General features: G+C 41.6%; 5 protein-coding genes and 1 non-coding gene across 11 annotated transcripts; 4 read left to right on the forward strand and 2 right to left on the reverse strand.

The window, feature by feature from the left end:
• Nucleotides 1–2,672: 2,672 nt before the first annotated feature.
• Nucleotides 2,673–12,124, reverse strand: LOC145458005 (uncharacterized). Its single transcript, XM_080336293.1, has 14 exons — nucleotides 10,943–12,124; nucleotides 10,084–10,706; nucleotides 9,202–9,338; nucleotides 8,900–9,141; nucleotides 7,545–7,763; nucleotides 7,326–7,476; nucleotides 7,167–7,261; nucleotides 6,859–6,988; nucleotides 6,351–6,443; nucleotides 5,866–6,109; nucleotides 3,802–3,902; nucleotides 3,625–3,747; nucleotides 3,341–3,562; nucleotides 2,673–2,938 (listed from the first exon to the last, which is right to left on the reverse strand). The coding sequence occupies exons 1-14, from the start codon at nucleotides 11,464–11,466 to the stop codon at nucleotides 2,765–2,767; spliced, it is 3,078 nt and encodes a 1,025-aa protein (XP_080192419.1). The 5' UTR covers nucleotides 11,467–12,124; the 3' UTR covers nucleotides 2,673–2,764.
• A 14,168-nt stretch (nucleotides 12,125–26,292) lies between these two features.
• LOC145457753 (talin-2-like) lies at nucleotides 26,293–72,174 on the forward strand. Of its 6 annotated transcripts, none has more exons than XM_080336026.1 (47): nucleotides 26,293–26,596; nucleotides 28,378–28,475; nucleotides 29,074–29,148; nucleotides 29,244–29,298; nucleotides 29,363–29,433; nucleotides 29,499–29,577; nucleotides 31,042–31,312; nucleotides 33,056–33,224; nucleotides 33,821–33,976; nucleotides 34,043–34,221; nucleotides 35,908–36,085; nucleotides 36,703–36,816; nucleotides 38,724–38,832; nucleotides 38,895–39,031; nucleotides 40,217–40,381; nucleotides 40,440–40,607; nucleotides 41,748–42,071; nucleotides 42,132–42,263; nucleotides 43,939–44,181; nucleotides 45,350–45,463; nucleotides 45,726–45,860; nucleotides 46,206–46,418; nucleotides 47,133–47,360; nucleotides 49,655–49,774; nucleotides 53,464–53,661; nucleotides 54,318–54,457; nucleotides 54,965–55,058; nucleotides 55,116–55,328; nucleotides 55,719–55,862; nucleotides 55,927–56,088; nucleotides 56,664–56,986; nucleotides 60,046–60,193; nucleotides 60,251–60,337; nucleotides 60,505–60,675; nucleotides 61,703–61,774; nucleotides 63,106–63,246; nucleotides 63,907–64,125; nucleotides 64,189–64,335; nucleotides 64,559–64,728; nucleotides 65,757–66,066; nucleotides 67,069–67,185; nucleotides 67,250–67,435; nucleotides 68,253–68,466; nucleotides 69,321–69,445; nucleotides 69,513–69,638; nucleotides 70,008–70,253; nucleotides 70,499–72,174. In XM_080336026.1, the coding sequence occupies exons 1-47, from the start codon at nucleotides 26,461–26,463 to the stop codon at nucleotides 70,745–70,747; spliced, it is 7,671 nt and encodes a 2,556-aa protein (XP_080192152.1). In that variant the 5' UTR covers nucleotides 26,293–26,460; the 3' UTR covers nucleotides 70,748–72,174. The 6 variants fall into 6 exon arrangements, with proteins under 6 accessions (XP_080192152.1, XP_080192153.1, XP_080192154.1 ...); XM_080336027.1 differs by having other exon boundaries at nucleotides 71,189–72,174; XM_080336028.1 differs by lacking the exon at nucleotides 61,703–61,774 and adding an exon at nucleotides 62,081–62,110.
• Nucleotides 59,305–59,468, forward strand: LOC145458160 (U1 spliceosomal RNA). The gene has a single exon (XR_013921082.1). It is a non-coding gene; the product is annotated as a U1 spliceosomal RNA (small nuclear RNA).
• Nucleotides 72,175–82,951: 10,777 nt separating the features above from the next.
• Nucleotides 82,952–88,434, reverse strand: LOC145457588 (uncharacterized). Its single transcript, XM_080335811.1, has 3 exons — nucleotides 88,052–88,434; nucleotides 85,802–87,734; nucleotides 82,952–83,470 (listed from the first exon to the last, which is right to left on the reverse strand). The coding sequence occupies exons 1-3, from the start codon at nucleotides 88,432–88,434 to the stop codon at nucleotides 82,952–82,954; spliced, it is 2,835 nt and encodes a 944-aa protein (XP_080191937.1).
• Nucleotides 88,435–88,996: 562 nt separating this feature from the next.
• LOC145458117 (uncharacterized) lies at nucleotides 88,997–91,098 on the forward strand. The gene is made up of 2 exons (XM_080336448.1): nucleotides 88,997–89,201; nucleotides 90,211–91,098. The coding sequence occupies exons 1-2, from the start codon at nucleotides 89,137–89,139 to the stop codon at nucleotides 90,821–90,823; spliced, it is 678 nt and encodes a 225-aa protein (XP_080192574.1). The 5' UTR covers nucleotides 88,997–89,136; the 3' UTR covers nucleotides 90,824–91,098.
• An 11,833-nt stretch (nucleotides 91,099–102,931) lies between these two features.
• LOC145457589 (E-selectin-like) lies at nucleotides 102,932–122,434 on the forward strand. The gene is made up of 15 exons (XM_080335812.1): nucleotides 102,932–103,203; nucleotides 103,789–103,874; nucleotides 107,484–107,588; nucleotides 107,653–107,764; nucleotides 107,833–107,943; nucleotides 108,013–108,102; nucleotides 109,023–109,287; nucleotides 112,204–112,401; nucleotides 112,755–112,867; nucleotides 115,975–116,166; nucleotides 116,491–116,679; nucleotides 116,738–116,849; nucleotides 119,677–119,828; nucleotides 121,243–121,406; nucleotides 122,282–122,434. The coding sequence occupies exons 1-15, from the start codon at nucleotides 103,146–103,148 to the stop codon at nucleotides 122,432–122,434; spliced, it is 2,100 nt and encodes a 699-aa protein (XP_080191938.1). The 5' UTR covers nucleotides 102,932–103,145.
• The last annotated feature ends 5,054 nt before the right edge of the window (nucleotides 122,435–127,488 follow it).

The raw sequence follows: 127,488 nt of genomic DNA on the forward strand, positions 1-127,488 counted from the left end.
TATCGAAACAACGTGGAGTAGTATTTGAAATCAGACATCCACCTAGGCCTAGGCTAGGGTGGTTACTGGTCACTGGTCAAGTGGTCATACGTCCAGATTTTCCCACACACGTCTGTAATTTCAGTGTTCAAACTGCTTACGGACTTAAGCCGGCTCGAAGGGGCTCAAAACTATTTTGTAAATCAGATATAACCATAGGTGGTCAGTAACGAAGTAATTCTACTTTTTGGAAGTACTCAAGTAGTTTTCCTCTACTCCTGGTGATTACTCAAGTAGGTCTGATTTTTTTTCTACTTCGTAATATTTTTTGATTTACTTACTTTTCGCTATTTTCAGTTTGTCAAGTAGAAGTAGTTTAATCCCCCAATACAAAAGATAGCCTGAGGAGTTTCGGGGCTGTTTTCATGCAGTACCAACATTTAATATTCATAAAAGTCAAGTAAAGCCCAGAAATTGTGTAGCGCTTCTCGCATAGTAGTGATGGAGTGGCAAATATGTTTTCATGAAAGTATCAGTGATTATAATTTAGGTACCGGATTGCTTGGTTCCTCTCACACCGCATTGTCGCCTATATCTAATATTTCATCACAGTAAATATGGCCTACCATAACGTTTGAAACTACCGTTTCGCAATCTAGCTCTAGCAATTACCTATCATATCGTAATCTAGCAGCCCAGTACGTGTGTTGCTAATCTGGAAAATCAAGCTTTTTTTAACGTTACACCTTTTTAGCAGATCACCTTTGAAGATTTATGGAAAAAGGACATGAAATATATTTTCCGCTTTTTAAAAGTGGTATTTGTATTTTACTTTCAATTGGGAGTATCATACTTTGAGTTCTAATTACTTTCAGTTCCTTTTTCTGCAGAACATATAATACATGTTGTAGCATAAAAGCAAGTGTAGTAATGCCTCTATTTTCCGAAAATAAAGCTACACTAATTATAACTTTTACGATCCACAATATTTGTTATTAACGTATACTAATCGCGCAAAGTGATGAAACCGTATCCGATACAACATCTACGTATTGCTCTTCGCCTAAACTTGGGGCATTATAATATGGGGTGGGGCGCCATGCCATGATATTCTCTAAAAACAAGGTCTTCTATTATACCAAGGGTTAGTTTCGCATTTTCATATCAATACTATAATTTCCATCCCATGATGCGAAACAATGCTTATTCTGTCAAAAATTGATACCACCTGGGATACATTTATACGAATCAAGCTCTCTGCACCTGCCGCATAGCTCGATTCGCAGCTTTTGACAGTCCATACGAACGAAGTAAGACTGTTTTCAAAACTACTTACGTACTTGAGTAGATTTAAAGTCAGTCAATTCTACTTCTACTTCAAGTAGTTTCAGGTGGGTTATTCAAGAAGTACTTCTACTCGTACTTGAGTAGATATTTCGTCGTTACTTCTACTTCTACTTGAGTAGCTTTCTTGACTACTTTGACCACCTCTGGATATAACTCATTTGGGACAAATGTATGCTACTTGATTTTTTTTTTCGCGCTACGCGCGATTTAGTGCTACATTAAATTATCGGGTACCCCCTCCCTCGCAAGAAATAGGCCTACTATCAAAAATGAATAAACTTGCACATCATTTAGAAGTCTGATTGTACTCGCAAATATAAGAGAACGATAAACGCCGTTTGGATGCTTTAGTCCAAGACAGTGGTTCCCAACCTGGGAATCGTTTTTTTGCCCCTTTCTTAGGAACGCGAATATGTTGACCGTAATGACCTTCCAAAATGAGCTGCAAATATGTCTGGGCAAATCGTTCACCTTTTTATTGGAATCAGCTTACCAAATTTTTAGGTGGACTGCGGAACATTTTCTAATTGGAAATGGAGTCTCGACCATAAAAGGTTGGAAACTTCGGATGTGCAACCTGCTGGTGTGGACCGGCATTTCTAGGCTCATAAATACGTGACGTGTGACATGAACATGACTTAATGATGTACAATTACGTGTCCTGAATTTGCAAAGTCATCACCGCCACTTTACCGCTAACTCTGATCACGTGGGCGGAGAGAGGATAAGAAATAGAAGTTACGTATGGAAGAACTAATGTTATTGACAGAATCCCTTCATGAACGTAGCGCCTGGCGTTCCTAGAAATCAAATACCCTACATTTATGCGTTCCGTTCGCCTTTATTCTGACTCGTTTGTGAATAGCCAAATACCTGATCTGTATCGCTACGGCAAAAGTACCTTATTTTATGGATGTTTAGTATAAAATGTAGCAAAACGACAGACAATTTCATCCGGCGCACGAAGAAGTCTGTAGCAGACCAAATGAGAATACCAGCCCAGTAATCGCCAGAGCTAAATAAACGGACCAATTAATATGCTTCAATGCGTGCTTTCTGACACAAAAATTTGAATTGGGCATAACTTTTCTTGGCGCCAGAATGTTTTGAGTTCTAAGTCTTGAAGAGACACGTGTACGATCCAATGGCCTGAACTGCATGGGATTTTCGCTTCTCTAAAATACGGAATTGAGTAACGAATCTTGAGGTGAGTTTGAGTAGCAGAAGTACCCGTCGCCTCTTTGGTGATGTGCTGCGACTTACAAGTCCTACCATATCTCAAATATGCAGGCTATGCACGCACAAGGCACTTGTACAGAGCCCCTGGTACCGATTGATTTCAACGGTTTTGAGGTCATATCTATAATGAACCGGTTGTATTTGGAATAATATTGTAAACAGAAACTTTTAGGTACAATATATAGATAAATGTAGGCTTTCAAGAGGTTTTTGATTTGAGCAAATCCTTTCTTTTCGCCATGGCTTGTTTCATTTTCGATATCCTTCCGGACGAAGCGTGGACTCCAGTAATACCGTCAGCCTCCTTTCTCGCGGGTGTCTTCTGCATTGCAGGGCTTGAGCTATGGTTGATCGCGGGCGTCGTTTGACTATCCTGTAAATGTAGTTACTAGAAATATGATTCGATCCCTATTTGACCTCCAACTTCGAATGTAAATGTAATTAGCTTTATGGCTAGTAGCAGCTATCCGAGAACATCAGTCTCATTCGCAACGCTACAGCGCCTCTTGTGGAAAACCGCCAGCAATCTGGATTGTGATAATCTCTCAAAACCGCGATTCAAGCTGATCTCAAAATTTGTTTTTACTTTTCAAAATCCAAAGTGTTTTGCCTAAAACTGTACAAGTACATGTGTAAGTATAGTCTGATAACAACAAAAAAACTTGAGTAAGTAATGCAGGTAGCCAAAAACTATCCGATTATTTCGGAAAGTAAAGCTAATACTTTGTTACTGATCACCACAGAGTAGGCCTAGCAGTGAGGTGTCTATACTTACGAAATTTCTCGACTCGGCCGTGTTCTGGCGTGATATCTTCCCGTTTACATTTACATCGGCGGCGACTTTCTGAAACGCCGATCTGCTGCTGCTGCCTTCAAAATCTACAGCCAAATCCCGGGAGGGCACTTCTTCGACACCTCGCTCACGCCTTCGCTTTTGAAGAAATCTGGCTTTCAAGGCGGAAGGCGATTTTGCAATTTTAACCGCAGCTATCCTTTGCTAAATTCAGTATATCGAGGATGAAATCATGGATTTACCGTCTTAGCTTGTATTCGACCTACCCGCCTCGCTTTCTCCGTATTGAAAAACGCTTCTTTAGCGACACTTCTCTTCTCGCCTTCCCAATAGAACCGGAAATCCTCGCAGAATATAGAGATCTGCTTCAGCATGTTAGCGCACGAGTCCTGAACAACAAACCATCAGCACGGCGAGGCAATACAAAGACTGATTTTACTTACAGATTGACCTGTCGCGTCAGGGACGTAGTATTTTTTAAACTCTTCTGTGACTAGGCCAGTTTCTTCGGCTAGCTGTTTCAAATCTGCAACCGCTCCGTCCGCTTAAAATATATTTATGATGGTATAGGTTTAGACCAGTGTTGTACGATTTCTACGACTGGCACAATCAGTGTAAATAATCGTACCAGAGATATCTAGAAATTCTATAAATCCCTGAATCGTACTAAGCAATTTCTCATCGTACTTCGTTTTGGTGCGATATGCGCTTAAAACTTAATCGTCCTCGTTGTGTACTGTACATTAGGGTTGTTCCAAAAAACTTTTTTTCCAAATCTCACTCGCCTGATGACTAAATCGTCAGGTTGTCCAAGAAAACGATGCACACCAAATTTGACTCAATTCCAACCAGTGAAGGCCGTGCAATCTTGAATTGAAATTTTTAATTTATTAATAAAAATAAAAATAAAAAATTCTCAAATTTTTCTGTCAACCCCATGAAATTGTTGAGCTGTCTTCAAAGACGATGCAAATTTGAGTCAATACAAATTTGAGTCAGTTCCGACTTATAGAAGCTGAGTTATTCGCGTTTTTCGTTGATAATTGTCGGATTATCCTTGATCCGGGGATTATCAACGAAAAACTCAAATAGTTCCGCTTCTACTAGTCGGAATTGACTCAAATTTGTTTTGCATCGTCTTTGAAGATAGCTCAACAATTTCATGGGGTTGACAGAAAAATTTGAGAATTTTTTGTTTTAATTTTTATTAATAAATTAAAAATTTCAATTCAAGATTGCACGGCCTTTACTGGTTGGAATTGAGTCAAATTTGGTGTGCATCGTTTTCTTGGACAACCTGACGATTTAGTCACCAGGCGAGTGAGATTTGGAAAAATTTTTTTTTTTGAACAACCCTACTGTACATGCATTGAATGTGTGCTCGTAACTTGCGCTCAATAAGTGTCATTCAATAACTAGTCTATTTGATTGATTATTTGGTTGATTAGGAAACTCAACGTTGCACAACAATGAACATCTGCGGAGGGCGTTGGTGACGATTTTCGATTGAATGCCCCTTCTACGACCCCAGACGACGTGACTACTCATTCTTAAATCTTACTTTGGTGCACAGGGAGAGATATTATATTATGGGTTTTCCCACTCATTTTCCAATAGTTCATAGCGCCCAAGTTTAGTCCAAGCGCCTCCAATCTCCCGATTTGTAGCTAGCACCCCCGTCGAGGTGGAAAACGCCCCCAGTGGCACTGGCTCCCACTCTGGGAACAACTGGTTTTGGCAATATACCCTGGTAACGCTATGGTTTAAATCGGCTTGCTATAGTTTCAAATTATCCGCTACATTGCTGGTTTGAGTTAGAATCTTCGACAACCAGCAATTGGTCAATTAGAGGTGGTGAGTAACGAAGTATAGGCTACATTTACTTATTCGGACTAGGTTTTACAACCCTCACTATATTTACTCAATGGATTATGATTTCAGACGACTTCCACCTATACGTTTGACGCAAAACTACTTCCTTTTTACACTTGACCTTTTCTTGAGTAGAAAGCAGTTTATGGATTGGTTTGCATCAGTTTTGCGAGTGAAATTATCATGGCAGCCGGGCATACATAGCCCTTGTATCACTGTAACGTGATATATGTAGTTTAATCAGTCATTTTGCGTTGTCGCGAAGATGCATCTTAGCCACATATCCGATTTGGTATACTAAAAGTATGAGGCACCTCGCGCAAATATACTCTCGACTTTACAAACCTTTCATTTCATACTTGAACTTGAACTAGTTTTGGTATATACTGGATATCGCTGGTAGAAATTCACATCATTATACTTACACTTGGGTATAGTAATACTGACTGTACAGTGTACGTTGATCATCTCTGATTACAACGCAGGATGTGTATCGGAAGGCAAGCTTGCCTACAATCGATTACATCAAGATGCCTGCGAATTTTGCCCAGATAGAAGGAAACGGTATTGTCGCGACAATAACCGTACACGGGTACCTTGTGAACGAACTCTCGAAACTACATTCCTCCGTTTACCTTGCGTAGTAAAATCTTTCATACGTTGTGTGAACGGATTGATTTCTTCGAGACAAGTCGCACCCTCTACCACTGCTGGAATAAGCTCTTCCTTGCATTCGCATAACTCAGCGCGAAGTTCCTCAATCCCTTCAAGTATTTCTTGCAGGCTGGCGGAACCCGCCTTGAGAAGTTGTATCTGATTTGGTAAGCCGCAATCATCGGCATCGTCACTTTCTTTAGATATAGTTGATCCAGAGGTATTCTACAAAAGCAACAAATATTCGATAAGAATCTGATTCTTGACAAATTTGTAGCGCCGTTATAGGTAGGCATTGGAAATGCCACGTTTTAGTCTAAGGTTTAATGTACCCTTTCTTTACATTATATTTTTTTATTTGTAGATGAAATAACACGGCCCACGGGCTCAATCCTAGCGACTGACCGAATGGAAAATCTATGATACAATGATCCAAGTGTAAAACATTGCCTCAGTAATTAATCACCTGTCTTTGTAGTAAATTTGAATTTCCGTTTTTCTTTTTGTTTTCTGCTATCAGCCATCTCACCAAGTACAACATCAAATTGGAATCGCCACCCTGAAATGATAACAATCTCGTTTTGTGATTGTCAATTATATCAAGTAGGCTACTCTGTAAAATTGTAGTAGTTACTAAACAAAATAATCTTCTATCAACAAATTTACACAGAGGTAGTTTCGGAGACCTGTCGTAGGGGAGTTCACTCTTCATTATTGCATTGAATATGCAATTGAATAATGTATTCATTTTGAAGTAAACCTGAATATTTTCGGCCGACTCTCGCCAGGTGTAATCGACAGGAACTAGTAGAGATTTTGAAATCTGCTATAGTTATTTCAATAAGAATATATTATTCAATGTATATAGAAGTTCTGTGCCTCCGTGAGTCTCTTGAATATATTTGGTATAGCAACTAGGGCTAGATATCCTAAACTCTAAATATATAGTATATTGCAGTGTATGAGACGCTTACCTTGGATTTTACATCCTTAATCTTGGGAAGAATATCAAGATGAAATCCATCTGCTTCGCCTCTTTGCGACCCTTTGTTCATTAAATTTCCCAACACCAATAATGCCTCAAAAAGTCTTTGTAATGTGCGGCTGTATTTATGACAGAAGTTGAAATGGAATGCTACAACTATTCTCGGCTGTGTGTAAACCCAGTTTTATAGAGGCATACGTTGAAATGTAGCATAAACATAAAGGCGTATTTATACTAACAACCAGAAGCATACCAAGCGGGATTCTAATTAAGTTACATTGGTTACAGCGTACTTACTTTTTTACAACTTGAACGCATATACTTGAAAGAGTGTTGAGTTGATCCGTGAGATCCAAGACTCTGTCCGGGAATTTTTTCATAAATATCCAACTCTTAATACACAGCGGCAGTAAATCGATGGTGTCGATGATAGCAACACAACTTATTGTGACGTACCTTCAATCTTTCATCCAAGTTCCCTGTCATGGCCATCATCAATACAAACTGTTCTGGCTTATCCAAAATACCGTCTGGATACTTCTTGATTGCGTCGGCGATGGAATCCAGCTCTTCGGCTGTTGGTCGAACATCGTATAAGGCTTCCAATCTGAAATCATAGACTTCTATATGTTGTGCCGGTACCTTGATGAGTAAGAATGAATGCTCATTGCTCACGAATTCAAGTCCAATTCAGTATCGTCCATGTTCATGATAGCATCGTGGATTTCGTCTGGTTGCAATCGAAACGAGCTCGCTCTTATACCAATCTGCCTTGAACGTTCTGAACCCAACACTTTCAAAGTCTTCGAATTTGACGAGGGCGGTCCTTCTTGGCATATTTTGGAAGCAGATACATTCCTGCTCGGAGTGGTTTGTATCGACTTGCTGAAGAGCCTAAACGCGATCGATAGGGTGAAATATATATATTTTGTAGATACTTCCAAATTGATCATTACGGCTAAGAGCGAATAAATAGAAAGAGATTCACACATCACTTCGTACAATTGAATAGTATATGTATTATTGTATATTCATGTTGAAATTAACCCGAACCCGAATGTCCTCGGCTGATACTCGTCAGGGGTAATCGTCATCAACAAGGAGAGAATTGAAAAGAACATTGTATATATCACAAATATCACGTCACCGGTATGCGATTTCCAATAAGAGAGCGTTCAATGTACTATTTTTAGATGGTACATGAAGTTTTTTGTTAACATAGCCTTGGCCGGTGTATTTTGATAAAAGTCGACTCCAAGGCACACAAACGTCACATTTTCTGGCACGATTGTTGATATACAATGTTGTTTCAAATTCTCTACAAGTTGCTGACGATTACCCCTGACGTGAGTCGGCTGAAAATATTCGGGCTCATTTCAATATGAATACACTATTCAATGGTATATTGAAGTTCTGTACCTCCAATATACACATCACTTCGTGTATTTCGACTATAGTGATTGCGACATCACACTGGAGTCGCGTTGTGGTGGCCCCAAAGTCGTCAACGTAGTCACCGTTGCTACTCAAGTATATAGACGTAAAAGTAGAAATTTCAAAAACATATCAACACTTATTTAAATACAAGTAGAAAATGAAGATGTCAAACATACTCAAGTATGTGGTTTCGAAAAAGTAAATTTGGTCAATCGGTCACATACTTTAAGCAGTTATTCGAAGGTATGGCTACTTTAGAAATTGCAAGGAGCATATTTGGAACTAGAAATAGATACAATTTTCAAAATTATATTTAGTTAAGATTATACAGGGACTGTTTCGCCCAACGCAGTCATGGCAATTTCACTTATTAATGTGAGGCAAGCATATCAGGCCTACAGAACTATACTTTCTACTTTGCAAAATCCGAAGTGTTTTGTCTGTAAAAATATTCCAGCAGCAGTAGAAGTGGTCGAAAATCATTAACACTTGAGTAAACTATGGCGAATCCAACCTATTCACTCCGAAAAAAGTAGGAGTAGCCTACTTCAATACTGACCACCTCTGGTCATGTTGTTACAAACTTCATTTACCTAACGAATTCTTCTTCGTCAAAATCCATATTCGTATCCGTATTCAGCCAAAATATTCCTTCTTCCCTAGTCGACACTTCTCCGTTGCAGGATATTTTATTCCAAAACAAGGATTTTAGGCCCGGATCCGGGGACTTCTGAGGAGTTACGGGTGACGGGGGAGGTGGAGAAATCGGAATCATGGATTCGACAGGAGGAGCAAGAATCTTGTTCCTGACACCGTTACTTTGAACTGCTTCATTCTAAACGACACATGCATCCTTCGCCAATATACGAGAGTGAGCATTTGAAATAGATGTTACCCTGGTGTCATCATCTGTTTCTGAATCTTCTTCAATCGTTTCTGGAAAGCAGGATGAATGAAGGAATGACTCTCCGGTACTCTCGAACATGTCGGCGCGATGCTCCCCGGAGCTGAATCCGGTTGCTTCTCGGATATCTAAACAAATTATTGATGAGGTATTGCACTACCAATTCGTTAAAAGTTAATGTTAGGCATGGGTTGTTAAACCATATCCCAGATATAATGTCTGCGTAATATGCCAAGTATACTTTCAGTAGGCGTTACCAGTAGCCAGGGCTGTGGAGTCGGAAAATTTTACCACCGATTCCGGCTCCGACTCCGACTCCACACATTTTCAATATACCGACTCCGACTCTGACTCCGACTCCTGAGTCTTAAAACGTATACCGACTCCGACTCCAGAGTCTTTAAACGTAACGACTCCGACTCCGACTCCAGCCATTATAGTTTTCACGACCCCGACTCCGACTCCACAAGTGAAAATTAGCCAAACTCTGACTCCGACTCCACCGACTCCGACTCCGACTTCTCGGCCCTGCCAGTAGCCTACTGAATTTAGTGTGTTGCGTGATTGTGTTTACAATAAAACATCATTTCCAACATGATGCTACCCGATGTCCAATGCAGTTTATTTATTGTGAGTCACTATAGCAACAGCAATAGAACTATCCTCATTTATTGCTGAGAGCTATCAATGTGTTTTTAGGGGAATCACAAAATTCGAGATCGAAAAGTTATATTTCATCTGGTGTAGAACACAACTATGAATGAACCAGTCTGATATTCGACATAGATTTTAGAGATTGATCTCGTATTAATTTTCTATAGCAAGCAATTTCTAATGAAGTACTAGTTAAATAATCATATACCAATCCTATACCTTCATTCTCCAAATATTCCCGCCTTAAACGCATCAAAGCTTTGTCTTCTTCGACGTCTGTTCTACAGTCATTCCTTTCAATATTGTCGCTGTTATCTTTATCGTGTTGGTTGTGACCGACAACGCCGTTTAATAATGAATTTTCGATATACGGTACCGGTTGGCAGCGGCTGCTTGAGGCGGCATTATCTCGCGGAGGACTCACAGTGGGTATTGGTTTCGATTTCACCTCTTGCAAATATTTCTCTTCGGAAAATTCACCATTCTTGTATGGAAGTGTTGGTGCTGTTTTGGACCTCAGTCCTAGACTCAAGTTACATTCCTTGCCCGATTCAAGTGGAGTTTGAGTGTTCTTGGAGTCGTGTTTAGCGTCGCTAACACAGTCGTTCATTATAACTGGAGTTGCTTCACCTTGACCAGGTGAGATAGACGAGGACGTGCTCTGTGATGTCACAACATTGTTGCATGCGTCGTCCCGTTTTTTCTCGGCGATTCCATTCGACGTCCGTTCGCTTTCTTCAGGTTTGAGCTCATTCCCCGAGATACGCCGTATTTTGCGTTCCATGTCATCAGTAGCAGCCAATTTCTCAAATTTTTCAACGGTTGAATTTACCGGGACCATCCTGGGATAGAACATAAACGACGAATGTCAATTGGAATCACTTCAAAAAGAATGTGGCTGTACTGTACGCACATTGTAAACTTGAACAGCTTCAATATTTGGTTTTGTTTGGAATCAAAAATCATGGTCGTAGCTAATATATAATAAGGCGTTTCATTCTCACAGCGTATTGTTCACTATTATATCTAATTCAACATTACAACAACAGAAGCAGTGCTCTAAAGGAAATATTCTTACCGCAAGACCTCTTCAGTTGTTGATGTTTCAGTGACAAAGCTTATAATTTTTCCCTTTTGAAATCCTGCCAAGCTATATTCATCGTCCTTCGATAAACCACCAGTAGCGTTGTTTATATTCGGATCAGTCGCGGCATTGGTCCTAATATGAGCTCTGATTTCCGCCCCTTCACAGTTATCCGTTTCAATACTGATCCGCACCATCGGCTTGCGGGTTTTCGAAAGCTCTGAAACTTTGCTGCATTGCTGCACTCCATTTATTGACATATCTACAAAATTGCCATTGCTTTCTGCCAATTTCGATTTTGCGTTTTTGACCACTCGGGCCACGTCCGTCCATTGATACTGCAAATCCGAGTCTTCGAAATCCGCCGATCTGCTAAGGCTCTCGATGTGTCCCAAATCAACAAGCTTCTGCGCATATTTTCCGGCTTTTTCTCGACTGCCTTCGAATTTTGAAAAGTATACCAGCAATCGATCGATCAATGCTTTCCCTTCGAATACATCCTTCGATTTCCTATTCATTGCAATGACTCTAATTATAGTATATATCTATGTGGTTTTAGGCTCGATGCTAATGCGTTGAAGCATCAGTGACCTTGCTGTCGCTGGTGTTTGATGACTCTGTAAAGATACAGAAGATGCTAAAAACACTTTCTCAGTGGAGGCATACCACCGGCATACTATTTTCTACAATACATCTTACTGGTCGTAGTATAGATTCAAGTCTCAGATGTAGAATAACCCGAACAGCTTTTGTAACCGTCTCTTGTTTTGTAATGCACACCAGATTGTAACTATTACTAAAAGTGAGCTCTGGCGTTTTATTTATATAGTTCTTTATTTCTTGGAACAAAAGATTCGCGAATGATAAGCATACCAACCGGTGATAGCACAGAGAGTTTATTGTGGATCTCGGCCTCCCTGAAAACATGTAAGTACAATGCTCGAGTTCCCCAGTTAACATTATCCAACACCACTGTAGCGAAGTTAACAATCTACTCAGTGCGACAGTGACGAGTACCACTTATGGTAATAATCAATTTGAAACTGGATACCTCATTCGGCGTCCTCTTGATTCAGGGGAAAGCTTTTTCTCATGTGATCGCATACCTCGTACCGAAATATTATATACAATATACCATAAATCAGTTATGACAGGATCCCACGCTCAATCAAACGGGAATGTCATTTGGAATTATCAAACGACCTAATTATAATGATTCCTGTGAAACGAAACCCACGAATCTATCGATCTAGAATTTAAATTTGTCAAAATTCGTCTTTGTTATCGGATCCATTTAAATTCAGCTTGGGACGTCGCTACGACACGAAAATTCGCTAATTGGGTCTGGTGAAGTGATGATACAATGATTAGCTGCACAGCTATAGAAGTTTTGAGTTCGGCTCTGTGTGCCGCACCAAGATTCGAGCACGGCTAGAATTAGGCTACAATACAAATTAGTAATCAGCAGGGCCACGGCCAGGACCGTAACTGCCGCACCCCAAAACCAGCAATTGGGGGGGGTGAGCTCGAAGCGGACCTAAAATTAATTTGTGAATTAGCATAAATTATAGAGTATTTTTTGAAAATTCATGCAACTTTTTCAAAAGTTTTCCGCGCTACGCGCGATTTCAAGTTGCGATATGTCTTGGAGTTTGAGTACTCTTCCCCCAAGAAAATATGCGCAAGATTTATAGAAATGGGCATGTCGGCATTGGCCATTACCGCGCCACGATTTACCAAGACATATAAAGTTTCAGGCCGTGTAACATGTGACTCTAAGAAGTGGGCCAGGACGATCGGCAGCGAGAAAACCTTGGCCGAAAACCCTTATATTGACCGAAAACTTCGTTATATACAAAATACAAATAGGTTTAATTGTCTATAGGCGCCTAAATGACTATAGCGCCGAATATTCCTATCTTGGCAATCTGAACCTCACAAGACAAATACCATCCCGCAGGGAAAAATTATACGCCAGTGAAGAAATACCAATTTGAAATCGTGTGCGTCTTTTACTTTAGTAGCCTATACGTTTGGGCGATTCTATATATTTTGATATAGCAGACAGGAGGTCACTAAATAACATCATGTTACGGAGTCACCAAAGGGCCCTACAGTTTCCAAGACACCTCGCTCAACTCTACCGGTAAATCTGATTACGTGATCAGAGAGGACAAGAAATTGATAGATATCGAAATAGATATGCAATTCCCTATCTTTTTGCCAGGTTTAATCATGATTTATCGAAAATTTTCGCGCAGGGCCTACTATAGTAGGCCCTGTTTCGCGCTTAGCTGCAAGTTGGAAATGAAGTCGCGACCATGAAAGGTTGGAAACCACATGGATGTGCGGTGTTTATGTAGCTCAGTGGTGCAGTGCGCACCGGATCAGGCTGATAAATAATCTTATCGGTGTGATATGTTGCATTTTCGAAGTCATCATCCTCCACCTGTTTTACCGCTAACTCTGATCATGTGGGCGAAGAGAGGATCAAAATTATATAGTAATATATGGAAGAACCAATATTATTGACATAATTCCACAATAAGCGGGGGAGATAGCGTAGTGGTGACGATAAGGGCCCATCAATCGGGCGGCCCCGATATATACGATTCCCGCCGGAGGCTTATCTGGGCTCCTCTTTCGCCGCCGTAAAAAGCCCATAAAAAGATCCGACGAAAGAAAGCACTCACAAGGAATAAAAAGAACTAGATGGCCCGCGGCTTCAAAAAATATCTACACCGAAAAGAACTGTGACGTCGGGGGCCTCTGTTCATTACAACGCATTGTGTCTTATCGCATTGTACAATAGGGCTGTTCAAAAATAACTTTTTTTCCTGATTCCAGCCATTCACTAATTAAATTGTCAGGTTGCCACAACAAAGGCTGCACACCAAATTTGGTTCAATTCGAACATGTCTAAGCGTCCGCAGAGCCAATTAAAATTTTTAATTTACTACGTAAAATTTAAAAAAAAAATTCAAATTTTTCTCTCAACCCCATGAAAATGTTGAGATGTCTTCAAAGACCATGCAAATGAAATTTGAGTCAATTCCAACCTGTAGAAACGGAGTTATTTGAGTTTTTCGTTGATAATTCTCGGATTATCCACCAATCAAGGATAATTGGAGAATTATCAACGAAAAACTCCAATAACTCCACTTCTACTAGTCCGAATTGAGTCAAATTTTTTTTGCATCGTCTCTGAAGACAGCTCAACAATTTCATGGGGTTGACAGAAAAATTTGAAAATTTTTTTTTTTCAATTTTCCTGTATAAATTTAAAATTTTAATTGGATCCGCGGAGCCCTATACTTGTTAGAATTGAACCAAATTTGGTGTGCAGCGTTTTTTAAGGTAACCTGACAATTTAATCACTGAATGGCTGGAATCCAGAAAAAAAAGTTATTTTTGAACAGCCCTATTGTACATTGTGTGTCTTGTTCAGATATAAATATAACTTAATTATTATTAATTATTATCATTACCTGTATCGATTATCGATTACCGAGGACGATTAGTTCTCTGCACTCTTCTGTGTTTCATTCAAATCATTTACGACCAGATGTATAAAGTAGGCCCCCAGAAGTTGCATCGATTACCGTACGGTGGGCCGATCTGTGTTTATTTGTGCGAGAGGGGGCTGAAAAAATGGGGCTTCGGCCGTGATTACAACTTACAACACACGACCACATACTCCTGAACCGGATCGGGACCACCTCTAGTCGATAGACAAAGCTTTGCTGGTCTGACGTCATATTGGTACTAGCCAATCTTCAGGATTACCGGACCACGACCTAACATCGACCTCGCCCTCCGCCACATGCCACCTCATTTTGTCGCTTGCGTCTTATATTCCCGGCATTACTTTTCATCATTCAGTGTGCATGCCTCTTATTTACTTCGCCTTGTCTGATCTTAATACTCCAAGTTGTTTCGACACTTCCCTATCTTTTCATTGTATCGCAGTCCTGTGATGTTTTTGAAACGATGAAAATATTAATAAACCTGATTGATTGATTGATTGGTCGACAAAGTGTTCATACCTTATTTAAAATCCACTAGTGGGGGATAAAGAGCGTCCAGAATTTGTGTCACAAAAACATGGTAACCCTAGCGTAGGGCAGACCTGGACATTTTAGGCCCGCGGCTCAAATATGGACCATACGGGGGAATTACGGAGAAAATTGATTCTATCTCAAAAAACTTTATTCGAGGACGAATTCGGAAAACCTGCCAGCGAAATTACCAAAGCAAGCTACACACCGCTCTGGATAGTGACCATAAGCTGTAAGATACCATACATTTTGGTGTGTTAATGGAAGGACGTGTCTAGGGGTTGGTGTGATTAAAAAGAGTTAACGATGTTTCTTGTTTACCACTGTTTTGAATAAACGTGGGATAAATATTATTTTTTTACTTCAACTCCAAATTCTTAATTCCCCGATAGTATAGTAACACAACCACCCAGAAGCTTGTGTTAGCCACGTAATTCATTGTTTTCAATTTAATGTTATTAGAAATTAATACCTCGCAGAATATAGTGCAAACTTTTTACTTGACTTGCTAACGTATTTCCAGTCTGTCATTCTCATAAAGATAGTAGCCCATCTGTGACGTAGCGGTTCCCAAGTCATTGAAAGTTAAGAACCGTACATAACTAAATTTCATTCTCCTAGACAACACTGGCTACGCCACTATTAGCAGTGATGGCTCTGAGCAAGCAATAGCTGCACTACCATCATTCAACAGAACACCGGCATCTAAATTTGCCCAAAACGACAACACGTGTTTTTTACTTGTTCGGCAAGTAATATTTTTTCAAATCTGCTACTAGAGCTAGAACTTAAACTACTCAATTTTCAAAATCCGCTACTAGAACTAGAACTAGAACTACGCAACTACTAAATTTTCAAAATCCGCAACTAGATCTGGAACTATACAACTACTCAATTTTCAAAATCCGCTACTAAAACTAGAACTACTCAAAAAATCGTTAGAGTTGACCATCGACTAACTAAATGTTTAGTATGTACGAGCAGGGCCGTAACAGCACTTCGTCAGCCCCCCCCAAAACTTTGGTCGTGGGCCCCCCATAGGGTGATAGACCGAACTTCTGGGGGGCTACGCCCCCCAGACCCCTCTCTGGCGATACACTGCTCACCGCTATTCATCATATTCATTGGGAGTTTGTTTAGTGAATCAGCTTTTGCGGGCTAAGCGCGCGAAGCGCGGGAAATTTCTTGAATTCATGACTGAATCGGTCAGTATGATCGGGAATTGCATATATATTGTTATCAATTTTTATCTTCTCTCTGCTCACGTAATCATATTTGCCGGTAGAGCTGAGTGAGGTGTGTTTGAAAAGGTAGGATCACTCAATAATAATTAAACATCTTCGGGCGTATACCCGTTGGTAGGTACGAAACAGCACCTCGTCAGGCCCCCCAAAACGTGGGTCTTGGGCTCCCATAGGGTGATGAAACGACCCCTCCATCACGTTGTTCGCGTTTGTCACGAAATCATCTGTACAGCATTGTGAGCCAGCACCTAGCGCGAAAATTTTCGATAATTTATGATAAAATCGGTCAATCAGATCGGCGATTGCATATATATTATGCTATCAATTTATTGTCCCCTCTACTCACGTAATTAGATTTACCGGTAGAGCTGAGTGAAGTGTCTTGAAAACGGGAGGGCCCGTAAATAATAATTAAACATCTTCGGGCGGGCGAACCCGTTGATATGACTTCGTTACATGATGTTATTTCGTGACTTCCAGTCTGCTATATCAAAAAATATAGAATCGCCCAAACGTAGGCTTCTAAACTAAGAGTCGCACACGATTTCAAATTGATATTTCTTCACTGGCATAAAATTTTTCCCAGCGGGATGGTATTTGTCTTGTGAGATTCAGATTGCAAAGAAGGGAACATTCGGCGCCACTCATTTGGGCGCCTATGGACAATTAAACCTATATGTATTTTGTATATATAACGAAGTGTTTGGTCAGCATAAGGGCATAGACCCTTTCGGCCAAGGCTTTCTCGCTGTCGATCGTTCTGGCACACTTCTTGGAGTCGCATGTTATACGGCCTAAAACTTGATTGTATGTCTTGGTGGGTCGTGGCGCGGTAATGGCCCAATGCCCAATAATAAAGATACATGGCTACCTGAATTCGCACGCAGCGCGAAAAATTTTTGAAAAAGTTGCATAAATTTTCATAAAATACTCTATGATTTATGCTAATTCACGAAATAATTTTGGGCCCCCTTCGAGCTCGGGACCCCCCCAGTTGGGGGGTTTGGGGTGCGGCAGTTACGGTGCTGTGTACGAGTCATCTGCGGTAGAGGTTAGATTACGGCGGCATGGGAACTAAGAGGGAAACTGGTCACTTTATACATTCCATTTATGTATAAACCAGCAGTATTACTATATCCATCCGATTAAGACACACAACGCACAATATGACTATGAAGAGCTTCTTGGAGGTACAGAACTTCAATATACAATTAGATAGTATATTCATATAATAGTGCTGCTTTTTCATGCTGGTAACGTCATATACGATTGTTGATATACAATGTCCTTTCCAATTCTCTATTAGTTGCTGACAATTACCCCTGACGAGTGTCAGCCAAAAATATATTCGGGTTTGTTTCAATATGATCATACTATTCAATTGAATATGATTATACGAGAATCGAGCCCACAGCCTACACCACAACCATCGATGTCGTTGCAGCGGCCGACATACAGGTTACAACTAGGGCTGGGCAAAATCGAGTTCCTGAGAGATTCGATCCTGAATTACGTAATATGCTTCGAGTCGAGTAATCGAGTATCACTCATTTTGACGTCGCAACAGAACGTAATATGCGAAAGTTCAAATATGTGCCGTTTATGCCACCACAAAGAATATAATGCCTGTTTTCCATCACATTAAATATTCTTATTTATTTTTCGACCATACCGATTTTATTGCGCTTGGTGTCAAATGACAATGCTGTGGGACGATAATGACTTCAGAAATGTGCTAGTTCCAGTAACGTTCATAGCTTTGTACTTTATGTTTCGTACGCGGCTACGATACAGCCAATCTAGGTTTCAAGGCGTCAACCGTGAAAATTACTGTCGAAACTATAATTCTCGTTGATAAATTAACTTCCAGTTGCGATAAGCGTGTAATTACAGTACTCGAAAAAATCGTCTTTTACTACTCGACTCGAATCATTACAATTACTACTCGATTCCGATTCGAGTAATCGAATCATTGTGCCCAGCCCTATAGTAACAACTTACAAGTATAATGTGGACGGGACGCGCGGTCAGAACAGGAAAGTTGACGCGGGAGATAACATTCGAGTAATTCAGGCATGACATCAAAAATGGATTGTGGCGTATCCGCAACACGCATGAACACCCAAAATTTAAAGAGGTGAGGTTCAGTTCAGTTTATTAATAATTTTCATCAATTCAAAACACCTCACGACTGCGATATACTATGAAAAGATAGGAATGTGTCGAAACGACTTGGAGTAGTCTTTGAAATCAGACATTTACCCGGGCCTAGGCGATGTAAAGAGGAGGCGTGCACACCGAATGAAAAATATAAGAAGATAATGACGATACAATTTAACCAGTGACAAAATGAAGTGGCATGTCACGGAACGCGAGATCGATATGTCAGGTTGTGATCCGGTAAACCTGGGGGCTGACTAGTAGGCCTATTTATTCAGTAAAAAATACTTATATATTTCGACTCGAATGTGGTCAAGGCCGTTTTCCATTGCAGTCTATTAGTGGTTGTTATTACGTTATTTGACAGCACAGAGGTTGCAGCTTCACAAACGCATTAATGTGACAGGCCATATAGGCCTCTTGTGCGGTAATACTTTTGGATGGATGTCCATAATCATTATCATCATCATTGGTTTATTGGCAATTTTATCAGTTCCATACACCACAAAAATGTGATAAAATGAAGATAGGAAGGTGTCGAAGCGACTTGGAGTAGTCTATGGAATCAGACACCCACCTTGACCTAGGCGACGTAAAGAGGAGGCATGCACACTGCACAGTGCACACTGAATGAAAAGTAAAAGAAGATAGTATTGAAAAAGGCAAGCGACAAAATTGGGGTGGCATGTCATGGAAGGCGAGATCGGTAGGTCAGGTCGTGTTCCGGTAATCTTGAGGATGCACTAGTAGGCCTATTTATTTAGTAGTAATTGCTTGTAATTCGACTTTATTGTGGACATGCTCGTCGACTGTCCGATGTCCGACGGAATACTGTTCCACACATCAGGTCGATCATGCCGCTCAGGGTAGGGCTACCATATTTTAGATTCAGGAAAGGAGTACACTTCTATTGAATCAGAAAAGTTAATTGATCAAAACTGAAATCAATTTGGTAGGTTGACTTAAAAAAGGTAACCACTTTCGTTCGAATCCCAATTTTCACACATTTTACTTAAAATTAGTGGTGTTGACTAAAAAAGTCTTCATTTTCGATCGAACCACGAACTTTCTATCTAGCGTCATTTATGCCCATCTTCACTCGGATCTATCCATTATCTTAGCTCTAAAAGTTGTAAAGGAAGACGAATTGCCAAAAAAGGATGACATTTAGGCGTCATCTGAGGACACTTTCAAAAACAAGGCACGCAATGAACAATGCGACACGATACACAATGCGTTTGCAATGAACAGATAAGAGCCAGGAGCTTGCCAAAACGACTAACAAGTAGCTTATACCAGACTTATGCAACTATAGACTATTTAGACTAGAGCAAAATGCCGGAAATATATTTCTAATTTAATATTGTTGAATCATTCTTTGCTCTATAATTCTAACTCTAATCAAACTTGTGAAATATTTACACGCCTTATAATTTTGATTATAATCTAATTTCTATGGTGTTCATGTAAATGCTACAGGAGAACTGTAATTATGGTGCGAAACGAGATAAGCTTGCCGTATTACAGAAAGGGTTGCATTTAAAACAAAAATCAATTTAAAACAAACATGTTTAAAACAAGACACTTATTTAAAACATGTTTTTATTTTTATTTTTTCTAAATTCATGAAGTCACGAATATTAAATTGTGACGTCATCGTGGATTGGCATTGACAATTGAAAATATAGGGTAAATATAGCTCCTTGACGAAATATCTACGTACTATAGCTGTTGAACCGACTATTTTGAGGGCTTCAACCATCCCATATCGTATACGTCGGCAATACCGGGTGGTAACTGTCCGTAGGCTCATACAACATGCTTTTGGGAAGTATTTGCTCAATTATGGCATGATTTTACAACTTGAAAAAAAAATGATTTTTTTAAAAAGATCTTTGTTTAAAACACTGTTTAAAACATGTTTTAAACAAAGCGTTTTAAACAATCATTTGTTTTAAATACAACCCTAATTACAGACATTTGCTATTCTTATACTCATAAGAACCAACTATGATTTCGTATCAACAAAACTTGATTCGACATCCAACTAAGTTTTTGCGAATTCAGTAATTCTAATTTTAATCTAGTTGGTAAAAAACCGTGTATTACGCCTATAGCTATATATTCTAATTCTACTCTGGTTTGAAAATTTTTAATTCTAATTCTAATCTAATTTCGAAAAGCTGGAAATTATCTAGTTGTCCAAGTCTGTTAAGTACGGTCTCTCATCGGCATCAAAGATCACATCCCATTTATGTAGGGGTACCATACGCCCTCTTTTAAGAGGATTTGTCGTCTTTTTTTGACTTTTTCGAATGTGTCCTCGGAGAACGCCTATAAATGTCCGCTTTTTTGAGAATTTTTCCTCTGTTTCTAGAATTTCGATTAAATGTCGTGGGAATGGGACTGAGATATAGGAAATCAGCGGCCAAGTAACGGTCTTCTTTTCAGATTCCCAAATTATGGTAACCCTACATTTATTTGGTGATTTGAATTGATATGATGGTAATAAGAAACTGAACATTTGACTTCATATCACTAGAGGAGCTTTGCGTTACTTCTTTATGGTACAAAAACACATATATTCAAAGATCGCACGATTTGGAACTCTCGCCCAGAGAAAGACCCGATGAAGAACGCACTCAATAAGGAAGCGAATGGAAAAAAACAAGAAATGGCGTCTAAAACGGACCGCCGCATAAAGATTATAGCCTAATATCGAGAAACTGTGACATCGTGCGCTAGGTCGAGGTGAATGCCGGATTGAAGGGGCCGTAACTGGCCGTTTCGTGATCCTCCTATCTATTCATTACATCGCATTGTCTTGTGTATCGCATTGTACGTTGTGTGTGTCTCTGTTCGGAATCCGAACTTCGGATGATAATATAATCTGTCGATTATATCTTGTGGTGTATCGAAATGATCAAATTGTTCACAATAAATTGAATTGGTGTGCAAAAATTATGGTATGTTCTGGCCAATGATATATCATTGGTTCTGGCACAGTGATTTACAACATATGTGAGTTGTTGTGCACCTCGTCGGACTTTACATGACTCACAAACAACTTATCAGTCTCTTCGGAGTAGCCTTGGTCGTTGCTGCAATTGTAATATTCGTCGCTGCAATTGTACTATTCGTCGTTACATGTTTCGCTTTGTTATTCAATGTCGTGACTTCATGGCGACGCGACATAAATCTAACCATGGCCTTTATAAAAGCTGTGATCTAACGACTCAATGCGGATCGATAAACCACTATAGTTACGTCACTTAAGAGCACTAAAGAGTCGGAAGCATCTGAATGACTTCAGGGCGCGACTACCTATCCGGAAATTGCTGCTTTTCGCACCGTAGGTCTACTACTGGGTGGAGACTGGAGGTGAGGTTTGTGATGCTAGCTTTAGCGAGTAACTAATGTAAGCGCGTGTGTTTGTGTACTAAAGTATGCCGCAAAGGGCTATCGGATACTCATTAGTCAGGCTGTTTTCCGTTTTCTATCAGATAGATATGGTTTAGGTTAGATTTATATGCCCATGGCTGTGGTCTGTGGAGAGTTTGTCTAATATTTTACCTCAATCAATGGAGACGGAATTGAAGAAATTGTTTACCACACATTGGAGCCGAGTTGGGGTTGACTCGAGTCAACTTTTTCGTATGACTTGAGTCATTTTGCAACAAAGACTTGACTTAAGTGTGCGTTTCAGAATGTAAATGTTCATTGACTCGCGACTCGAAGTGAAATTTACGAATGAAATCTCAAGTCATGGGTGTAAGCTAAAATGCCATGTACCTGTATACGCTTTAGATGAACGAATTATAGGGCCCTACATGTTCTCGATGTGATCTGTGAGAGCTAGTCAGCGTCAATTCGTCACTCAATGGTTGTAAAGATATAATTTTTGCTGAGCCTGACTATATTCTTCTGTCACAAATGAATTGACCGCTAATAAAGTAATTGGGGCTTTCGTTGTCGTGTATTATAAGTAATCTATTTATATTGTATATCTGTTCTATTGACCGCTCGATGCGCACCATAATGCTGCTCTTGTCTGATTGAAATCAAACTGATAAGGTGTAGATATGTTTATATAATTTTTCATCAATTGGTACAGGCTTAAATTCTATCTTGTAGTTGTGTACGTACAACTTTCTGAGGTTGTGTATTCAATCCTCTATTTTTGCTGATGCGTACGCTAGACTTATGGACACTGGACATTTACCAATATAGTTTCGCAGCCCTCGAAAAATCATAATTACCTCTATATTCGTTGCTTGATTCACAATAAATAGCTACACAATCTGAGCATCAATCTTGTAAAATGAAATGACTGAAATATTCGGTATTCACATCGTTGTTGATATTTTTACTATGCCTCTTTCAAAATTCGACTTGACTTTGATATGATTTGTCTCGAGTCACCTCCAAAATGCTTGAGTCACCTTGAATAAAAATCAAATGACTTGACTTGACTCTGTCAAAATGATCAATGACTCAATCTGACTTATGACCTGAACGTAGTAAGTAGCTTGACTGTGAAATATGTAGACAAATTCTATTTGAGTACTCCTTAACGGTACAAGTATTTAGTTTTTTAGCTTCTGTCGCCGTCCTGTTATAGTAGTGAGAGTTGTATCTGTGCGAGTTTATACCTCTCTGTATTAGTTGGTGACTCTTACAAAAGAGCTCAACTTCTATCAATTTTAATCCATATTTTTATTATTTAGCTATGAGGCATAAATCATGTTGGAATGAATCATACATATTTGAGTGTTTATGGTCCGTCTATGTTATTAAAACGGATGAAACAGGGAAGAAGATTTTGAAATGGATACTTCCACGCTAACAAACAATACCTAAAGATTTTGGCACTGTTACGATAAACCAAATAGCCTGCTAGCATAACTAGCATATTTGCAGAGTTTTAATGGTGACATGAAAGTCATCTAACTGGCACTGTAGTCGGTGGCATATGAATTTGGAAATAAATTTTGTAGTAGGCCTACTGTTGGAGTCGGAGTTAAAGGCGGAATCTGAGTTCTGCAAAGAAAATTAGTTGGAGTTTAGGGTGCTGGTATAATGGTATAATATAATTCGGCCAACTCCAATTATGAGATATGCATATTTGATATTAAACATTGGATGTGCGAAACGGAAGTGTTCGTGCTCAGCGTGCATAGTATAAATCGGCTGAAGGCTCTCTTGTATGATCTAAAATTATTATAAATGTCTGTAGTATTTAAGAAATTGTGTTTGACTGTTTGATTCGTTTATCCATTGTATTTAATTTAGTAGTGATGGAGGTATGAAATATTGAGCGAATTTGTACGAGGGAATCAAGTTTAATATGTGATCGGTGTTTCTATGCGAATGTGAAGCCAAGACAAGCTCTGTTACCGAGAGAAAAAATTTATTCATCTGAAAGAATAAAATAGAAAAAACCTTTTGAATATTTTGATGAGTTGTTCATATATATTTTAGTTCTAATATCTAAATGAATATATAATAGTCTCAAGCATCTTTCTCATTTCAATCAACTCGATAGCCTATTACATTGAGCTCTTGCTGATTTTTAACCTGTTTACCAAAGCGAAAAACTTTGCTGGTTTTCTCTACCAGGGACATGAGCAGACAGATTTATTTGATTTCATAAGCTTTTGCTAATAATAGCAACTCTACAGAAGCTATCGTAGGTTTTATCATTTGTATCGCCAACCGGTTTTGATCTCAAGTATTTTTCAACTTGAATATTTCCTGTGGAGTTTTTTCTCTCGTTCTATATCGATTCTTCAACTTATTATAGGCTGTATTCTGTAGTAGCCTACTGACGATTTCAACAAGCCATTTTCTTTATTCGATTGGAGAGCCTAATTGCAGTGTATATTTTGGACTGTATTGAAGATTGAAATTTCACATCTTTATTCATCTGAAAGGAATTTATTTTGTGCATAGATCAGTTGGTTATGGAATGTTCTTGGATGTTGATCATATTCTGACACACTTTTTTGTGAAACTTTCTCCCAGGCTGGTTGCTTGCTGATGGTATACTTGTGCGATGGATTGCTAGTCCAACATTTTTTGTTTCATTTGGTGCAATTGAAAAGTTTTTCCTTCACAGGAAGTTTCCTGAATATAATATAAACCAATTTTACATGTGATCTTCGTAACAATGAAATCATATGTCCTGCATCCTCTTCTTGATTAATACAGCACTGATCTTGAAGCTCGATTCAAAACTTATTAATTTGGCGCATGTTTGCAATTTGTGTGTTGTTGGAAGGGCATAATAAACTGTGAGGTGAGGTGAAGATGTATTTGATTTTCAGCTTCATAATCTGGAATTCATCAATATATCAAATGTAATTAAATATATTTAATTATAACGTAAATTTTAGTTGTTGGATGCTCCAAGCTGTATATTGTGCCTGTACGTGTACTGTACATGTTGGAGTTATTTGGCTTACCAGTTACCAATATAACAAGGATTACTTATCCATCTTTGAAGTTTCATGTAAGGGTAACCTAGATTTAGTAGGATGTGACTTAATCCAGTCAAGTTACATAAAAGTTAAGTCAGTTTCTGTAAGGGCTATGTTAATTGCAAAAAGCATGCAGATAACACAGTGATCTACAGACAGTAAACTAAAAATAGAAGTAGCTGCTGTACCTATATTTATTTGCTTCTCATACATTCTCATCAACCTGTCTGATAATAGTTTAAATCTGTGTAGAGTTGTTTAATGCTCATTACAGTAGAGTGCATTATTTTGAGACTTTCCAAGAAAACGTCACGCTTGTCCTGGATTTATCAGTCTGCTGACTGTCATAATGTGTCAGTGGGTCTGTCATTTTCATCCGCTCGGGACACGCAATGTACAATGCATGAAGGCTGCTTTGTGTTCTGATTTCAATCAAGAAAACTTTGTATGCAAACAACACCCGCCCTGAGGCGATGCTAGTGAATAAGGCTACTATTGATGGTTGTTAAACCTACGCAAGCTTGGCGCGTGAGCTACCTCCGTCGATGCGACCCGTACGGTAGCCTACATTTTTGTAGTGTGCTTATTCGCTTCAAGAACGCTTCGTGCAGGCGTTCGTTCGTTGCCCGCGAAAATTTGACACCGCCGCTCAATCGACTGAAGCACCGCCAAAGTAAACCAACTTCCTAGAATTACCTTCCGCACTGGTAGCTACGCTCTTTCAGTACTTGCGCAGTACGGAAAACACAGTTGACAGATACGACTTCACAACATCATCAAAAGTAACGGCTGCGTTTGCGGCCGGTGTTACTTGATGCTCGCTCGCTAGTGCCGCCGTCTCGGCTTGCGTCGAATTTTGAAAGCACGGTTTATAGACCCAGGGATTTCTAAAAGTTTAGTTTTAGAAATCCCTGTTATAGACCGTTTTTCAATCACGTCGACTGCAATTCAAATTTAGCCAGCAGATATCATTGATAATTCTTTGTCGCGCCCTATGAACACGAAGTTGCTGCGATGTTTATGGTATTCATGCCCCGTTTAATCGTTGACACGGAAATCATCGACAGACCCATTTTGTTCAATTAACTTTTAACATCTCGTGAAGTTTTAGCGCGCTTATCATGTATCGATTACGTGTTACTGTCCTCGGCGATGCCGTATTCTTCATTGATGTTCAATGGCCAATATGCCAATACATTTTCGTGGCCACGAGACGCGTATATATATACCTGTCGGTTGAAGTCTTCCTTGCGTGTGTCGCACACAGCATAAATCGAATTGGCAGACTCGTTATTGGAACTGAAATACTGATTAGTTCATGCTTGCAATGCACAACACCTTGAATGTGTTGTGTTTTCGTTATTTTTAATCCAATCAGCATTGTTGCATCTTGTTAGTCACGCGAACTCTTCGGCTTATGCTGGTATCAATTTTCAGAACTCGGTCATATTTTAAATACCGTAAGTTGTGGGACACACTGGTTCGCTTGATGGTCTCCCGAAAGCCGGGTAGCAGTTGATTCCAGCTTTGAAGACGAGGCCGAGCCCGCCGGTGGAAACGGAAACGTCAATATGGTGAATTTATCACTGAAGATAGAAATAAAGAGCAGAAATGTCGTCAAAACAATGCAGTTCGACCCGGCTTGCATCGTTTACGACGCCTGCAGGATTATACGCGAAAAGATACCAGAGGCTCAAATGGGACAAGGTACGCTGATCGTCTTTATTAACCTATTACGCTGGTGTTGTGAACATTATATCTTTCAAAGTGTCGCGATTACACGGCATTGTTTACGAATACCCAATTGTTTTGAGCTAGGGCGGCGTAGTTGGCTAACGATTTCTCGTTATGTAACGTGACACTGATACTGAAAATCGTAATGGCGTCTGTTTGAAAATAGGATCCAATAAATTACGATATCGCAGTTCAAGTCTGACGTCATATTCATAGTTGGCGGAAGTTACACTTGAAGATAATCAATCGCGCACTGTTCTTTGTTGGAAAAGAGTTATGAATCGATTCATTCGCATAAATCAAGCCTTGTGTCTTTACCCGGCTAATGAGAAAAGCGTCGCGGATTCAATCTGGAACGCCCGCTATCGATTTGCGATAACACAATGCGGTCATGGCTACTTCGGCTACGCGTCATGATGTATTAGTTCTGTCGCAACCGTGTTCGTTCGTTCGTTCAGTTCATATCTAATCAGAGTTCCATTCTCATATGCATAAGAATGGCGAATGTCCGACGTCCGTGCACCAAGCTTCGCTCGTTTCGCGCTATACAATAAACCTGACATCAGCGGTAATTCGTGCATAGGAACATTCTACGAATGAGATTAGAATTAGATTAGGGCATTTCTGCTCGCTATACAATGATACTTGATACATGTTTAGTGGCTGTTCGACCGTAGGAGACTCTGTGATGATGCATTCCCATTGTGCATTATGGCGAAATATTCCGACACTGCGCAAGTGGGCAAGTCGCTTTTACATTTGCAAAGTCGCAGTGAATTGACGGTATCGAGTTCAACACGCCACTGCATCGCCGGTAGTAACGTAGGCTTGCGCGTCTTCATTCTCCCGCTGTCGCGAACTAATTGGCCGCGATACCTCGCCGATCGCGGTGCCGTTTCAATTTTGTCGTGATAGTTGGAACATTCGTATTTTAATCTGAAGTAGCCGGCTTCGCGAATTCCTGTCATACTTTCGATCGCCTTTCTCGCGCCGCTGCTGCGTTCTGGCTGTCGCATGCTTAGCGAGCGATTGCGAGAGAAGTCACAACGCCGGCGAGATGCAGTCAACGCCTTATACGGAAACACCTAAAGCCAGACTGTCAGCCGTCGAGGCAACGAGGCGAAAAAAGTTTTGCGGCCTATTTTAACGGCGTTGCGTTTACACTTAAAATTTTTAGCTCGCAATTAACATTTATATCCACTGATTGCAGCTACATAGTTTCTTATTCCATGTTCATTGTGACTTTATATTAACCATCGTTTCGTAGGATAAATCACCCTTTTACAATGATGATATTTCAATACCTTTCTGACGTTTGGTTTATGTTTTATGACCACTTGAGACAGTTTTAAGTATCTGCCATTAAACCTGACTAAACTCCATGGGTATATTCGCGAAAATTAGTCATGTATGAGTTCATAATATCTGTAATATTACAATTCTCTGCTTTTGTGGAGAGTGCTGTAAAAGGATTTTATGCAGGTTAAAAACCTGGTATCAATAAATGGTCTCAATGGGTCCCCAAATTCTTGTGCTTTGCCGCTGAAATAACGATTTGATGACTTGCTACTAGTGATATCAGTGCTGTTCCATGGACCATGTTCCCGATCTCAATATTTCTATTTCCACGGCACTCATTGTTATTTCCTGTCTAGAGTAAGGATGTAACTACATGAACTGAGCAAGTTTTCCCACCATTCTCCTGAGCACGGTTTGTGTAAATGTACTTTTATATGTCCGCCTTTACATTCCAGCGCAAGATTTCAGCTTGTTTCTGTCTGACAAAGATCCTCGGAAAGGAGTGTGGTTGGAATCGAGACGACCGCTCGAATATTATTTGTTGAGAGATGGCGTGAGTATTATCTTCCTTATTAGTCACGCATGTTGAACCTGCAGGTGAGCATGTAGTTATTCCGCGGCCTTGTTTCCTGCTTCGTCGGGAGTGTTGGTGGACCGTGGTACAACCTCAGACTGCTAATAGAAATAGAAATGCTACTTTTCCCTCACGGAATTATTAGTATGAATGGATACTTTGAATAATGTTGTTACAAACTCCTGTATTCGCTATTTTAAACAAAGTACTATGCGATACAGTGATAAAATGCTGCTGCGGACTGCGGTTATGTGTAAAGTAACACCCAAAAAACCTATCATGCCTGATGCAGTTCTCTTTTATCTTTTACTTCCAACTATTTCAATTCCTGAAGTAAAAGCATTGACACACAGCGACACCACTGTAAATCCAGAGAATAGTCAGTCAAAATCTTTAGCATGCCAATAGAGTGCCCGAGTCAGAATATGCCGGGTAACCGAAACCAAAAAATCTCAAATTGTAAGATGTTTTTCTATTCATAAAATTAATTCTTTTTTCATAAAAACCAATGTGTGTGATATATTTCATTTGTTCCACCTAATATTAAAATTTCAGCAATACTCTCTGTTCATTGCAGGACATCTTGGAATATAAGCAGAAGCAGAGACCACTCAAAGTGCAAACGCTGGATGCCAGCATCAAAACAGCCATGGTAATGTTATAGTGATTCCTTCATACCAACAAGATAGTTGTAGCTGTAGGTCTACTGCGCGGTTTCACGTTATTGGAATCTCTTTTACATTTCAGATTGATGACAGTAACACAGTGGGTCAACTAATGGTCACGATCTGTACGAGATTAGGTAAGCTACGACTGCTGTGTTCATTGTAATAATCAGTGTGCTAAGTTTGAAATTTCATCTCCAGGCATCGTCAATCATGAAGAATACTCACTGGTACGGGGTGCACCTACAGAGGACCCGTCTGCTCAAAAGAAGGTATCATCCAGAATTGTGGATTTAATTCTGGCACAGCTCCATCGGTATGTTTCTTCTCTTTGCAGGGTGGCGGTACGCTTTTAAGAGGGGATACCGACAGGAAGTTTGAAACATTGAAAAAGAAACTACACACAGACGATGAATGTAAGTGCCTTTTCCTCATTTATATGGTTAACCAAATATTTTCAACTAGTACGATATATATATAAACACTCCTCTACACAATAGGACCGATTGTGAAGCCAATGCAGGACCTATTGAACTATTTTACGTAGTATTCAAGATCTTCTTGGAGCTAGCCTACAGAACTTCAATATACAATTAAATAGTGTACGCATAATGAAATGAGCCCAAATATTTCCGGCTGATACTCGCCAGGCGTTCAATCGTCAGCAACTACCAACAACCAATTCTCTACTAGTTGCTGACGATTACCCCTGCCGGGTGTCAGCCGAAAATATTCGGGTTCATTTCAATATGAATATACTGCTCAACTGTAGGACTACTATGGACTTATTTCTTGCCAAGCACACTGAGATAACCCATGATTTTGAACCATGTAGGCGTTTCTGAAAACCTCAATATTAGCAACGTTATTAAAGTATGATTAATTGTGGTTTCATTGCATATAAACTCTTTCGCATCCAATCCATTCGATTCTAGTTAGTCATTTGCCAAGTCTCACCGTCTTAATGTTGTAGTATGCCCATTGCCCAAGGAATAGTGAGAGTTGCTGTAATGAAGCTCAGGCCCAGGCAAAATCATTGACTCGGTTGACTGTCGCAAATGATCATGACAGCATCGCAAAAACATTTCTGTATGACATGTAGCCGCAGTACTTTATCAGTCGGGCCACAACTGAGAGCGAGTTGAACTGCTCGACAGAGAATCGCCATTCTACCATCACATGACAGCGGCTATTCACGGCAGTAAACTTTTCTATTTTGATGATGACCCGGTGTTAGTCACTTCCTCATCTTACTGATCCGGAATTAATTCATAACTGCATATTCTCAACTCACAGCGTAACATTGCATGTGTGTGCTATGTGACGTGTGTGAGAATATGTTACTCCCGTATAAATATAGGTCAGATGCTCACAACTAAGGAATTTTCTTTACTGAGAATGCCGCAGTCTGCACTGCATTATCTAGGATCCAGACACACATAAATGATGATAATTTGTTTTTTTGTGAAATTTCTCTGAGTGCAGTCATTGAGAGGTGTGGCAAACTGGAGAAATATTGCTTCTATTTTGATAGTAACTGGCTTGGCCTATAATGTCTAACCAATATCACACTTTGAAAGAAATGCAACTGCTAGGCTGGGGGCATTGATACATTTCTTATAGCATACAGACGTACAAATGCAGCCGTTGTAGGTTTTTTTTCATCTCCGACCATAACTTGGCTCAAATTTGTAATAATGCTCTAGAGTTTTGAACATGTGCCTTAAGCTAGATGTCTAATCTTTTGAATATCGGCTGAATATATTGTTAATTGGGGTTATCGGTGAAGGTGCTAGTTATTGGCTGCAATGGTATTGGCTCCAGAGACCGACCAACCCCCCTCCAAATTGGCTGTAATCATATCCACTTCTGTGTTGCAGTGAATTGGCTCAACCACGGCCAAACTCTACGTGAGCAAGGTGTGGAGGAATCGGAAACGTTAATCCTTCGACGCAAATACTTTTACTCGGATCAGAACGTTGATTCGCGCGATCCCATACAACTTAACCTCCTGTACGTCCAGTGCCGAGACGGTATCATTAAAGGACAGTACCCTGTCAGCGAGAAAGACGCAACCACCTTTGGTGCGTTCCAGTGCCAAATTCAGTTTGGGGTTCACAACGAGAAGAAGCACAAACCGGGATATTTGGAGTATGTTTTTCGTTATTGATGAAACTGATATTGATGTGCAGACAACACCAGTGTTTCTCAACCGCCGGTTCGTGGCCGCTCCGCCAGATGTATTAAATTTTCTATCTAAATTCCAAAATTCGATTGTCTATTCATTAGGGGAAGGAAAAAGTTTTAAATTTATTTTGAAGCGTGAGGCGTATATTTTGTATGATGTTGCAATAGAGAGTTCATGGTCTACTTTTGGCGTGCGTCGCATTGGTGCAAGTGTAGAAGTAGCCTAAGTAGCCTAAAAATCGTTTTGGACAAGTTGTATGTGAAAGTTACTGAGACTTTCAAACCAACTTCCTTAAATTCCGATATTGTGATTAAGCAACATTTAGCAGCGTAATAGAGGCTATAGCAGAGGCGGGAAACATACGCCCCGCGGTCTGGATCGGGCCAGTGACGGGATTTTGTCCGGCTCCGCGGACAGTTTCTCGTTTTATATGATAATGTGGCTTGCGGCCCAAGTCTGCCGAGATGCCCCACTACTTGCTTAACGTCAAGTATTAGTGACTGTACGTTATTATATGTGTGTGTGCGCTGCGTGCGAGAGTGGAGCTTACTCGTAAGTTCGTCGAAGCGAGACTTGCGATATCGGCATTTACGATGTACTCAAACTCAATGAATTAATATCTTGGTTAATTTGGGGTACCGGGCTCAACGAATGCCTTGAAATCTTAATTAAGGATTGCACCGTGTGTTAAATGATCAGAGAGAAGCAGACATGGAGGCGCCTGTATGACAATGCTGTTCTCAAATCCACATTGTCTTGGTCATTGATCAGCGAGAAATGGCTTTGAAGTGACATTGCTGTCGGCCTGTCGTTAAAATACATTCATTACCTACGATTTATTCCTTGTATATGAGAATAAATGGGCGAATAATGTATCGATTCAGTAATCCCGCCCGCCAAGTAATTGTGCTATATCCGGCCCGCCGACTGGAGAAGTTGCCCGCCCCTGGGCTATAGCAAATAGCAAAGTCGCTTTTCTTTCAAAGGATAGTGTGCACTGTATAGTCACAATCAGGTTAGTGGTCTTTAACGGAACTTGCGAGCTTCGCCCTTGCAGAAACTTCAATCGAACCATTAACAAATATCTAGTATCAAAATGGCATAATTAAATGAAGTTTCCAATATTAAATTTAGATTGCATTAAGATCTTGGTTGCTTTCACACCTTATTTAACGTCAACTTGTAAAGTAATGATTTTATTCATCACATGAGCTCTCAAAGCTCTGGTCCTTCATCAGGTGTTAACGTTGCATGCATTTGTCGCGGTAAAATTTAGGGTGAATTTTGGTGTTTGAAGGTTCACCGTTCCGCGCGGTCAAAAAGGTTGAGATCAACTGGACTACACTGTGCAACTGTTCCAATTATATTTCTTGCAGTATTTAGTAATGGACATCAATGGATTTCTTGTCATTTTACGCAAATATTTAAAAATGTGCAGTATTGAATGTTATTGCGTCTCGCATAGAAATTGTCGGGATTTGAATTCAGTGTCGTGATTGTGTGATGAAACAAGGAAATTTTTGTCTGTGAGTTAATTAATTTAAATACCGTACGTAGCTATCAAGTGAATTCTTACATTTAATCATTTATAGCAGAGCCACCTGATGATGCTCCTAATTTGACTAACATTGTATGGTATTATGAAGGCACTATCCCTTTCGTTGCTGTTCGTGCTTTGGCAACAACGCTTATTACATTTACCACAGATTGAAAGACTTTTTGCCCAAAGAGTACGTAAAAGCTCGGGGAATCGAGAAGAAGATATTTATGGAGCATAAAACGCTCGGCAACATGATTGAAATGGACGCAAAGTCGCAGTATGTCAAAAAGTGCCGAGGACTCAAAACCTACGGAGTCACTTTCTTCCTTGTTAAAGTAAGCTCCTGTCGTTTCATTGGACGGTCCTGCACTTGCAGTCGGTTTATGACAGTGTTATTCAAATTTTTGTATTTGTTCTACACTGACCACCACACAGATCATGAAGACTTAATATATACTCAATATAACGGTATTTGTTAGTTATTGAAGTTAGTACTAAGCACTGTGATAGATGTAACTGTTTCTCGTGGACAAACTTGGCTATCCGGGGTATAACATTGCTTGCACCACATCAGAGATCATGTCCGCTGTCCAGGCTCTGACTCTTGGCTCTTGGACCCAATACCATACTTATGTTTTGCCATTGCTCTTCTGGTTTCCTATCATCCTAGTAAACCAATCTCACCAGCTGCTTGGTTTTCTTTGTAGTGAATGCACTGTGACGTAATATTACTAATATAAAACTGTTGCACTGCTGACATGATTCTTACATCGTGTATTAACATTAGTTTTAAGCTACCGCAAAGGACAGCAAGTTGTAAATTAAGCTCGATTAAAAACCTCAGAACTCTTTGCGTCCACTTGAAAATATTTCATGTACCACAGTTTGAGGAGTGCTGCGTTGTTTGCTGTAATTTCTGTGAAAATTTTAGGAAAAAATGTCTGGCAAAAACAAGCTGGTACCCCGGCTTTTCGGAGTTACCAGGGAATGCGTTATGAGGCTCGACGAACGTACCAAGGACGTCCTGAAGATTTGGCCTCTGACCTCCGTCAAAAGATGGGCGGCCTCGCCCAAATCGTTCACCTTGGTAAGAGATTATCCTCGTCTGTTGATAAATTTCAAAAAAATAAAAGTTGCAAAATCTTGTTTGCAGGACTTTGGCGATTATCAAGAGGGATTTTACAGCGTACAGACAACTGAGGGCGAACAGATAGCTCAGCTTATCGCCGGTTATATTGATATCATTCTGAAAAAACGTTCGGCCAAGGATACTATTTTACCTGACGGAGATGAAGAATCGATGATGATTGAAGACAGTATATCGCCGCACAAGTAAAATTTATAATTATTTATTTAATATATCATAATACATTACTATGGTATACTTGCGAACAAAATGAACTGTACATCAACAACTGTTAAGAGAACAGAACCGTTAATACACGATTTTCACCCAAAAAAAGATTAAGTCATTCATTAATTATTTCAATATTCAATTGAATATCCACTTCAAATCAGAGTGTCCTCGGCTGTATGAGTCGGATGTGCGTCTTCACCTCGAGCGAACCCCATGGGGTTCACGTGCACCCCGGTTAAAAAACATTGATTTAGGCGCAGGCCGCACGAATTTTAAATGTTAGACCCTGGTTCGCGACAGAGGCAAATAGCATTCCAGTCAGCAAGCATTCCAGACATATTTTCACTGGAGCAAGGATGGTTCACAGAGATTTGCTCTGGTGGAGTCGGTCCCTCGGCTAATCTCACAATCAAATCCGCTAGCCCGTGACGTTAATGTTTACATGCCTATCCACGCGTTGTCTACATTGCACTTAACACGGGGACTTAAAGTGCATTACCCGGGGTTATTTAGTTACTGAGTCATGTTACTTAAGGTATTTGCCTCGTAATTTTTGTTATTTCTCGGTGCTTTTCCAAGATTGCTAACTAGGGTCGAGAGTAAATAGTTTTTTGGTGTTGTTTTTGTTGCGGTCATTGTAAATAGATAATCTGCTTATATCTGCACTTGAAAAGTAATATATTCTACTTCTATCCAGCGAAATGGTTAGCATGGCTGGTTACTGGTTACACAACCGGCTGACTAAAATTTTGTATGCTACGCAACTGCTCATATCTGGATTTGAAGTGCCTCGATTTCAAATACAAGAAGTACCGCAGCTTGGACGATTGCGTGAATTTCAGCCAGCATACATTTTAAAGATAATATGTCCAAATTTTAGACGTGAATCATCGCTTGCAGACTTTGATACTTTGTATCAAGCAATACATTGACTCTATGTGATTCTGCACGAAGGTGACAAATTTGTGATTAAGCTGATGCTAAAAAACATTTCGTTACCCACAAACTCATTTTGTGAGCCAACACCTGGTAATCTACCAGAGCAGTGATTGTCAACCTTGAAAACTTGTGAGACCGTTAAATCGAAAATAAAAATTTGCCTTCAAAAACCTTGAAAAATCAAAATCAACCCAAAATGTAATCACGCCTAATGCATGAAACTAAAAATCAATCGGAAATTTCGATATAACGAGAAATTCGCTGCTGAAACTCACTTAAAGTTTCTGAAAGATGAAGTCCCGCTCCTGACTTGACTTTTTTGATTGTTTGGTTTCTTTTGAAAGAACAACGACCTTGCTGTGTGCTAGCCTCTGTTATACTGTCTGTTATATAATGTCGCTAAATAGTACCTTGGAAATTTAACGAATTTTGTTTAAAATGTCTTCTTAGCTTTCACATAAGACTGGTCATAAACAAGTTTATACAGTACAACTTTTTCATCATTGTGACACCATCTAACTATAAACTAGACCATGAACTCTATTACGACATGCGAAACAATGCATTCCAAATATTGAAATCAATTTAAAATGTGACCTCTAATTATGGGCAAGCGTCCAACTGCCTGAATAATGTAATTGAGACAGGCCAGGGTCCACAATGAGAATAGGCTGTGTATATGGTACTATATGGACGTTGCTACTATGTAATCACTTTTACAGGGCACAGTTTATCGCCCTCAACGCAAGTTCGCAAAGTCACGTCAGCCAGGGACATATCGCGGTGCCCGGTGTTATCGGGTCATCTTCGGCGCGTCCGGATAGTTACTCCATGGGCACGATGCAAGGCGCGTCGCACGGGACGAAGCACAGCACTTTGAGTTATGGAGGGAAGCCTCTGGTAAGTTCATTTTTTACGATACGTTGAAGTATTTGGTTGTATTAAGGTAAGCATCTCTCAATAGAGATGGCTGAGCTACTCATGATATGATGGACTACATGACTCATTCAGTCATGAGCCATGGATTTAGAGTCGAGAGTTCAAGTACCATTCGTGAATATCCGAAAAATCCAAACTGTTCATTTTATACCCTTTCTCGGGCCTAAACAACAGCAATGCTGTTATCAAACAGAAATTGATTCATTTTCGAACTGAAACAGTGTTCTGTAACCATGCTGTAAATGTGCTTGACTGTTGCATGTCGCCTTGTGAAAAATTTGTACGTCAGTAAATGCGGCTAACCAAATTTGAATCAGAAAGACTTTTGTGTCGTGGTGTACCAAGTCTGCAACAAGTAATATGTCTGTATACTTGTCAAATTTTAGCTATATTTTGGGTTTGGTTAACAAAAGTAACTGGCGTTCGCAATGTAAACATAATTATTGTTAGTTAAGATTTTTCAATCATTTCAACCAAATTCAGCTTGGAATCCAGCTTCCAACTCCATGTACCCAGAATCGCTATTGTGTTGCTGTTGAATTTGCTATTAAAATTATACAAATTGTTTACTTGTACAGACCGCTGCCCAGCAAGCGTTCATGGGCAATATCCAACTCGGGTTCAACGCTGTGCAATCGGCCCAGGACGATCTAGACGGCAGAGCGGACCTGCCCACCATCGGATCCGATGCCGTGAGTTGTCTTACAATGCTATGCGCAATGCGCATATATGTTACGAGTTATTGACTTAGCGAATCTAGCGAGCTTGGTAAACATTGTTGTTGAAGTTTTAAGAATGTGATACCAAATATGATGTAAAATGATTGAAATTTTTGTACAAATAAGTTATTTGTCTGTCCCGTGTTTGAAATGGTATTTCTTCCACGCTCAGATATCTCAGACGATCATTTTTGTTTTTAATGTGGTAAATTGAAGACAATATAATGCATTGTTTCACACTAAAACCGTGATCGGTCGAGTGTGCATTTGTTGTCGACCACCTAGTAATCTAATGCTGAGTTGAGTTTCAAATTTCGTTGAATGTGTCGCCTTTCTAAGGCATGCTACATGCGATAGGTTGCGAATATTGGCTTGAAGTTTAACTAAAATGAAGAAAACTTCTGCATAACTATGTATCGGTATAAGTATCGATTCTTGCGGATTACTCCTAACTCCCGTGTAGACTGACACGCCCTGTTTGCTGACTACAGCATTTCAGGTCAAGTGACAGATAGCATTTACGAATTATACACAAAGAATTGTATTCGACTGAAATTGTAAACGTGCATGTGCAATTTGCATGAATGTCATCACTGCTATGTACTGTAGTAGGCTACATGCGTACATATTCCAGATTTAAGTTGTAACACCTACGTATTTAATCGTTTTTCTCATGCAATGTCATAATAGTTGGACTTTGCATATTTTCATATCAATTCAAAGCCAATGCTCCCACCAGCACCAGTGGTATGGTTATGTTGCTCGTACAGCCGTATAGCTCTTTCCTGTTGAGCTGATTATGCGCCATACTGCAGTGTTATTTCTCGGTTTTCTACCGATGTGCAGGCTTAATCATTGGTTTTTGAGGAAAAGGAAGCTGTCAATGTGATCAATAACTATTGAATGCAGTCTAGTATGTGAAATGTGCTATGGAATGGTGAAACTGTAATTGATCGGTACATGCCATGCCGACACCATATTGTGACGTGATACAACAGAACTGAGGCTTCTCACTTTGCGAATGTTTTATGTTTATAAAGTGATATTTCTTGAGATCTTAAAAGCTTCTAATATTTCACGAAAGTCCATAATATCACCAGTGAAAGTCATCAACTGGCCAGCTTACGGTCTTATTACTAATCCTCAAGTCTCAAATTGGCAAACCCACGGTACAATGTCAAGTTAAGATACGGTTACCTTGCTGTCAACGGCAATGCTGCTTTTAGTTCTTTCTATCTAGCCTTCTTTGTTGATGTGTGATTCTAGTGGTGTAAAAGCACTTATTCTGAACCGTGTTATAACTCATACCGCATGTATATTCTATATTTTTTCATTCTATCATCCTGAGATTGCATCAATTCAGCCTTGGACAAATTTTAAAGTGATATACTAGCGGTGTCACAATTTTGAGACTGTTTTCTGTGAACCTGATGCTCACGAGTGACTGATGTAGTGGCATAGTTTCTTATTCTTGTAATTTTTGTAGCCATGCGTGCTGTTGTGGCAACAGCCTTCCGCACTCCAAGAATCTAAATTGTTGTCAAACTGTTGTGATCTTTTCAATATTTCCTTGAAAATCTCAGATTTTTGTGGTACAGTTTTACGGAGACATTATTATTTACATGTTTTACTACCGTAACATAAGACATCTCCATTCTTCATAGTAGGCTACAAGTAATCTTCTTCAAAACCTTTGAACTGTAATGAGTTTGAGGTAGTCCATTTGAAAACTTTATTACTTATTATTGCATTTAGATTACCAATTCTAGTAACTGATCGACTGAATAGTCTGTAGTGGGTAGTGACTAGTTTCAAGTAATGCCGGGCCCCCCTTTTTAGCTGTCTCTGTGACAGATTTTTGATTCGCGGACATATTTCAGGCTGCCAAGCAATGGAAACATGACGCGCTCGAGGAAAACCGACATAACATTCAGTCCAATCTCGCTGCTATCGACGCTGCCACCGCCACAGTTATCACACAAACTTCAGGTCTTTTGTACTGCCTGGTTTTAGTGCGGCTTAATATTCATTTTTCCGTAAATGGTACTCAGATCCGAAGCAGACGGACTACACTACTGTGGGCTCTGCCGTGACGACAATTTCTTCAAATTTGAGCGAAATGACGAAAGGATTGAAATTGATGGCTGCCCTTTTGGAAGACAACAGCATGGGAGACAACCTTTTGAGGGTATGATTTATGCTGGCGTGATCACTAGCGGTTCGGTAGAGTCTGCGATATTGAGAGCGATTTGAAAAACAGACACGGCCTAGCGGACTTGATGTGGATTTGTTATCTTGTAGCTTATCGAGGTACATGATATTTACAGATAGCTTTGCGTCGAGTTCATGACTCATTGCCAACTACCAGATCAGTGGTTCTCAACCTTTTTAGTTCGTGGACTGCTAAAATTTCAAAGCCAATTTGAGGTCCGGTGAACTTTCAAGAATCAAAATTAACCTAAAATGTAATTACAACAAATGTATGCGCTCCATACCAAGAATTGGAACTGTTCTTCAATGAGATATTTGCTGCCGTCTTTTTGATTTGACACCTTGTTACGAGTGTTTCTATTGAGATTCCTTAACTTTCAAGTATTACTGGTCGCAAATGACTATTAGGATACTTGTAAGCAATTTGCTACAACACTTTCAGCATTGCGACTTGAGACTAGTCGGAAGTCGACCGTGAACCTCATATCATGTCGGATTCAACCTACCGTATTACATTTGGCAATTGAGACCAGACCAGACCAAACCAGCTGTGCTAGATGATATCTCCTGTTGATTTACCTCATAGTTATGCAGTACGGCTGTTCGAAAATAGAAAATAAAACAAAAAATTTCAAATTTTACTGTCAAACCCGTGAAATTGTTGAGTTGTCTACAAAAAACGATGCAAAACAAGCTAGTTTTGTGGATCCAAAATTTTCAAGTGCAACAACGAAGCTTGTTCCGGTTTGGAGTGAGCAAAAACTGTTCAGCATCGTTCTTTTAGACAACTTCTTCAATTTCAACAATAATTTCAACAACAATTCAATGGTGTTGACAGCAAAATTTGAATATTTTTGTTTTCATTTTTTTGAATACATTCAAATGTATCAGACTCCTGTGCGATCACATTTACCTGTTGGAATCTTTGGTAACCTAACTATTTAACCAGTGAGTCCCCACAATTTAAGAAAAAAAGCTGTTTTTGAACAACACAGTCGACACGTAATACGTCCCATGTTTCCTATCCGGAAAAGGCGCTCGCATGATGAAATGCACGACACGCGTAATTAAATTCCATTGAATGCTCCCGGCCAGACTGGCTCGTGATTGATTCCCTCACCGTATAATCTAATGCATGAATATTTGATACTGTCCGCTGCAGGCCGCGAAAGACCTCACGGCCGCCATAAACGACCTGCTCAACGCGGCCAAACCGTACAGCGACGAGCCGCGCCAGAATCTGCTGGGAGCGGCCGGCAAAATCGGTGACGCCAGCCATGAAATCCTCAAATACATCGGCAATCCCGACATCGACCAAGATTTCCAGGTTTGCGTTACGAAATATGTAATCTTGTGGGTTGCGTTAATTTGGATTTCCGTGTCAGGACACTTTGATGAGCCTGGCCAAGGGCGTGGCGAACGCGACTGCCGCCTTGGTTCTTCAAGCCAAACAAGTAGCTGGCAAAGCAGAGAAGCAGGCCGACCAGAATCAAGTCATCGCTAGTGCCACTCATTGCGCATTGTCTACCTCCCAGTTGGTCGCGTGCACCAAGGTTTGTAGAATGCTCTTAGTTAGTCAAGAGCGGTTTCTCAATGGAGCTGGGGTTTTCGGCAGGACCTTGCGACTGAATTGATTTCAAAATTAGTAATCCGCTCAATATGCAGTGTTCGAAGTTGTCGGTGTTGGTGCTGAAGTAGAAGTAATGTCGTAAGTTTCTGCCTCAGTAAAAATACAAGTACACAATTGACTAATATATTCATATCGAAGAAACACGATTACTTTCGGCTACGGTTTTTCAATATTAATATAATATTCAATTGTATGTAGAAGATTCTCATCAAGTAGAGATTTGCAAGACGTGTTTAAACTACCTCGAGGTATCGACATTGAGGTTTAATTGGCAAAGGCGGTCAACGTATATCGTTATTACTCACGTAGAAGTAGGAGTTATGCCGTAAATTGCTCCTCGATTAGTAGTAGAAATAGGAATTTACGAGGACTGAGGACTGAGAAATACTCTAGTTTCAGTAAAATGTTGCATTTATGCACAAACTTTTTACAAATTACAAGTGTATGAGATACCAAAAGGTTCCGTTCCGTTGTATAACTAACAGCTTCCATACTATACATTACTGCACAGTGCGCCCCCAAAAGTTGACTGGTACTTTATGATTAGGCTTGGATTCAAAGCTCAAAATGACTAGCAGCGAGCCTCACAAAAATCTCAAGCAGGTTACAGGATTGACATCCCTGCCTTTAGACCGTCATCTGTACAGATATCAAGGTCATCGCTTGTTACTTACTCTTGTGTTTGACTGGGGTTGTTGAACTTCTAGCTTTCAAGCCAACTGTTGGGTCATAGATCACATTGAGACGCAGCTAATCCATCACGTAAATCTTTATTATGCAAGTCAAAGAGAATACAACCATACTAAAAAGGAATGCAACCATAAATAGTTTTAAAGTATGTTTTTTATATCGCTCCTTTACATTTTGCGCAATACTTGATAAAAGTTGCAGTAAAAAGATGCATGAAAAATAGAAAAAAGTTGCATTAAGTTGCATTATAAAATTCCTACAAAGAGCTTAAAACATCATGCTGCAAAATTTCTGAGTATTTTGGAAGCTGCCGGAAGCTGTAAAAAAAAGTTGCAAAAACTTGCCCTACTCAAAACCTATATCCAATTTGCAGGTCGTCGCGCCCACCATCAGCAACCCTGCGTGCCAGGACCAGCTGATCGAGGCCGCGAAAGAAGTGTCCCGGGCCGTCGACGGCTGCGTCGATTCGTCCCAGCTGGCGACCAGCGATCAAAACCTGCTGCGCAACCTGGCCAACGCCGCCACGGACGTGTCCCGGCAGTTGAACCGACTCATAGATCACATCAAGCAGGGCGGAGAGGGCGAGGTCGGCCATTACGACGAGGCGTGCGACACGATTTTGAACGCCACAGACCGATTGTGCAGTAGCATGGGCAACGCGGCCGAGATGGTGAAGCAGGCGCGCGTACTGGGACAGGTGCGGTAGAGTAATATGTTTTGTGGTCCATTCGTGAAAATATTTCTTTTTTTCTTTCAGGCCACGTCTGATTTGGTGAACATGCTCAAACTGGAGGCCGAGAATGAATCGGACGACGACAGACAGAAGAGGCTTCTCGCTGCAGCGAAACTCCTGGCAGACGCCACGGCCAAAATGGTGGAGGCCGCTAAGGTCTGAAATGAAAATGGTCTTTCCACAGTTTATTCAATTACTTTCGGGAATGTGTCTTTTCGATGGTCAACAAGTATCTCACTCTTGCCTCCGCGCATGCGAATACTAATTCGCAGGCGCGTAGCCAGGGAGGGGGGGTTTCGGGGGTCGAAACCCCCTCTTTTAGAAACGCGAAACCCCCCCCCCTTTAACGCGAAATCTCGCCCTTTTTAAATGACCGCTCTGACGCTAATACTCGGTTGCAATTCAATAAGTCGTATAATCAGTATTGCGCGCGGCCAATTTACGAAAGTCGCGGCCAATTAACGAAAGACGTGTTTCTAACTAGCGAGATTTGTCAGTGCGCATTGCACTGCACAATGTAACGCTACACGATCTCCCGCTGAGATGATTGCTAAATCAGGTCATTCATTGTCGCGCGTTCGGCAATCATTACTAGCCTGATTTACCGCGTCTCCACCAAGCCTAATTCCGCTGGCTTGAATAATCACATCTCATCTGCAATAGGCCTAGTACTAAAGATATCGCTAGCCTAGCTACCGCGTCTTGGGCCTACCATGCATTGGCTCCTATTTCTCGATGGCTTGGATAAAATGCTATTAAGTATATGCTGATTAGCGATTGTGATTTAAGAGTGACATCTCGTAACTGAATGACATCGAATGTCCGCAATCATGTTCGACGCGTGCGCACTGCGCACATGCGTAATTGATTTCCACCAGTCATCAGTTATAGTCCAGTAGGCTTGAGTTATAAAAGAGGTAAGGTTTGAACCACCTGAAATCGGCGTCATTATAGCACATATTCCATAAAAATCGTACATTTTTACTTGCGCAAATTGTCGCCGATGCTACGTAAGACGCAAGACGCATTGTTGAGCGGGCGTATTTAATTGTTGGACGCTTTGATAAGCGCGCCAATTTAATTGTTCGACGCGTTGATAAGCGAACGTATTCAAATGTTCGACGCGTGCGTATTTCATTGTTCACGACAGATCAGGGAGTCGCTAATTAACGGCACTTCCGGACTCGTCGACAAGCTTATCATACTCCTATATTCGCGAACACGGGGATGTTGTATAATCGTTATTTACGCATCGCATGTACTTAACCCTAATGAATCGATGCTACGTCACTAAATTCGAAAAAAAATCGAACCCCGCCCTTTTATTTCAAACCCCTCCCTTATTTTTCGGCAGGCTACGCGCCTGCTAATTCGATATACCAGATTCGCATGAATTTTTGGGGGTCGATGTTCCTTGCGGCCCATTCGTCGTAATCATGAAATTATCTGTCAAAATTCTTCTAGCAAATCGACCAGGCATGATGAATGAAATGCATTGTAAATAAAGGTTGCAGTTTCCTAATCCCTCTGGTACTCGATCTCATCTAGGCCTAATGGGCATTGGTAGCTCGGGTCATTTCACCCGATGCAGTTTTGAAAAGTACTGGTTTTTTGTTGTACTAGTTTATATACGCAATTCACTGTCATATCTTTGCAGTACTGGTGTGCAATATAGACCCAATTGCTCCTAATAGTTGCAGTAGACTTGTTGATCACCAGTTCACTTCTCTGCGGCTAAATATCACAATCCTTTCATGCAAAACCTACTCAACAGTCCGAGAAGTAGAAATATCTGGTAGCACACTTTACGAGGATAGTAAATTCGTTTCAGGGTGCCGCGAGCAATCCGCACGATTCCGCTCAGCAACAACGCCTGAAGCAGGCCGCCGAAAATCTACGTTCCGCCACCAATTCCGCGGCTCAAAACGCGCTCCGCAAGAAGCTCATGCACAAGCTGGAGGCCGCGGCGCGACAGGCCGCCGCGGCAGCCACGCAGAACATCGCGGCCGCGCACTCTGCGGAACCTTACAATACCAACAAGTCGAGCCAGCAAGCGCTGATCGCGCAGAGCAAGGTAGGCCTTCATTTGGTAGCCGTGACAAGACATGGGGTAATTGTGATTTGTAATCGATTACGATGATTATTAGGGCAAGTTTTTGTTGCAGTCAAATCCGTGGAAAGTTCCACTTATTTTTCACAAGAGTTGCACTAATAAGTTGCATTTATGGACAAGTTCCTTGAAGTTATTAGGGTATGAGATATCGGAATCGTTCAGTATCCATGCCACTGCAGCAAGACTCAATGTTGGCGACTTCTACACAATCAATAGCCTGAAAAAATTGACCCAGCGAAAAAATAATTTTCGGCGGTCTAGCCTGAATGTACGTCAAATTGGAAAGGACCTCAAATTTAAACGACAGTGAAGTAATCAAGCGATCTATTTACTGACAGTGCCAAATATTTCCAGTAAAAAGTTGGTTGCATAAAAAATCGAAAACAGTTGCAAAAAGTTGCACGAAAAAATGAAGAAAAGTTGCAATATGAGATTCCTCCAAACAGCTTAAAACACCATGCCACATAACTTCTGAGTATTTTGGAAGCTGCAGGAAGTCGTGAAAAAAAATTGCAAAAGCTGCAAAAACTTGCCCTAACGATTATAGCATTTCCAAGTGATCGTAATATGAATCGATTAATTTGCATATCTCATCGATTTCTTTCTAAAAGCACGATTAATTTCTACTTTCACAAGGACTATGATATGAGCTGAACATTTGTAAATAAGGAATAGTATGCCGTAGAGTTGAATGGCTGGAAAGTTTTCGGATTTTTCAAATAAAATTAGAACTAGAACTACTGAATTCGCTAAAACTTGGCGATTGAATAAAGTTGTGAATCAGAACGAAATACAAGAAAAATAAAGTTCAGTTTATTAGAGTTCATCCTCATAAGCATGTATAAATAAGGCAAATGTCTGTGCACCAAGTATGGCTCGTCTCGTATTTTCAAGAAAACCAGAAATCAGATTAGAATTAGACTACTGGAATTTCGCTCTCACTAGACAGCTGGAATAATCCGTGAATCCGTGAATAACCGCGATTACTGTTCAAATATAATCGTTATTGACCACTCATTTTGCTGTAATCGTAATCGTCATTGGTGATTCACAATAGATTACAGTAATGCGGTATTCCGTCATGTCTGGTCGTGACCTGAGATATGTCAGACCCTTTGATTTATCGCAGGCCTTGCAAGAACAAATCCCCGGCCTGGTGCAGGCCATACGCGCCAGCATGGAGGACAGTGAGGCCGCGGCCACGCAGCAGACGCTCATCAACGCCGCCAATGATTTTGTACAGGTGAGATAGCTTGCTTTTTGATGTTAGATTCTGAGAATATTCCTAGTCGAATATCAACGATAATCGCATTGTTTTCCTTGTGTTTGCTAATAGAGACATATTTGGAAAGTTATTAGGGGACTATTATCATTATAACGCCGTAATAGGTTCGAATGTCGCACGTCCGAAGTAGTCGACTTTGTTCATCCCTAATTTTCATAATTTCAATATTTTTAAGTTTGGTCAACTAATTCTCAATGTCTGCCGTTTTAATCATTTCCAGCCCGGGACCAAAATGGTCAGCGCCTCGAAAGCCGTGGTGCCGACCATCAGCGACCAAGCCACCGCGTTACAGCTGACCAACTTCACAAAGAAGCTGGCGACAGCTATCGCGGAGCTGAAGACCGCCGCTTTGAAGGTACGTCGATAATTTCACGAATTATTGTACAGAGGTCCACCGACTATAACCTATAAAACTACAGTGCCCCTTATTTATAAGATTTGTACTCGTTTTGGCTTGATTCGCAGTGGCTGTTCTCTACTAGTTGCTGACGATAACCCCTGACGAGTGTCAGCCGAAAATATTTGGGTTCATTTCAATATGAATATATTATCCAATTGTAAATTTTTCTTTTATTTTCCCAAATATTTTGTCAAAATTTTGTGGAATCACAATAAATCTTATGAGCTCCATGCAACCACCGAAAAACGTATTTCGATATGAATCTTGTGCGAATGACATTCTGCGAATTTCCGCTCGTAGGCTTCCGAGGTCTGCGGACCAGGCGAGATCGACACCGCCATGGAAACGGTCAAGGCGCTGGACCAGCAATTGTCGGAGTATTGCAACGACGCGCACGCCAGAAATCTGCTGCCGTTACCTGGAGAGACGATGGCCAGCTGCGCTCAAGAACTTGGGGCTACATCAAAAAGTGTTGGGGGCTCCATGGCCCAACTACTCACCTCGGCCGCGCAGGTACTGTCAAATGGGCTGCTTTTACTGTAGGTCTGCTTAAGTTAGGAGTTGAACTATAGATAACTAACTCATGCATAGATGCATGCTTGTGTACCAAGAGAGGTTTAGAGCTGAGCAGAGTAATTGATAATCCTGGAGCTGGCGGCCAGAGCACTCGAATTAAATCAAATTGATGTTATGCGAAAGCTACTGTCGCACTAATTCACAAAATATACATTAAAATCTGATCAGGGCAATGAGACCACCCCAAAATGGCGTTCAAAGTCTTGAAATCGGCAATGTTCTGAGCAATCGCAGATACGCAGCTCGATGACCATAACAATGACATTTGCTGCCATTGTTAAGAACGATGCTGATTTTCAGACTTTAAAGGCTATTTCGAGGTGGTTTCATTGCCCCGATCAGATTTTAATGTATTGATTAGAATTTCGAACCCAAATATCTCCCATTTTGATATCAGTGGAAAATATTGATATAGGATATCGCCTGCGTCAGGGAATTCTCATTTTTTATATTTCACGATGGTTCCTTGGATATCGGTAATCGGTATCGGCTTAAAGTTCTGGTATTGGTTGTCTTAACTCTTCAGATAGGATGAATTTTACAACTTTTTTGTATTTCGATGTTAGATATTATGTATTAAATATATATATTTACAAGAATTTACAATTTTCCACACGCCACCATTCGACGCCATCAACCTGATTTTGCCAGGGCAACGAAGATTACGCCGGGGCGGCCGCCAGAGACACGGCCAACGCGCTGAAAACCCTGGTGAAAGCGGCCCGCGGCGTGGCGGCCAACACGCAGGAACTGAACGGCCAGCTCCATTTGCTGGGCACTGCCCGGGACGTGATGGACAAGTCGCAGAGTCTGATGGTGGAGGCGAAACGCGCCGTCGAAGACCCCGAAAATCCAGAAAACCAACAGAGACTGGCCCAGGTGGGACTGGACTGCCAGCAGTCCTGGACAACTAGATAATTGTATTGTAAAATTAGACTAATTATTGGGAAATTCCGGTAATCTAATTATAATCTAATTTGTGAAATGTTTCTATGCTCTAATTTTAATTCTCATCTAATTTCTGGTTTTCTCCAAAAATTCTATAAGAGAACTGTACAGTGCAAAACGATCCAACCTTTCTTTATAGACATTTGTCACGCTCGTTCTCACGTGACTGAACTCTCTGAGTTGATACGAACTGAGTTTAATTGAATTTCCAGGTTTTCTCGAATTCAGTATAATTCTAATCTAATTGGGAAAAAAACTGTGCAGCTATAATTCTAGTTCCAGTCTAATATAGAAAATGCTGTGTAGCTTGAAGGGGCACTGCACTCTAAAAATGATGTGGTCTCAGATTGAAGGGCAAAACGAAAAAAAATTTTGGCCGCAGCCGTTTTTTTTCAGCACGCCACCGTGATTGAGATGTTCAGTCAGGAGATTTATGTCAAAATCGGGCCTAGCGTATTCTATTTCTTCAGGACAGAAATAGATCATGTCTTACAATGTTTTATACATAAACAATATTTTTATACATAAGAATAGGACATGATCTATTTCTGTCATAAAGATATAGAATACACTAGGCCCGATTTTGACATAAATCTCCCGACTGGACAAAGTGGACATCGTCCGTTTAATGCGGTATCTAAGTCACCTTGGCTTGTACGACATACCGGTGTTTCCTTCATAACATCGGCTAGTAACGATATAAAGTTTGATCTCTGTGTGACTGCTGGAGCGTGAATTTTTTGTGGAAATTTCAACAAATTGGTGCTCCGTTACGGTGGCGTTCTGAAGAAAACGGCTGCGGCCAAAATTTGTTTTCGTCTTGCCCTTTAATTTGAGACCACATCGTTTTTAGAGTGCAGTGCCCCTTTAACCACCGACCCCTGAATATTTTCTTCTCAAAACTCTTGACTCCATCATTACCGTGAATCTGCTCAGAAAATCTATGTCTGTTACGTTTTTACTGGACCGACCTAATTTTAGTTTGAAGAACAATTACTTCGTTTCCATGCACGGCCAAAAGGCCATGACGCATGCGTTGTACATGTCCGCCGTGTTTCCATGACCAGGCGTAATCCGACCGTGACTTGGCCGAACTAGGTGGGCGAAGCGATCGCGATGACGTTTTTGGCTTACTTAGTAATAATTACATAATAATCACAAGATTGCGATAAATGACTCGGTAGGAATGAGCCGAGAGGACTTGTAGCGGTCATTCAATCAAACAACCCGCTTTGACCTTGAACACGTAGGCCTAAATCCATCCAAAATGTAAAATGGTCATGATGAACCACTTGCTTAAAACTAACGGAAGATAAAAATAGATGAAAATTAGGGGGCATATCCTAGTATGTGGGAGATATAGATATGGGATATCGTGGTCCGGTAATTTCGAGCTCAGAATAGTAACTTGTCCATTAGTCCACCGGTACTACTGTTTCGTCGTCGTGATTCAGACATGAACTTCGAGTGACCTGTTGATGATTTGCTTACCAGGGGAATGTGAATAAGTTCACCTAGTTTGTGGTCAAACGGTATAGTTTGTATTGTATCCATGCACCACAACACAAACCCTCGAATTGTGGCAGCAGCGTAGGCCTATGTGATCAGATCGCGAAGATTTCGGTAGCCTACGGGTAATACGTAGCAGTACCGGCACTACTAACTTCTGTTGCATTCATAATTAAATTACTGGTTTCTCAATGCGTCCAAGATCCGTCCGGAGTGAAGCCATGGTTAATTTGATACGAAAAGTGTATTGTAAGTAGCAAATAGCAATTCGCTAATTGAAGACACAGCGCAAGCATGGCCGGACGGCTAAGCCGAAGTATTCACTCGATGGCCGACGTGGGTGTGCATGCGCAACAAAATTCTCTCATTCGTCGGCCGAGTCTCTCGAAAATGGGCCCATCGGCCGTGCATGGAAACGCAGTGATTGGGCTCGTAAATAGAAATCAAGTTTGTGAATGTCTGCCCACGTGGAACACTTCATGACTTATGTAACTGCAACGGCGCATTTTAGTAACGTTTGAGAACATTTGATTCGATGTTAAAGTCAAATTAAGAGCAATTTAGCAATCCCCGACTTCTGGGAGTATGTGTTCACAAACTCAGATTCCAGAAGATATTACAAGATTTCTGTCAAAATTTCACAAAACTACTACGCCTCCGCAGCCCTGGTGGATTGGGACAGACATTGGAAAACTAGATGCCTTATTTTTCGACAGGTCGCAAAGGCCGTGTCCCACGCCCTCAACAATTGCATCAATTGCTTGCCGGGACAGCGTGACGTGGACGAGGCCCTCAAGATCATCGCGGAAACCAGCAAGAAGCTGCTCGGCAATCAGGTGAGTTGTTGTTACAACACCGACCCTGTGCCGCGTTTTCAGGTTTTTACGTTCAGTTTTCAAGGGGCAAGTTCAAATCTACTTACATAGTGGGAACCAGGGTGAGATGAAATGGAATTGTGGGTCGGTGATTGTTGGGCGTGTGATATTTGTGACATTGTGTGGTTTACCATTGTCGTGAATTGTACTCCACGCATGGTTGGTACTTGTGTGCTTATGTATGATGCAAGCAGACAAACACTAATAATGAATGCATTTGTAAATTGCTCGTTGGTACTGCTGTCTAAATATCGAATTCATGTATTAATTATAAAGATTCCAGTCGAAGTACTCTTATTTAAGAGTTTTATTATCAACGAGCACTATAGTTTTGATACTCATTTCCCAACATTGTCAACAGGGCTTTGGAGCAGCCGTAAATTTGCATTGCTCCAGCTCCGGAGCTTTCTTCTATCATACACTAGCTCCAGTTCCGGAGCCGCATTATTACCACTGTTCCGGCTCCAGCTCCGGCTCCGACTCTAAAAACTATCGAAGGTGTTTGTCTATATCAGTGATGGGCAACCCACTGCTTGCGGGCAATATGTGACCCGCGAGAAGGTTTTGAGTAGCCTGCGAGCTAATTTCCCATTTTATTATCGAAATCATGTTATATTATCGAAATTGAATTGCTCAGATTGTGAACTTGCAAGGCCAACCAAAAATATGATTAGTCTGGCCGCGACACTTGGGATGTTAATGACTAAAATATCAGTTCCGACGCATTGGCAGATCTAGGGTCCTGTCACATTTTTAGTAAATCGTCGTACATCACAATAAACTAAAAGAGTAGTAAAATTTTTCTTCACGCTTCGCGTGTTTCATAGTCACACGATTTCTTGCTTTGTAGCCTACCCCCTCCCGAAAATGAAAAAGCGCCTGATTTAGCCGATTGAGTCCAACTATATTCGTAATTACGAGAAAAAGTCTTTTCGTGTTTGCGCTCGCAGAAAGATCGTCGACGATGAAATGTAGGCCTAGGCACAAAATGATTGTCGTATATTAGCGGAAATCTTCGATATCGATATGTCCAGATGCCAAATAGTCCTGTCCTTGCGAACTGAGCACAGCGGGCGGTATACAGTCGACCCGCAATATACCCAAGTATATTATTAATATCAATTTTGAAAATTTTACGCGCCTGTCGCGGCTAGTGGGCAGCGCACTCGTTCGTCAATTTCATGTGGCCCTTTAGCCGAAAAGGTCGGCCACCCCTGGTCTATATAGATTACTAATTTACCCGTAGGTTAGTTATCTTTATCTATAGTAATCTAGAGTCTGTCAGCCGTCAGTAACATTGGATGCACAATGAAGACATAGGTGTCGGTGTGCTACGTCATAATGAATACTTGACAATTGTCGATAACGTCATAGTTGTACTAGAACGCACTTTACTCCATGCCGTTTCTGTGTACAGTGTGAAAATTCTGATGCGACGTTTTAACACTGGCACTGTACTCGCATTAAGCAATACAGCACAATTCAATCTTTAAATAAGCGATTATTATTCAGCTGTAACTGTAGTAAGAGCAATATGGTCGGACATCACGACCTGATTAATTGAAATTCGATTTGTACCAAATGGCCAATGGTTTGACGTTCGATATTGGTGCACTCGTTACCAGTCCATTCGATGTCGATCAAGTTTATTGGAATATAATATTTTCCCGTTGAAACGAATCGAATAATCGAATAAACACTGTGCCATGCACATTGCGCCATGCCTATAACGAATTAAACTATGCAGTATGCACATTGCACATTTACAAGTCACAGTGCGCGATAATCCGGAACACTATGGAGTATCAAGTAGACATCAAGAATGAATTTATGAAACAGATGATTAAAAATTGGAAATCGCGTGTCAAATCAGCAATTTGTCTCCATCATACAATACCATGTGGTCCTGACATCGCATTGAGTAGCTCGCACCGCGAAAATTGTTCGCTGAGTGTAGCGGCGTTTTGGGATACTCTTCTGCCATCCCCTATTCACGCTCGAAAATCCTTACTGGAGTGAATGACGATCATGCGCAGTAATGGATTCTAATTCGCATGCATAATTGCATACTCAATAACACTGTCCAATTACGCGGCCCGATTTAAGAACTATCATGAAAGAACGAGTATTTGCTCATCCGATTCATAGCAACCATGAGATGGAATTTCTCGGGTCGTGCTCATCATATCAACATGTGCAACGAAATCACGTTTTTATCCTCTCTCCCATTTCGCGCAATACATAGTGATCATTATTTTCGAACTATACAATTGGCCAACAAGGTTGTGCTGATGATGAAATTGCGGGTATGTCGAATTCCCACAATATTCACAGGCTTATCTAGCATACCGAGGTTCGTCGGCACTCATGTATGAAAATTGAATATTGAACATATGACTGCACTGCTGTTAAATCCCCAGGAACATGGTTAGTCAGAAAAGGTAGCGCCAAAGAGGAAAAGATTGTCAATTTTGCGAAGGCCTGCTGTTGAATTATGTGAACTCAGCAGATATGGTTGTTGCATATATAATAGCATCTTATGAAATGCGTCGGAGCCGGAGCTACCCCTCAAATAACTAGCTCCAGCTCCGGCTCCGGCTGAATTTTATGTGGAGCTCCGGCTCCGGCTCCAGCTCTGGTAAAAATGCACGGCTCCGGGCTCCGGCTCCGGCTCCAAAGCCCTGATTGTCAATAACTGCAACGAAATGAGTGAAATGAGAACTGGCTTTATTTTTTTGTTGTCGCTCAAGAGGCACATAGTTGAACTTCTCACATCACCCATACTTGTATGAATGACCCCGTAATGAGTGGTACTCAACTTGAGTTAATGAAATGTTTATCATGTACAGTACGTTATGTATGTCATCACGAAATAAATTCATACATGCATTCGACTAAAAAGCAGGCAGTCCAGATTGGGAGGAGTTTCGTTATAAAATAAGTCCATCTTTCACCTTTATTGTCATCATCGAGCGTATTAGCATTGATAGTTACCGTCATTCATGTCACTATGATCCCCATACCTATCATGCCTAGCAGCAGGATTGTCATGTCAATTGTCGGTGCGAGAAATAGAATGGTTTTTGATATCAGTGGAAAATCCAAACAATTGCATTACCGACTAATGACAGCGTTACTAAATACGATTGTAGGGATATGGTGTGGGCACATGACAAAAGCTGGTCCTCTGAACGCATCATTTGCTATTTCAAGTGGAATAAGGGGCCAATTACTATCCATTTGCCAATGTGAAGTGTTGTTGATGTAGTAATTATTAGTACTGCAATTATTACCTTGTGCTTGTGCAATTATCATCTCTGCTGATTATTTGCTGTCTGGCTGCATCAGTCAGGAGCACAGAAGTGTGATGCTGTGGTCTCGATTTTTGATACTGTGTACTTGATGATTTATGAAATGCTGTCCAGGTGTTGTTGTTGTAAGGAGTAATTGCAATTGTACTGAACAGCATGGTATGACTCCGTGTATGTCAGGGGTTCTGATATCAAGGCTGTAATTAGATATATCATGTGTCGCATGCTTTTTGAATTTAACAAAGTTATCTTTACGAATGTACCTTGCACTTGCATTTTGTAAACTTGATTGGAATTGAGTTGTTTTTCGCTCTAGCTGAACCAATTTTCTTGCTTAAGTTCCCGCCGCCAAATCGCAACTTCCAAGGCACGCAGTCGTCGCTCAATCGCGCCGCAGAGGACTTGAACCAGGCCGCCAGCGACCTCGTCGGGGCGTCGCGCAGCTCGCCGGAGGAACTGACCCACGCCAGCCAGAAGTACAGCTCCAAGTTTGCCGAGCTTTTGGGGGCTGGCATTGACATGGCCGGACATTCCAAGGTCGGTGCATAGCACTTTGATATTTTTTCAATAAATTATTTTTTGTGTTGATCTTATTTCTCTATATTGTTTTAAAATATGATTGTTATTATTTATTTACATTATATTGTCAGTATGAAATCAGAGTACGGTATATGAATATCAGGTTTTTTGAAATTTTCATTTTACTTTCTGCCATATCGTGGCCATGGTTATGTTTGTCACTTTCGATTGTCTCAAAATGTGAAAAATGACATAAGCCACTCTGATTCCACAGTGACGATACATATATTTTTTATTTTGTCACTATTTTTCATGTATTATGCAAATATTTGAAGAGCTTACAGGTACGGAACTTCAATATACTATTGAATAGTATATTCATATTGAAATGAACCCAAACATTTTCGGCTGACACTCGTCAGGGGTAATCGTCAGCATCCTAAGCGCTCTCTTCGCCCCCATTACTCAAAATTTCACGCGGGTGACATGATATTTTGCGATGCCATTGTTAATATACAATGTTCTTTCCCCTTTCGAATTTCAGCCAAAAATATTCGGGTTCATTTCAATATGAATATACTATGCAAATGTATTTTTAGATATTCTTTACTTTCTATGTTATCGCCGTATTTGGTCGCGTTATTCTTCTTTACATGAATACCGTGCTTTTTCAGGATAAGGAGGACCAGTCTCAAGTCGTGGGCAATTTGAAAACCATATCGATGTCTTCCAGCAAGCTGCTGCTTGCTGCTAAAGCTTTGTCGGCCGATCCCGGAGCGCCCAATTCCAAGAATCAACTTGCAGCTGCCGCGAGGTTGGTCTGTCGTCTTTAAGTACAATTGCTTGTTGTTAAGTGCAGAGGTTTTGCTCAAGTGTGCACTCAAGTGGTAATATTTTTTTAATTGCTCCCTCTACTTACACAGCTCGTTTAGGCAAGACACTTTGGGTTATAAAAAGTAGAGAGTAGCTTTGGGTCAGTTTTCATAACTTTTAGGAGCGAAATTGCACCAAGATTCAAGTGAAATAGTACCTATGTCTCCAAAGATTGTACATATTGATAGTGCAATAAGTCCTTTTGCGTTAGTCGCCATTATTTATCTTGCAATTTCGGAATTAACCGCCTCCTATTATGTGCTGAAACTATTCGTTCGATCAACTGAATCAACTGCTATAGAGAAATTTTTAGTTTGTACTTCCACCCAAATTATATTTGACGTGTCTTAGAAATCGCTACTTCCACTTGTAATGGAGTAACGCTGACAACTTCGACCATCTCTGGAGTGTTTTGTTTTGAAATTTTTATCGCCATTCATTATTTCAGAGCCGTGACCGACAGTATCAACAACTTGATCACGCACTGCACGAAAACGGCGCCGGGCCAAAAAGAATGCGACAACGCTCTGCGTCAGTTGGAGGTGCGCACCCTCGCTTTGCTATCATAGGAAATTCTACGAATTCTGCATCGTTTTCAGACCGTGAAAGGCCTGCTCGAAAATCCAAACGAGCCCGTCAACGACTTTTCGTATTTCGACTGCCTCGAAAGCGTTATGGACAACTCCAAAAAGCTCGGGGAATCTCTCAGCGGCATTTCGCAACACGCCAAAAACAGCAAGCTCGAGGATTTCGGCAATTCTGTCACGAACGCGTCGAAATCACTCTGCGGCCTGACGGAAGCTGCGGCCCAGGTATGCGAGCTGGTTTTTCACGTATTTCTAGTTCTGATATTGTAACCTCGTGATCTCGTACTCAGACAGAAGTAGAAAACTTTTAAGCAGAAGAAAACTTTGCAGTGTTCTTTGTACTATGTTATATTCACTATTCGCTGTCATATTTTCTATGTACCGGTAAGCAATATAAATCCCATTGCTCGTAATAGTTGCAAAAGACTTTCCGATCACCAGACAATCTTTTATCCGTACTAGCATTTGCTTTGTGAAACAATTTTTTCAAGCACTACATGTCATGTACTGCATCCAATCCTTCCTTTTTGTCATGTAAAATTTTTGAGTTTCATGTTGAATTTTCTGCGATGATTTATAAATTCCTCCCTTCTAAGCCTCGTTACTCATTTGCAGGCTGCGTTTCTTGTCGGTATCTCCGATCCAAACAGTGAGGTCGGAACGCCAGGCCTTGTCGATCAGACTCAGTTTGCCCGTGCGAACCAGGCTATTCAGATGGCCTGTGCTAGTCTTGTCGACCCCGGTAGCAACCAGTCGCAGGTTTGAAAATCTCGATTTGATGCTCTGTTCGAAGTCGGGGTCTCAATTGTTTGTGGTACAACAGGTTTTGTCGGCCGCGACCATCGTAGCGAAACACACGTCGGCGCTATGCAACGTTTGCCGCATTGCCTCTTCGAAAACTTCGAACGCGGTGGCCAGGAAACATTTCGTGCAGTCCGCAAAGGAAGTCGCGAACAGCACAGCGAATTTGGTCAAGTCAATAAAGGTAACGTTGTTTTGCGAAAAGCAGAGTTTGAAATCGGTTATCGGAGGTGGTTACTTTCAAAACTAAACTCCAAGAGGATGCAAAATGGATAATGACGATACAGATGGGTGCAGTTTTCGAAAATATATTCAGTTAACGTGAAAGGACAGCTGTTTCACACCAATTTTATAGCAATTTTGTTAGTAAAACTGATGCAAACTTACCTTCAATTGCATTGTACTTTACGAATTTCAAATTGTAATGTAGTTTTGCCTCAAAAACTGTTCTAGTAGACTGGGGGCAGTCTGAAAACAGGTAATCAACTGAGTACTGCAAGTATTGAGAAGTAGAATTATTTTGTTATTGACCAGTTACCACGTGTGGCTGCGAACTACTGTATTTTGTGAAATTACTCACTGCAATACTATTGAAGAGCTAGAAACATCTTGTAAATCGTTACTGCCACTTATACCTCGGTAGAACTTACTACGTTGCTTCTTATTCTGCTTGAGTACCAGTAAAGACTATTTTGACCACCCCTGAGTATCGACGCATCTCTAATTCAACGTAAACCTATGGGTCAAATCACATTCCAGGCCTTGGACGGCAACTTTTCCGAAGCCAACCGCACCAACTGCGCGGCGGCCACCAAGCCTCTCATCGAAGCCGTGGAAAACCTCACCACGTTCGCCTCCAACCCCGAATTCGCGAGCACCCCGGCCAGGATCAGCGACACGGCCAGGGAGGCGCAGGCCCCGATCGTGGACTCGGCGTCGCAGATGCTCGAGAGCTCGAGCGAGCTCATAAAGACGGCCCGGAAGCTGGCGAGCAATCCAAAGGACCCGCCCACCTGGCAAGTGCTCAGCGGTCATTCCAGAGTGGTTTCAGACTCCATCAAGAAACTGGTGTCGTCTATAAGGTAAGGATTCATTATATGCGGTCAGCCAGAAAATTTTCGGCTTTTATGGGTCAGATTTCAATTAGAAAGATAGCTACACAGCTTTTTCCAAATTACGTTCTTAAAATTGAAATTGATTTAAGTTCAGAATTGGAAAGATTTACAGCAAAAATCGTGCTCAGTTCATTCCCATAAGCATAAGAATGGCAATTTTCTGTACTCCTAACTTTACTCGGTTCACGATACAGGAGCATTTTCAGAAACTCCAGATATTATATTGGAGTGAAATTTAGAGTATAGACACATTTCAAAGATTAGATCAGTTTAGATTAGATTAGGTTACCGACATTTTGTTCTACTGCTCATTGCTCATTCTTTCCCCGCAACTATTCACTCCGGCTTACGGTTTTTATTGAACAACCCTTCATTATCCTCATACTCCCATATTTTGCTAATATGTTGCTATATACGGTAACGGTGCTCTCTAAATTATTATATTAATATTATTATTACCGACAGAACGTTACTTCTGAATGAGCTTGAGGGATTCCGGCACGAACGACAGGTTTCCGATTATTTGTAAGAACTTGGGTGGTTTTCCCGTGCACTCAAGTTTTGCGTTCTCCTCACGACATTGTCACAAATGTGTAGAGCACGACTTAAAAATATATTTATCGATATCGGAAGCCTGGTATCACGCGATTCGTAGATTTGTCCGTGTTAGGTAACGGCAAACGCAAAACTTATCCAGTTATGTTTGTTACCATGCACCAATCACTAATATAGCTGCAGTAAAAAATCAGTGTGCATGAATTTACTGGTCGTGCGAAATTTTTTAAAGTTTATGTATGATTTCGGTCAATAGTATTGGTACTTCCATATAGAGCATACACATCATCAGATTTCCTGTTGGAGAAATAGTGTCTTGGAACATTTAGGACACCCAGGCCACACATACACAGTTAAGACTATTAATGAAGTTTCGGGTGGGTCAAGATTACTTTGTTGCATCATGTTGTTATTTCGTGACCTCCTGTTAAGATTCCCGCTAGGCTACTCGAAAGGTTCCAAATTCGTATTTCTTGATTGGGTGATGTGTTTTGCTCTTCTGGTCGCATTTGTACCGCGGGGCTCAGATTTCTAGGGCAGGACTATTCGTTACTGTCGTTTCTAGGTATTATCACCGTCGATCTCTCCTGGGAGCACACTTCGCGGAGTTGTAGGTTTCTTGGAACGTTTATATGTCGTGATGTGTCCTAGCGCGGATATGCATGTTCCTAATGGTCCCGCACTAGCCTACTGCACAACTCTAGAATGATGCTTCTCTATCGCCTCAAACGATACTAAGACAACACCTTCCTTTCATAATTGCGAATACATTCTGATTCAATTCTGTCAATCAAGCGTATTTAATGCGTTTTTTTTTCACATTTAGTTTTCCAGTGAGACTAAGGGCGGAGATAATAAAGTTAGTTGATCCGGAAGAATGCTAATCGTGTGATTAAATACTGTTGATCGCGACGCATAAAGTTGGAAAAGGTTACGAGCGATGATTAGTCAAGGTGTCCCGAGTTTTCAATCAAGTGGCGTTATCTGTTGCATCATAATGCGAAAACGCGTTATTGGCTGTCCATTATCAATTTGTTGATTGAAACAGCAGCCTGTTGATAACGACACTGCCACTGTAATAAGTAGAATTATCCTTATCGCGAAATGAAAGTCATGTCCAATTAGTACCGTACAGCTAAGAAACGGATTATAGAATATTAATATCGCTCTGCAATGGTGGGTACATGATTCGTTGATTGTTTAATGAAGCCATTACCTAGGACTCGATCAGCATGCTCAATATCGGAAATATTTGCGCATAGGAATGCGCAGTTATCTATAGCATGTTCCGATTTGTTAAATCCCGAGAATAAAACTAACTTATGCGCTGCGATCAACCGGTTTCCTTAATCCTGGGTTGATAAATCCTGACGAAGACGATAATCGACTTTATTGCCAATCCAACTTTATTATCTCCTTAAATCACGCGAATCTCACAACGAAATATTTCAGGCTAAAGGAATTTGCCCAAGTTTAGCGTGGCTGTTCACTAAAAATAAAACAATTTCACATGCTGCGCTATTGGTAATATGTATATATATTGACTTTAAGCGCGATAAATAAGCAGCAGAGGTGAATTAGCTAACAACTTCAACATCAGTCGAACTCTGGATATCTCTTCGCACGATTATATCGATACGGCACGAGTTTGAACTGGCTGCACTTTCGTAGTCACCGTAAACGCTAGTAATTCTCCGGAATATAATACTTATACCAGACTTAGTGTAAGCATACTTACCTGACGAGGCAGTAAACCGGGATCAAGCAGCCGGTTCTGCCTGGGCGAGGCCTAGCCATTGCACTGCGGCTAGGTTGACCCCAGCGATTACCCCAAATGTGGGTAACTCGGTCGTGTAATTTCTGTTAGTGGGGTCTGCGTTCGCGCTAACCCCTTACCAACCTACTGTCGAATAAACCACCATTTAAGCTGAAATTGTGAGACATGAAGCTTGATTATCATACCAAGCTGATTGAAAGTAGCCTACAGATGTGGCAGCTATGAAGACCTTTTACACGAGATTCGACTACAATTTTGATAGTATAATAGAACACGCATTTCTTTCACAAGAAACATATTGACTAGTCCATTTTTACAGGACTTTCGTCGCACAAACTTCAACAGAACCACGTGTAACAGGCGTAATATTAAAAAGACAGCGATAAAACTTCTTATGAATAAAAAGTCGGAATTCTTGCTCTTGTCGTAATCACATTGTGGGTTGACTTTCAGTTCTGAAATCTCACCGGTTTGCAATATTTATGTTCAAATTTTACTGCTCCGCAAGCTGAATAGAACCGCTGGGGTGGAATGCACCAACTTTATTTCACTTTGATGATCGAATTTTTTATGCCTGTGATGTCGTATTTGGTGATACGACTGTTGATTATCCTTGCCGATTGGCAAACGAAAATATTACGGACGTTTCATTTCGATATAAATACGTGTTTCTCAAAGCAATTTGTTTATACAGAGACAAAGCTCCAGGCCAAACGGAATGCGAAAACGCGATCGAAACGATCGACCAAGCAATCCGAGACCTGAACAATTCCTCGTTGTCTGTGATGAGCCAGAGTCTGCCTGTACGCGACGACAATACAATGAAGGGATTCCAAGAGAAGGTACGTGGAAAGATATCGATTTGGTAACATCTGACACAATTCAACACTTGTGTTTAGGTGGTGAACACGGTCAACGAAATTGGAACTTGTATCGAACCGCTCGTACACGCGGCCAAGGGTGATGCGTCGCAATTGGGACACAAAGTAAGTAATCCATTGTTGATTCGGTAAATAGATACAGATATGTTGAAAACGGTCATAGTGGCAATTTCAAGGACATGTTCATTTCAATATTATAATACTATGCAATTGTATATTGGAGTTCTGAACCACAATCCTATTGAACATGTCATTGTATCTTCTGTTTGCAGGTTGCCCAAATCGCTCAATACTTCGAGCCTCTTGTGGACGCCACCATCGGGGCAGCCTCAAACTCCCAGAACCATCAACGTCAAATGGACATTTTGGATTACAGCAAAACACTATCGGAATCCGCCTTGCAGCTCATGTACGCTGCTAAGGAGGGTGGCGGCAATCCAAAGGTAATAATGTCACCGCTGTCAGTTTGGAATAGTTTTGACGGAACAAATTTCTCATTTTATCAACGCGTAGTATGGACACCGACTCTTTCGATCATGTCTGTTCTACATCCATTGTCAAAATGATCTAAAATTTGGTGGAAACTTTATACTCATGTACGGCCCGCTTGACAACATAATGTCAACTATTTACAATACCTCGCATGGATATAAAAATATGATGACATATTAACACAAAACTACACAAGATATAGCGTCTCTCTCCGAAACCTTCATGGCGACACCACCGAATGTAGCTGGAATATATTTGTACAGATCAGTAATAATATCTCAGTTCTCATCCTTTACAGATGGCGCCTAATAGGCCTTGTTGTATCGATTAATAACGTTGAAATCCTTTTACATTTTTTGTGTCCAATTCCAGGCGCACAGATTTCGTTCGGTACGTCTCGCTGAGTTTAAAATCCGATGATACTGTAATTTTTGCCTTTGGCTACCTGCCAGCGTAGTGTCAACATGAAGATAATGCACACGACATACAATCCAAAATTTTGCACGCTGTAATTGTTTCAGTTACTTCCAGTTTACAATTCCAATTAACTGCTGTTCTTTTAGTTTTGATTATTTATTCTTTGTGTGTCTTGATCAATGATTTTCCAATTTAGCAATTCGCAAAGTGCATGATATCATTATTTTACGTTCAATTCTTATCTCTCTGGCGTCGTCAGCCATGATAGAAATGGTTATTGCATTCTAATCAAAAACGCTTGTGTTGCTCCAAGTTCTTTTTACTAATTGAATATATAATATACATCATGTGATATGTTATATAGCATTGTAACTCTCACTGCTCTCTGGCAATCAATTTGGTTTCACTATTTTTTCACAATGTTGAATTCCTTTGAGTTAATTTTTGAGTCTGTTAGTGCAATACTGATTGGATTGCAGAGGGATTATGTATCGTTTATGTTGCCTTTGTTGCGGTTCTTTTCGTTTTTGCATGATATATGTCTTGCTTTGTGATCTTCAGGACCTTCAGCTCCACATGCACAACAACTCTATTGGCGAATTTATTCGGCACGATCCCAACGGCCCTAAATTGGTTTGTATCGCAACCTTTTGCACGGTCTGCCCTCGCGCATGGTTTTCCGCTTGTAAACGTTCTGATAATAATAATCTGCATGCAGGATGAACTAAGTAATTGTACAATATTATATTATAACAGAAACATTCAAAAGCACAATTCACCATTCAGATTTTAGGTGATCAATTAGTTCACAAACAGGAAGCATAACATAGAAATTTTAGTGATGTATAAATACTCTCAATCAGATTTACGGTTGACGAGACAAATTGATCGTATATTCTGTACGCAATTACCTTTTCTTACATCTTCACGCTATCACAGCCTCTTGAAATTTCGTCGGGACGTAAACAGGTGATGAGTAACCGTGGTAATCGTGCTGCCTGATATTTTGTTTTGGATGTTTCCCGTTATTCTTGTGTATTTGTGATGCATTTTTAGTACTGACGATTTTGTACGTTCAATGTTGTAACTTGGTGAAATATCGCAAGCCAGCTACTGTTTGCCGAGATGTAGCTGTGGTGTGTGAGTTTGTGAAAATTGTGTCAGCGTATGAGCATGGTATGGGTATTATGTAAGTACTAATATGGAGATGGTATAGTTTGCTTCGACTGGTGAGATACTGAAGTGTCGATTCCGTAAATCAATTTGTTCCTATAGATTTGTAAGGTACGAAGCTGTCTTTTCGTGCCACTGTTTTGTCCTGATGGCATTAATCAAGTTCACTGTATTCGGTATAGGAATACTTGAGAGTTGGTTAGTTGGTTGGTAATCATTTTACCTCGCTCACAATGATTATTACAGTAACATGGTGGCTGGTGGTGCTCGTAAGTCTACTGTATTTGGTATAAGAACTTGGTAAAGTTATAGTTTATGTCACAACTTTAGACCCATTTATGACTGTAAAAAAGAATTGGTAATCATTTTAGCGCACTAATGCTGATCATTACAGTAACCTGGGGGTGTTCATAAAGTCTGTATTTGGTGTAAAATTACTTGTTTACATTATCGTTTATGTCACCTTAATGTCGCCAACTACAGACCCATCTATAATTTGATAAAGTGAAGCACACTAATACTAATCATCACAGTAATCCTGCATTTTATAATGAATAACATGTATCTGTTGAATGGGGTTTGTGATTTGTCGTGACGTAGTGTCATCTGCATGCCGTCGGTGATTTGATAAGTGATAGCGTCGGATTTGTCAATAACTGCTGGTGGATTAAACCCTGGCTGTAATGATACGGCGGCGACACAGACCGTGCTTGCCGCCCCGTTGCATGCATTTAACCTTCAGATTATTCTGCGAGAATGAGTGGGTTTGTGAACAAGGTTTTTCAATACAGGCCACCAACACGCACCAGGCCATAGACGAGGCCGCGGAAGGTATGAAAGAGGCCATTGAAGACTTGCTGAAATCTGTGCAGGAAGCCCCAGAGGCTCTTGTATCTGGAATGGTGGACTCTATCAACAAGGCTGTGGAGGATGTGAGTGATTGATGTTGATCTGTTATTGTGTGTTGGCAGTTGGTACTATGGTGTACAATCCCATAGACTCACACCGTATCTGCAGTAATGGTACATATATTCATAGGGGGCATGGCTGTTTGTCTAGAAGTGGAAGTAATATCATTAATATCTACTCATTTAGTAGTAAACCTTAGTTACTTCCGAGATTACAAGATGGATCATTGCGACAATGCAAAATGATCAATGACTCCTTAAATCGAGCAATATTCGAAAATCTATCCTGCTACCATGATACAGGGGCTGTTTAGCCCAGTTGATATCATGGTTTTATTAACACAGTGTTGAATAATATATTCAATTGTACGTTAAAGTTCTGTACCTCCAGGAAGCTGTTCTATCATAGTGTTAAAAACCAATATCAATTAATTCACTACTTTCTACTTTACAAAAGTAAAGGTTTTCCTTACCAATACTAAGGGTCTAAGGTCTGACAGGACACTGGACTCTACGCAGTAGAACATATATCAGCCTATGTCTGAGCGGCTGGTTTTTGAGAATAAAATAATGGGATTTTGCTTCTATATGTCACTAAATTTGGCCAGGTTCCTGAACTGTACAATGTGTAACATCGATATCGTCAACATACGTGAATTATTATTTTGTGCGACCCCTTTTTAGATGGACCAACAGGAGAACTACGACGATGGCGGTTTCGTGGACTTCCAGACGCGCATGGTCAAAACGGCCAAGGCCATCGCCACCTTGAGCAAGGAAATGTCCAGCTCGGCCGTGGTCAAACCCGACGACCTGGGCCCGCGCGCCAAAGACCTCACGCAGGAATTCGCAAACCTAGCAAACGACAGCAAAGGAGCCATCGCGTTCGCGGACACCGACAACGTAAAGTTACCGCGGAAAAAATAACCGCAGGCGTTACTGACCGGCTCTGTGCTATCTTGCTAGGTCGCAAATCAAATCAAGAGCAGCGTGACTGATTTGGGGACATCGTGCGTGGACCTAGTGTCGGCGGCTGGTGCAGTGCAGAGCAATCCTCGGGACACCTACGCCAAGAAGGAACTGTCTCAAAAATCGAGGGGCGTTGTAGAAAAGGTAAATCATGTTGAGTATGCTTCACTTGGTAATGAAGTACCTCCACTTTTTCAAATTACTCGAGTAAGTTTTGCCTGCTTGATTTCAATTTCTGCCCCAACTCGAAGTAGTTTTGACATACCTCGGGAATTGCTACTTCTATTTGTAATTGAACTTAAATTTATGCCATTACCTTTACTTCTACTTTCCGGCTACCTGTGAAAGCGCGTCATCTTTATTTCAGGTCTCGTTTGTCCTGGCTTCGCTACAAGCTGGCGCCAGAGGTACACAGGCTTGCATCAACGCCCACTCTGCCGTGCAAGCGATTATCGGCGACCTGGACACGACCATTATGTTCGCCACCGCTGGAACTCTCAACTCTGAAAACGAGGCGGAAACATTTGCCGATTACAGGTTGATGATGATACTGGGACAGTTATTCTTAACCTTTACTAACCTGGCAAACCGTTACACTAATCTGCGAGCCTTTAGCAGACCTCAAATTTTCGCCTAGTTACAAAAACAGTAATATATCACACTACACATCTAATACATTGCTATAGAACTCGCGGGCCTTTTCACTGTGGTAGTCGGACCTGATCTGTCTCAGTGACTACTTAGCTTTTTAATAAAATTCACAAATAAGCAGTGTAAATGTTTGGGTCTGCAATAGGGTTGCGACTTTATAAAGAATAGATTTCGCATCTGTATGACCGGTGGAAACCTTCACCACTGCCTTCAACTCGCTCTCAACCTTGAAACCAAGATTTAAAAACCTAGAACTAGCAAGAAATGAAAAAAATGGTCAGTTTCAGTGCCAAGGTCAGATATTCGGAACTAGTGCAAAAGTAGCTTTTGGTTGAGAGTAGTTTATTAAATTTTGCGCTCAGGTCGCCAGCTGCAGGATTAATAAAGAGATTGTTTTGGATATCATTAAAAAAATTTGAAATCGTTTTTCCAAATTTTACGCAGGACGCCATGTACCTGTTGGGTTGACTAAAAACACTCTGCTGACTAAATTCCAATCCGCAGAATCGAAGTTATGTGAATGGAGTATTTTGGAATAGAAAAAAGGAAAATAATGATAATGACAATGATAGAATATCCCACCGTTTTTATTTGAATCCAAATTTTCCGCTCTGATAATGTAGCTCGGAATTGAGCCGAAATTGCAGTGCATTTTTTTGGACAACCCCACAATTTAACGGGATCCTCAGTGAAATTTAAAAAAGTAATTTTTCATTTTTAAAAATAAATCCAAAATTTTCTACTCTGATAACTTCGTTTCTGCGGATGGGAATCCAGCCAAGTTTGTTGTAAAGTTTTTTAGGCACCTTCACGGGGTCGTATGAGAAATTTGACAAACAAAATTACTTTTGAACTGCGCACACATATATGGATGGATGGATATATATCATTCAACACCTGGACCGATATTTTAGGGAAAAGATTCTCACCACGGCGAAATCTTTGGTCGAGGACACCAAGAAACTCGTAAACGGCGCCGCGCACAGTCAGGAAATGCTGGCCCGCGCCGCTGGGTCCGCGTCGGGCACTATCACAAGCCTGGCGGACATCGTGAAGCTAGGAGCAGCCAGCCTCGGAGCCGAAGACCCAGACACCCAGGTGGTCCTGATCAACGCGGTACGCGATGTAGCGTCTGCCCTGGATGACCTGATCACGGCCACCAAAAATGCTTCCGGGAAATCGGCCAACGACAACGCCATGTTTCATTTGAAAGCTTCCGCCAAGGTTGGTGGTTTGAAATCGCAAATATCGTAACGCGGCTCTCGCACGAGTATTTGGAAGTTAGACGCACGCAAACCTTGAGGGGGGCTCGAAACCCTTCCCATTTCAAAATCGAGACCCCGTCCTTTTGAAGTTACTGTTTCATTTCCGATATTTCTGAACTCATTTGCAATTCAACAATTCGTAGCAGGACACTATATACCAAAAAATGCCACTTCGTTTTCGTTGTTCGCCTTTTTATGATACTGAATAATATATTTGAAAAGCTTCTTGGAGGTACATAACTTCAATATACAATTGAATAATATATTCATATTGAAATAATGTACTGTCGTTTCTTGGTAATTGGCAGCACTGACACACTTCAATATACATTCGAAAAATATATTCATATTGAAATAAACCCAAATATTTTCGGCTGACACTCGTCAGGGGTAATCGTCTGCAGCTAAAATTGAATTCAAATGACCATACCAACAATCATATCCCCATATACGACGTCACTGGCATAACAATTTGAATAATCCAGGCGAACAGATGTCGTAATTTGTGATACAACCGTTCACATACAAAATTCTTATGCAATCTCTGTTAGTTGATGACGATTACCCCTGACAAGTGTCAGCCAAAAATATTACAGTTTATTTCAATATGAATATATCATTCAAATGTATATTAGGTGTATCAGTGCTGCCAATCACCAAGAATTGACAGTACACAGTACACGCGATCTCTCGCGGAGTTTGCACATTCATTTGTACACGAAGTCGAGTTATTGCTGAGAAGGGTTACCAGTGAGTCCATCACTTGCCAGCCCATAATCTACACCTAACCCGAATGCATTAATACATAGATACCAAGTGCTAAATTCAACAAGTATGTCGTATATCAAACAGTCATTTCCTGTATGATTAGAATATTGATGCATCGCCTTCATAATAATATTCGCTACTACCTATTTCTAATGCAAATTCAATGGTAACTATAAAATGTTCCATTGTCAAGGCCATGGTCACGAACGTGACGTCGCTATTGAAAACAGTGAAGGCAGTTGAGGACGAAGCGGCCAAAGGACCGCGCGCTCTCGAGCAGACCATACACGCCATCAACACTGAGGCCAGGGTCAGTATGCCGAATGCGCTAGGCTAGAGTTGGCGTGTTTCAATTCAGAATTTTGCTCGCGCAGACACTCAAGTCGGTAGAAGGAGAGGAATCGAGATCGTCGCCTGAAGAGTTGATCAGCGCGACCAAGCCCATCACCCACGCGACAGCGAAGGCTGTGGTCGCGGCCAAGTCTGGCAGGCAACAGGACATGGTGGTGGCTGCCAATATAGGACGGAAAGCCGTTTTGGATATGGTTCACAAATGCAGGGTGAGGAACTGACCGTATTTCTACAGCCTGTTCTAGTTGAAAGTACGGCTCAGCAAAACTAAGTACTCTTCTACACTTTGGATTTTTCTAAAGTAGAAAGTAGTGAGCGGATGGGCTTACATCGCCCTTGAGTGAGTTTATCATGCGGATCGGACAAAATAGCCCCTGTACCGCCGTAATTCAAGTTGATCCTGCCCATTTAAATCTGGTATGGTATTGTTATCCAGGGTTGTAACCAAGTCACAAGGTTCCGAGTCGCAAGTCAATCTCACTTTTATAGCTTTGACTCGAGTCAAGTCGAGTCCGAGTCATATTGTTATGACTCAAGTGCGAGTCCAAGTCATTGTGTTCATTGTTCAGTTTCGAATTCATTCCGTTTCAACCAACTTTTGTCAACTCTGAGTGATACAGAAAAGCTCGCATTCATAATATCGTAATTTCCCTCGGTCCCAACAGTTTCTCGTCCTATTTTCCAAGTATCAGGACTGGTAGACGAAACACCAATAATGCGGTACTTGTACTTAGTGTGTGTACTATTCTTCGAAGTTACAATGAAAGGTCTGTCTTGGCCGTCCTAGCCACGATTCATATGACTTGGTTCGAGTCATGCACAATACGCAAATTGACTCGAGTCATTACAACCCTGTTATTATCCGTACCATTGTTAAGATTCAGTCGGTGACGAGGTACTTCTACATTTTTGATGTTTATCTCGTATAGCTTGTCTGCTTACTGAAGGGGTCACGTTTGTGAAACTCCCCAAATAAACTATTTTAGCTTATCCGCAAAATGTAATCGATACGTTTTTGTGTTTTAGTCGACTGCAGCTAACGCGGAGAACCAAGAACAGCAGAGTTCAACGCTCCAGCTGGGTCGTGGCGTCGCCGACGCGTACTCGAGACTCTTGACGAACGTGCTCGGCGTCTGCCAGCAGCCCAACAACCAGGAGTTGAAACAGTCGCTGGGAGAATGCTCTAAGAACGTAGCCGTGTCTGTCAGCAATCTTGTCCGGTTCTCCGAGTCTATGAAAGGTAACGGTATATCAGATTCGAATTGAGATTTTAATTTACCTCGATCACTCTTTCTGTATGGCTAGATTTATTGTTATCAAGAGGACTGGGAACAATGGTTCGAACCGAGTATGGATAGACAATTTTTGAGTACTGAAACTCTACGTCACTTCACACTAAGAGTTATATTATCAGCGAGAATTATAGTTTTCAAAGTGATTTCCCACCGTGAAACCGCAATTTGTCATATCACAATATCCAAAATGTGTGGCACAAAGTTATGCGAAGCCGTGATCAGCCCCTAGCATTGTCACCGTGTGCAATGAAATAGCTATAGCAGGAAACATTCCGAATTATCTTCAACGTGGTGCACAGCTGGCCGTATTTTCTTTGTGGTTTAAAAGGTTCTTATTTGAACTCCCCACATCATCCATACTGTTACGACAGTGGTTGTCAACCTTTTGATCTCGCGGCACCCTCTGAAAATGCAAAATAGTTCACGGCATCCTGGCACTTTGAGTACCGTGCCTGGGGAGACCGCGTAGAAACGGGGTTGTAGTGGTGGTGTTGTGCAAAAATTCTTGACCAAAAGTGGGGCTTGCTATAAATTGGCCTCTCAGGAATCTGTCCGGTGTAAAATGACCACGGAAGTCGAAATTCCACTAACGTTAAACATAATGAGTAGGCTACTCTGTGTGCATTGTCACACTAATGAAAACTTTGTTTTATGAACCTTCCAGTAATTAGGGTTACGTTCCCTGTTACTTCTCTGTTTGGATCACCGTTTACTAGCAGTTTCAGGCTCTGTAATTTGGGCATGTGTCCGCAGAAACGATTGTAGGCACGTTCTCAAACTATATCGCAAAACTTTGCAGGGCCCGATTGGGTTGATCCTGATGATCCGAACGTGATTGCCGAGCAAGAACTGTTAGCCGCGGCCGCGTCTATCGAGGCGGCGGCCAAGAAATTGGCTTTGCTACGTCCGAGGAAGAAGCCAAAGGTAAGCCGGCTGTTCAACTTGTTCGAGTTTGCGTCGTCAGTTCCGATATTGATGACTTTATTTACAGCAAGCGGACGAATCGTTGAACTTTGAAGAGCAAATTCTGGAAGCTGCCAAATCTATCGCGACCGCTACGACCGCTCTTGTGAAAGCTGCCTCGGCCGCGCAGAAAGAGCTTGTGCTTCAAGGAAAGGTGCGTTGATATTGTGACGCAAATTGCAATTGAATATCCTGATTACGTCGATGGTTCTGCTGCGCAGAGAAATAAAAGTCCTGCGACACGGCCAATCGATGTTTCAAGACTTACTAACTGGAAAATAGTATCGGAATTATAATTCTCCAAGTGGCAAGGAGCGTATGGTTTCAGAGCTCGAAGCAATCATCTTACACTGCTCATTTGAATTATACTTGCTTCAGATACGAGTACTTTAGAGTACAACCTCTTGTCACGTTGGTTTTTACTTCTAGTACTTACTACTACTGGAAACCGATATTTAAATAATTTATCATTCGTTGTGGCCAAGGTCGCCATCCCGAAGTCTCACAATTTTGACCCGTACAGGTCGGTTCTGTTCCCGCATCACGGCACGACGACGGCCAGTGGTCCCAGGGACTGATCTCAGCCGCCCAAACCGTGGCCCAAGCCACTGGCAATCTCTGCGAGGCCGCCAACCAGGCCGTGCAAGGAGAGGCCAGCGAAGAGAAGCTGGTCAGCTCGGCTAAGCAAGTAGCTGCATCTACCGCGCAACTGCTGGTCGCTTGTAAAGTAAAAGCGGACCCCAACAGCGAAAATATGAAACGCTTGCAGGTAATGTGTCTTTTTACGGGGGTGATATCATTTGCTGAAACAATGGTGTGGTTTGAAGTGCTCAAGTGGGGTTTGTTTATACTTGTACCACTTAATTGATTATGTTTTTGACTACTTGACCACTTCTGCAACTTGCAATATCCAATAACTGAGTAAAAATTCTACTCCAGTGTCAACGCTGACTAGTCCACCACGTCCGTGGTTAGTCCCGGTTCTAACTTGTCTCCGTACGGGGTTGTTCGCAGGTTGCCGGGTCTAGCGTTAACCGTGCCACCGACATGCTGGTACAGGCGGCCAAAGACGCCGTCGATAACGCCCAGGAAGAGGAGGCCTTGCCCTGGGGCAAAGGCGGCCCACAGAGCGCGGTGGCGCAAATGCGCGCCGAGATGGAGTTCCAGGCCGAGATTCTTAAGCGCGAAAAGGAACTGGAGGAGGCCAGATCCCGCCTGTTCCGACTCCGTAACGAGAATTACGGCAAAAACGTCAAAAAATGAGCCTCCCACGCCCCGATTTGATTTTGGTTTCGTTATCATTTTGGTTGATTTTCTTTTGGTGGGATTTTACCGCCTTTTTCCATCATTTAAAGTGGATTCTGACATTCCCAGCTTTAGATCAACATACCTTATCGGAATCCACCATTTACGGTGTGTTATTTCCTCCTCAGTTGCCCAAACACACGATCAAAACAGCTACAATACCGCCGTTTTGCATGGATTTTGTTTACCCTGCTCAGTTGCCCACATTCAAACTCTTCTTCAGGATAGGAATCTTGAGTTTGCTTTTTGGTTTTAGATCTCGAATGTTCGGGAATCGCCCGATGTCCTTTCATTGGCATGCATGTGTACATACAAACCTTGTTTCTGTTACGTTATTAACGGTTTTCTTTTCTTTCATTTCTGTTCACGCATGGTTTTGGAATCAAATCGCGAACCCAGATCGCCGGCAACGCTGTAAAACACGCGTCCGAAGACTTGGTGACAGCCGCCAGAGATGCGTCGTCTTTTGATGAAAACCTGGACTCTGCTGAAGTCGTGATTAACGAAAGACGCGTCGGCGCTATCGCGCAGGAAATGATGGCACAGGAAGAAATCTTAAGAAAGGAGAGGGAATTGAACGCGGCGAGAGAGAAGCTCGCGCAGATCAGGAGAATGAAGTATAAGGATCAGTCGGACTCGGATTAAGCCACGGATTGTTGCCTTCTCAAGGGGGGAAAGCATAGAAAATATGATACAGCGCCGACTGACCACCTATTATCACTAATCTAGTCGAAATTGCGAGTGCAATTACCTTGTCTGTGGACCCGAGTTTATCACAGTCTGGTATGTATGCGAAGTTACGAAATCGACCAAATTAAACCTGTGCGCTGCTTGAAAAATCTTCCTGCCTGCGACTTTGTACAGTTCTTTTTACGTTCACCCGTGTGAGTTATTGCGAGCTCCTGACCGCGATCGGCTTATTCTTGTTGATATATTGTATGTGTATTGTGTATACCCTCGTTTCGTTATGGTATGTTATTGGGATGTCCTGATCCAAGTGAATATCTAATGGGATTCCTAATCAGTGTAAAGGACTAATTTCAATCCTAGGAACTAGCCGCTTGCTTATCGTGTCGCTATTTTGCCTTGTGTATTTCGATCGAATGCTTTGACGTAATGGTAATTAATTTTTTTGGTTTTGTAGCGTTAGCTCTTGGAATCGTGTTGCGCCAAGGGATTTGCGCTGTCTTTTGGTATTATTCTTTTTCGTGGGGGCGAGCCTCTGTACGCGCCGACGGGCGTAGTGTTATGGTTGTTCGGCTCGATTTTTGTGTCTGGCCTTATATTGCTGACAACGTGCCTGGCCGTGTTATCATCGCGAATATCTATTATATCTATCTATATATATTTGGCTCGGAAATAAATTGATCGTAAACAGACTGGAATTGGGCGGTGTATGTCTTTTTATGCGTGCGAAAGTGTTGTACCAGTAAACAGAAGACTCTTGTTTTGTTCGCTTTTACTAGCTTAAATCTCGGCGTCAAACACAACAATGATTACATGATTCACGATGACTTGATTGCAAAAGACTATACCAGTGGTTCTTAACCGTTTTTCCTCCATCGCCCCCTTTCAAAAATTATCGTGCTCCAGCGCCCCATCTCATATTGTAAGGACTGTAATAAAGACAATGGGTAAGAGGGAGGGCCGTAACAGCACTTCGTCAGCCCCTAAAAAAACGATTGTCTTGCACACCCATAGCGTGATAAATCAAACATCTGTGGGCTTTGCCCAAAGAGCCCCGTCGCGTGATTTCGATGGTCAGCAAAGTTTGTGTGCTGTAGACGCCAAAATTTTCTATAATGCGTGAATGAATGGGTGGTAATTGCTTATATATGTCGCTATAAACTTTTTATCCTCTCAGTCCACGTAATCCGTTTTACCAGTAGCGCAGAGTGAGCTGTTGTGTTTGAAAATGAAGGCCACGTAATTAATAATAATTGAACATATTCGGGCGTGCCCGTTGGTACAATTAATTCGCTACATATGTTGTTATTTTGTTACCTCTCGTCCGCTATATAGTCCAAACATATTGAAACGCATATACGTAATCAACGACAGTAAGCACACAATTCAAAATTGGCATTTCTTCACCGGCAAATAATTTTCTCTGATGGATGTTATTTGTCCTGTGGGGTGCAGATTGCGACGACATGATAATTCGGCACGAGCGATTTAAGCACGTATGGACTATTAGTTCGCGGTCAACATAAGGGTGATCCTCTTCGGCTAAGGTTTTCTCGCTGATGATCTTTCTGACACTTCTCGGTTTCCAATATTGACCGGAACATCATATGCCTTATTAGTGCATCGTGGCGTGGTAATGGACGACGCCGAAATGCCAGTTTCTATTTTCTATAATTTTAAGTATTTTTTCGTAGGGGAGTCGTTGAAATAAGATGTGTAATTTATGTTCATTCACCGAAATAATTTAGGGCACCCTGCGAGCTCACCGATTGGGGGTTTGGGTTGCAGCAGTTTCGTTCCTGGCTTTTCGAGACTTTGGTATTGGAAACATTTCGCACTTTTATCGCGCTCGAGGACAAATCGACTATAATAAACCATATAATAATTGTGTGTGGTATGTTCATAGGGTCGAATCAAGGTTGCTATCACAACAATCGGGTACGGTCTCATACCCTGTAGTTCGAACGATCCCGAATTCACATGTGCGATTGGCAATACGGGGAAATTAATGGTAGGCCTACTGGGTTTAGTCTTGGTGCTTTGTGTAACAATAAGTAAGTCAACTAAGAATATAATGGGATGCATGTATCTGCTCACATTGATTAGTACTGTACCCAGTTAATAATTTTAACATGAATGTATTCCAAACAAAGCAACTCATATTATATAACTTTCAATCGTTCATGTGAGGTTGTGAACCGCAACACTAGATAGTATCATCATTTTTGATACGATGAAGAAATATTCTGACGCTTTATATTTGTAGCTCTCAAATACAAGTATGTTAAGTTATTCATTTCGTGCACAAAGCTTCAAAATTTATTTATGTACAAGGGGCTCTTACACTCAAAAGTGATATAGGGCCTACCTACAATGCCTCCTTCTTCGATTTTCACACGCTGTGCGCTGCGGGATATAATACCTAATTCGAAACATTTTGTTGAAAATAACCCTAGCAAGCGTGACGACAGTGTTTTACCGGGAAATTGGCGATCTAAAAGTACGCGCAATTCGTTTTACATGAATTCCACTACATTTATGAAAACATATGTAGCAAACATCGTCGTTTAGCGCTACCAAAAATTTTGTGATTTGACATGTTTTGTGGAATGTTAATTTGCGCTGAATACTCATTAAGGCAAGCGAATTTACGCAGCACATGACATCTCATAGCCGCTGGGACTATCAAGAAGGGAAACAGCAATATTGTTACGGCTTCAGACTGTGCATTGCAAGCTAAACGGGCACTTACATAGCCTAGAATTGGCTGTCACGACGATGGCCTTTGTGCAACATGTGGCGTTGGAGACGGTTGAGCATTTCTTGTTGCAATGTTCTCGATATAGCTCGGAGCGAAACTATTTGAAGGACATAGCACTCTGAAACCATGTGCCAATAGACATTGTATCACTTCTCGGCAAACCCTAAACAATTTTGCCTGTGATTGATTATGTTTTCCTCACCGAGAGGCAACTATAATGTAGTAGGAAAATCGAGTGCTCATGCCTACAACACTTTGGCCTGGTGCACAAGGCCTTAGCAGCTAAGCACCATAACCCCCAATATACATACATTAAGGATATATGTCCTACTACCACATCATCTACCTACTGCGAAGCCATTTTTCTGCTGCGCCCCCCACTGAGCCCATAGCCCACTGAGCGTTTCCGCCCCCTTCAAAATCGCTGGAGGCAAGGTTAAGAACCACTGGACTGTACGAATGACCACAATCTCCCCCACCAAATAAAATTGCATCAGGAATATCTATCAGATATCCGTGAAATACAAAATTGATACATCAAAAGCATTTAACGCGGTCCTCGTATCATTCCGGACATTTTCTAATTCTATTAGATCGCCGCGGCATTGGCGTATGCGACGAATTGTATTCCATTAGAGAAATTTCATTCCCGGGCTCTTTATCAACCGACGCCTCGTCACGATCGTTCGATGTCGAGATGATTTCAGCCCTTGATGACGTATCGACTCTTGCTTCCGGCTTATCCACATCAATGGCGTTAGGGTGTGGAGCCAAGTCTCTCACTGATACGGTGGATTCTCTTCCATCTCCGTGCCGTATTAACGCATATGCCTAGGATTCACATCGAGCAGCTCGACCGGGTCGCAAAGAGGTTCAGAATTCGAAGATCGATGAAAACATCGCAACAGTACCGAGTCGGCGAAAAGTAGCCAATCAGGAATCGAGGGTCCGAATCGAGCGTCTGCGAAAACCTGAAAAATGGTTATGTGGTGTTGCGTTAGAAGCTGTACAGAGCAACGATCGCACGCTAGGTAGCGCATCATCCAACACCATTTCTCACGCAGACGGCAGATTCCTGCATTAGCTCCGTAGCGATGGTCCTTCAAAATGTTTGGTTGACGCGTTCGCACTGAGAATTCCCAGTGGAGTGATACGGAGTAGACCTGCTAGTAGCAACATTACGTTTCATTAAAAATGAAATTAAATGTCTGGGGATAAAAGAGCTCCCTCTATCGCTGTGGATATATTCTGGAAAACCTACCAACGAAAACGGCTTCTTGAAGTTGCGCATCATGGTTGGAGTCGATATATCACGACATGAAAACACAAAGGGAAATCGACTCTATTCATTCACAACAATAAGTTAAAATCTGTTTCTCCCGGCCACGGGTCCGTTAAAGTCCACAATGCGTTATTTCCAGCGGCGAATAGCTTTATCAAGTTAACGATGCTCGTTGCTATTGAAAAACCTAGGTTTCAATTCGCGGAGCATCGTCTACCTCACTTCTACACTACAGCTGCCACATACCTTTTTGACGTCTTCCATTGAATAGGGCATGTTTTTAGATTTAACAAAACGATTTAGCCCACGGATGCCCGTATGTCCCAAGATGTTGTGAAGCTCGCGTAAATCAGTGGACAATGCCGTTGGACTGCAAATCCAAGATATAGTGTCAGGCGCAATATTTTTCACACCGGATCTGTGAACAATCTCGTAGTCGAAAACACTTAGGCTGTAGTTCCAGCTCCACAGTGTCAATTCAGTATTCTTTTATTTAACTGCGATGTTTTTTCTGAAAAATGAACGACCGGACCTTTTGGCCAGTTATCTATCGGAATTTACGACCATGCAAAAAGTACGCGACTTTTGTACAGCATGCATGAGCACTGAGCAGCTGCTTCTATTTCAGCGGCAGGATAATTTATTAGTTCACTTTTAGCAAATGTTCGTGAGGCATACGCCACGGTCTATCTCGCTGACTATAATTTCTTTACGTAGTGGTGATATGCTTGCAATTCGAATCTAGGAACCGAAATAGCTGAAGAGGCTATAGGCCTTAGCAGGGGACAAAGCACACGATTATATGATGCACGATGGCTTGATTACAAAAGGCTATCTCACTGTGACTAGACGAATCACCACACAAAGTCCGTTTGGTGCTTCAGATGTTTATATTTATTATAATGTTACTGCACACTAGAAGACGAGTGGTGGCAAGATGGCGCAGTGGTATAATCCGCGACTGCAACACCAATGGGTGCGGGTGCGAGGTGAGAGAGAGAGTCTTTATTTTCATCCAACCAAAATACATAACACACGGCAGTGATGGTGGTACAGAAAATATGCTTGCACAGTATTCGGTATTAGATAGGAATGATCGATAAGACCGTGAAGGTCATCTAGTCTGATCACACCAGCATCAAACAGGTATACACTTGACTCTAAACAGTCTGGCTGTAAAAAAGGTTACAGTAGTTAAAAAATAAAATAGAAGAAAAATTAAACGATGGTAGCAAATGATCAATGAAGCAATGTCTGGGCGAGGTAGGGCAACAGCGTTAGTGTAACGACAAGAGGTGATCAAGTAGGGCTTTTTTGAATCAATCTATTATAAGGCACTCACGGATATGTGGTGGTAATGCATTCCAGATGATAGGTCCCGAGTAGTCGATAGATCTCTTAGTTAGGCTGCTATTGGGTGGGGGTAAGTAGATATTTCCTTTAGACGAGGATCTCGTGTAATGGGAGTGGACATTTTTGGCAGGTATGAAGAAGTCATCAAACACAGGAGGCAAACTATTGGAAAAATATTTGTGAATGACTTTTGATACTTCGAAGCGATATAGTTTGTCAACTTGCAAAATTCGGTGCTGACGTAGGCTTACCATATTTTGGAAATCTAAAAAGAGGACACTTTTTCAGAAATTTGAGACTTGCAAAACTGGAGTAGAATTCTCAAAAACCGGTGAATTTTTCCTACTCCGTGACCGGTTGACTAAAAAAAAAAAAGGTCATCACACCGCGCTGAGAGCTCAAAATACCGTTTTTTTCTCCGCATTGCTAGGTGGATGACTAAAAAAAAAAAAAGGTCATCTTTCCGCTCGGAGTTCAATATAGCGTTTTTCGCTCAGAAATAGCCTCCGGAGCGTCACTTCTGTACCAATTTACGGCATATCACTCGCAATTTGCTCTAATACTGACCTAAATTTTCAAAAAAGAGGACAAAATCTCAAAAAAGAGGACAAAAGTCAAAAAAGAGGACAAATCCTCTTAAAAGAGGACGTATGGTAGGCCTGTGCTTACGGTAGTAAGGCGATAGTTTGGTACGTAAAGGTACAGATGAGATCAGCCGTATCGCACGGTTTTGCAGGGTTCGAATTCTGCACAAAAATGTTGTGCATGCACTTCCCCATACTACGATTCCATATTGCAGGTGAGAGTGGAAAAGAGAGAAATAGATGGTTCGTAGTACTGGCCTGGAAACCAAAGATTGCAGAGAAAGCATCGCTCCAATCGAGACCAAAAATGTTTTGCCCACGGTGTTCGTCGAGAACTACCAATTTTAAGCCAACTCGAACTTCCGAACCCACCTGCACAGTTACAGTGCAAATACCTTTCACTTTCAGTGGCTTGTCGCCATACGCTACGAAAGAGCAATGGTATGCTGAGAGTTTCGGAGAGCCCAAAGTTTTGTACCCAGTCAATCCCACCATGGCGGAGGGTGCACCAGTGTCCCACTGTGTCGGCAACGGAATGCCGTTGATGCTGGAGTTGATCCAGAGCTGGTTTCCTACGCGTCGATATAGTTGATCGATGTCGAAGGAGAGGAGCGGCACTGAGCAGAAATTGACGGATGTGACCTGTTGCGTGATACTAGGTTTGGACATGCACACAGGTTTGATATGACCTTTACGACCACATTTCTGACATACTGCATGTCGATATTGACAGTCTTTTCTCTGGTGATCGATGAAACAGCGGCTGCAGGATTTCAGTCTTTCCGGGAACTTGCCTTGGTTGGATTTGGAAGGTTTTCTCCCCTTCTGATAACTTCCCGTCATTTTGTTGACGATGGAAGTGTCTTTACCGTTACTCTCGCCCTGGATAACCCTATCGGTTTCCAGCGTTCTCACGTATGTTGCGGCTACTTTGAGAACGTCGTCAAGGGATGGATTGGTTTGTGTTAGACAATGCCGTCTCACATCCGCGTGCGGCGTTTCTTTAATGATGAGATCGCGCATTAGCTCATCAACGTAGCTCTGATCACAGCCATCTCTTGAGCATATGAAGTTGCAATCCTTGGAGATTCCGCGTAGAGTAGCGATCCAATCGGCGTACGATTGTCCCGGCTGCATTTTGCAATTGTAAAATTCGTACCTGGCTGCTTGCACATGAATGGAGTCTTTGAAGTGTGTAGACAACTTCTCAGTCAACGCGTCAAAGGTTTGCGCACTGACATCAGCAGCCCCAAACAAATTACGTAGGAGCGAGTACGTTTCAGGTCCGACCCATGAGAGTAGACACGCTCTTTTTTTCTCCATGGTGGAAATGCCGTAAATTGCTAGGTGGTGGTTGAATCGTTGCAGATATTGGTCCCATTTCTCCTTTGATTTGATGAACGAATCAAACTTGGGAGCGGTAGCTTCAGATGTTGACGTACCGGGACTCAACCTCTGTGCTAATTGAGATATGGCTTCCTCATACTGCAGCTTTTGCTGTGCCATATCTTCTTTGTGCTGTGCGCGTTGTTGGTCCAAATCTTCTCTGTGCCGGGCATTTTGCTGCTCCAGCTGTGCCTGTTGTTGCTTCAGCTCTTCTTTACGCTGTGCGCGCTGTTCCGCCATCATTTCCTGCTGCTTCTCTAGAAGCTTCAATATACTTGCTTCCATGATGTATCTCACTCGCAGAAATAAATATGAATCCGACTTCTGACACCAATTGTTATGTTCTTGATCTTGTTTGAACAATAACTCAATACGACGAGGTTGCAATATGAATCAGTATATATTAACAGCAGAATAACTTTAGGCAGCGACACGATCCAGAGTTCAGTTAAATGAAAGACCCGAGACAATAGAACACAGGGTATAAATACAACGCAAGACACACGAGGAAATAATGATTGGCGCTAATTACTAGTCCTATACAAAATAGAATGAAACGATACCAACGTAAATACACGAACATAACAATTCCCACACACCGAGCTAGTTTTGATATTGTGCATTCAATATGCTGCTTCCAAGACATTTTGGCATCAACGGTGCAGAGATGAGCGGATTTGAAATTTCTATGTCCTAATCCAATCCAAATCCGAACCTTCAAATCCAAATCCTAATCCGTAACTTTTTCATATTCAAGTCCATGTCCAATCCTAATCCAATTCCAACTGGAAATTCAGAAAAAATACTTAATTATGCAATGGAGGGATTCGAAAATTTTCTTTCACAACCAACGATTTACTTAATTCTAGATAACTTAGTAACCATAAGTACATTAATAACTGATCTGAATAAAGTTTGTCGCCATTCGCCACACGACATTTCAATCTCCCAGAAAATACGTAAATCCAATCCAAATCCTAATCCGTTCTAAAAAAATGTCTAATCCAAATCCAATCCAAATCCGACAAAATTTCACAAATCATGTTTTTTCGAAACCTAATCCTAATCCATGCTCATCTCTGCAATGGTGACGCCGAGATATTTTGCTGAGTCACATATGGAGATTTGTTTATGATTGAAGTCCACAGTGAAACTATGATTGGCATTATTTAAAAGGAGCATCTCGGTCTTATCCGCATTCAAACTTAGTTTGTTCGCTTGCAGCCATCTCGACACTTTTGAGAGGTCGACTTCCGAATTCCAATACCTAACTGTTGGAGGCAGGGCCGTAACAGCACTTCGTCAGGCCCCCCCCCCAAAACTTTGGTTTTGGGCCCCCCATAGGGTTGTAGACCTAACTTCTGGGGGGCTTCGCCCCCCAGACCCCCCCTCCGGCGATACACTCTTCACCGTGATTTATCTTATTCGTTGGGACTTTGTTTAGTGGATCAGCTTTTGTCGCCTAAGCGCGCGAAGCGCGCAAAAATTTCTAGAATTCAAGATTGAATCGGGCAGTATGATCAGGAAATGCCAATATTGTTATCAATTTTTATCTTTCTCTGCTCACGTAATCAGATTTGCCGGTAGAGCTGAGTGAGGTGTGTTTGAAAAGGTAGGACCACTCAATAATAATTAAACATCTTCGGGCGTATACCCGTTGGCAGGAACGAAACAGCACCTCGTCAGGCCCCCAAAAACATGGGTCTTGGGCTCCCATAGGGTGATAAAACGACCCCCCATCACGTTGTTCGCGTTTGTCACGAAATCATCTGTACTGTATTATGAGCCAGCACGTGGCGCGAAAATTTTCGATAATTTATGATAAAATCGGTCAATCAGATCGGCGATTGCATATATATTATACTACCAATTTATTTTCCTCTCTACTCACGTAATTACATTTACCGGTAGAGCTGAGTGAAGTGTCTTGAAAACGGGAAGGCCCGTGAATAATAATTAAACATCTTCTGGCGGGCGAACCCGTTGATATGACTTCGCTACATGATGTTATTTCGTGACTTCCAGTCTGCTATATCAAAACATATAGAATCGCCCAAACGTAGGCTTCTAAACTAAGAGACGCACACGATTTCAAATTGGTATTTCTTCACTGGCATAAATTTTTTCCCAGCGGGATGGTATCTGTCTTGTGAGGTTCAGATTGCAAAGACAGGAACATTCGGCGTCAGTCATTTAGGCGCCTATGGACAATTAAACCTATTTGTATTTTATATATAGAACGCAGTCTTCGGTCAGCATAAGAGCATAGACCTTTTCGGCCAAGGTTTTCTCGCTTCCGATCGTTCTGGCACACTTCTTGGAGTCGCATGTTATATGGCCTAAAACTTGATCGTATGTCTTGGTCTTGGTGCGGTAATGGCCCAATACCCAATAATAAAGATAAATGGCTAATTGAATTCGCGCCCAGCGCGAAAAAAATTTGAAAAATTGGCGTCAATTTTCAAAAAATACTCTATGATTTATGCTAATTCACGAAATAATTTTGGGCCCCCTTCGAGCTCGGCCCCCCCCCCCCAATTGGGGGGTTTGGGGTGCGGTAGTTACGGTGCTGGTTGGAGGTTTACCTAGGCGCCTCGCCAACTCATCTGCGTCAGCGGTGCTATAAGTCGGCAGTTACGGAAAATAAGAGCAATATCGGCCTGGTGTAAATGACCATAGTAATCGACAAACACCATGAATACCACAAAACAAACAAACAAACTAGAAGACTAGAAGAGATATGGTCGCCGGCAATTTAACGAAATCACATTATGACCAAGTACAGATACACAATACAGACATCTATTAGTCAATAGGTCGGTGGTTGTTAAGTAGGCATACCGTATGCCACAGTGTCATCAATCAATCGGGATCTGCCCAAGACACACACACACAATGTACAACCCGATGTAATGAAACGATTGGGGGATGGCGAACGACCAAGTAGCTGGGGTCTCTTGAACTGGCATTCACCTCGACCTATGATAGTGCCCGATGTCATCGCTTTATCAAATTTGCCGGACCTGATTTGTGGAAAAGTATCTCGCCGACAATCATCAAGCATGTCCTGTCCATGCCCAGTGTCCACATTCATGTCGAAATACACACAATTTCTACTGAATGAATTAGCCCTCTAGTTTACCGGACCAGGACCTGACATATCGATCTCGCCTTTCGACACATGCCCCCTGTTTTGTCAGCTGTCCTTATATATTATCTTCTTACTTTTCATTCAGTGTACATAATTACAATGTGAATGCCTCCTTTTTTACATCGCCAATGCCAGGTGGGTATATCTGATATCGAAGACTACTGTAATATAGTTCAATGTATTTAAAACGTTTCAGTAAAAAAAACACAACCAGTCCTCTCGCCCTCGAGCCCGTTCTGTCGATCGCGTGACAGGAGCGTCGGGAGCACACACATAATAATTACGTTAATCACAATCACACTTCCCCTTGATCTAAAGATCATACGGGAAACCAACACATAACGCAACGATGTAACTTCAAACGTGAAAATCAGGTGAACAATTCTAAAACAGTGTATACATGAAACGGCAAACTTCCCCTTGGCCTGAAGATCGCACGGGAAGCCAAGTCAACATGATAAATGTGGAAACAAAAACAAACTGATACGCAGTGTACACATATCGATACATCAAATTGAAAGTTAAATTTCGATATATGCCTGTGATCTATTGACGGGGACGGGGAGTCATTTGGTCTTCCTACCCCCGTGATCTATTGATCACTGACCCAAATTCAAAGCTTTTGAGTGTAACCCCGCAGTGTAGCCTATATAAGACTGTCTGGCCAATGGGCTAATTCTGAATAACTTAACGCGAGTCGTTTGCTATTAGAAGCACACAAAGTGGATCCCACAACTAAAACATACTGGCGTACAAAAAAAAAACGAAAAACTGCGGTGTAGGTGTGCCTCAAACGATGGACGAAAGCGATGATAACTGGAATTTGTAGCATACAGAATTCGTGCTTGATGGCTAAAACTTGCAAGGTATATGCAATCATCACAAGGCATAAGCATTTACGCGCGAACAAATCAAAATGTAAAAAATCACTTATTCTTAGTACAGATACACTCAACATCTAGCCTACATAAAAATCAGCCAACCATTGTGGCGGCGCTCGATCCCGATTTGGTCGCGAATGTTCAGAGTTATTTCTCTCAATATCTTGGTCGACATTGTCATCACCAGGTTGATCCAGATTAGCCGAGTTATTCCCATCGGTGATATTCTCTTCCGTACCGACTGGGCCATTAGCTTCACCCGAGTTACCGCTGTTTTCCGTATCAATGGCATCATCTCCTCTGCTACAATTCAAGTCGATTTCGCGCGTCGTAACACTTCCTGGTGGGTTAGGTAGATCCCCGACGGCGAGTCTAACGTCAGAAAGATGTCGATTCATCCCGTCAACCTCGACCACCACGTCGGCGACAACCCTGGTAACGACACCTCTATTCCATTGAGTAGTACATCGAGCATTTGGTGGCTTCACGAACACTACATCACCGACTCGGTATGGGTTGGAACTATTTTGTCGGCCCAATCTCTTTTTGCTAGCGCGGATCATTGAAGATGGCAAACCGGATTCATAGCGAAACACCTTATCCGCAGGTACAATATCCTCCGAATTCGGAGTGTGATTGTACCCAGGGCCGTAACAGCACTTCGTCAGGCCCCCCCCAAAACGTTGGTCTAGGGCCCCCCATACGGTGATAAACCGAACTTCTGGGGGGCTTCGCCCCCCAGACCCCCCTCTGGCAATCCGATCTTTGCCGCTACTTGTCATCTACATTGGGTGTCCGTTTAGTGAGTCAGATATTCCCGCCTGGACGCGCGAAGCGCGAAAAATTATATAATTCATGATTGAACCGGTCAATATTATCGGGCGTACACCCGTTGGCAGGAATGAAACAGCACTTCATCAGCCCGCTCAAAAAAATTGGGTCTTTGGCTCCGATAGGGTGATAACCCGCCCCCTCCCCCATCACATTGTTCGCTTTTGTCACGAAATTAGTCGTACTGTCTAGTGAGCCAGCGCTAGGCGCGAAAATTTTCGATAATTCATGATTAGGGCTGGGAAAAATCGAGTACCGGAGTGATTCGATTTTGAATCACGTAATATGCTTCGAGTCGAGTCCAGTAATCTAGTATCACCCATTATGACGCCATGACTTAATATAATACGTCAAAGTTCAAATATCTAACTCTTATGTCACCACAAATAATTTAATTCCTATCCGTCTCATAAATGATACTTTGGTATTTTTTTCGACCATACCGACTTCATTTCACTTGGTGATGATGTTGTGAGATAATCATGACTTCGGAAATGTGCTACATCCAGTAACCTTCGTAGCTTTGTACCATATGTTTCGTATGCTACGATACAGCCAATCAAGGTTCCAAGGCTTCTACAGTGAAAATTAGTATCGAAACTATAATTCTCGTTGATAAATTAACATTCAGTGGCGAGAAGAGTACAATTTCAGTACTCAAAACAATCGTCCTTTACTACTCGACTCGAATCAATAAAATTAATACTCGATTCTGATTCGAGTACTCGATTCTGATTCGAGTACTCGAATCCTTGTGCCCAGGTCTGTTCATGATAAAAGCGGCCAATAAGATCGGGAATTGCATATATATTGCTATCAATTTCTTGTCCTCTCTGCTCACGTTATCAGATTTACCGGAAACTGTAGCGCCCGTAAATAATAATTAAACATCTTCGGGCGGGCGGACCCGTTGGTATGACTTCGTTAAATGATGTGACGTGACGTGACCTCCTGTCTGCTAGATAAAAAAAAATATAGAATAGCCCAAACGTACTAAACTAAAAGACGCAGACGATTTCAAATTGGTATTTCTTCACTGGCATATAATTCTTCCCTGCGGGATGGTATTTGTCTTCTGAGGTTCAGATTGCCAAGACAGGAACATTTGGCGCCAGTCATTTAGGTGCCTATTGACAATTAAACCTATATGTATTTTGTATATATAACGAAGTTTTCGGACAGCGTAAGGGCAGTCCTTTTCGGCCTAAGTTTTCGCGCTGCCGATCGTTCTGGCACACTTCTTGGAGTCGAATGTAATATGTCCTAAATCGATATATGTCTTGGTGCGTCGTGGCGCTGTAATGACCAACGCTGATATGTCTATTTCTATAAATCTTGCGTGTTTTTTCTTGGAGGAAGAGTACAAATATTGAAGATGTTTGGCAGGTTGACATCGCGCGCAGCGCGAAAAAAATTTGAAAAAGTTGCATAAATTTTAAAAAAATACTCTTTAATTTATGCTAATTCACGAAATAATTTTGGGCCCCCTTCGAGCTCGGGCCCCCCCCAATTGGGGGGTTTGGGGTGCGGCAGTTACGGTGCTGATTGTACCAATACACCATTCCTTCAACACTACCTCCAGATCTCGCGGTCATTCTTTTGATAGTTCTGTGATTCCGCTCCACAATACCATTTCCAGAATGCCGGTAGGCGCAGCTGAACACATGTTCCACCCCCCAACTGTTCAAAAACTGGCGCATTTTCTGACTAGTAAAACAAGGTCCGTTATCACTCAGAATTTCACTCGGGGCACCTCTTTCCGAGAAGACTTGTTCAAGGATCTGGATGATTTTATCGGCCGTTTCATTTCGCACCGCCCGCCATATCGCAAATCGACTAGGCCCGCAGTCGATCAAACTCAGGTATGGTCGAGTGTTTACGTAAGTAATGTCAAGTGTCAGGCGCTCCCAGACAACGGGAACGGAAAGCTGCCCGTGTTCCCATCTTACGGGACTCGGATCAATTCTGCGACAGATGTTGCACTCATTGATTACTCGTTGAACAACATCACGAGTAACAGCTTCGCCAATGCTTCTTTTGGCCACGAAAAGCGTCCGATTCACACCTAGGTGATGTACGTTATGAAGAGCCCGTACCTGTTCAATCACGTTCTCATTGCGCCGGTTTACTCCAAGACACACCTTCTTTAGCCAGCGTTGCGGGACTCTCGTTAGTGCATCTGCGAGATTCTCCGACGATGGTACCCAACGGATTGTGACCTCCATGCAGTATTCCTGAAAGAGCTGCGCGATAATTCCCAATCTTCTTTTAATAATCATTTCACTTAGCCCACCGACTCTAGGTCGACGCGAATCTTCCAATATTGACTTGACCCAATGGAACACACTGTGTGAGTCGGTCACAACTTCTACATTAGTGAAACCCCATCTCAGCACCAAACTTAATCCCTTTACGACAGCGTCGAGCTCCGCGACATTTATATGCGTTCCGTCGTCCTCTTTCCTCATCCATGCTGCATCTTCGACAACCTTCCCATTTACTGTCAAACAGCATGCCACCGCCATATTGCTCGCATCGCACCAAATTTGCGCTCTTCTATCACGATATACTCTCCAGTCCCCTCTTACTGGATCGCTCTCTCGTACCTTCGTCAAGATTTCTTCAGCCAAATGCATAACTGGATTCGGGATTACCGCATCCCACGCTATCTCGTTAGTAAGTCGTTTTACATGACTGCATGCAGTTCTTAACCACCCGGCCACGGGATAATGCCCTGTGAGCTTGCCGAACACAGAAAATAGCCCTCTCTTCGTCATGCGGCCGTTCAAACTCGGCATCTCACCATCTCTCCTCCACTCCAGTACTCCATTCTGGGTCTCATTCACCCGCAATCCAAGTACACGTGCATCACGTAACGGAACTGGATCCTTCGTCGCTAACCCATAACTTGCCAAATGCCTGCGCACTTTCTCAACCGCTACAACATTCTCATCAACCCAGATGTCGTCGATGTAATGGTCGGTTCCCCTTGCTATGTCGTCTTCCAGTGACAATACGGTAGAAATGATCTTGGTCATCACCTTTGGGCCGATGTTCAAACCGAACCCCATTCGTGTCATAACGTAAACTTTTCCTTGATGCCGCACTACTTGGAATTTTTGCAGCCTCTCGGACACGTGAATCTGTAGGTATGCCTTCCGGAGATCCAAGATCGATGCGCGATTACTTCGTTTGCGCCAATTTCTCAATTTTTCTTGGCATACTGCCGCATCCAGTCCGGGGTGACTCATGACATGGGAATTCAGCTCGCGGTAGTCCATCACTGGCCGTACCTTCTGCTTCTTGTTTGGTTGCTTGACCGCCAACAGCGGAATTATTCCGCCGTGGGAACCGTGACGGGCAGGATCGTACTCCACCAACCACCCGTCTCTGATCCATTGGCTGAGTTCATCATCAAACGATGTACGACACTCCGACGGCATCTGATATCCCCCACATTGATTAGTCAACTCAGGCTCGCCATTTTCCCATCTCCACTCCATAGTCCACTTCGCTCCATCAAATTTTGCAATGAAATCTTTATCGTCAATTTGTAACCGTTTATTCGTCGCGGCCACCGCACTTGCTACACACACCTTTGCACCAAACCACACATCAAGATTTGAATCAACGAATACTCCGCCTAATTGCTGGATAACATCAATACCGAGAATCACGCCAGCAGCACATACGAGCTCCGAGGCTACCAAGCATTGCACCCTGATGTTGGTCTCGCCTACAACCATCATTACCATGGCCTCTCCGTAACAACTAGTGCTTTCCCCGTTCAGCATCTCCACAATCCTTCTCGGACCCGAAACGGTATGTCCCATACGACGACACACGTCTTCAAGAACAACAGATTGCTGGCACCCAGTGTCTACCAGAGCCTTGAGAGGTTTTCCACCAATTGAAACCACAACAAACGGTAGCACCTTTTTTCCAACTTGTGAATACGGGAGAACGCGTCCGGTGCTGACGGTTCTCCTAGGTAATTTTCCTGCTGCGATCTTGTGACGTTCATCGGCTCTGCATTGGCGAGCTATATGACCAAGCTTACCACAGGAAAAACATCTTGGTTGTCTCCAGGCCACTTCGTTACCGTCATTTCTTGGCTCTTTAATAGGGCATTCTTTAGCAAAGTGACCAGACCACGCTTCCCGCAGAAAAAACAGTTGTCCTTCCGCTGACGCGAACCGACCGCGCACGATACATTGAAGCAGCTCCTGACCGACATTATTACTCGTGCCCGCGCGACGAGATCACTCAAATTCATTTTGTCCACTTCTGCTACAGACTTTAACTGACATGAAACCTCTGGGGGGAGACCATTTACAAACGCGCACCGAATTAACGCCTCGGATGCATCCACTCTCATCCCAATCAATAGCGCAAGCCTTTTTAGGTCGGAAAGGTACACATCGACAGGTTCTTCATCCAGCAGTATTCTTCGCTGGAATTCGCTATACGCGTCATAGCAATTCACTCCAAACGCGTTCAAAATAGCTTGTTTCGACTTCTTGTAATCCTTCCTGTCGCCTTCTGGCAACTGCTTGAACACTGCAAATGCAGGGCCATCCAACAGCAATGGGAAAATAGTTGGCAGTTTGTCCGTCAGTTCTTGCAGCTCGGCGACCAGTTCCAGTTTCTCAACCCACTTTGCAAAATCACCAGATGTTGGATAATCTTCATAACTCCTCACAATATCAGTTAACTTCATATTCGCCATTGTGCCGCGATAGCTTGTAATATAGTTCAATGTATTTAAAACGTTTCAGTAAAAACCACACAACCAGTCCTCTCGCCCTCGAGCCCGTTCTGTCGATCGCGTGACAGGAGCGTCGGGAGCACACACATAATAATTACGTTAATCACAATCACAACTACTCCAAGTCGTATTGTCACCTTCTTATCTTTCATTGTATCGCAGTCTTGTGGTTTATTGAAATGATAAAAATTTTAGTAATAAATTGAATTGAAATGTCACAGTCTTCTTCGATTTTATCCTTTCTTCGTCGGTCCTTGCGCAACGCTTGTGATATTGAGAAATGTTTCAATAAACCATACAATTACTGCGCAATACCATAATTTGAGCTACATAGAAACTTCTAGAACATTTCACATTGCCGCGGACAGGCGCAATACCGATGCGATGACTGAATATCTAGCGCAAATAAGCAGAACTACTGCTTAATACTGCTGACTAACCCAAAATCTGCACAATCATGTTAGTACTCGTCGCGAAGCTTCTGGAAGGAATTCCGAACGGTATATATGGCAGATGACTGCCTACAGTCCTCACACTGGGCGAGCAGCATACAAGAAAATACAACTTGACTGACTTCTGTCGCAAAGGCAAAGAATTCAGAGTCTGTAAAAATCGTAACCCTACCAATCGGGAAGCGTACCTACGTAAACACGCATTTTGAAAATGTCAGTAAAATGCAAAGCATTCTTGACGGTAGATGGCGCAGCTCAGCAGTCTGAAATTAGAAGCTTTAGGTTGGACCAGTGGTTCCCAACGTGGGCGATATCGCCCCCCAGGGGGCGATTTGGCGGTCTAGGGGGGCGAAAATAACGAAGGGGGCGATAGGGGGGCGAAAACGGACGAAGGGGGCGATAGGGGGCGAAAACAATGAAGAGGGCGATAGGGGGGCGATGGCGCGTTAAAACAGCTACATTGGAGTCGGGACGGTAACTGCCAGACCCCAAACCCCCCAATTAGGGGTGGGGGGCCCAAACTCGAAGGGGGCCCAAAATTATTTCGTGAATTAACATCAATTATAGAGTATTTTTTAGAACTTAATGCAACTTCTTCAAAAAATTTTCGCGCCGGCCGCGATTTAATATTTTCATATAACTTGATTTTGGATTGCCCGTCACCCAGCAAAAATACGCATGATTTATGGAAAGGGAAAACTTCGGCGTTTGCCATTATTTGCCAGTAAAGAAATACCAATTTGTGATCATGTGCGTCTTTTAGTTTGGTAAGTTTTGACGATTTCGATATCTTCTGACAATGGCAGATATAGGAGGACACGAAATAGCATCGTGAAACGAAGTCAACGATTCCGCCTAAAGATGTTTAATTATTATTTAGGGGTCCTTCCTTTTCCAAAACACCACACTCAGCTCTATCGGTAAATCTGATTACGTGAGCAGAAAGAGGATGAAAAATTGATAGCAATATATATGCAATTCCCGACCGTATTGACCGATTCAAACATGAATTATGTAAATTTGTCGCGCTTCGCGCGTTCAGGCGAAATACGGTGACTCACCAAGCAGTAATGAAATAGGGTAAAGCTGATATGTGGCGACAAAAAGCCCACTGGCAGAGGGGAGGGGCGGGGTCTGGAGTTTGGTTTATCACCCTATGGGTCCAAAGACCAACGTTCTTTTGAGGGGCGCTGACGAAATGCTGTTTTTCATTTCCCAATATTTGGGGGGCGATGATCGGTGTGGATCTTCAAAAGGGGGCGATGAGTCGAAAAAGGTTGGGAACCACTGGGTTGGACGAAGGGGCCGCCTCCAACTACGACTACCTGAGAGGTAAACTCTCTATGATATTCCCCAATCTCGGATCAGGGGAAGATCAAGCGTACACGCTTTTATGGAAAGACAGCGCGGATGACATGATAACGTTCAGTTCCGACGAAGAACTGGTCGAGGCGTTGGGAGACGTCGCAAAAAACGACGGCGTGCTTCGAATTTACGTGAATCTCAAACGAGCTAACCTGCCAGACTTTCCCTGGAAGGAGTGCGTCAATGAATTCTGGAAAACAATACACGGCGGACAACAAGGCAGAAGGAATCCTTGCGGAGAACAAACATCGCCTTCCCACCCTAATCCTAGACCCCACTGCGCTGCAAATAGTTCAAAGGGATGTGGACGAAATTGGGCCGGTTTTTGTGGTGCCGATCGCAGTACAGAAAACATTGGTTTGTTGTTGGACACGTTTCCGATGTTTTTCCCCGGGTTTCACGCGGAGGTGTGGGCTCATCCGAATAGCGGGAGCCTTTCGAAATCAGAAAGCGAATCACAAGGTAAATCGGAAAACAAAGAGGAAACAATGGAAAAGGAACGTCCCGAAAAGCCATCCACGTCCTCTGCGTAAGCCACTCAAGTGCTGGTGCTCTGGTTGTACGATAAGGGTGCAACGCATTTGTTCAATCAACACTCGGCGTTTCGATCCAAACGATTCATGATTCTATGTACAGTTTATTCTTCATGTAACCTTCATGTGCCAATAAAACATAGTGTGCAACACATCATTTATCCAATAAACACTTGGTGTTTCGATCTGAACGATTCATGATTCTATGAACACTGTACAGTTTATTCTTCATGTTATGCTTGTATGTACTGCCAATAAAACGCCGAAACTTGTAATTCCAGTGTGTGCGTCACCTGTCACGGTTATTGACATAAATCTAAATTAGTTCAGTATAAGCGGTGGTAATAAGTTGGGCTATCACGGTTGTAACCAAGTCGCAAGGTTCCGAGTCACAAGTCAATTTCACTTTTATAGTTTTGACTCGGGTCAAGTCGAGTCATTTTCAATTCCCACCGAGTCAAGTCCGAGTCCAAGTCAGCGAACAGAGGATCGAGTCCGAGTCATGGTATTATGACTCGAGTCCGAGTCCAAGTCATTGTGTTGACTGCTCAGTTTTCAGTTAAAGTCTTCCTAAACCCACTTTTTTAACTCTGTTTGGTGATATTGAATGGTTCGCATTTATAATATAGCAATTTTCCTCACTTTTAGCAGTTTTTGGTCGCATTTTCAAGTTATTTTCAATTCACCACCGAGTCAAGTCCGAGTCCAAGTCAACTAGTTGAGGGTCCAGTCTGAGTCATTATGTTCACTGTTCAGTTTTCAGTTCAATCCGGTTCAACCCCCTTTTTTCAACTCTGCTCGAGTGATATAGAATGGCTCGCATTCATAATATAGCAATTTTCCCAAGTATTAACAGTTTCTGGCCTTATTTTCCACGTCCTGATAGACGAAATACCAATAATGTGGCGACTTTTCTTTCTTCGAAGTTAGAATGAAATTTCTGTCTTGGTCGGCCTAGTCCTGAGTCATATGACTTGGTTCGAGTCGCGCACAATGACTCGAGTACAAGTCGAGTCGATACAAAAATTGACTCGAGTCGAGTCACCAAAAAATAGCGACTCGAGTCAAGACTCGAGTCATTACAACCCTGTGGGCTATATTCAAATGACCGATGCGTAATTGCAGATAGCGTGATGCTTCATATCTCTCACATGGACCAACATTTTGAAAAAATGACTCAAGTCAAGTCGAGTCACCAAAAAATAGCGACTCGAGTCATGACTCGAGTCATTACAACCCTGTGGGCTATATTCGAATGACCGATGCGTAATTGCAGATAGCGTGATGCTTCATATCTCTCACATGGACCAACATTTTGAAAAAATGACTCAAGTCAAGTCGAGTCACCAAAAAATAGAGACTCGAGTCATGACTCGAGTCATTACAACCCTGTGGGCTATATTCGAATGACCGATGCGTAATTGCAGATAGCGTGATGCTTCGTATCTCTCACATTTCTACACAATGCGGTCATTATAAGAGAAGCTTGGAGGTACAGAACTTCAATATACATTGTACAGTTGCATAATATATTATATTAATAACTGAATTCAATTTTTGTAAAACGAAAGCTGCAGTATTGCTGATTATCAACACTGAACGTACAAACTTCAAACAACAGAATTATCGAACATATTTCTTATACAGTCTGATGGCCGTCACACCAAGACCAACAGCTAGCACGGTCTCGCCGAACGATGCTGATCTATGCACACGCATTACACTCACGCACGCCACAGACAGACTATTGCCGAATTCAGTTTAACAACAGTAGCGCGGATTCAAATTCTTTTGCCAGTCATATTTTCAGTCGGTTCTGTTACAGAAAGTCATTGATTGTAGCCAGAATTGCTAACCGGTTCGCTGACCTCTTAAAAGTTCGCGAAACGGTTCTATAAAACCGACACAACCCGGACGAATCCGACCGGACTATAATTAGCTCTTTTGCACACCTTGCCATATTTTTCCTAATCACGTGATCAGTATCAATTTATTTCAGACTCAGCCATAGTGGCTAATAAATGGATTTTTATTTTTACCCAATAAGTATTTTTTTTCATTAGTTGATAGCCCCTGACCGCTTCGTCACTTTCTTTTTCTTACTTTGCTGCGCTAACCCTATTGTAATGCCAGAAAAAGATAATAAGCTGTGTTGTTGAACTCGCCTGATATCAGTCAAGTGTATTTACATATACTGCTACTGCAGCTGTTGGAATCTCGGCAGGAAGAAAACAAAGAGATTGCAAAGTGCGAACAGAATAGATTCGTATGAAGCAGAGAGAATTTCACGTCGGCGTGAACGAGATTAGGTCTCCCGTCAATGGCCCGCTCTCTTCAGTTATCTAAAACAAAATTAGGGCTGTAATTAAAATGCACATAGAAAACATCCCTCTAACGGCCGTATATTTTAATTCGTCTAGTTAGCCCCAGATGTGACGCCTGGAAGAAAATTTATGCACGATTAGTGCTATAGTAAGTAGTTTGAAAAGGTAGGTTTGGTCAAGCCGTGGCATAATTTCAGTATTCAATCGGAGATGACTGCTTTCAAAATCGAAGGACGCGTCATCGCAGCTAACTCAAACCGACGCGAGACAACGCAAATATATGTTGAGGTTACCATATTTTGGAATCCGGAAAGGAGGCCCCGGGAGGACACTTTTTACAAACCATAAAAGTTAGTTATAGGAAATTGAAAACAGCTGATTTTGAAATATTTACTGGAAATCTTGTTGTGTTGACTTAAAAAAAGGTCATCACTATGATTCGACTCACGAATGACCCGCTCAAACGTCCGCATCGCCTATTTCGCGTCACATATGCCGATTTCCAGTTGACCCTTTCCATTTTCCTAGCTGTAAAAGCTGTACAGGAGGACGAATTGCCAAAAAGGAGGACAAATCCTCGTAAAGGAAGACGTGGTGACCCTAGCGTTACATAGCGTGCATCTCCTCTACGAATGAATGTTTCTCTTGAAATATCATACAGAATATTACAATGGATTTTTATTCGTGATAATCTTGCTGCTTGATAGCTGGCAGCTTCTATTATTTGGAAGCCATGTTCCACCATCAAACGACCCTACGAGGCTCATGAGGAAATGATTACCGCGACCCCGGGTATGGATTGATTCGTCTCGCAATCGAATATATAATTAAATAGTATATTCATATTGAAATGAACCCGAATATTTTCGGCTGACACTCGTCAGGGGTAATCGTCAGCAACTAGTAGAGAGTTGGAAAGAACATTGTATATCAACAATCGTATCACAAAATATGACGTCACCAGCATGAAATTTCGAATGAGAGAGCGTTCAATGTACTATTTTTAGGTGATACACGAACTCCTTTTGTTGACAGAGTTTTGGTTGGTGTATTTTGATAAAAGTTGATTCCAAGGCACAAAATGGAATTGTGAACGGCCTCGACCTACGATTCGAAATCGGTCGTCTCGATAATTATTCGCACAAATCGGATTATCCAACAGATGTTTGCCGATGGCAGAATTAATGGCCTTTGATCGATCAGCATCAATCTTAAGTGGATGAGTTAAGGGTGAGCTTTTCACATCGCGTGACGCACGTGTTCTGATAAATCTGGGGACATGTTGGTTTATGCGGTCCTGCAGACGTCTTGACGTTCTTCCCACGTAGCCACAATCACAGTGGCACCTATATTCGTACACTACATTACTTTGTTGAAGTGCAGGAAGCACGTCTTTGCGTGTTGAAGGGAGCAGTTGTGTTGTTGTAAAAATCACATTGGTTTTGACTGTATCGTAACATTTACCGACAGCAGAAATCAATTGTTTTTCAAAGAGGGTGGAAATGGGGCCAATGGCCCCCCTGGGGCCTGCCGCTTTTTGCCGCTACTTTTCATCTATATTGGGTGTCTGCTTAGTGGGTGTACAGCCTGGACGCGCGAAGCGCGAAAAATTTATATAATTCATGATTGAATCGGTCAATATGGTCGGGAATTGCACATATATTGGTATCAATTTTATTCCTCTCTCTGCTCACGTAACCAGATTTACCGGTAGAGCTGATCGAGTAAGGTGTGTTCGAAAAGGTAGGAGCCCTAAATAATAATGAAATATCTTCGGGCAAACCCGTTGGTAATGACTTCGGTACATGATGCTCTTTCGTGCCCTCCTATCTGTCAAAAGATATTGAAATCGCGAATTCAAGAAGCCATTTATCTTTATTATTGGGTATTAGGCCATTACCGCGCTACGACCCACCAAGACCTACAATCAAGTTTTAGGCCATATAACATGCGACTCCAAGAAGTGTGCCAGAACGATCGGCAGCGAGAAACCTTGTCCGAAAAGGTCCATGCCCTTATGCTGACCGAAGACTGCGTTCTATATACAAAATACGCATAGGTTTAATTGTACATAGGCGCCTAAATGACTAACGCCGAATGTTCCTGTCTTTGCAATCTGAACCTCACAAGACTAACACCATCCCGCTGGGAAAAAATTTATGCCAGTGAAGAAATACCAATTTGAACTCGTGTGCGTCTCTTAGTTTAGAAGCCTACGTTTGGGCGATTCTATATGTTTTGATATAGCAGACTGGAAGTCACGAAATAACATCATGTAACGAAGTCATATCAACGGGTCCGCCCGCCAGAAGATGTTTAATTATTATTTACGGGCCATCCCGTTTTCAAGACACTCACTCAGCTCTATACCGGTAAATCTAATTACGTGAGTAGAGAGGGAAATAAATTGATAGCATAATATATATGCAATCGCCGATCTGATTGACCGATTTTATCATAAATTATCGAAAATTTTCGCGCCTCGCGCTGGCTCACAATACAGTACACATGATTTCGTGACAAACGCGAACAACGTGATGGGGAGGGTCGTTTTATCACCCTATGGGAGCCCAAGACCCACGTTTTTGGGGGCCTGGCGAGGTTCTGTTTCGTTCCTGCCAACGGGTATGCGCTTGAAGATGTTTAATTATTAATAGAGTGGTCCTACCTTTTCAAACACACCTCACTCAGCTCTACCGGAAAATCTGATTACGTGAGCAGAGAGAAGATAAAAATTGATAACAATATAGGCAATTCCCGATCATACGGACCGATTCAATCATGAATTGTAGAAATTTTTCCGCGCTTCGCGCGCTTATAGGCGACAAAATCTGATTCACTAAACAAACTCCCAATGAATATGATAAATAGCGGTAAACAGTGTATCGCCGGAGGGGGGTCTGGGGTTAGTTAGGTCTATAACCAGGGCCGTAACAGCACTTCGTCAGGCCCCCCCCAAAACTTTGGTTTTGGGCCCCCCATAGGGTTGTAGACCTAACTTCTGGGGGGCTTCGCCCCCCAGACCCCCCCTCCGGCGATACACTCTTCACCGTGATTTATCTTATTCGTTGGGACTTTGTTTAGTGGATCAGCTTTTGTCGCCTAAGCGCGCGAAGCGCGCAAAAATTTCTAGAATTCAAGATTGAATCGGGCAGTATGATCAGGAAATGCCAATATTGTTATCAATTTTTATCTTTCTCTGCTCACGTAATCAGATTTGCCGGTAGAGCTGAGTGAGGTGTGTTTGAAAAGGTAGGACCACTCAATAATAATTAAACATCTTCGGGCGTATACCCGTTGGCAGGAACGAAACAGCACCTCGTCAGGCCCCCAAAAACATGGGTCTTGGGCTCCCATAGGGTGATAAAACGACCCCCCATCACGTTGTTCGCGTTTGTCACGAAATCATCTGTACTGTATTATGAGCCAGCACGTGGCGCGAAAATTTTCGATAATTTATGATAAAATCGGTCAATCAGATCGGCGATTGCATATATATTATACTACCAATTTATTTTCCTCTCTACTCACGTAATTACATTTACCGGTAGAGCTGAGTGAAGTGTCTTGAAAACGGGAAGGCCCGTGAATAATAATTAAACATCTTCTGGCGGGCGAACCCGTTGATATGACTTCGCTACATGATGTTATTTCGTGACTTCCAGTCTGCTATATCAAAACATATAGAATCGCCCAAACGTAGGCTTCTAAACTAAGAGACGCACACGATTTCAAATTGGTATTTCTTCACTGGCATAAATTTTTTCCCAGCGGGATGGTATCTGTCTTGTGAGGTTCAGATTGCAAAGACAGGAACATTCGGCGTCAGTCATTTAGGCGCCTATGGACAATTAAACCTATTTGTATTTTATATATAGAACGCAGTCTTCGGTCAGCATAAGAGCATAGACCTTTTCGGCCAAGGTTTTCTCGCTTCCGATCGTTCTGGCACACTTCTTGGAGTCGCATGTTATATGGCCTAAAACTTGATCGTATGTCTTGGTCTTGGTGCGGTAATGGCCCAATACCCAATAATAAAGATAAATGGCTAATTGAATTCGCGCCCAGCGCGAAAAAAATTTGAAAAATTGGCGTCAATTTTCAAAAAATACTCTATGATTTATGCTAATTCACGAAATAATTTTGGGCCCCCTTCGAGCTCGGCCCCCCCCCCCAATTGGGGGGTTTGGGGTGCGGTAGTTACGGTGCTGGTTGGAGGTTTACCTAGGCGCCTCGCCAACTCATCTGCGTCAGCGGTGCTATAAGTCGGCAGTTACGGAAAATAAGAGCAATATCGGCCTGGTGTAAATGACCATAGTAATCGACAAACACCATGAATACCACAAAACAAACAAACAAACTAGAAGACTAGAAGAGATATGGTCGCCGGCAATTTAACGAAATCACATTATGACCAAGTACAGATACACAATACAGACATCTATTAGTCAATAGGTCGGTGGTTGTTAAGTAGGCATACCGTATGCCACAGTGTCATCAATCAATCGGGATCTGCCCAAGACACACACACACAATGTACAACCCGATGTAATGAAACGATTGGGGGATGGCGAACGACCAAGTAGCTGGGGTCTCTTGAACTGGCATTCACCTCGACCTATGATAGTGCCCGATGTCATCGCTTTATCAAATTTGCCGGACCTGATTTGTGGAAAAGTATCTCGCCGACAATCATCAAGCATGTCCTGTCCATGCCCAGTGTCCACATTCATGTCGAAATACACACAATTTCTACTGAATGAATTAGCCCTCTAGTTTACCGGACCAGGACCTGACATATCGATCTCGCCTTTCGACACATGCCCCCTGTTTTGTCAGCTGTCCTTATATATTATCTTCTTACTTTTCATTCAGTGTACATAATTACAATGTGAATGCCTCCTTTTTTACATCGCCAATGCCAGGTGGGTATATCTGATATCGAAGACTACTGTAATATAGTTCAATGTATTTAAAACGTTTCAGTAAAAAAAACACAACCAGTCCTCTCGCCCTCGAGCCCGTTCTGTCGATCGCGTGACAGGAGCGTCGGGAGCACACACATAATAATTACGTTAATCACAATCACACTTCCCCTTGATCTAAAGATCATACGGGAAACCAACACATAACGCAACGATGTAACTTCAAACGTGAAAATCAGGTGAACAATTCTAAAACAGTGTATACATGAAACGGCAAACTTCCCCTTGGCCTGAAGATCGCACGGGAAGCCAAGTCAACATGATAAATGTGGAAACAAAAACAAACTGATACGCAGTGTACACATATCGATACATCAAATTGAAAGTTAAATTTCGATATATGCCTGTGATCTATTGACGGGGACGGGGAGTCATTTGGTCTTCCTACCCCCGTGATCTATTGATCACTGACCCAAATTCAAAGCTTTTGAGTGTAACCCCGCAGTGTAGCCTATATAAGACTGTCTGGCCAATGGGCTAATTCTGAATAACTTAACGCGAGTCGTTTGCTATTAGAAGCACACAAAGTGGATCCCACAACTAAAACATACTGGCGTACAAAAAAAAAACGAAAAACTGCGGTGTAGGTGTGCCTCAAACGATGGACGAAAGCGATGATAACTGGAATTTGTAGCATACAGAATTCGTGCTTGATGGCTAAAACTTGCAAGGTATATGCAATCATCACAAGGCATAAGCATTTACGCGCGAACAAATCAAAATGTAAAAAATCACTTATTCTTAGTACAGATACACTCAACATCTAGCCTACATAAAAATCAGCCAACCATTGTGGCGGCGCTCGATCCCGATTTGGTCGCGAATGTTCAGAGTTATTTCTCTCAATATCTTGGTCGACATTGTCATCACCAGGTTGATCCAGATTAGCCGAGTTATTCCCATCGGTGATATTCTCTTCCGTACCGACTGGGCCATTAGCTTCACCCGAGTTACCGCTGTTTTCCGTATCAATGGCATCATCTCCTCTGCTACAATTCAAGTCGATTTCGCGCGTCGTAACACTTCCTGGTGGGTTAGGTAGATCCCCGACGGCGAGTCTAACGTCAGAAAGATGTCGATTCATCCCGTCAACCTCGACCACCACGTCGGCGACAACCCTGGTAACGACACCTCTATTCCATTGAGTAGTACATCGAGCATTTGGTGGCTTCACGAACACTACATCACCGACTCGGTATGGGTTGGAACTATTTTGTCGGCCCAATCTCTTTTTGCTAGCGCGGATCATTGAAGATGGCAAACCGGATTCATAGCGAAACACCTTATCCGCAGGTACAATATCCTCCGAATTCGGAGTGTGATTGTACCCAGGGCCGTAACAGCACTTCGTCAGGCCCCCCCCAAAACGTTGGTCTAGGGCCCCCCATACGGTGATAAACCGAACTTCTGGGGGGCTTCGCCCCCCAGACCCCCCTCTGGCAATCCGATCTTTGCCGCTACTTGTCATCTACATTGGGTGTCCGTTTAGTGAGTCAGATATTCCCGCCTGGACGCGCGAAGCGCGAAAAATTATATAATTCATGATTGAACCGGTCAATATTATCGGGCGTACACCCGTTGGCAGGAATGAAACAGCACTTCATCAGCCCGCTCAAAAAAATTGGGTCTTTGGCTCCGATAGGGTGATAACCCGCCCCCTCCCCCATCACATTGTTCGCTTTTGTCACGAAATTAGTCGTACTGTCTAGTGAGCCAGCGCTAGGCGCGAAAATTTTCGATAATTCATGATTAGGGCTGGGAAAAATCGAGTACCGGAGTGATTCGATTTTGAATCACGTAATATGCTTCGAGTCGAGTCCAGTAATCTAGTATCACCCATTATGACGCCATGACTTAATATAATACGTCAAAGTTCAAATATCTAACTCTTATGTCACCACAAATAATTTAATTCCTATCCGTCTCATAAATGATACTTTGGTATTTTTTTCGACCATACCGACTTCATTTCACTTGGTGATGATGTTGTGAGATAATCATGACTTCGGAAATGTGCTACATCCAGTAACCTTCGTAGCTTTGTACCATATGTTTCGTATGCTACGATACAGCCAATCAAGGTTCCAAGGCTTCTACAGTGAAAATTAGTATCGAAACTATAATTCTCGTTGATAAATTAACATTCAGTGGCGAGAAGAGTACAATTTCAGTACTCAAAACAATCGTCCTTTACTACTCGACTCGAATCAATAAAATTAATACTCGATTCTGATTCGAGTACTCGATTCTGATTCGAGTACTCGAATCCTTGTGCCCAGGTCTGTTCATGATAAAAGCGGCCAATAAGATCGGGAATTGCATATATATTGCTATCAATTTCTTGTCCTCTCTGCTCACGTTATCAGATTTACCGGAAACTGTAGCGCCCGTAAATAATAATTAAACATCTTCGGGCGGGCGGACCCGTTGGTATGACTTCGTTAAATGATGTGACGTGACGTGACCTCCTGTCTGCTAGATAAAAAAAAATATAGAATAGCCCAAACGTACTAAACTAAAAGACGCAGACGATTTCAAATTGGTATTTCTTCACTGGCATATAATTCTTCCCTGCGGGATGGTATTTGTCTTCTGAGGTTCAGATTGCCAAGACAGGAACATTTGGCGCCAGTCATTTAGGTGCCTATTGACAATTAAACCTATATGTATTTTGTATATATAACGAAGTTTTCGGACAGCGTAAGGGCAGTCCTTTTCGGCCTAAGTTTTCGCGCTGCCGATCGTTCTGGCACACTTCTTGGAGTCGAATGTAATATGTCCTAAATCGATATATGTCTTGGTGCGTCGTGGCGCTGTAATGACCAACGCTGATATGTCTATTTCTATAAATCTTGCGTGTTTTTTCTTGGAGGAAGAGTACAAATATTGAAGATGTTTGGCAGGTTGACATCGCGCGCAGCGCGAAAAAAATTTGAAAAAGTTGCATAAATTTTAAAAAAATACTCTTTAATTTATGCTAATTCACGAAATAATTTTGGGCCCCCTTCGAGCTCGGGCCCCCCCCAATTGGGGGGTTTGGGGTGCGGCAGTTACGGTGCTGTCTATAACCCTATGGGGGGGGGGCCAAGACCAAAGTTTTTTTTGGGGGGGGGCTGACGAAGTGCTGTTACGGCCCTGGCTATAGCCAAAACACTTGTAGCGACACGAATGGTCGCCTGTAACCGCAAGTACTGTAGACGGCGATTCGGAATTTTGTGTCATCATCTGTGACGTCACAATAAATCCGTGTAAATGGTGACACAGGCTGCTATAGATTACTAGTAGACGACATACACGGCACACGCACGGTAACGCACTTCAAATCAATAAAGCGGGCGAAGTAGGCCTACCGCGTTAAAACACTGCCGGCAATATGCGGTCATTACTATCAAGACATAATGATTTTACTATCAGATATAATGATGCGAATAAGCCTGACTGAAGCAAGAACAATATCAGCGTATGACCTTATCGACGGATGATTCCTGTTTGAACGAATCGAATAAAACCAAAATTTGTGCTGCAGAGAAGCTGATGTAATTCAACGCCCTTCAGTGCACACTTGTAGCATTTCCCGATGAACGTTTGCAAAGGGATCTATTTTTTAAACAATATACGTGCTTGTACTTGCATATTCTGCATTTTATCATATCTCACCATACGTGATCAGATTCGCCTGATGGAAGTGATGACTTCGAAAATACACGGCATGTAATTGCACAGTAAATCTTACGCAATGCTCATTCCACGCGGAAAAGACTATTCGTTAGTTTCTCGCAGATTAACGTCGAGCTAGCCCATTGTAATTTGTAACTTTGTTGAACCATGTTATTTCGCCATTACCAGAAAAGATTGCGCTATTGATATGATATCAGTATCGGCATCGCTCACGCTTACGGGACCATACTAGAAGAAAAATCTCTTTCGTGAGGCGCACATGATTGCAAATTCTCGTTTCTTCACGGAGCGCAATATATCTACCTTTGCGGGCAGCACTTGTACCTCGGTTTCAGACTTCAGCGATAGCAGTATTTGCCCCTGGCAATGTTCCCTCTAATTTTTCACAAGTCTGCGTGCCTGCGCGGTCCCTTGGACAACAGTGCGCAACGACTATAAGAAAAGTCATCACTTCGGATTTTTTGTGCGCAGCCTAGATTTTCTGTGCGCAGAGACCGTTTCAGCAATGCGCATTTGCGCACGTGCGCAGCTTAGAGGGAACGTTGCTCTTGAGTATGATTACAAACCAAAGCACAGACAGTTGACACCTTGTAAAGTTGTAATATGACAGGTAACATGCAAAAATGATTGCCAAGTGCATAAAAATCAGCCATCTGCACTGCAATTGGGGACTGGATAGTAGACAATACTATGAGGCCAACCATATTATCACATTAATTTAGTAAAACACATTACCAAGTGTACCATGCTTGCCACTGTTTCGGATACTTGACGAGATTCGTCGGAGTATCTCGGAGTCTGGGATTGAGCTCTTCGGAGTCGGAGGGAGTTTTCCTCAGACACTAAAGTTGTCGGAGGGATTCGGAGTCTCGGAAAGCACTATCCGCTCATCACTGAGTACCACGCAGTGCATTCGATGATAATGCACTGCATATTCCATCCATAAAATAGCGAACAGAATGCAACACTTTTTTGAATTACTTTTTATTTTTCTCATTTCAACACTCAATTCCGCGAATTTTCGTTGCTGCGAAATTTTTTGGTGATAGCTGACTGGTATCTAATAATGATTGTGGCAAATGGAATTATTAGAGCTGTACTCGCAACGCTTCGATATTGTCAGCGATTGCAAGCGAGCGTAGTGTGACGGGTTGCATAGTTTTGAACGGACTTGCTAAATACATATGATCGACTTTGTTCTATTATTAAATCTTCTTCATTCAATATCCACTTTTCATTTCGATCATATAGAACCAGAGCCAAAGTCTCGGAAAGATTCGATTAGACATCATTCTTTGTCGAACGGATACGCTGTACAGTACAGTGCGGTCTAAAATGTTTAAAGCACTAGTTGCACTCTGTGCGTTTTTGTTATGTCTTCAAGACTCGGAAGGTAAGACGTGCATTGTTACCTTTGAAGTGTACAGCTTCGTTGCTACTTTGCTGTTTACAATGTTATCTCTGAATAGTAGCATCAATGAACAATATAGATCGTTTTACCAGTTAACGGTATCCTGATTTGGAATATTTATTGCGGGTCGGCAGCAATCGATATATTTCTCATACATGTCAATGACAAATTTTATTACTCAGTGACCAGATTCTTGAATATAAAATCTGCAGCTTAATGGGCCTATACTGAAGCTGCAAATGTAGAATCAGCACCAGGGGTCAGAATGGCTAGTTACGAATGTTACCTGTTTGTAGAAATCGAGAACTGCATGATGTTTCTAGACGTCTTGTACCCAAACGTAAAATAAATATTGATTGAATATTGATATGAATAGATCTTCCATTACAGAAGTATATGGGCGATTGCCATTTTAATTATTGCTGAGTGAATCACAAGCATTTCGAGGAAATATGATGCCATAATCAGAGTAGGCTTATATTCAATATCCACATCAGAGCCTTCGTATCCACCCGATTTAGACCAATTCCCGTGAAGTGAGATCGCAATCACGCATTTTCATTTCAGCGGTCCGTTGCTGGAAGTGCGAGAATGCTCTAAATAACGACGACTGCTTACGAAGAGGATTCAGCGTCGAGTGCGATAGCGCAAGCGTAAGCTTTGTCTTCAGATGGTCATAGCTATAGCTTCTCCGAACATGTCATTGAGTTGATGAAAATTGGTTGAGCAAGTGCTCTGCAAGTGCATAGCTACAGTTTTCAGCGAACTGGCTGCTTTCTTGGAATTGGTTGCGGATGTGTTGTGAGCGATATGTTATGATCCGGGTTGAGCTGTTTTTGTATCACTGTTATCGTCACTGTCGCTGTCCTCGGGCTGTTCGCACAACACGCTCTACAATTAACATCGCGTCGAGACAATTGCTGGCATTTAATAAATGCATGAATCGTAAAAGCGCTCCTGGTAAACTTTCGTGATGATGGCGGCAATGTATCAAAAACATGTCCAGAACAGTTTAACGGAACATTATAAAATATCTCAACATTGCCGCCTGGGTAATGCATTCAAATATTGAGCATATATTGTGATCTAAATCGGTGCTCTTCAACCTTTTTCGTCGTGGTACACCCTTTTAACGTTGTCTTAAAATTCGTAGACCCCTTACCACATAATACACCTATTCCGTAGTAAGCTGAATCCAGGGGTAATCAACTTTTTTGCTATTCAAGGCCGCATTTCGATTACATGTATACCAAGCATACTGCCGCATGACAGCGGAGAGACGTCGGCCCGCCTGGGCGACAAATACACAATACACATGTTAAATTGGTTACTGGAACTATAGGACACTATGCTGGAACCTTCGCACTTCGGTGAGCCCTTGTGGTGGTCTGTGCCATCACTGTTTTCTTGAGATATAGCCTACCATGCGTATAAAAGTTCGTAATTGTAGGATCAGAACACCCCGCGAGTATTAATGTTAGGAAAATTGACTGGGAATCGTATTCTAGTCGTGCGAAGCGCGACCTCGGAAATGTTGATATAATTTCACATATTATTGTCAAATATCTATGCATTCTCATACCTCAGATTAATCATCAATCAATCAGGTTTATTATTATTTTCATCGTTTCAAAACATCACAAGACTGCGATACAATGAAAAGATAGGAAGGTGTCGAAAAAACTTGGAGTAGCCTTTAAGATCAGACACCCGCCTTAGCCTAGGCGAAGTAAATAAGAGGCATGCACATTGCACACTGAATGAAAAGTAATGCAGAGAAGAATATAAGACGCAAGCGACAAAATGAGGTGGCATGTGGCGGAGGGCGAGGTCGATTTTAGGTCGTGGTCCGGTAATCCTGAAGACTGGCTACTTGATTAATTGATTAATTAATCAGTAAAGCTGATGGAAGGGGTGTTTTCAAAAATTTTGGGCACAAAATTAATGATGACGCGTCTTCCGCATTTAATCACTTTGTTGCATGTTGTTACCTTTGACCTCCCATCAGGATTGTCGGTATGGTCAAAATGTATTGAAATCGCCCAAATATACCGGAAAAACCTTCATTCGTGAGCCGCACAGGATTCCAACTTGGTATTGCTTTATGGGCTGCATTATTTAATTCTGCGGTTCGCATTTATACAGTGGGACACAGATTGCAAGGACTCTATTATATTACAAAAGAAAAATCCAAGTTGCCTTGATCGCGCTAGCAGTGACTAATTTTTTAGTTTAAATTAAATGATAATGTGGCCCGCTACCACAGTCTGCCGCAATCCCCCACTACGAGCTTACTGGCTCAAATTACAGTGACTGTAGGTTATTCGTTAGTTCTTTGTTCGACCATGAACATTTACAAGACAAAACTACGCTCAATCTAGCTAATGTTCAGGTGTAGTCTTTACTAAGGGTTTTTACGTCCGACATACAAGAAGAGCTCAATGAAGTTGTTCGGCAACTTTGATCGACCACAGATGTATCATTGACTTCAACAGCTATTAAAGTACATTACGTAAATAAATTCAATATGCTTTAAGCTTGCAGTTTACATTAAATACGATTTATTCCTTGTATTGGTGGATCAGGGTTGTAATGACTCGAGTCATGACTCGACTCGAGTCCGACTCGAGTCACGATTTTCGGATGACTCGACTCGACTCGAGTCATTTTCTCAAAATACGGAAATGACTCGACTCGACCCGAGTCAATCTGTGTATTGACTCGACTTGGACTCGAGTCATTGCGCATGACTCGAAGCAAGTCATTGACTCGAGATTCAGGCGGCCAAGATCGACATTCATTGTAATTTCGAAGCCAACACACTATTGTGATTTCGTTTGTTGGTACTGGTGCTTGAAAATGGGACCAGAAACTGCTAAAAGTGAGGAAAATTGATATATTATAAATGCGAACCATTAAATATCACCATACGGAGTTATAAAAAGTGGGTTTAGGATGACTTTAACTGGAAACTGAGCAGTCAACACAATGACTTGGACTCGGACTCGAGTCATAATACCATGACTCGGACTCGATCCTCTGTTCGCTGACTTGGACTCGGACTTGACTTGGTGGGAATTGAAAATGACTCGACTTGACTCGAGTCAAAAATATAAAAGTGAGATTGACTTGTGACTCGGAGCCTTGTGACTTGGTGACAACCCTGTGGTGGATAAATGCGCGATTAATGTATACATTCCGTAATCCGGACCGCATAGAGTAGGCTACTTCATTTCCCATATCACGCCCGCTGACTGGAGAAGCTGCCCGCCCCTGTGCTTTACGCGAGCCGTAACTGCCGCTACCCAAATTTCCCAATTTGAGGAGCCCAACCTCGAAGGGGGCCCAAAATTTTTTCTCAAATCAACATATATTATAGAGTATTTTGTGGGAGACTTCCTACAACTTCAAATATTTCTTCGCGCGATTTGCTGTAATTGATTGTCTGCTTATGTTGGAAGTTTATCTGGGCTCCTCCTCGCCTTCCCGTCTGTGTAAACGGTGTCTTATGAAAGCCTAGAAGTGGGCCGTGCTATACAAGTCGGCAGTTACGGAATAAAAATGAAGAAAACTCACCTGGTGCAAATCACCATAGTAGTCGACAAACACCATAAATACCACACACGATAACTTGTTAATATGGGTACCCGCGGCGCCCCAAGAAAAAAATCATCATTTATAACAAAATATAGACATTTCAGCTATCGCTACCGCTCTACGACACACCAAGGCTTCTGAAGTTTCGGCCAACACGCTAGTTCGCGAAGTGTGTTTTACCAAATAAAACCTTGGCCGAAAATCACCGCCGCATGCTGGACAAAACCATCAATTACCATTTGTCCTTGTCCAATGTCCATAGGCGAGGAATAGTCCTGCGATGCTACTGAACTCACCACCTCCCTCAGCTCTACCAGTAAATTTGATCACGTGGCCTGAGAGAGAAGGAAAATGAATAGCAATTACCAATATTATAGACAAAATTCAATCCCAAATATGATTTTTGCGCTTCGCGCGACTACGTACTCATAGGCCTTGAACGACAGCCTATAACAGTAAAACGTTATTTTCTGGTTGGTGGTAAAAGACTTGCCGTGAAGGGTGTCTGCGGGGCGAAGCCACCCATACGTTTGGTTTATGATCCTGTCAGGGTCCCACGACATACGTTTTTTTGGGGGCAGGGCTGACGAAGTACTGTTTGCGCCCTTGGTGTACCATACACCCGGTTGAAGAGCACTGATCTGAGTAACCTGTCGGTTTTTCAGGCTGGATGTTTGTCCGAAATTAGGTATCATAGGGGTCTCATTCCTCCGATTCGAATCACAAAGCGTTGCAAGCAAGGTCTCGCATGCGATAACAACGTTTTCCAGGTATTTTAACATCGCGTTTGGTAATTAAGACCAACGGCAACACATCTATATTTTAATTGTTCAGAACGACAAGGGCAACCATCCGTTCCAATGCAACCCTAAGATCCCGGCATCTATCTGCAGATGTTGCTGTAAAACAGAAGACTGCAATAAATCAGAGTTACGATGTCTCCCATGTTCGTGACATAGTCGCATTCGATGGGAAAATATCCATAAAATCGCCAACATATTTTGCGTAATTCAGCTTATCCCGATTGTCCTGAGCTTGTTCTTCCACCGAATGGAGAAATGGATTGTAAATACGACACCGATCCTCCATCAATCGGAGAGACATGCGAATTCTCCTGTGACGAAGGTTGGTCGCTGCAGAATTTACTGGAAAGGTTATTGTGATTGCACGATGCACAATCTACACATTGAACAGGTTACGAAATGGAAGGTGCGAAGGTTCTGGTCTGTGGGCCGACGAACAACCGCGTATCAGAATGGAATTACCCAGAGCCAGTTTGTAAACGTAAGGATTGCGAATTGTCATTCCACGCAGAGTTGGACAAATCGGATTAGAGTTAGAATTGTATAGCTTCACAGTTTATTTCCAAGTTACTTTGTAATTATAATCATTGAATTCTCAAAAACTTAGACATTGAATTAAATTATGAATTGGAAAAATATGCAATATAAATCATATTCTGTTCATATCAAATCAGAGTTCATTATCATAAGCATGAGAATGGTGTATGTACGTACACGTACATTGTACATGTACTGTACAGTGTACACCAAATTCATTGTCTCGTTTCACACTTTCACAGTTCACCTTCAACATTTTCAGGAAATCCAAGAAATTACATTAGAATTAACTTAGAGCGTATTATAGACATAGAGTATAGACTATTAGGCATATTTTATTCATTCCAGTTACAGTTTTCAACCGGTAATCAAACTTCGAACTTAAGCGGGCCAGTGTGGAATGAAGTTAGGTTCACTCACACACACTCGTATATTAACATGTTGACATTTCATTTCCGGGTTAAATGATACAATCTGTACAGTGTACACTATAATAGGCAATTGGTGACCTGAACGGTTTCGACAGAGCTATCATTCACGAATATAAATGCTCAATATGTCATAAAAACAATTATGGAATTTCTTCTCACTTGGATATTGCTCAGAGAGTTGACTCTAGGTTAGCCGTTGGTGCAATGTTCTTTTCAATTCTCTATACCAATTAGTGACGATTACCCCCAACGAGTATCAGCCGGGCTTTATTTCAATATGAATATACTACTCAATTGCTTACTGATGTTCCGTACTCTCAAAAAGTGTCTTTAGTCGTTGTCTAGTTGATATGCCACGAATTACCTTCCGGCACTATCTTTATCGCGTTCAGCAGCAGCGCCTGATATAGTCTGAAAATATTCTCATTTACAGCTCTTACCTGCAAGCCCGAATACACTAGTATATCTAACGGTCAGGTAGACTGTACGAGACGGAACTTTGTTAGAAGCGAGTGCACTTTTGTGTGTGACTCGGGTCATGTCGTGGACGGCCAACTGACAGCAACATGCTCGTCTTCGCAAAACTGGGATAACCAACCGCCAAAGTGTATCCCGGTGACCTGTCCGCCTCCCATGACTCCTCCAACTTTTGGAACAGTATCATGCTCGAACTTGGACCGATTGGGCAGCGTGTGCTCGTAAGTCTATGCGTGATTCGAATTTATCGTTAGAATGAGCCTCATGAGAGATAGCGAGGTAGCGTATAGTGGTATTATCATCTGCTGCAATATCAATGGGTTGCGGGTTCCAGTCACACCAATGTCGACTCCAGTATTCCTGCCTTAGTGTCGGAGGTTTATCTAGGCTCCTCATCGCAATCTCATCCGTTTGAGCTGTGTCTTACAAAAGCCTAGAAGTGGGCCGGGTAAAAGTCAGGGGCTACGGAATTAAGATAAATATTATCGGCCTGATGTAAATGACCATTGTAGTCAAACACCATGAATACCATAAACAACAACAGCAGCCTCAATATGTGCACTGTGCAGGGTGCGCTGTTGCTGTCCCTGTCCCATAACTATCTCGATAGTGGTTAAAAGGGAACTGTAAAACCCACCAAATCGGTTTTACCTGCAAGTATCGAGGAGACTATTGTGAAAGGGCGGGATGTGCAATATGCATGCATATTATCCCTGCATAGCGGTTCAAGCTACCATGGATTATGATTATAATAAACGATATACGTAAAACCCCAAAACATGAACGCAAAACCTTGTGACAAATTCATATGCACGGTAAATCCTATAGGTACTAAGTGCTTCTCTTACATCGATTCAGGCATGAACACTGAACAGTGAACACTCCTCTCACTATATTGATTTTATCCTCAAGTCTAAAATCATAACCACTAGAGCAGTGGTTCTCAACCTTTTTGGCTTCGCGGACCCCTTTTGACCGTCACGGACCGTCGCGGACCCCCTCAAGTTTTAGTTCAATTTTAGCTCTATTATGGTGCAACCTTCATCTGCCTTGTGCAAATATGAAATGTAGGCTTGTGATAATCAGCAAAATATTGATTTTTCTTGAAAATAACCTCATACCATTTATGTAGAAATTGGTAGACTTCTATTATTTCAAAGCTAATTTTGCTGCTGTATTTCTTGAAGTACTAGGTTGTGTCTTGAAAATCCGCGTCTTCGTTTTGATATGAACGAGGAGTGCCGAAAACTATTTCCGCAAAGATAGATGGAGGCTAATGCAATATTAACGCATAACGCTTCCAACGATACTTTTTGGTGTGATCGCAACATTTTTGGCACCGAATTGAAGAAACATATATTTTATGAACATATCACGTCTAGCATCTAGCGCAGGGTCGGGCAACATACGGATCGCGAGCCGCAGAGAGTTTCTACCGTCAAAGTGAAATCCTAATCTAAAAGTATAGACAAATTTTATGCGCCGGCGAATAGATCCAAGTTTTCCAACCTGAGAAAGACTATCAGGAAACGACTTGTTATGTTCGGGTTTACACATATATTTACGTGCAAACATTTTCGACCATGAACAATTGAACATTAACAAGACAAGGCTGCATACCAATATAACTGGTGATATGAATTTCAGGGTCGGAGCATCATGCTTCGATAGCAACGAAACACTCCTTGTTCATCAAAATACCAGCCTTGTCGATAGGGAATCCGCAATAAGAATGTGCAAAATCTGATAGCTGAGCTTTAAGGGCAGGTATATCATTGTCTGATTTATGACGAGTGTCAGCCGAAAATACTCGGGTTAATTTCATATTGAAGCTCTGTACCTCGAAGACGCTGTTTAAATAGTGGTTATGTATATCACAGGATTAAATGGATTTCGTGGCGAGGTTTTAATCCCCGCATTGGGACAAATTTGTAAAATACTTCGGACATTTTTATTTCAAACGACTGTTCACTAATTTTGTGAGACTGACAACTTCGCATCGAGAAGGTTTAGCAGACATTACGAAGTCACCCTGATTGACGTTATCTCCATATTTTTATTTTTTCCACAAACCCCAACAAAACGTCTCTAAACAGCAATATGTTTGTATCAGCAGGTTATTGAAAAATTGGCAATGAAAATGATATTCCACATTACGATAGTTCATGTCAGACGATTATGATGATGATATGAGTCATGAGGTTTTAGCAGTTGTGGTATGAAACTGCCTCATGCTTTCTCAAAATGAAAAATAAAATAAAAGTTAGGTTATCAACCATTTTAAAAATTTAGAGGTCTCGCGGACCCCCGGTTGAGAACCGCTGCACTAGAGTTATAGTGCTATTATGGTCACAGCCTATTCGAGGACTCCGAAAAAAGTATACTTCCGTACTGACCACGCCAGATAGGGGCCTTCAAAAATGATCTTTTTTCTCAATCGTACTGGCTACTTGATAAAATTGTTAGGTTACCTTATTCAAGCCTACACACCAAATTTGGTTCAATTCCAACCAGTAGCCGCATTTCTACAGGAGAACGACGTTTCTATTTATTATATAAAAATAAATAACAAAAAATTTGAAAATTTTCTGTTCACCCCATGAAAGTGTTAGGTCGTCTGTAAAAACGATGTTCACCAAATTTTGTTCAATTCCAACCAGTGGAAACGGAGTTATTGCCGTCGAAAAATTTGGATTTGAATGAAATAGTATTTACGGTTGGCACCACTATAATAAATAATAAAGAATTGGTCACCGTAAATACTATTTTATTCATAATCCAAATTTTTCGACGGCAATAACTCCGTTTCCACTGCGGTTGGAATTGAACCAAATTTGGTGAACATCGTTTCTATGAACAACCTTAACACTTTCATGGGGTGGACAGAAAATTTTCAAATTTTTTGTTGTCTATTGTTATAGAATAAATAGAAACTTTCTTCTCCTGTAGCAAAGCAGTGCAGCTACTGGTTGGAATTGAACCAAATTTGGTGTGTAGGCTTAAATTCGGTAACCTAACAATTTTCTTACGTAGCCAGTACGATTTGAGAAAAAAAGTTATTTTTGAAGACCCCTACCCCACAGTGTACGCCGTAGGCCTATAGATATGCCTTAGCTTTAATATCATATATCGTCTAGTTTCGCTTGTTACGACGGGTACTCGCTCCTCGAAGCGCCCACATCAACTTGTGTCGATGAGGAAACAGGGAATCGATTCGGTAGATGGTCAAATCCAGTGCCGAGATGCGAAATGTTGGTCTGCCAGCCTCAGAGCCGCAATCCCACCAACGGTAAAGTATATTGTACCAACGCGAACAACGGTGGCAGCGTGTGCACGTAAGTATATGGATAGTGCTTGTACCGTAACGGATGTGTTGGTATAATGTGATATTCTATAATTGTGATTTGTGATCTTCAAAATGTATCATCAAAATATAACTGCTATTTTGTTATCGTTTGTTTCTTCTTTTTAAACATTTTCTACTTTGTGTATAATAGTTGCTTGTTTCTTCTAGTTTGATTGACAACATTAAATACGTCAAATCATTTATAATATAACGTGACTAGCTTACTTACTTGCTGACCTGACGGTCGTTTCGGTGGCCACCATGTATTGTGTTCCACCACTGTATTGTTTCTCCCATTTTTAAAAATATACCTCTGTCTGTCTGCCTATGGTCACTGGTCAGCTACCAATGCAATCGCGACTACTCTATCTTCGGATCGAGCAGCAGAGTATGTGAAGGCGTCGGAGACGGCTATTTCGCCGGACAGTGGTCTGCGAGCGAGCCACTTTGTCACAGTAAGTTTGAAATCAAGGCGTGTATATCCGAAACGACATTCACCAATCATCTGTATAATCAGATATATTCGATGTAGTCCACCCCGCTCCTCGCCACTGGAGGGACAGGTTAATTGCTCGGATCAAAATTTCCTCGGGAGCAAATACGCTTAAATTTGCAACGAGGGAATTGATCTGAATTCTCGGTAGTCACGAGTAACCAGTTGCGTCGAAGATGGCAATGGTGACACCAAAGGCCAATGGGATCAACCTGTACCAGTTTGTCTACTTTAACAGGCTCTCTACCAATACCGAGAAAACCATTACCGATAATGAACATTACCGAGAATGCCATTACCGAGAATGGACATTACCTAGAATGGACACCACCGAGAATGGACATTACCCAGAATAGCCAATGCCTAGAATCTAACTTACTGGAACGGACGTTGTCGAGATTTATATCTGAGAATCGGCGCCGAATGTGCATGTCAACGCTGTGAGCCCATGATGCACATACAAACGACCTGTACGTATGCATAACATGCCTGCATTGCATAGATTGCATTCTCGGTAATGTCCATTCTCCGTAGTGTCCATTCTCGGTAAAGTCCATTTTCGGTGGTGTCCATTCTCGGTAATGGCATTCTCTGTATTGGTTTTCTCGGTATTGACCGGATTTCACGTAAACCAGTGGTTACAATACTTTTTCACCTTGTTTCACACTAGCCGTGTTTAATCCGGATCTTACCTGTCTCAGTATTTACAAATCCATTATCGTTTATTTGCGAAAACAAAGTGTAGCTTTTCATTCTCTCTGTTCAGCTCCAGCCAAACAATATGTGACCACCTTGGTACGAGCCATAATGTAGTTATCGGATCTGTATGACCAGGGAAAGCTTTCACCGCTGCCTTCGACTCGCTCTCACCAATTTAGAACCAATATTGAAAGAACTAGCAAGAAGAAATATAAAAAAGCCGATTATCTCAAAAGCAATGACTATAATGGTTACATTCAAAACAAATGGTATTTTTAAATGTTTTGTTTAAAACATATTTTTAAAATGTTTTATAAAAATGCCATTTAATATAAACAATTTTTTTACGTTGTATAATTATGCCATAATTGTGTAAATACTTAAGAAAAAAATCTCGTATGAGCCTGTACACTATACAGCCTATACGGACGATTTGCACCCGATATTGCCGACGTATATACGATATGGAATGGTTGGACCCCTCGAAATCATGGTCGGTTCAACAGATTAGCATGTCCAGATATAATATAGATCAGTGCTTCCCAACCTTTTTCAGTTTGCGACCCACTTTCCATCCACATTTCATTGCGCGACCCACCATACGAGATAAGACAAACCGAGTGAACGCGTGATTCAGCGCACAATGCGTGGTTGTTATTGTTTGTGGTATTCATGGCGTTTTTCGACTGCGATGGTCATTTACACCAGGTCGCTATTCTTTGTTTTGATTCCGTAGCTGCCGAGTGCTGACTTGCAGCACGACCGACCTCTTGGCTTTTTCAATACATCGCTTTCGCGGATGAGATGACGAGTAGGAGCCTATGTATCGTTATACTTTCAACGCTTGTAATGGGATTATGGAGTCGACCTCGGTCGGACTCGAACCCACAACCTATGGGTGTTGCAGCTGTGAACCACACCCTGTCTCGCCACGCACAATGCGTCGCATTTCGCATGAGTAATAGGTTAAACTGATGGGTACCGAAAAGTTGCGCGATAATTCAGGAATATGGGTGTATGAACTATGAAGCAGACAAGGATTAATACACGTAACAGATGGTTACAAAAGAGAAAGCGCGTATCTTGTACGTTGAACACACTTGGGTTCTGAGTAGCTTGCATCGCGGCAATTTGCTCATTATAACACCAAAGCGGGCTGGATTGCAGCATTTCCCGATCAACATACGCAAAGCTTTTTGGGGAATGAATTAATTCCCATTCTCAGGCATACACAATAACACAGTGTCCTGGACACTGTCCACTTTCTCGCTTCAATCAAAATTACTGTCACGGAAATTTGGCTCACAAATTATTGCGAGCATGAGAACGTGGCGCTTATAGGGGCAAAAAGAACTAATTTTAGAAGGATTAGAATGTGTATTTGCTCGTCTAATCGTGAGAAGATAAGGTACTTTGGCACATTGAATAAGAAGCTGTAACATTTCGAAATCTTTCGCGAAACCCACCAGAAATAGCTTCTCGACTAGGCTTGCATTTAAACAAATGGCTGTTTAAAACACTTTGTTTAAAAAATGTTTTAAACAGTGTTTTAAACAAAGCCCTTTATGATAAAATCAAAATTGTGTTTTATTTAGTTGCAAAATTATGCCATAATTGTGTAAACACTTTCCAAAAATCATGTTGTATGAGCCTACGGGCGATTACCACCCAATTTAGCCGACGTTACGACATGGAATGGTTGGAAACCTCAAATTAGTCGGTTCAACAGCTGTAGTACGTAGATATTTCGTCAAAGGAGCTATATTTACCCTATATTTTCAATTGTCAATGTCATAATACTAAGACGTCACAATTGAATTTTCGTGACGTCATGGCTTTAAAAAAATGTTTTAAACAAGGGCTTTGTTTTAAACATGTTTGTTTTGAATTGATTTTTATTTTAAATGCAACTCTATTTGCGGCCCACCGTTTGGGAATCACTGGTATAGATCATTGTTGCGGAACGGAAGTTGTGATGATGATGACCACCGATCGTAAAAATGCTACATAACGTTGCAGTCCTGGTTAAAGATATTCTTGGTCTGTTTATTCCAATGTCAATCCACTATGACGTTGCAATTAAAGATTCGTGAATTCATGGCTATGAAATAGCCTATGTTTTAAAAGGACCATGTTTTAAATTATTGATCTTTGTTTTAAATGCGACCCTATCTGTGACTAACAGAACAATACCTACAATTCGTTTATTGATTTTTGGTACCGATCTTGTACAGTTATACCGTATTACAATTGTATGGTTACAATTTGTTTCATGAGATTTATAACGGACCCAAGTAAATTTTAAACTTTTGTAACTGGACCTTTGCTTAAAATAGGTGAGTAGCTCTGATATAACCCGATCGAATTCAGGCAAAGATTGCGACAAAGACCGTCCACTCACGCCTGAAAACGGAATGAAATTATGCACAAACTCCAGCGCGATCGGATCAGTGTGTACTTTCATATGCGATCGATTCCATACAATGACTGGACCGAAACAAAGTCGTTGCATCGTGACGCCAGACGGACCCAGATGGTCTCACGCATCCCCGACATGCGAACGTAATATTATATGCTTTGTAGCAGTAACCTGGCTTGGACAACTCCACTCTCTAGCTCTATACTCTGCCGAGTGAGATAGTGTCATTGTGGTGTGTCCGACTTCTTGATCAGTAGGTCGTGGGTTCAATCAGAGCAAAGACTCCAAAACTGGTATCTGCATGCTTCTTCCGAGCGAGCTTTTTCGAACAATAATTCTAATTCCGATATAATTCGAAAAAAATGATTAGCTATAATTGTAATTATAATATAATTTGTAAAAGCTAGAATATTTCTAGTTGTCCAGTAACGCTCAGAATTTTGTCACATATCTCATCTTCTGTTAAGCGGATATTTGCCAGCCGCCAAGGGAAACTCTGCGACACGGCGCCGTGTCCTGCACGAGATCCAACTACGTCAACTCTCTCTGTACGTTCACTTGCACCGAGCCAGGATATTCAATATACCCCGGAGGCTTAACCACCAACAAGTGCCAACCCTCTAAGCAATGGAGTCGCAGAGCGCCATGCTGCACTCGTAAGCGTAACGACGTAATCGATTTGTTGAGACGAAATGACATGGCATCATTGCGCAGGACCTTGCCCCCCTAACGCGAAGATGGACGCCGTCGTTTTGCTGGATTCGTCGCCATCAGTGGGTGCTTCTAATTGGGCGATTGTGAAACGGTTCATAAGCAATATTTTCATGTAAGTTGCTGTTTGCGGTGCTCTTGATCGCATGCGTCACGCCATATCGGAGCGTATATAGACATGTCTTTTCCTCTATATCTTTCGGCATCTTTAAAGGGATTGCCACAGCAGATCAATCAACAAACTTCGTCAAAATCGACCCAGACCTATACCGACTTTTGTATTAAATCACGTCGATCGACAATAACAAAGCCACCAAAGTAATTCAAGCGTTAGTCTCGTGTTTTTCCTAGTTCTCACACCCGCACCTTTGAGTAGGCCTATACACACACTTGTACAATGTACATAACGTGTAACGAATAACGTGCATGAACCACTGGGATTCCTAGAAGCCCCTATTTCAGAGATCGGCAACGCTAACGCAGGACGCTTGCCATATCATGAATAAATCGCGAATGAAGGATATGCAACTCTTAACATAAATTTATCACCTTGCTGCGTGCTTCTGTTTCGCACATTCATTGAATTCTCTCTCGTCTCGAAAATTACTTTTATGCTGTAAAAAAGTCAATGTAATGTATCAAATTGGCGGGCTGAGTTTTGGCGCATGATGATCGATCATACTAGTACATTATGGAAGTATAGCGGTAACGCTACTGAAGAAAAGAAATAGTTGAAATCATTCAAGGGTTCTATGCTGAACAGCACATTGCCATTCTTCCTGGGAAAAGAAAAATCTCCAAAATGAAATAGTATTCCATAGATATTATTCACGCAATATACATTTATTTTGCTTTACACCTACGAAAGGCCGCAGAAGATATATGAAAGAGACGCATGTGGCTGCGGGACCGCGGGTTACCGACCCCTACACTAAACCATACGCTTATTCAAGGATGTACATTAGGGTTATGACTAAAAAAAATTGATGAACATTTTGGTATAAATTAATAAAATTATAATCATTTTGTTCAAATCGAAAAAATGTCCCGCACAAACCAAGTTCAATTTTAGACACTGGTCCAAATTTAAAAAAATTTAAAATTCAAAGATTTCTTTGCTACAAATTTAATCTTCAAATATATGTTCTATTGCACTTCTTGTAAAGTTCATCCATCAATTTGACTTCCCTTTCTGTTATTATGTTAGTGCCAGGGACATCTACGACGGGCATATCCGACTTCCAATGGGGTTTTTGAGGCACTTTATCGCTGCAGGACATTCGACCGCAAAGATAGCAGCAAATAATCTTCGGTATATTCTAGAGCCCGACCGATATTGGATTTTTGGGTCGATGCCGATAAAACCGATGTCTCACACCTTGACCGATAACCCCAATACATTCAGCCGATATTCAAAAGAAGTTGGATGTATACATAAGCACATTTTCAAAGCTTCAGCTTCAGGGCATTTATTTGAACATCTTTACAGCCATTGTTATACTCGAACATGAAATAAACCAGAAAAGCCGGCATCTGGACACCTGTTAAGTTTAAGCTATATGAAATATATCAATATTATCAGTCTAGCGGTCAAAGATTATAGCTTTCTCGCTTCCTACCGCAATGCTGTGACGTCACACGTAAATTGCCGATAAATTTTCAGCTCCAATGGCCGATTCCGATAATTCTTTCAAAGTGTTATTATCGACGAACCGGTAATCGGTCGGGCTCTAGTATATTCCATCTCTAGACATCTGGTTAGAATACCAGTCTTCATGACACGCATTTGCGATGACTAATGATATCTCCAGAGTTATTCTCCATCCGGAGATTGGGAAGTACGCAATCATGGCCCTTGAGCACCACCTCGCATTGCATAGAGATGGATGTTTATGCCATTTGAATAGTGGTAATCTATTACTATTGTCTTTGAAAGAGCAGCATGCTCTGCACAAGTCATTGATAAGCTTGAAATCATCCCTCCATCCTCGGTTTTCTATTATTTTCATCTGAAATTCTTGCTTGGTGGATTGCACCAAGTTTTCGTAGTGTTTTACCACATCATCTCCAAATTTTGTAGCTGAGAGTCGGATTTCTTGAAGACGTTAGATTGAAGAACTCTTATATATGCGTTATGAATCGATAATATGATGATGGCAAACAATATATTGTGGTTTATGAAAACCCTTGCTCATCATTGCATTTTGCAGTTTAGAAACAACGCCATTCTGTCGTCCAGTATCAACAGATGCTACGGTGTCACATATGATATGACATTTTCAAATTTTCCTATACATCATATTCTTCTAATCGGTTTTCTAGACCGCTGAAAATATCTAGAGTTGTTCTACTTTCGCCTTTTCGAACACCCAGTTTGATTTGTGTCAGACAAATTGAAATTATACGATATATACAGTCCACATCTAAAATCGGAATTAATAATTATTTATCAATTATTTAATTTTGACTGTAAACAAGAACCCGATAGGAATATTTCAATCTGGGCGATCAAAATTTACCAAAATACTATTTTAAATCTTCGCAATTGGAATTGGGTCAGTTAAAATCAAATCAGTCGATATATAAATTATATAGTCTGTATCTACAAAAGAAAGCCTATCCTTCATACAGTGAAAACTGGAAATATTTTGTGCGGAAGTTTTTTGTTTAAACAGTCTTAACTTTTGTGAATTTTTAAATCAGGGCACAAAAGTTCATCATTTGTGACTACAGGACACACAAAATTTTGAAATTTTTTTCTAGTCATAACCCCAATGTACATTCTATACATCCCTGCCTTCGCCATATCCCCCTTATGAATACCTCTTGCAGGGCCTTTCTCGGGAGCTGTATTTTATTAATAATGTTCTCGGCGATATATTCCTGATCCCCTTCCCTCCCTAACAATATAGCCTACTAACAAATACAACCACCATATACAGTTCCTTCACAATTTCTGAAGACACCACTCGCTTTGCCGTCGTCCGTTACAACAATGTCGTCGACAATGTAACTCAAATCCTGTTGGGCGATTATCCTGACGACAGAGTTGGCCTTCTGGCGGCATTCGATAAATTGCCATACAACGGCAACGGTAAGATAGCCTGTATTTTATTGTGGTCTAGTATCGGTGACATTTACACCAAATTCTGAGAAGGCATAACAGTGCACGCTGAGTTCAGAGCTTTACGGAAAAATGGACCTCTACGAAAACATTATATGCGGGTTACACCGAGAATATAACAGTTCACTTGGAATGGAATCCGTGTTCGCACACACGTATAACTTCTGGCTCAAACGATTCCCTGCCTAGACCCGAATGGTCATGTATCAAGAATAAACCAAATTACAACGTCCGCGCTACAATTATATCTTTTGTATTCCTCATCCGAATACGCAGGGCTGACGCCACATTGCGACTAAAACAAAGGGAGATAATCATGGTAGATTATTGGTATTTTGCCAATTCTCTTGCTTGCGAATAAAAGTGTTGCTACAATAGAGCTCGTATGATCCATAATATAATGTAATATACGATTATTATGTATGTGGATGTGAGCTTGATATTCAAGTATTCAAGTGAAAAGCAAGGGTATGGATAGGGTTGCATTTAAAACAAAAATCAATTTAAAACAAACATGTTTAAAACAAGGCCCTAATTTAAAACATGTTTTTTATTTTTATTTTTTAAGCCATGACGTCACGAATATTCAATTGTGACGTCATATTTGATGGACATTGACAATTGAAAATATAGGGTAAATATAACTCCTTTGACGAAATATCTGTACTATTAATGTTGAACCGACTATATTTTGAGGGTTCCAACCATTCCGTATCGATATACGTCGGCTATATCGGGTAGTAATTGTCCGTAGGCGCATAAAACATGTTTTTTGGCAACTATTTACACAATTATGGCATAATTTTACAACTTAAAAAAACACCTTTTTTTTAAAAAGGCCTTTGTTTAAAACACTGTTTAAAACATGTTTTATACAAAGTGTTTTCAAACACCGTTTGTTTTAAATGCAACCCGAGGTATGGATTTGGAGGTAGCAATTTGAATTCATTTGAATGGTCTGGCCTGCGAGCAATCAACAGGATTGAATCTGGCCCGCTACCCAAGTTGAGTTTGACACCTCTGTATTAAGTGATTAGGAAGTAGAGGATCTCTGCACGCAGTAGTAGTAATTAGCATAATTCGGGATCTGTGATAGAGCAAATTTAACGCAATTACTTACGAGGTATTTTCTTGTTGTCAATGCTCATGCATTATGTTACATCATGGATAGTCGCCATTTTTGTTGGCATATGCCAAAAATAACACGGCCTGATAATATGTGAAAGAGAGCTGACGCTGATTCATGAAATCCAACATTAGTCGACGTAACTTCTCTATTGCTAGGGAGAGCAAACTATATGTCGTCATGACGTTTTCTCATAAACGGCATCACTTTATGTCGAAAGCATATTTGAATGACAGTATAGTCCTTGTTGCGATTCAGGAAAAAGGACCGGTCAAGCCATCTCCTACGCCGGGGACGTTCTCATGACGCCGGAGAATGGCGACCGCCCTGGTTTCCAGAATGTCTTGATCGTGGTGACTAACGGAATGTCGCATGATGACGTCTTGGCACCCTCACAGGCTCTCAGAGAAAGAGGAGTTCTTGTAAGTGGGTTTGGTTTATCACAGAATAGCCGTTCTATGTTTGTATGCATTAGCCTACGACAAGTCTTTATTCACTATATTGTATATAAACAGGCCTCGCATTTCTCCGATTGTTAGGCTGTACAATTTCCATTCAATTCAGTAAATATTGGCAGGTTATGTCCGGCCTACCATATTTGCAGCACCCAAAAATAACATTTTTCGCCAGCAAGTAAAACGAAAGTAGACTTGTTACGTTCGCGTTTGATGAAAGCATCTCTCATGTAGCCTTGTACGTACACACGTACACGTACACGTCGTACACAGTCGTACACCTGTGCAGTACAACCACGAACTTGTCGATAAGACAAGGGTAGGCTACCCTCGTTTCCGTGTGTTAAGTTCGAACTTGCGCCAGAAAAATTGCAACACGTGTAAAAGGCCCGGATGTTACAGAGAACGCCTAACAGTGTTTGCAATAACAATCAAAAAAGGTCAATTTGTTTGAACAGCTTTTTTAAACCAGCAATTCAGCACGTTTCATGGATATTGGATATACACTATTTTTGGGAAATAAATATACGTTTCGCTTAAAAATCTTGAAAGTATAAGCATTTAACTGGAAATACGAAAAAAGATGATACTTGGGCATTTCTAAGCGTCCTCGGAGGAATACTAACTTTTCTTAAGAAAAGAGGACAAATCCTTCTTATTATAGAGGACATATGGTAGCCCTGGATAATTTCAATAGAGATTTCTAAGATCATGGTAGTTTCCAAGCTAATCCAGGATCGCGAGCACTTGCTAACAGTATTCTTTTACTATTTTCCGAATCTGATCAAATGCCGCTTCTATCGAAGTCTAGTTATATGTTGTTACCGCCTACTCTTCAACAGATAGTCGTCATTGGCATGGTATCAGGGATTGGAGGACTCAATTATACTCAACTGGTCGAAATTTCCGGAGACCAAAATCTTGTTTGGACGGCTGACGACACATTTTCGAGCAGTATTATAGGAAAAATCTGCGGCGACCCGTGCGATTGGTAGATTCCGATCTCACAAGGGAACATCAGCTAGTGTCTTTGGGTATTTTAAAATCGCTTATTGCCGTTCGAAGGATCTGCAGAATTTTACAAGACCTATTATAACCATTGGTTGTTGTAGGCACGCATCTGATCTCTGCATGCAAACTGAAATAAAGAAGAACTAGCGTTATTATTATGTTTATTGAATCCACATTTCTACCGTCGTTTGCTATCGAGATACGAGAAGCCAGGCACATTTAGATGATGGTTGTTCAAAGTTCAGCATTTTTTTTTTTGCGAATTTTTCATTGAATAGTGTCAGTCGATTAGTTGTTTCGGGTGCCACAAATTTCCTTAAACCGCGATGTCGCAAATCAATTCGTCTGACTCTGTTGCAACATGAATCGGGAAGCAAATTTTCTGCTATTCTCAAACATCGTCAGTATCTTGTAGTTCGCATCCTACAGGATGCTTTATGTTCAACCTTTTTCGGAATGGTGCACCCTTCTGGCGTTTACACGTAACTTATACCATGTGTAATATACATATAATCCACTGTGCAGGAGTAATGTTCAACATTGACCGAGATTTGCCTGTGCGGTAAGCGCTGTCTACTAAAAAAATATCATTACCCTCACGCTCGCCCTCGCTCGATCCCAATATCTCGCCCTCACTAGCAATAAAAGGCTATCATCAGTTACAAGTCGGCGAAAATGCACTGTGCTCTACAATTTTCGACTTGTACATTGTGACTCGATACCAGTGTTGGAATGACTCGAGAGTCACTATTCTCGCGTGACTTGACTTGACTCAAGTCACTTTGCAAAAATGACGTGGCTTGAGCTTGACTTGACTCGGCGTTTCAGAAATGTGGATTGACTCGTGACGCGGAGCAAAATTTACGAGTCAATTTCAAGTCATCAAGTTACGGTGTCCATGAAAATGGCTGATCTTACATAGGGTTGCCATATTTTCGTGGCCCAAATTTCGGACACTCTTTACCGCCCCTATCGGGTTTTAAAATGAGGTGAACACATATGATGAGTGACGACACACTGACAATTCCTTGCCTATCTATTGTATACAGGTGTGGATTTTTTTTACATAGGTCGTGTCTTAACTAGACTATTAAGCCATTTGTAATTTGAGCACTGGTGATTGCTAGGGTCGGTATTCTCATTTGGTATGCAACAGACTTCTTCCCCGGCCGGAAGATATTATCTGGCTCGCAGGCCGTGTGTCTGACAGCTCTGCTATACTGTTAGATCGGTGCAGATATGTGACTGTGTGTGATGTTGCGAGGACCAAAACAACACTTTTATGGCCAAATCCCGCCCCCCAAAAAAACACTGGTTTGGGGCCCACAAGAAGTTGCATCGATCTTACTGTATGCATCTGGTTTTCTATATGAATATATTTGTTAAAGTTTGTGAAGGAATTGTGTCAATAATATTGGTTCTTCCATATCACTATAAAATATTTATCCTATCTCAGCCCACGTGATCAAAGTTAGCGGAAGAGCTTGGTAGATGATGACTTTGAAAATGCAGGCAACATAATTGTACATCGCTAAGTCATGCTCATGTCACACGGATAAGGCTATATATGGCCAATAATGGGGCGAAATGCCGGTCCGCACTAGTACGTTGCACATCCGGTGGTTTCAAAACTTTTATGGTCGCGACTCCATTTCCAATTTGAGAATGTTCCTTTACACACCTCAAAATTTAGTAATTTGATTACTAAAAAATGGTCAGCACGTTTGCCTGGACTTACTCACGGCCTATGTTAGAAGCTGATTATGTTCAACATCTCCACGTTCCCCCCCCCCAAAAAAAGGGCAAACGACCCCCAGCCTTACCGACACTACGAATATACGGTTCTCTAAAATTGCGATTACAATTTCTCATTACAGTAACTGATAGTTATTTTAATTTATGAGGTTTCGTAGTTTTTGCGAGGACAGGGGTATCCATACTAAAATTAATACATGTGGGACTCAATCGCGCGCAGCGCGAAGAAAAATTCCAAGAAGCCTGAATCTTCCCCAAAATAAAATATTGTTTATGTTGATTTACGCAAAAAATTTCAACTCCTTTCAAACCTTGAAAATTCCGGACCTTTGTGCATATTTCAGCATTTTCTCCAGGACGCATTTTAAACAGTGAAATTCCGGACATATCCTGGAAATTCCGGACGTATGGCAACCCCAATCTATTCGAATTGTTCGCGATACGCTAGTGTGACCCGTGAGAGTGAGCATTGAGCTATATAGAGTATGACACTCAATGATTGTGTGTATTACTGAGCCTCCATTGCTCTATCACAGATGAATTGTTGGCAAACCAAGTGTTTGGAGCTTACAGCATACGCGTTGTCGTAAACTAGTAGTAAAGTAATCTAATGGCAAAGTATCTATCTCTGTTCTATATACTGCTCATTGTAGTCGGTACCCACCTTAACCAAACCTCTTGTATGATTAAAAATTTAAATCGAATTTTATTATAGTTTATAAGTTCATATTACTCGCCGACCATCGTCACAGGTTTAAATGGTATCTCACAGATGTGTAGGCCTGCGTGGCTATAGCCTACTGCATTGCATCAGATCAATTCGTTTCCGCATTCTGAGGTTTCGCATTCTATTCTCTATGTTGGCTGGGACTGAGGCTATACAGTAACTTACAGGTAGTTAAGCAGTTCTACGTATGCGTGAGCGATCTGACGCATTCTTGCATATTTATTTACCTCTGTATTCGTCCCTCCATTAAAAATAAATGACAACTTTCAAACAGCTATCAAAATGCAATAACGTCTCGTACTGCGAAAAATCAACTTGACTTGAATTGGGCAATTAACATATCGAATATATCTGAACTGTCTGCAAATCTGCAATTTTCCAAAGCTCTGTGGCTACCACAAAATGCTCCTGTGAACCACCAGTGGGCCATGGCCCACAGTTTGAGAACCCCTGTACAGCAGGGTTAGAACTTTGCAATTGAACTCTCGAATCGAGTTCGCATGAACGACTGAACGTTTCTGATTTAAAACACCTTGCAGCCCAGGTTGAGACGCAGTATTACCACACAATAATAAACTTCATTTGATAGCCTACATTTCATGGTACCGGAATATATTCGTATTTTTGATTTTTTCTTTTCGTTGTGGCTCTTTGAAGTATATTGCGTTAATAAATTCATTAAATACTGCTTTTGGCCTATATGCTTTCAACTTAAAATTCACATTATATACGATTTATTCCTTGTATAAGTGGATAAATACACGATTACTTTATCGATTTAGGAATCCGGCCCACCAAGTAGATACTTCATTTTCTTACATCCGGCCCGCCGACTGAAGAAGTTGCCCGCCCCTGGCCTAACCCAATAAAAGTTCCTGATCGTGTAGTCAATAAATCCGTTCGCTGGCTTTCTGAAATACAACAAGAATGTAGTCATACTCTAAAACAGTTGTTCTCAAACTTTTTTGGACACGTCCCCTTTATGATAGTGAAAAATTTCGCGCCCCCTAATCGTCATAGCCTATCACAAAATACAACCATAACGCTAGCAATAATAATGGATAGCTCGATGGCATGGAGTTATGACTGTTGATGAGAGATTTCTCAAATATGAAATTCGGGCTGTACTCGGAGCGACAACTATGAACGGAGGGTACTTTTTCAGTTGACCGCATCTTCGCGCCCCCCTTCATCATCATTGGTGTATTAGCAATTTTATCAGATCCATATACCACAAAAATGCGATACAATGAAAAGATAGGAAGGTGTCTAAGCGACTCGGAGTAGTCTATGGAATCAGACACCCACCTTGGCCTAAGCGATGTCAAGAGGAGGCATGCACATTGCACACTGAATGAAAAGTAAAAGAAGCTAGTATTGAAAAGAAGCAAGCGACAAAATTGGGGTGGCTGTCATGGAAGGCGATAGCGATAGGTCAGGTCGTGGCCCGGTAATCTTGAGGATGGACTAGTATTTATTTTGTAGTTTTGTAGCTTGTATTTCGACTTGAATGTGGACATTGGACAATGGACATGCTCGTCGACTGTCGGATGGCCGGCGGGATACTGTTCCACACGTCGGGTCAGACGCTTTCGCGCCTCCCAAGGGTGCGCGCCCTCCAGTTTGAGAAACACTGCTCTAAAACGTATCAAAAACCTAGATGTGGTCAGTGACGAAGTACGTCTACCGGGGCCTACGATATCGTAGGCCCCGCGTCTACTTTTCAAAGAACTCCAGCAGGTTTTGCCTACTCAGGTGGTGTCACTGCAAGATACACGGCCATCGTCAGCTCTCCTCCATAACACGTTGTAGTACATGAAATACATCAACGATGTTGCAATGCTACGTTTAACTATAATTAGACTTGCGTCTGTGGTGTAGTCAAAAGTAGGAATGAAGGAATCTTACCAAGGCTCAAGAATATAATAAAAAGGCATGATCCGAAAATCGAACACTAGTAGACATTAAAGCTTCACAATTTTTTTGTGTCGGCGCCATGTCGGCTGCGTCGGAAGTTTGATTGGCGTGTTCCGTCTGGTTTGCTTCAAGTACTGTCTGAGTCTAGCTAGCCTAGGAAGATTAATTGTGTGGAGAAGTTAAGAGTCTTTTAGCAAGTTTACGTACGATCTTTGATTTGATGCGATGAATCAAAAATGCTTGCATCGCAACGTTAACACTATAACATAGCTTGAATCCTAACCTGTGCTGTAGAATATTTGGATTGCCTGAGTCGCTGGGGATGGGATAATAATATGGGGTCGAATCTCGTGAGATAATTAGGTTGATGAGGATAAATCACCGAATAGCTCATTATCTATACCGACTGCACCCAATCCAGTAGGCCTACTGTGTTCTAGAAGAAAATTATTGTTTATAGCAAGTTGTCAGACTTGCGTCTCAAGATGTAGGCCCGTGAAATCTGTTTTGCATTACCCAATTTCTTTATTCAAGCCTAACAATTTTAAACTTTACTTACCTCAGGCAAATGACATGCTATTCTGCGTCGAAGTGTGTATCATTACTGGTTTTCGAGCTGTCCTAATGAATATCAGACGC

This window comes from Botryllus schlosseri, chromosome 15 (assembly GCF_051294905.1).
Source record: "Botryllus schlosseri isolate E-star chromosome 15, Bs_hap1, whole genome shotgun sequence".
Taxonomy (NCBI): domain Eukaryota; kingdom Metazoa; phylum Chordata; class Ascidiacea; order Stolidobranchia; family Styelidae; genus Botryllus; species Botryllus schlosseri.

Excerpts from the sequence above, each read along its gene's own strand:
- LOC145457589 (XM_080335812.1), top strand. The coding sequence starts at position 103,146 with ATGTTTAAAGCACTAGTTGCACTCTGTGCGTTTTTGTTATGTCTTCAA. Across the intron at positions 109,288-112,203 it reads CGATTGGGCAGCGTGTGCTC|TTTCGCTTGTTACGACGGGT; the intron begins GTAAGTCTATGC and ends TATATCGTCTAG. Across the intron at positions 112,402-112,754 it reads AACGGTGGCAGCGTGTGCAC|CTACCAATGCAATCGCGACT; the intron begins GTAAGTATATGG and ends GTCACTGGTCAG.
- LOC145457588 (XM_080335811.1), bottom strand. The coding sequence starts at position 88,434 with ATGGCGAATATGAAGTTAACTGATATTGTGAGGAGTTATGAAGATTAT. Across the intron at positions 87,735-88,051 it reads GCATCCGAGGCGTTAATTCG|AGCCGATGAACGTCACAAGA; the intron begins GTGCGCGTTTGT and ends TCGCCAATGCAG. Across the intron at positions 83,471-85,801 it reads ATGAGAACGTGATTGAACAG|GTGTTTCGCTATGAATCCGG; the intron begins GTACGGGCTCTT and ends CCTGCGGATAAG.
- LOC145458005 (XM_080336293.1), bottom strand. The coding sequence starts at position 11,466 with ATGAATAGGAAATCGAAGGATGTATTCGAAGGGAAAGCATTGATCGAT. Across the intron at positions 3,903-5,865 it reads GAAAGATTTTACTACGCAAG|CGGACGGAGCGGTTGCAGAT; the intron begins GTAAACGGAGGA and ends ATATATTTTAAG. Across the intron at positions 3,748-3,801 it reads CTGACGCGACAGGTCAATCT|GACTCGTGCGCTAACATGCT; the intron begins GTAAGTAAAATC and ends TTTGTTGTTCAG.
- LOC145457753 (XM_080336026.1), top strand. The coding sequence starts at position 26,461 with ATGGTGAATTTATCACTGAAGATAGAAATAAAGAGCAGAAATGTCGTC. Across the intron at positions 36,817-38,723 it reads CCACCATCGGATCCGATGCC|GCTGCCAAGCAATGGAAACA; the intron begins GTGAGTTGTCTT and ends GACATATTTCAG. Across the intron at positions 60,194-60,250 it reads TGAAGGGATTCCAAGAGAAG|GTGGTGAACACGGTCAACGA; the intron begins GTACGTGGAAAG and ends ACTTGTGTTTAG.
- LOC145458117 (XM_080336448.1), top strand. The coding sequence starts at position 89,137 with ATGTCAGTAAAATGCAAAGCATTCTTGACGGTAGATGGCGCAGCTCAG. Across the intron at positions 89,202-90,210 it reads CAGCAGTCTGAAATTAGAAG|CACTGGGTTGGACGAAGGGG; the intron begins CTTTAGGTTGGA and ends AAGGTTGGGAAC.